The following is a 144,179-nucleotide window of genomic DNA, read 5'->3' on the forward strand; positions in this document are numbered from 1 at the left end:
CAAAGCACATCCACCACGTCCTACTGAGCCTGCCAACCATCCCATGAGAAGAGCAGGACAGGAATTATGGAGCTTCCTACTTTCAGGTGAATAAAATGAGCCTCAGAAAAGTTAAACAACTTTTCCAAAATTACAAGACTAATGAGCAGTGAGGCTAGGATCAGTCAGAACCAAGACCAGACATTTTTCCCAGGCTTTCTCTCTCATACCTTGGAAATCAGAATGGATCCTGCCTTAAGCTATTATTAGAAATGCTCTGATCATCTGTTGACACTTTAATGAGGAGGAGCTGGCTGAGAACAGAAATGACAACAGGTTCAGGTCAGGTCAGTCAGTCGTGTCCGACTCTTTGCGACCCCATGAATCACAGCACGCCAGGCCTCCCTGTCCATCACCAACTCCCAGAGTTCACTCAGACTCACATCCATCGAGTTAGTGATGCCATCCAGCCATCTCATCCTCTGTCATCCCCTTCTCCTCCTGCCCCCAATCCCTCCCAGCATCAAAGTCTTTTCCAATGAGTCAACTCTTCTCATGAGGTGGCCAAAGTACTGGAGTTTCAGCTTTAGCATCATTCCTTCCAATGAACACCCAGGGCTGATCTCCTTTAGAATGGACTGGTTGGATCTCCTTGCAGTCAAAAGGACTCTCAAGAGTCTTCTCCAACACAGTTCAAAAGCATCAATTCTTCAGCACTCAGTTTTCTTCACAGTCCAACTCTCACATCCATACATGACTACTGGAAAAACCATAGCCTTGACTAGACGGACCTTTGTTGGCTAAGTAATGTCTCTGCTTTTCAATATGCTGTCTAACTTTTCTGGTCATAACTTTTCTTCCAAGGAGTAAGCGTCTTTTAATTTCATGGCTGCAGTCACCATCTGCAGTGATTTTGGACCCCCCAAAAATAAAGTCAGCCACTGTTTCCACAGTTTCCCCATCTATTTCCCATGAAGTGATGGGACTGGATGCCATGATCTTCATTTTCTGAATGTTGAGCTTTAAGCCAACTTTTTCACTTTCCTCCTTCACTTTCATCAAGAGGCTTTTTAGTTCCTCTTCACTTTCTGCCATAAGGGTGGCGTCATCTGCATATCTGAGGTTATTGATATGTCTCCCGGCAATCTTCATTCCAGCTTGTGCTTCTTCCAGCCCAGTGTTTCTCAGGATGTACTCTGCATAGAAGTTAAATAAGCAGGGTGACAATATACAGCCTTGACGTACTCCTTTTCTTATTTGGAACCAGTCTGTTGTTCCACGTCTAGTTCTAACTGTTGCTTCCTGGCCTGCATATAGGTTTCTCAAGAGGCAGGTCAGGTGGTCTGGTATTCCCATCTCTTGAAGAATTTTCCACACAGTCAAAGACTGTGATCCACACAGTCAAAGACTTTGGCATAGTCAATAAAGCAGAAATAGATGTTTTTCTGGAACTCTCTTGCTTTTTTGATGATCCATCGGATGTTGGCAATTTGATCTCTGGTTCCTCTGCCTTTTCTAAAACCAGCCTGAACATCAGGAAGTTCACGGTTCACGTATTTCTAAAGCCTGGCTTGGAGAATTGTGAGCATTACTTTACTAGCATGTGAGATGAGTCCAACTGTGTGGTAGTCTGAGCATTCTTTGGCATTGCCTTTCTTTGGGATTGGAATGAAAACGGACCTTTTCCAGTCCTGTGGCCACTGCTGAGTTTTCCAAATTTGCTGGCATATTGAGTGCAGCACTTTCACAGCATCATCTTCCAGGATTTGAAATAGCTCCACTGGAATTCCATCACCTCCACTAGCTTTGTTCATAGTGATGCTTTCTAAGGCCCACTTGACTTCACATCCCAGGATGTCTGGCTCTAGGTGAATGATCACACCATCATGATTATCTGGGTCATGAAGATCTTTTTTGTACAGTTCTTCTGTGTATTCTTGCCACCTCTTCTCAGTATCTTCCGCTTCTGTTAGGTCCATACCATTTCTGTCCTTTATTGAGCCCATCTTTGCATGAAATGTTCCCTTGGTATCTCTAATTTTCTTGAAGAGATCTCTAGTCTTCCCCATTCTGTTGCTTGCCTCTATTTCTTTGCATTGATCACTGAGGAAGGCTTTCTTATCTCTTCTTGCTATTCTTTGGAACTCTGCATTCAGATGCTTATATCTTTCCTTTTGTCCTTTGCTTTTCACTTCTCTTCTTTTCACAGCTATTTATAAGCCCTCCCCAGACAGCCATTTTGCTTTTTGGCATTTCTTTTTCTTGGGGATGGTCCTGATCCCTGTCTCCTGTACAATGTCATGAACCTCATTACATAGTTCATCAGGCACTCTATCTATCAGATCTAAGCCCTTAAATCTATTTCTCACTTCCACTGTATAATCATAAGGGATTTGATTTAGGTCATACCTGAATGGTCTAGTGGTTTTCCCTACTTTCTTCAATTTAAGTCTGAATTTGGCAATAAGGAGTTCATGATCTGAACCACAGTCAGCTCCTGGTCTTGTTTTTCGCTGACTGTATAGAGCTTCTCCATCTTTTGCTACAGAGAATATAATCAATCTGATTTCGGTGTTGACCATCTGGTGATGTCCATGTGTAAAGTCTTCTCTTGTGTTATTGGAAGAGGGTGTTTGCTACAATCAGTGTGTTCTCTTGGCAAAACCCACTATTATGGAAACAATGACAGATTATACTTTCTTGGGCTCCAAAATCACTGCAGATGGTGACTGCAGTCATGAATTTAAAAGATGCTTGCTCCTTGGAAGAAAAACTATAACAGACCTAGACAGCATATTAAAAAGCAGAGACATCAATTTGCTGACAAAGTTGCATATAGTCAAAGCTATGGTTTTTCCCATAGTCATGTACACATGCGAGAGTTGGACCATGAAAAAGATTGAACACCAAAGAATTGATGCTTTTGAATTGTGGTGTTGGAGAAGACTCTTGAGAGTCCCTTGGACTGCAGGGAGATCAAACCAGTCCATCCTAAAGGAACTCAACCCTGAATATTCATTGGAAGGACTGATGCTGAAGCTGAAACTCCAGTACTTTGGCCACCTGATGCAAAGAACTGACTCATCAGAAAAGACCCTGATTCTGGGAAAGATTGAAGGCAGGAGCAGAAGAAGGGGCAGAAGATGAAGATGGTTGGATGGCATCACTGACTCAATGGACATGAGTTTGAGCAAACTTTGGGAAATAGCGAAGGACAGGGAACCCTAGTGTGCTGCAGTCCATGGGGTCCCAAAGAGTTGGACATGACTTACCCACTGAACTACAACACTGTCAATGGGGAAGCCTGAGGTGGGGTAGGATGAAGAAAAGGATAAAAGAGAAGGGTTCCCAGAACAAACATCTTGAGCTCCATTGTTTTATTGGAGATGAGATCTGACCAGGCCAAATAAACCCATCCATAAGCTTTATGGCTTTGGTCCTAGACCAGGTCCCTGGGGGACAGACACTTTGTGTCTCTAATGGCCCACAATCTGCTGGGCACAGAGTAAATTCTCACACAGCTTCAGTGAGTGAATGAATGACAGTAACTCCTGGCTTCGTCTTGCACAAGGTTATTGCCCTCCCCTTTAATTTTCTTTCCCTGCAACCTCTCTAGTCTCTCTAGCCCAGGTCAGGGTCAGACCTGCTAATCAAGACAGGAATTATAGCCCAATAAAGGCCTCACCTTGGCCCATTACAGAGTGCAAGCTGCTCTGAGCCTGAGACAGCAGTTTTCAGGTAAACCAAGCTAGCAGTTTTATTGCTCATTCCACTTGGACACATCAGATTTGACATTGTTCCCAGCAGAGGGATTGCTTGTTGCAAAACAAAATGAAATCAATATCGTTTTATTAGCCATCCAGTGTAATAAATTTGCCCCAGATGACAGCCTCTACACCTAATTCTTACCAAGCCAGGCTGCGTCTGAGATCTCAGAGCAACGTGTGCAAATGTTCTCGGTTCCTCCTGCTCTCTCCTCTCTGTCCTGAGCACAGCCACCCTGACCCCATCCTTAATCACTCTCAGTCTCTTAATCACGCTTCCTGAATCCAGGCTCTCGCCCTCTGGCTGTTCTCCACCTGATCAGGACACCCTCTCCTTCCTGGGGCCTTCAGAGTCCTTTACAGCTTATCTCTCTCAATTGACTTCTTCTCCCCACTGCCCCTGGTCACCCCACGGGCCGTGGAACCATCCCGCAGTCCGGACGTGAGCACCTGCAGCTTTGTACATGCTAGTCCCTCTGCCTAGAGTGCCCTTCCCCACTTCTTTACCAGAACTCCTACTCACATGTCAAGAACCACTTCCTCTGAGACACCTTCCCCAAAGGCCCCAGACAGAGGCGTTTGCTCACTTCTCCATGCCCTCTCAGTATTTACTCACATCCTGACACCTGGGCCGTTATCTTTTAATTTTCATTTACTTGTCTCTTCTCCTATTTTTAAATTCCTCTGAATATGAAGTATTAGTCAATCGCCCATCCTTGCATCCATAGCAGGAACACACACAAAAAAGCGTGTTGATGTGCAGGGAAAGAGTTACTGAAAATTGTCCAAATCTCTGGAGAACCCAGGAGCTATTGCTTGAGGCAATTCACAGGTTGCCTGATGATAAGAGGGTTTCCCTGGTGGCTCAGTGGTAAAGAATCCGCCTGCCAATGCAGGAGATACAGGTTTGATCCTTGCATCAGAAAGATCCCCTGGAGAAGGAAACGACAACCCACTCCAGTATTCTTGCCTGGGAAATACCATGGACAGAGAAGCCTGGCAGATTACAGTCTGTGGGGTCTCAAAAGAGCTGGACATGACTTCGTGACATAACAACAACAATGCTAGGAAGAGGTATTGAACATTAACCCTCTCCTGAAAGTATTGAAATTTCTGAAACTAATCACAGAGTGATCAGTGAAGAGCTGACTCATTGGAAAAGACCCTGATGCTGAAAAAGATAGAAGGCAGGAGGAGAACGCAGCAACAGAAGACAAGAAGGTTGCATGGTGTCAGCAACGCAATGGACATGAGTTTGAACAAGCTCCGGGAATTGGTGATGGACAGGGAAGCCTGGCGTGCTGCAGTGCATGGGGTCACAAAGAGTCAGACACGACTGAGCGACTGAACAACAAATAGCCAATTTATTTCAACATTTTAAATGTGTAAACTCTTTGGAACAGCCATTACACCTCTAGGAGTTTCCTATGAACATTCTCACATATGCACCAGGATATATCTACAGGAATCTTTGGTGCAGCTTTGTTTAAAATAGAAAAAAAAAAAAAGAATACAACTTAAGTGTCCATTAAAGGAACACCAGTTACAAGGAGACTGTTTGGGGACTTCCCTGGCAGTCCAGTGGTCAAGTCTCTGAGCTTCCTCTTCACAGGACACAGGTTCGATCCCTGGTCAGGGAACTAAGATCCTGAATAGCAAGTAGTTTGGCCAAAAGAAAAAATAAATAAGATAAATAAAAGGAGAATGTCTTACTTAAGTCATTAATATTACTTAGTTAGTAAGAAGAATGAAAAGAGCTATATGTACTGATTTGGAAAGATGTCTCGAGTATAACCGAAAAGTATTGCAGCACAATAGAAAAGAAATACACTAAATGGTTAACAGTGGTTATCTTTAGGACATGGTATTAGAGAATAATTTCATTCTGAACTCTATAGATTTCCCTACTTTTTTATTTCCAAACAAACATTTATAATAAAATGAATACATTTTTTAAAAAATTAAAAAGCAGAAGTCTCCCCTCACCTTCTCTCTAGAGTCCCAACTGAATGCTCTAGAGAATTATCCCAGGACTATTCACAGGCTAGAAAAGCTAGAACCTTCTTCCCCGTGGGTGCTCCACGAGGGAGACACAGCTCCCAGCCCTGCTTTCTCCCAGCTGTCAATCACAGTCCCTCTTCTTCTGCTTCTCTGGGGACGTGGGGAGGGCTGAGCAGACTAGGTGCAGGTAAGTGGGAGAACTCTGACACCAAAAGCTGCCCCTGCCTCTCTCTCATCCCTCCAAGCTGCCTTGTTGAGACCAAGAGAACAGAAATAGACTGCAGCTACACCATTTAGCAGCAGAAAGAGCCCTCTACCTTGACTTCCAGTGGCATCCTAGGCCCTGGGCAGGGTCTCCCACGGCAGGAATTCTGCAGACAGGCAGGCTGGCCTGCCCAGGGCATGGCCTGCAGAAGGTAGGTGGGGACATAGCTCTTCAGAAAGGGAAAGGACAGGATAGTTGATGAATTCCGTGAATCGGTAAATTGCCTAATCTTTCTCTTCGGGTGAGTGTCCTTTGTCTCTGTTTTAAATGATGGAAAAGGTCACGGGGTGAGACTGCTATCAGCTTTGTTTCTACTAAATGACAGGATCCGGGTCTGGCATCACCAATATTCCAGAAGCCTAGGAAAGGACATTAAGCCAAGCAGCCCCTCCTACTCTCCTGCTGTGTAAGCTCTAGAATCTGACCTGAGCTGAGAGGACCCGAAAGATGCATATGTAGGAAATAAAAATAATTCTGATTATGCTATATTATTAGTTCTAGTAATGCTATTACATAATAGCTCGATAAATATTACTTTTTTACATTGTGTCAAGCACTGTGCAAATGCTTTAAATGCATTTATCCCTCTTTAGACTTCCCTGGTGGCTCAGATGGTGAAGTGTCTGTCTACAATGAGGGAGACCTAGGTTCCGTCCCTGGGTCGGGAAGTTCCCTGGAGATGGAAAAGGCAACCCACCCCAGTACTCTTGCCTAGAAAATTCCATGGATGGAGGAGCCTGGTGTCCATGGGGTTGCAATATTAATATGCCAATTACATAAATAAGAACACTGATACTATATTAAATAACCTTCACAGCCTGTGATACTAGGACTGGTTTAGCCCCATTCTCAACCACTATACCACAGTGGTTTATACAGAAGAATCTGAGCTTCCATGAGAGATACACAAAGATAAGCCCAAAATTTAAGAATAAGCACATGTATTTACCTCCCCCTTAAAATTCTATAAAACTGCAGGTGGTAGGGGGAAAGTGAAGTAGCTCAGTCGTGTCCGACTCTTTGCAACCCATGGACTGTAGCCCACCAAGCTCCTCCGTCCATGGGATTCTCCAGGCAAGAATACTGAAGTGGGCTGCCATTTCCTTCTCCAGGGGATCTTCCCGACCCAGGGATGGGACCAAGGTCTCCCACATTGCAGGCAGATGCTTTAACCTCTGCACCACCAGGGAAGCCCTTAAATACAAGAATCCAAGTATTAACATCAAAGATTTCAAGGGAGGAAAGGAAACCAGGTTGAAAGAAGAAGGGGGAGGAGGTGGAAGCGGGGGGCAAAAGGGGTGGCCTTACAGACGTCTCCTGCCACCTACAGATGCCCAGGCTTTATGGGACTTTTCCCTGGGCCTCCAGAGAAGGGAGAACTGGAACTCGGCCCTACCAGAAATCAGACCAGACCAGAACCAGAATTCGAGTTCTCTGCCAAGAGGAGGTGATCAGTCTCCAATCCTCAGTTCAGGCTGAGGGCCCTTCAAACAGATTCCTGCATCCAGGACCAGGGGACTGGTAAAACAAGGAAGGATAGGAAGGGTTAAGGAGAGGAAAGAGAGAAGGAAGGGGTGGGGGTAGTGAATAATAAATCAATTAACATGAGAAGCAGTATAGTATATTGGTTAGGCACACAAGCACTGGAGTTAGACTATCTAGGCTCATATCTCAGCTCTACCATCTATCAGCTGTGTGGCCTTGGGCAAATCACTTAACCTCTCTGATCCTACTTAGTATAAACCTTACCCTCTCTGTGAATGTGCAAAGTATATATTATCTCATGTAATTCACAAAATCCTGTATGAGACATCTTCCATTATACAAAGTTCCATTTCAATTCCACATCCAAGGACCAGTGGCTGCCTGGGTGCCGGAGGGCCTAGAGGAGCCATCCCACGTTGAAGGTCAGGAAGGGCAGCAGTGAGGAGACACCCCTCATCCAAGGTAAGGAGCAGAGGCTGCACTTTGCTGGAGCAGCCGTGAAGAGATACCCCACGCCCAAGGTAAGAGAGACCCAAGTAAGATGGTAGGTGTTGCAAGAGGGCATCAGAGGGCAGACACACTGAAACCATACTCACAGAAAACTAGTCAATCTAATCACACTAGGACCACAGCCTTGTCTAACTCAATGAAACTAAACCATGCCCGTGGGGTAACCCAAGACAGGCGGGTCATGGTGGAGAGGTCTGACAGAATGTGGTCCACTGGAGAAGGGAATGGCAAACCACTTCAATATTCTTGCCTTGAGAACCCCATGAACAGTATGAAAAGGCAAAATGATAGGATACTGAAAGAGGAACTCCCCAGCTCAGTAGGTGCCCAATATGCTACTGGCCATCAGTGGAGAAATAACTCTAGAAAGAATGAAGGGATGGAGCCAAAGCAAAAACAATACCCAGTTGTGGATGTGACTGGTGATGGAAGCAAGATCCGATGCTGTAAAGAGCAATATTGCATAGGAACCTGGAATGTCAGGTCCATGAATCAAGGCAAATTGGAAGTGGTCAAACAAGAGATGGCAAGGGTGAACGTTGACATTCTAGGAATCAGCAAACTAAAATGGACTGGAATGGGTGAATTTAACTCAGATGACCATTATATCTAGTACTGCAGGCAGGAATCCCTCAGAAGAAATGGAGTAGCCATCATGCTCAACAAAAGAGTCCAAAATGCAGTACTTGGATGCAATCTCAAAAATGACACAATGATCTCTGTTCGTCTCCAAGGCAAACCATTCAATATCACAGTAATCCAAGTCTATGCCCCAACCAGTAACGCTCAAGAAGATGAAGTTGAATGGTTCTGTGAAGACCTACAAGACTTTTTAGAACCAACACCTAAAAAAGATGTTCTTTTCATTATAGGGGACTGGAATGCAAAAGTAGGAAGTCAAGAAACACCTGGAGTAACAGGCAAATTTGGCCTTGGAATGCAGAATGAAGCAGGGCAAAGACTAATAGAGTTTTGCCAAGAAAATGCACTGGTCATAGCAAACACCCTCTTCCAACAACACAAGAGAAGACTCTACACATGGACATCACCAGATGGTCAACTGAAATCAGATTGATTATATTCTTTGCAGCCAAAGATGGAGAAGCTCTATACAGTCAGCAAAAAACAAGACCAGGAGCTGACTGTGGCTCAGATCATGAACTCCTTATTACCAAATTCAGACTCAAATTGAAGAAAGTAGGGAAAACCGCTAGACCATTCAGGTATGACCTAAATCAAATCCCTTATGATTATACAGTGGAAGTGAGAAATAGATTTAAGGGCCTAGATCTGATAGATAGAGTCCCTGATGAACTATGGAATGAGGTTCATGACATTGTACAGGAGACAGGGATCAAGACCATCCCCATGGAAAAGAAATGCAAAAAAGCAAAATGGCTGTCTGGGGAGGCCTTACAAATAGCTGTGAAAAGAAGAGAAGTGAAAAGCAAAGGAGAAAAGGAAAGATATAAGCATCTGAATGCAGAGTTCCAAAGAATAGCAAGAAGAGATAAGAAAGCCTTCCTCAGTGATCAATGCAAAGAAATAGAGGCAAGCAACAGAATGGGGAAGACTAGAGATCTCTTCAAGAAAATTAGAGATACCAAGGGAACATTTCATGCAAAGATGGGCTCAATAAAGGACAGAAATGGTATGGACCTAACAGAGCAGAAGATATTAAGAAGAGGTGGCAAGAATACACAGAAGAACTGTACAAAAAAGATCTTCACGACCCAGATAATCATGATGGTGTGATCACTCATCTAGAGCCAGACATTCTGGAATGTGAAGTCAAGTGGGCCTTAGAAAGCATCACTATGAACAAAGCTAGTGGAGGTGATGGAATTCCAGTTGAGCTATTTCAAATCCTGGAAGATGATGCTGTGAAAGTGCTGCACTCAATATGCCAGCAAATTTGGAAAACTCAGCAGTGGCCACAGGACTGGAAAAGGTCAGCTTTCATTCCAATCCCAAAGAAAGGCAATGCCAAAGAATGCTCAAACTACCGCACAATTGTACTCATCTCACATGCTAGTGAAGTAATGCTCAAAATTCTCCAAGCCAGGCTTCAGCAATACGAGACCCGTGAACTTCCTGATGTTCAAGCTGGTTTTAGAAAAAGCAAAGGAACCAGAGATCAAATTGCCAACATCCACTGGATCATGGAAAAAGCAAGAGAATTCCAGAAAAACATCTATTTCTGCTTTATTGACTATGCCAAAGCCTTTGACTGTGTGGATCACAATAAACTGTGGAAAATTCTTCAAGAGATGGGAATACCAGACCACCTGACCTGCCTCTTGAGAAATCTGTATGCAGGCCAGGAAGCAACAGTTAGAACTGGACATGGAACAACAGACTGGTTCCAAATAGGAAAAGGAGTGCGTCAAGGCTGTATATTGTCACCCTGCTTATTTAACTTCTATGCAGAGTACACCATCAGAAACGCTGGACTGGAAGAAACACAAGCTGGAATCAAGATTGCTGGGAGAGATATCAATCACCTCAGATATGCAGATGACACCACCCTTATGGCAGAAAGTGAAGAGGAACTCAAAAGCCTCTTGATGAAAGTGAAAGAGGAAAGTGAAAAAGTTGGCTTAAACCTCAACATTCAGAAAACGAAGATCATGCCATCTGGTCCCAATCACTTCATGGGAAATAGATGGAGAAACAGTGGAAACAGTGTCAGACTTTATTTTTGGGGGCTCCAAAATCACTGCAGATGGTGACTGTAGCCATGAAATTAAAAGACACTTACTCCTTGGAAGAAAAGTTATGACCAACCTAGGTAACGTATTCAAAAGCAGAGACATTACTTTGCCGACTAAGGTCCATCTAGTCAAGGCTATGGTTTTTATGTATGGATGTGAGAGTTGGACTGTGAAGAAGGCTGAGCACTGAAGAATTGATGCTTTTGAACTGTGGTGTTGGAGAAGACTCTTGAGAGTCCCTTGGACTGCAAGGGGATCCAACCAGTCCATTCGGAAGGAGATCAGCCCTGGGATTTCTTTGGAAGGAATGATGCTGAAGCTGAAGCTCCAATACTTTGGCCACCTCACGTGAAGAGTTGACTCATTGGAAAAGACTCTGATGCTGGGAGGGATTGAGGGCAGGAGGAGAAGGGGACGACAGAGGATGAGATGGCTGGATGGCATCACGGACTCAAATGATGCGAGTCTGAGTGAACTCCGGGAGTTGGTGATGGACAGGGAGGCGTGGGTGCTGCGATTCATGGGGTTGCAAAGAGTCGGACACGACTGAGCAACTGAACTGAACTGAACTGAAGAAAGAAAAGTTCCCACCATTCTAATCCATGCATCCCAGTTTCACAGCCAATAAAATTAAAAAGAAAATGTGTCTTAGAATCTATGAATAATGGTATTATTTTCATGGTAGAGATAAGAAAACAGAACCTCACTCAGATGTTAACAACTTCTCAATTTCTTCTGCACGCTGTGTGGGTGGTGTTTCTCCTCTCATCTCCATCCCACGCCTAGAGCTGGTTTTGTTAGTTCATTTGCTTTTAATTAAGTTTGGGCATTAAAAAGAAAACCACACCACACTTTTCCTACTAGAAGCATCCAGTCTACTCGAACAGCTCCAGAAAGGCCATGACTGTTTGGAAGATTAAGTTCTTTGTGTTTAAAGGCAAATCTAATGTTTCACATGACCTTAAGACAGGACCCCTCATGCAGACTATTTTGTGTGCACAGTAGGGCTTTCCCTTGTTCCCTTTCACGGCAAAAGTCTCAGGGTCTGGAGGAAGCTGAAGGGGCACACTTGAAAAGCGAAGCAGCATGTTTTGGTAGGAAGCGTGTTTAATAGAAAGCCGCATTCCTTGTTTTCTTAGGAGAGAGATCTGGAGGCCTCTTTGCAGCTCTGACCTCCTCTTTGATCCACCAGGACTGGGGGAGTCCGTGGGGAGCAGCTACAACCCCCCAGCACCCTCCTTCCCCTCTCAAGTTAGAACAAGTCCTAGAGGACATCTGGTCTACCTCTCAAGAGCTAATGAGGAAACTGAGGCCCTGCTGGCGGAAGGGACCCGCCGCCATCTCACAGTCCGTGGGATGATCCCAGACCTGGGCTGGAGCCTGCCTCTGCCACTGATGTCCACATGACCTAGGGCAGGTCCCCTAAGCTCCCTGGAAAAGAGCTGTAATAGTTTCTCCTTTAAAGCAGTGAGGATTAATGGATACCTGACACAGTCTGGCGTGCAGAACACAATCAGTATCACGTTTTATTTGCTACCTACAACTTCCTGTCATTTACTGAAGGAAATGGCAACCCACTCCAGTGTTCTTGCCTGAAGAATCCCAGGGACAGGGGAGCCTGGTGGGCTGCCGTCTATGGGGTTGCACAGAGCTGGACATGACTGAAGCGACTTAGCAGCAGCAGCATGCCTCTTCACTTGTGCAAGTGAAGAGGTTATGCCTCTTTAACACCGCAGCTCTTCACATAAATGAAGAATGCAGTCCTGTTCCCTGGGTCTTTTTCAAGTTATGCTACACAGTCTCTTCAATCCTGTTTTCTATGACATGATTTTTTGCTATCTCATGGACCCAGCAATCCTCATTGAAAAATTCCATTTGAAGTTTAAAAAACAATAATAATAATACATACTACTAAAGAGTCATGGGACTTCCTTGATGGTCCAGTGATGAAGACTCCACCTTCCAGCGCAGGGGTCAAGGGTGCAATCCCTGGGATCTCAGACCCCATATGCTTTGGGGCAACTAAATCCGCATGCCACAACTACTGAGCCCACACACCGCAAGTAGGGAAAGCTCGCACGCTGCAACAAAGACCCATCACAGCCAAAATTAGTTTCAACCATTAACATAGAAAGAAAAAATGACAGGTCATGAAAATATATTCACAGCATGTATTAGAGGAAGGATTACTATCTCTCTAGTAATTGGCATCGGCACCCCACTCCAATACTCTTGCCTGGAAACTCTCATGGACGGAGGAGCCTGGTGGGCTGCAGTCCACGATGGGGTCGCTAAGAGTCAGACGTGACTGAGCGACTTCACTCTCACTTTTCACTTTCATGCATTAGAGAAGGAAATGGCAACCCACTCCAAAGTTCTTGCCTGGAGAATCCCAGGGACAGTGGAGCCTGATGGGCTGCCGTCTATGGGGTCGCACAGAGTCGGACAGGACTGAAGCGACTTAGCAGCAACAGCAGCAGTAGATTAGTGAAAAATCCTATACCATATACTACATACAGAATCTTTTTTTTAATTTGAGCCCAATTAATAACTGGATAAACAGTATGAACATGAAGTTCATACAAAAGGACTAACAACTAGTAAAAATGTATCTAGAAAAATAACCAACCTCATTAATAATCAAAGAAATAAAGACTAAAATGATTGTGAGGTGCTATTTTATATGTAAAATTAGAAAAGAAAAAAAATGGGCTTTGTCATAAGATCTAGTGCTTACTAGGCTACAGGGAAACTGGTACTTTCCATACTGCAACTGCCAGAATAAATTTATACAACTTATTTATAAAACAATTTGGCAATATATCTAAGGAGCAATAATAAATGCATACACTCTGATCCAAAAACGTCAGTTCTGGTAATCTATCTTAAAAAATGTAAACATTTTATATTGTTTATAAAAGAAGGCTCAAAGTTTCTGTACCCACATGAGAAATGGTGACCATGAAGAATTTATATTAAGCAGTTAATAAACAGATAATATTACATTTTTTAAAAGTAGGCTATAATTGTATATACACTGTTGTTAATGGCAATTATGCTTTACAGAAAAGAATTCATAGGAAAAAAATATTGCAAATAAATAAACCAAAATGTAGATAATTGTTTTCTTGAGATAGTGGAATTCTTTTGACTCCTTTTTTTTTTCACCTCAGCTGGGAGAACATGGTGTCTATACTCTGACAGGCTGCAACTGCCGTAATATCTAACATCTCTGCAGGAAAATTCAGTTAAGTAAATCTCTGCTTTGACTAAAGAGCTTTATCAAAAGGATTTTAAAAATAACAATAATGCATTTATTTCAAAAGCAAGTGCTGCCAAAAACAATTTTCCTAAAACCACTTCACTCCAGTATCTGGAGGCTGGTAAAAACATATCAGTTCAGGAAGGATGTATATATATTTGTATAAAAAGATGTCATGGCTATTTTCATTTGGGAACAGATCTTGCAGCAGTTGAAATCATAAATCTGTGCTGTTTTTACCCAAAGAAGATAAAAATATTAAAAGGACAGCCAGGGTAAGATCCTGTTAGGAATAACTTCCCAACCAGCTCCTTGAAAACATTTTGCTTTACTTATTTCATTTGCTGACTGTGGTGGAGAGGGTCTGAAAAACCAGTGGGAACTCTCTTTCCAATTATGACCATAGTTAGTTATAAAACTATGAGCAAGCTACTTAACTTCACTAAATCTCAATTCTCTCATCTGTAAAATGGGGATGAGAATACTTAGTTATAGAAGTATCACAAGAAATAAATGAAAAAGGGTATGTATTTTCTTTTTTTATTCTTATTTTTTATTTATTTTTGAGTCTTTGGTAAATCTTGTTACCATACTGCTTCTGTTTTTATGTTTTTGGGGGGTGGGGGGTTGGCCAAGAGGCATGAAAGATCCTAGCTTCCCTACCAGGGACTGAACCCACACCCTCTGCACTGGAAGGCAAATTCTTAACCATTGGACTGCCAGGGAATCCCAAAGGGTGTGTATTTTGAACAACGTATCAAAGCATGTGGTTGGACATAGTATTCCATCTTCCTACCAACACACAAGACTCCTGAGGGAAATAAGTGTGCGGCGAAGTCTAGATGAAGAACATGCTTTACTGCTATGAGACCACAAACGAATGCAGACTGGGCCACGCAGAACACCCCTTTGTCCACACAGCCTGGATCAGGGGTTCAAAGTGAAAACAAGCAGGACGTTATGGAGGTTTCCCAGGGACCAACCTTTGTAGAAAAGTTTGTTTATAGAAAAGCTTTAGCCTCCTAAGCCTTCCCCAGTTTCCAAAGAGCAAATTTAATCAGAGAAGTGAGAAAAAGGCAGAAAGGAGGGAAAATAGTCAAGCAAGAGAAAATAGTAAGAGTTTTAGCTATAAAGCAAAGTCAAGGACCTTCAGTCCCTCCTCAAGTGCTAAAGATAATATCCTAAGCCATGTCCTTGAGTTGTTTTGCAGATACTCAAATGCCCACCAGGAGGAGGAAGTGAACCACATGCTGGGACTTCCCAGGTGGCACAGTAGTAAAGAATCCGCCTGCCAATGCAGGAGACACGGGTTCAATGCTTGGTTCAGGAAAGTTCCTCCTGGAGAGGAAATGGCAACTCACTCCAGTATTCCTCCCTGGAAAATCCCATGGACAGAGGAGTCTGGTGGGCTACTAGTCCATGCGGTCACAAAGAGTTGGACATGACTGAGTACACACACACACACAAACACACACACACATACACAACCACCAGCACATAGACCCCAGACCCATTGGAACCAGAAGGTAGATGATATTGACATCAGAAATACTACCTAGTTACCTCACCACCAACCAATCAGAAGAATGTCCACCAGCTGATCAGGTACCCTGAAACTCTCTCCCTCAACTTTCTTTTAAAATCCTTCCCTGAAAACCATTGGGAAGTTGGGGTCTTCTGAGCCTGAGCTGCCTGTTCTCTTTGCTTGGACCCTTGTTGAGTCAAAGTCTTAGCTGCTTAGACAAGTGACAAGTTAGCCCAGTTATGCTCTGCTACTCACCAGCTCTGAGACCTTCATGGAATTCATTAACGATTCTGTTTTTGCTTCCTCTTTGTAAAATTAAAAGAACGGAATCCCTGTCTCACTGGGATTTTGTAAGGAGTAAATGGCCTAATGCATGCACAGCTCTTAGAACAAAGCCTGGTTTGTGGGCCACGCTCAAGGCGCTGAGCTGCTGTTACTATCATCACCATCACTGTCTCTCATTTGTATCCCTGTTCATGTTTTCCTCCTGCCGAGAATACCCTGCCTGACCTTTTACACCTGCCGGCTCCCACATATCCCTCAAGATTCAGCACCTCGTTGCCTTCCCTGGCGAGTCTTCTCTCATCCCAGGCTTTTCTGTGAGGTCGAGGTCCCCATGCGTAGCTCTGTCTCAGCCCTCAGCTTGTCTGTGCCCTGACCCTCTTGGACTGGGAACTCCTCAAGCACAGGGACCAGGTGAAGAGATTCTGTTGTTTCTAACTCTGAACCCTGCCTGAGCCCTGCACATCCTCTCAGACCGCCCCTGGACTTTCACTTTCCAAACTTACTCCCCAAATTCAAGCTCCCACACGTATCATCACAGCTCCCGCCAGAGACAGGGAATCCAAGAAGGCCTGCGAAGGGAGGTCCTTCTGGCTGGGAAGCTCCCTTGCAGGGAGCTTATCTTCCTCCCGCAAGTGTTCCCCGAGCACCACTCGGAGCATCTTCTGGAGAGTGAAATGAGAACAAGGAAACGTTTCGTGAGGTGAGGGATTTTTCAGGCTACTGTAACCCACCATACTGCACACCACGATCAGCTTGACTTCCACAAGGACAGCGCATACACTTCCCGCCAACTCAACCCTATTTCTTCATAACAAAGACTCTTACTCATTGCTGACCGCCATTCAAGGGATACCTGGAATCTTAACCCTATGCAGCTGTTGGGGAAGAGAACACTACTTGTTTTAAAGATTCTGAGGACTCGCAGCCATTCCAACTTTGTCTCCTACTAATCTCTCCATTTACCCTGAGGCTCAGACACATCTAACCCTTACTAGCTCCAAAACATGGCCTGCCTTCTCCCGCTGCACCCTCCCCACTCTGACCACCCACACTGCTTTCCGGCCATGTTAAAATCAACCGAATGCAGCAGCAACAACAACAACAACAAATTCAATCGATGCGTAGAGATGGGATGGACTTCTCCACATCCGTATTATGGACACTTTTGTCATTGACAGATTTTAATGCCCTCCATTTCAAACAGTTTCAAACTACCCTGAGGTCCAAGACAGGGTTAACTTGGAGTTTTGTTGAGGACAGAATTTGAATCACAGTTGCTGTCAGTCTGGAGTACAGGAACGGATCATGGAATCAAGAGGCTGGTGAGAGGGTTTAGTGTAAACAAGATCCCGGATGAGGAAGGGGACAGACTGTGGTGGTGACTCCTGTCCACTCTCGCCTTTATCCCACTCTCTTAGAGAAGGGGTGGGCAAAGGATTAAAGTCTAGTCCCTGAACCCCAGCAAAGGAGTCTGGAGGCGTCAGGAGAGGTAGGCGAGGTCCTCTAAAATGGGAAAGAGGAAGGCCGAGTAGGGAGGATGGCCAAAGGCCCAGGGGCAGGGCTGATCACGGATGACTGGAGCCCAGGGCTCAATCACCAGCTGTCAAGTGGGAGCTCGAGACCTCAGGAGCCAAGCACACTCTTTGCCACATCTACCAATTCAGCCTGATGTATTAATATTTTTTCTGAATTCTGTGAGGGAGTATGAAGCTATAGAGTTCTCAAGTTCAAAGGTCCCAAAGGCCTTGGCAGGTTTCCTCTGAAATGAGAGAATCTAGTGGATTCAGTGAGTGCCTCCATCACACTACCCATCACGTGGGGGAGTTGGGGATTCTGCTTTTTCCTCTACAAGAGGGGCCAGGGGCTTGGTCCTGGTGGTCCTTGTACCTATCTTTGGAACCGCAGGTCAAAGTGGAGCGATGATGGCTTTTGACTTTTGGGGCAGGCTGATTTGCTTATGAGTAAAATCAAATTAAAAGATGTGTGCTCCTTGGAAGGAAAGCTATGACAAACCTAGATAGCATATTAAAAAGCAGGGATGTCATTTTGCTGACAAAGGTGCGTATAGTCAAAGCTATGATTTTTCCAATAGTCATGTATGAATGTGAGAGCTGGACCATAAGGATGGCTGAGCACTGAAGAACTGATGCTTTTGAACTGTGGTGCTGGAGAAGACTCTTGAGGATCCCTTGGACTGCAAGGAGATCCAACCAGTCAATCTTAAAGGAAATTAACCCTGAATATTCATTGTGAGCAACTTCACTTTCACTTTTCACTTTCATGCATTGGAGAAGGAAATGGCAACCAATTCCAGTATTCTTGCCTGGAGGATCCCAGGGACGGGGGAGCCTGGTGGGCTGCCATCCATGGGGTCTCACAGAGTCAGACACGACTGAAGCGACTTAGCAGCAGCAGCAGCAGCAGCATTCATTGGAAGGACTGAAGCTGAAGCTCCAATACTCTGTCCACCTCATGTGCAGAGCTGACTCATTGGAAAAGACTGTGATGCTGGCAAAGATTGAGGGCAGGAGGAGAAGGAGGTGACAGGGGATGAGATGGTTGGATGGCATCACTGACTCGATGGACATGAGCTTGAGCAAACTCTGGGAGATGGTGAAGGACAAGGAAACCTGGTCTGCTGCTGTCCCTGGGGTTGCAAAGAATCGGCTATGACTTAGTGACCCGAACAGCAACAACAGAAAACAAATTCAAGCTGGCTTGTGGATCTTTTCCCATCAGTGTCTGGACTTGCAGAGAAAGTCCAGAAAAAATTCAATCCGTCTCTGGTAGCCAAAGCCAGATGCAAAACTTCAGAGATGTCAGAGGCTGTTTTCCTCTCATTAAAAAAAAAAAAAAAAAAAAAAAAAGCCAGATTGCTACTAAATAATCATAATAACAGCTAATACTTTTTAAGTACCTTCTATGTACCAGGCACTATGCCAAGTCCTTTATGCACATGTAGTCCATTTAGTCCATAATCTATTTAGCCCTTACAACAACCCCAGAAGGAAACAACATGATTATCTTTGTTTACAAAGAAGGAAACTGAGACAAAGCAGGGTTAAGTAACTTGCTGGCTCTCACATAGCTATTAAGGAACAAAGCCTAAGGTCATTTGGCTCCAGAATCCATTATCATAGCCTCTATTCCATGGGTCCCCGCCTCCAGGCCACAAACCTGTACTGGCTCCTTAGGAACTGGGCGGCACAGCAAGAGGTGAGTGGTGGGTGAGGGAGAGAAGCTTCATCTATATTTACAGCTGCCCTCCAATCACCCACATCACCGCCTGAACCCCGCCTCCTGTCATATTGGCAGCAGTGTAATAAATGTAATGTGCTTGAACCATCCTGAAACCATTCCCGCCCCCAACCATGGAGAAATTGTCTTCCACAAAATTTTGTCCCAGGTGCCAAGAAGGTTGGGGACTACTGCTCTGCTCTACCTTGGAGAGCTGGCAGGCAGAAGTGAGAAAAAAATGAGACGGCCAGAGCCCTGGTTCTATTCAAGCCCCCATTTCAGCCGTTCCAGTCGGCATCTGGAACTATCTGCCCCGAGACTATTAGAGAAGGATGCATGACACGGTTGGTACTCAAGGGGAATTTCTACCACTAGCAACCAAAAAATTTCTAGCAAAGATAGTATAAGTCCAGCATGGAGTCTGGTGTCCACCGGCAACCTTTGTACTCTGCCTCTTCCTCTTCCTATCTCAAGAGGGCAGCCAACATGAGATCCTGCTTCCAAATGAAATCACACTCTTTGCAACCCCATGAACTGTACCCTCCAGGCTCCTCTGTCCATGAGATTCTCCAGGCAAGAAGACTGGAGTGGGTTGCCATGCCCTACTCCAGGGGATTTTCCTGACCCAGGGATCAAACCCGAGTCTCTTGAGTCTCCTGAATTGGCAGGCACATTCTTTCCTACTAGCTTTAATACCCTCCAGTCTCCTCCTGGAGCCCTAGGAGAAAGTCGAGACCTCTCTGTGCAAAACACAGGATCCTTCCGGGCCTTGCTCCTGCCTCATTTCTCACCATTCCCCTGCCTGCTTCCCATGACAATCTACAACTAGGGGGAGAAAAATTCCTGGGCTCCCACACAGTGTCTCAATCCCACAACCATTTAAATTTATTTTTTATTGAAGGATAATTGCTTTACAGAATTGTGCTGTTTTCTGTCAGACTTCATCGTGAATCAGCCACAGGTATACATACATCCCCTCCCTTTTGAACCTCCCTCCCATCTCCCTCCCCATCCCTCCCCTCCAGGTTGATATAGAGCCCCTGTTTGAGTTTCCTGAGCCACACGGCAAATTCCCGTTGGCTGTCTATTTTGCATACGGTAATGTAAGTTTCCATGTTACTCTTTCCACACATCTCACCCTCTCCTCCCCTCTCCCCAGCTCCATAAGTCTACCCTCTATGTCTGTTTCTCCACTGCTGCCCTGTACATAAATTCTTCAGTACCATTTTTCTAGATTCCGTGTATATGTGTTAGAATGCTCAGTCCCACAACCGTTTTATCTAAGTTCACCCAAACTGCTTGGGGCTTCCCCAGTGGCATTAATGGTAAAGAACTTGTCTGCCAATCCAGGAGACGTAAAAGATGCAGGTCCAGTCCCTAGGTCGGGAAGCTCCCCTGGAGGAGGGCATGGGAACCCACTCCAGTATTCTTGCCTGGAGAATCTCATGGACAGAGGAGCCCGGTGGCTGCAGTCCATGGGATCCCAAAGAGTTGGACATGACTGAAGTGACTTAACAAGCACACGCCCTGACTGCTCACGAGTTGTTCTCAGGATTGGTGTCTACTTTGGGTCCTGCTCTCTTGGCTGGTTTTTGCTAGTCACTTCTCCAGACAGTGAGCCCGACAACAGAGCTCACAACCTTAGCACTGCCAGATGAGGACTGCTCACCTGGAAGACTCCGGACACTGTATCCACATCATTTCTGCCCACTGTACCTCCCCTACCTGGGATTCCGCTGCCTAACCGAGGCGACTAAGAGCCAGGGCTCTGCACAGCGCCTGGAGCACAGCAGTTGCTCAGCGTGTGATATCTTCCTTCCTTCCCCTCTTCACCAAGGGGGAACTCTATAACTGCAGTGCTAGCGGCCTCATCCTGCCCTCATGAAAGCATCTCAGGACAGATTGCCCACTTCATCTGCCTTGCAGCTTATCTGAGAACCATCAGGCTTCCTGTCCAGGTCCTAGGATCAGACAAGAAAGGTCCAAGTCCTCATGCCTTAGGTCAAGGTGGGAGCTCCTTTGGGGGCTGGGTCTGTGGCTGCAGGGGCCTATCAAAGGGCTCAGCCATGAGGAGGAAAGAGCTTCAGAAGCTGACACCCCAGCAGGCCCGAGGGGGCCAACCCACACAGCACCTTTCCCTCACCCGAGTTTCACTATTAAAAGAACCAGCTCAAAGCAAGCTGTGCTGGGAGCACCATTCCATCCTCAGAGCAATTCTATTTGCGTCAGCAGAAGAGGGCTGGAGCATCCCACTCTGGTACAATTGAACAATTACCCCTTAAAGGTGATAATTACTGTTTGATCATTTGTAAGCAAAGGCAAGATGGGTTTCAGGCTTTTCTCCTCCTTGTTGGAACTTTCTGTGAAGAAACTACTTATTTTCCAAAGACACAGACTTTGTGCTTCAGACCCAGATGTGAATGCCTTCAGTGCCTACCCTTCCAAGAGGATATAAATTTCCAAGAGGACATGTTTCTCTTCTGTGCTGTGCTGCTAAATTTAGGGGTGACCATGACAACTATCTGGACAACTATCTTAAACTGGAAGAGGGCTAGACAGAGGATGAGATGGTTGGATGGCTTCACCAACTCAATGGACATGGATCTGAGCAAACTGCTGAAGGCAGTGAAGGACAGGGAGGCCTGGCTTGCTGCAGTCCGTGGGGTCGCAGAGAGTCGGACACGACTGAGCAACTGGACAACAGCAACAAGGACTAGACCTTTAGCATGTACCCACGTACTTAAGAGGGCTTCCTGTATGGCTCAAGGGGTAAAGAATTCACATGCGATGCAGGAGCCCAGGAGATGTGTGTTTGATCCCCAGGTGGGGAAGATCCCCGTGGAGGCGGAAATGGCAACCCACTCCATTATTCTTGCCTGGAAAATCCCATGGGCAGAGGAGCCTGGCGGGCTACAGTCCAAAGGGTGACAAAGAGTGGGACATGACTGAGCCACTAACACACACACACACACACACACACACACACACACACTTGTACTTAAGAGGCAGCTGTCTTGTCAAATGCCATACTGACATCTCAGCAACCATTTGACCAAGATGACAACATAAATAGTGTTTCTTTCAAGGCCTATATAGAAAAAAACCTATATTCAGATTGCATTTTTGTATCTGTAAGCTGCATAATTCATCTGCCCATTCTGGACATCAGAATCTTATCTGCATGATTCAAAGTTTGGAATCTTATCATGGCTGGAAAAAAGTTGAGAATAAACAAGACTAACCTATGAAATAAACTACATACAAATTATTATGCAAATTAAGCATAAACGTACAACACTGTGGGATGGGACGGTAACTTCAGGAATGGTGGAACCCTTTGACGCTTAGCCAGGTATGTCCAAAGAACACTTCTGCCCTCTTTCTACCTGGAAGGTCTTCATTTGTCATCCTGATTCTTCATTATAATCCTTTTCTGAGTCCACAGGACGCATGTCCCACACATATCTCTAATGGCCACCTGCTAGTCTTGAAATTTTGAGAATTCTCAGCCTCTCTGTTTCTCTTTTTAAAGATGTTTTAAATTGTTTTAATTGAAGTATAGTTGACGTATAATATTACATAAGTTACAGGTATACAATATAGTGATTCACAATTTTTAAAGGTCATACTCCATTTATATTTGTTATAAAGTATTGACTATTATCCTTGTGTTGTACAATATATCCTGGTAAGTTTTTTTTTTTTAAGAATTTCTGATGTGGACCATTTTTAAAGTCTACTGAATTTGTTACAATACTGTTTCTCTTTTATGCTTTTGTTTTTTGGCTGCAAGGCCTGTGGGATGCTAGCTCCCTGACCAGCGACTGAACCTGCTCCCCCTTCCTGGGGAGGTAAAGTCTTAACCCCCAGACAGCCAGGAAAGCCCCCCTTGTGGCTTACTTTATAGATGCCTCCCTTTCGGTCCTAGATCCAAGTTCAGGCCATAAGTGCTGACAGAATCACAAAGTCACTATTGTTATGGTTCTAGAGGCCATGATTCCTAACACATCAATGCAAATATCTGCAAACTGCTCCACCTTACAGAGGTTCACAGTTCTGCTTGCCTTTCTACAGCTCCTGAGAGCTGAGCAGTATGACACGTGTCGCTCGGCCTTTCAAGGGAAGAGCTCCACCTCCAGATGCAGTGCCGTCTTCAGAGTCTCGGGCCATGCAGAGGTCCTGTACCCCAGGCTGCCTCCCGTGTCTCCTGCCCACAGCCCTCTGGAGAGGTGCCAGTTCTCCATTCCACATTCTCCCATACCCAACCTGTACATATTCTGTAACTCTGTAGAGGATGCCTTTATCCTCAGGAAAACATCCACCCTTTTCATGTATATATGCACCATCCATCCCTTTCGTTCATATATGCGTGCTGTGTGTGCTACGCTCAGTCACTTCAGCTGTGTCTGACTCTTTGGGATCTAAGGACTGTAGCCCGCCAGGCTCCTCTGTCCATGGGATTCTCCAGGCTGGAATACTAGAGAGGGTTACCATGCCCTCCTCTATGGGATCTTCCTGACGCAGGGATCGAACCCAGGTCTCCTGCGTCTCCTGCATTGCAGGCGAATTCTTTACCACTGCGCTACTAGGGAAGCCCAAATATATATATATATATATATATATATATATATATATATCTAACCCAGGGATCGACCCAGGTCTCCCGCATTGCAGGCAGATGCTTTAACCTCTAAGCCACCAGGGAAGCCCATATTTATACACACACACACACACACACATATATACACATACATATATACCACAATTTATTTATCCATTCATTCATTGTCAAATGTGTCATCCAGACACATTTGGACTGTTCTTTTGGCTAATATGACTAGTAGTGCTATGAATATGTGTATACATGTATTTGTTTGAGTATCTGCTTTAATTCTTTGAATAGACATCTAGGAATGGGATTGCAGGGTCATACAGTAATTCTGTGTTTAACCTTTTGAGGGAAGAGCCACTTCTTTTTGAAGTGGATGGGGAATTCTTTGTGAAAGGGGGTGGACATTTTCCCATAGAAGACCCAGAGGTGATTGGATATCCTCTACAGAGTGCAGGACTGTGTCTTATTTCTGCATTCTCATGGCTTAGCACAGTGCCTAGCACCATAAACACGGCTTAATAAGGATTAGTTGAAGGAATCAATGAAAAATCAATGAGAGACACTATCAAATATGATGTAACATAGCAAGGGAAATAACGTTTTAGCAGTTCTTTTTTTCTTTTCTTTCCATTATTCTTTCTATAATTCATTGTAATCAGCAAACTTGTAATGGGGTGACATTGCCAGGCCCCTAGTACAATCAGGAAAAAATTTCTCCCCAGATGTGTGGGGGACAAGGATTGGTGGTCACTTTCAAGCCATGAAAAAATGTGATATTAACATAACACAAAGCTTTTGTGACAATGGGCTCCTCTGACTCAAGGATTACACAAAAACTGTAAAATGCGTTGCAGAAATAGGACAGAGGATTGTCTTCTGCTCAGTCCAAATCCGCCCTCTAGTGTCAAGAGCTCCAAGTAAGCTAAGCTAAGGAAGGAAATAGAGTCCACTGGGGCTCACCAGTCTCTCAGCACCTCATCCCCCTGCCTTAAAAATAACACTGGGGTTCCTTTACAACATCTATTCAAAGAGAGAAGCACTGACCGATGTCAGTGGCCCAGGCTGTATCCACTCTTCTTAAATTCACAAGCGCTGCATTCATAGAGCTGGAGGACCTCTGGCCATCTCATGCACTTAACGTTCTGGGTCCCCAGACTTCTAGGCATCAGAGGAGAGGGTACTGGAGTCAAGTGTCCAGGGAGTTCAGAATGCCTAAAGAAATTGTGCTGTCGCTGGAGATGAAACGGGAACCCGCCAAAGAAATTAGCATATACTTTTTACCTTCAGCTGGAATTTATCGACTCGGGTTTAGATTGTCACTGCTTATCTCCCATTTGCCAAACGGTAGCTACCTATATCTGGAATTAATTGAAAATAGGAAAATAAGTAATGATTTTGTACATGTGGTGGGTAAAGAGTGCAAGGTATGTTTTAAAGTGTTTAACATAATAAATGTGGCCCTTCACAGTGAAAAAATCAGGACCCTCTTCCTTGATACCCTATTGGCCTCCTAGGTACGGATTAACTAGGTTGCTTTCAAGATGGAGCATTTTCATGGCCAGACACTCTCATCAGACATTGGGAGCAGCAGTGATTCTTTAGCCTACACTAGTGAATGGCTCATGGTGCTTTCTAGAAAGTGCTCAAACTTTTATCCCTTTGGGCTCAGAAGCTTTTGAAATCTCCTGACAGTCTACTGTGTAAAATCCAAATTCCTTGGTCCTTTTTTCTTTTTTTTTCTCAGTTTTATCTGCCCCAGTTCCTCTCAGTCTTCCAAATGACTCCAGTGTCCTGATCTATCAAGTCTTCTCACCAAACTATGACTATATTTTGAAGGTTTATTCATTCATTAAACACTTACTTATCAAAGGCTCGTTATGGGCCAGGCATTATGGTAGGTGTTGGTGAAAATGATGACAGATGTGTCTCTGCTATCACAGAGGCTACGTAGAAGAAGTGCCGTGACGTGGGAAGGTTGGAAAGTCGGTCAGTTGTGTCCAACTCTTTCGACCCCATGGACTATACAGTCCATGGAATTCTCCAGGCCAGAATACTGGAGTGGGTAGCCTTTCCCTTCTCCAGGGGATCTTTCCAACCCAGGGATCGAACCCAGATCTCCCGCATTGCAGGCGGATTCTTTACCAGCTGAGCCACAAGGGAAGCCCAAGAATACTGGAGTGGGTAGCCTATCCCTTCTCCAGTGGATCTTCCTGATCCAGGAATCAAACTGGGGTCTCCTGCATTGCAGGCAGATTCTTTACCAACTGAGCTATCAAGGAAGCCCAGCAAGGGGTGGGGGGTGGTATTATAGGAGTCCATAACGAATACACGAGGTCTGCGTGTAGAGAGCAGGGAGCCCCCCTCCCCAAATAGGTGGGATTTAAACTAAGATCTGAAGGACAGGAAGGAATGAACCAGGTAAAGAGGAGGAGAAAGGGGTCCAACTTGAGAGAACACCACGGACAGATGCTCCAAAGTGGGAAGAAGCGCAGAGGTGAATTAAATGTCCTTGCTTATTCCCGCACTGTCTCCCAGACCTCCTCCCGACGATCTCCACCTACTAATACCTTTAAAGTGAGTGAGTGAAGTCGCTCAGTCGTGTCTGACTCTTTGTGACCCCATGGACTGTGGCCTACCAGGCTCCTCCATGGGATTTTCCAGGCAAGAATACTGGAGTGGGTTGCCATTTCCTTCTCCAGGGGATCTTCCTACCCAGGCACTGAACCTGGGTCTCCCGCATTGTAGGCAGACACTTTACCGTCTGAGCCACCAGGGAAGTCCAATACCTTTAAAAGCAGGGCTCAAATCTTATCTCCTCTTGCTAACCATGACCAAAAAGTATCATCCTCAACTGAACTAAAGTATTCTTTTTTCTGTACCGTTTAAATGGCTCTACTTCCCTTAGTGGTTCAGGCGGTAAAGAATCTGCTGCAATGCAGGAGACAGATGTGGGTTCGATCCCTGGGTCGGGAAGATCCCCTGGAGAAGAGTATGGCAACCCACTCCAATATTCTTGCCTGGAGAATTCCATGGACAGAGGAGCCTGTTGGGTTACATACAGTCCTTGGGGTTGCAAAGAGTGGGACATGACTGAGGAACTAACACTTTCACTTTTTCACAGCCCATGACTGCCTTGTGTGCAAGGGATTAGCATGCTTGTTCTGCTCTCCTGGTTATTTATAAATTCTGGAAGAGCAGAAATCTTTGCATATAGTAGGAACTCAAATAGTTGTTGAACTGAGTTATGTTTCTTTACATTCCTCACAACAGCTAGACTTAAACTAAGGTGGGCAGATATCTTTGTGAGCAAATTTAAAAGAATGAAAAATGTTTTATTGTTCAGTGAAGGGCAGTGATCATCAGGAACTATGAAGAGTCTGGGATCTTACCTATCTGCAAGATAATAAGGTAGCCTGCCACAGTTGCCCGGATGCTGGCAGAAGACCTGAGGCTAAAAAACCACTTGAGCACCTGCATATTTGCCTCAGTTCCCCTTCCCCTGAGTCTCACGGCGTGATGCAGATGGGCCCCGGTGTGTGCCTGCGCGTGCAGTGGATTGCATTACAGAGATGAACCTTGAGCTAGAAAAACCCAAATCTTTTATAATAGGCAGTAAACTTGAAGCCTTTCACTCCAGAGGGAGACACTGTACTTCCCAAGACTGTTCATTATACCGTCTTGCAAAGTTCTCTCGTCCTTAAAAAGAGACCCCATAACAAGAGGCAGCCAGGCCTCTGTGGGTGAGCCATGCAGAGTCTTGACAAACCCGTGGAGAGTGGCCTCCCAACATTGAGCAAAGTCAACAGGCATTAGTACTAAAAATAGCTGCAACTCGGTGAGTATTTATTTGTACCATATACTGTGCTAAGTATTTTATCTGCATTATCTCCTTTATTCCTCTTAACACACACAAAAAATATTAACATGTTTATGGAAAAATATTTTTTATCAAATAAGACTTTCAGCAGACAAATAATAGGAGCAGTGGAGAGTCTGGGAACACAGAGTGTTAGGCAGGTCTCACATGCATATGCAGTCACTCAGTCGTGTCCAGCTCTTTGCGACCCCATGGACGGCAGCCCACCAGGCTCCTCTGTCCATGGGAATCTCCAGGCAAGAACAGAGGAGTGAGTTGCCATGCCCTCCTCCAGGGGATCTTCCCAACCCAGAGATCAAACCACAGCTCTTACATCTCCTGCGTTGGCAGGTGAGTTCTTTACCATTAGCGCCACCTGGGCTGCCCAGGTCTCAGATCAGGTCAGTTGCTCAGTTGTATCCGACTCTTTGAGACCCCATGGACTGCAGCACGCCAGGCCTCCCTGTCCATCACCAACTCCCGGAGTTCACGCAAACTCACATCCATCGAGTCAGTGATGCCATCCAACCATCTCATCCTCTGTCATCCCCTTCTCCTTCTGCCTTCAATCTTTCCCAGCATCAGGTTCTTTTCAAATGAGTCAGTTCTTCGCATCAGGTGGTCAAAGTATTGGAGTTTCAGCTTCAGCATCAGTCCTTTCACTGAATATTCAGGACTGATTTCCTTTAAGGTAGACTGGTTGGATCTCCTTGCTGTCCAAGGGACTCAGGAAGTGGCTAAATCTATTAGCTGAATACCACCTGGACTCATTCCATCTGCTATCCCTGATCCTGCCTCTGTACTTCTTTGGCAAAATGAGGCTGTGTGGGCTCCCAAATTCACTTGCTGTAGTTCCAGCAAACTTCAGAAGATGATTAAGAATCCCTGAATTCAATCGCTAATTACACAAAAAGGAATATTATTGGCCCAACATCAACACTGTGTATGTACGTTGGGGAGAGAATTTTATAGTAATACAAATAATAATATGTATTAAGATTAAAGAGGTACACTTTTTCATAACCATTATTGAATTTAAGGTAAATAAAAATTTTGTGTTCTCACTTACTGGTCTGTATCTTCCAGTATACTGAGAGCTCCTAAAGAGCAGCTGGAGTTATTTTTATTAATAATACCTGTTGACTTTACTTATATCATTTAACAGACTTAAAATCATATTGGGACTATATTTATATATGTACATAAATTAAACATTTTCTTGTCACTAAGTTTTTTTAATACTTAATGATTGCATAATATTCCAATTAGGAATATTTCTGCAGGTTACTGAATCATTTTTAATATTTCCATTATTTCTGTGCTATGCTTAGTCGCTCAGTCGTGTCCAACTCTTTGCCACCCCATGGACTGTACCCACCAAGCTCCTCTGTCCATGGGATTCTCCAGGCAAGAATACTGGACTGGATCGCCATGCCCTCCTCCAGGGGATCTTCCCAACCCAGGGATCGAACCCAGGTCTCCAGCATTGCAGGCAGATTCTTTACCATCTGAGCCACCAGATTATTTCTAATTTGTCATTATTATATATAACACTGCAAGAGCTAAATTTTTAAAAAAAAATCTTAGCCTCAAGGACTTCCCTGGTGGCCCAGTGGCTAAGATGCTGTGCTCCCAATGGAGGGGCCCCAAGTTCAATCCCTGGTCTGGGAACTAGATTGCACATGCCACAATTAAAATATCCCTTGTGCAGCCAAATAAATAAATAATAATAAAAACTTAAAAAAAATCTTAGCTACAAGGTAATTTTTTTTAGAGTAAATTCTTAGAAGTGAAACTAGCTATTCAATTTTTAGTTTTATATATATTATTACTGCTAAGTCACTTCAGTCGTGTCTGATTCTGTGCGACCCCATAGACGGCAGCCCACCAGGCTCCTCCATCCCTGGGATTCTCCAGGCAAGAACACCGGAATGGGTTGCCATTTCCTTCTCCAATGCATGAAAGTGAAAAGTGAAAGTGAAGTCACTCAGTCGTGTCCGACTCTTGGAGACCCCATGGACTGCAGCCTACCAGGCTCCTCCATCCATGGGATTTTCCAGGCAAGAGTACTGGAGTGGGGTGCCATTACATTGTTTTCCAAATACCTTGTACTAACATAAACTCCTGCCAGTAGCTTGAGCGACCGTATCTGATGGTTTATTTGGTAGAATTGATCATTATTTTTTAGAAAATCTTTAACAGGTAATAATGGTATGTCCTTCTGTTTTATTTTATTATATTTTTTAAACTGTGAGATTAAACTCTATTTGAGGAGGTGTTGTTCTTTGTTTTTCAGTTTTTAAATAATCACTTATATTTCCTCTCCATACACTGTTAAAGCCCTGTCAGAAATTGTGTTATTTTCTTTTTGCCCGCCTACTTTAAACTTTTTATTTTGCACTGGGGTATAGCCGGTTAACAATGTTGTCGTAGTTTCAGTTGTACAACGAAGGGACTCCTGTTCTTTTAATGTATCTCAGTGCTTAGAACAGTGCTTGTCATGCGGCTGACACAAAGCTCTGAAAACAAATCTGATGATTGAGTGGTAACTTTACATTCTTGTAAGAATACTTAAGCCACTAACACCTGACGATTGTTTACCACCAATGTTGTTGTGTTAGTCGCTCAGTGTGTCCAACTCTTCGCGACCCCATGGGCTGTAGCCCACCAGGCTCCTCTGTCCGTGGGATTCTCCAGGCAAGAGTACTGGAGTGGGTTGCCATGCCCTCCTCCAGGGGATCTTCCCCACCCAGGGATTGAACCCAGGTCTCCCTCATTGCGGGCAGATTCTTTACCGTTTAAGCTAACAGAGAAGAATTTACAAAGAATACATCCCCGCATCTGAACCCCACAACTACTGTGTGCTGCTGTTTTCAATATTTTACCGTGTGGGGAAAACTCTGGAGTAACTGAGGTCTGAGCGAGATAAAATGGTGATATATAAATCAGGTCGTCCCAAGAAACGAGAGAATTCAATTTCCCCCAAGACAGCAACTAAACCAAATATGGTCTTCCCGTACACTAGAGGGCGAAGAGGCAAGCTTTGCAGCAAGAAATTAGAAACGAGAGCCTCGGGGGGACTACACTTCCCAGAAGCGCTCTGCGCAACTCCCGGCATGCTCAGCGGCCAAGACACGCACATCCCAGGTTGCCGTGGGGTTGGACGTTACTCTGTCGTTCCCTAACCCAAAGTGGTGATGGCCGGTGGCTCTCTGGCGGGAGTCGGCCGTTTAGCTGTACACTTCATTGCCAGGGAACGGGCTTCGGAAGGTTCTCAAACAAGATTCCACTTCTTAGGGCGGTAACGGCGTGCACGGGTTGGGGTGGGGCGGTGAGAGAAGCGGAGCCGCTGTAAACCATGCTGGTGAGCTACGGGTCCGTCTGTGGAGAGGCCCAACTTCGCGAGACTGCGCGCGGTGCGAGCCTGCGCTGGGAAGCACTTTGGAGATGCTACGGACCGAAAACTACATTTCCCGGCATCCTCTTGGCGCCAGAACTACGTTGCCCGAAAGGCTGAGCGCGATTCGCCCCGTCTTCTCACCCGGCTGCCTCTGGCTGGAAAACCCGTGAAATGTGGGCTCCCTGGGTTCGGCCGCTCTTGCGTTCTGAGGTTTTCAGCCCCTGTGGGCGTTTTTCGCCGGCCCTGCGGAGAGGTGAGGAAAGGCACCGTGTCGCCCGGTGCCTGTGTTCGCTGTGGGGAGGTGGTGCGGGCTTGGGCGAGAGAAAGGCGAGGGTGCCGCCGCCTCCCTCCAGCCCGCTCCGGGGCCTGGCAACCCTGCTGCCGAGCCTCGCCCCGAGGGGTTGAGGCGGGAGGCGCGAGGGCCGAGAACGGGAGCGCGAGCCTCCAAAGGCCCGACTTCCCGCCTGGCTCTTTCGCTCGAGCCCCGCCAGGTGTCTCTCCGAACCCTTCTCTGTCAAGGGAGGCTGGTCGTCCCCGCCCCCTCGCAGGCGTGTAGTTTGTGCCCGGAGAGGGCCGTCACCTTTCGCGGTTTGTTCAAACTTAGACTGTGTTAATCGGGTGCCTTCCTCGAGCCCAGGTCATTTGGTAATCTACAGCGCCCGTTTCACTTCAGGTCCTCCTTATTTTCGCTGTAGTTTTCCGTTCGGTTCGTTTCAGTCGCTCAGTCGTGTCCGACTCTGCGACCCCATGAATCGCAATACGCCAGGCCTCCCTGTCCATCACCAACTCCCGGAGTTCACTCAGACTCACATCCATCGAGTCGGTGATGCCATCCAGCCATCTCATCCTCTGTCGTCCCCTTCTCCTCCTGCCCCCACTCCCTCCCAGCATCAGAGTCTTTTCCAATGAGTCAGCTCTTCGCATGAGGTGGCCGAAGTACTGGAGTTTCAGCTTTAGCATCATTCCTTCCAAAGAACTCCCAGGGCTGATGATCTCTAGAATGGACTGGTTGGATCTCCTTGCAGTCCAAGGGACTCTCAGGAGTCTTCTCCAACACCACAGTTCAAAAGCATCAATTCTTCGGCGCTCAGCCTTCTTCACAGTCCAACTCTCACATCCATACATGACCACTGGAAAAACCATATTTTTCAGTACTCGGAAGCATGAAGAGACGATGTAGGACAGGGAAGCCTGGCATGCTGCAGCCCGTGGGGTCGCAACGAGTCTGACTCGACTGAGCGACTGAATAGCAAACGCTTTATTTACGCTGTGGTTTCCAGTACTTGGCAATCGCCTTTCAAGAAAAAGGAACGTGATCACGGGAAGCTACAGTGGTTGACGGGCAGGTGCGCCTGTCACCAGTGTGTGCTGGACAACTGAATTTATTGAGAGTCGTTTCCAGAATCTTTTCCCCACAATTTTTAAACCCTTTGGGGTTGTCTGCAGAGTAGTTACGTCGTACTAACCTCAGCGTTCTCTATTCACCTTAAATCTTAAGTGCCGGGGGAACTGAGATGTCCAGCACCACAACTTTGAGCTGTTTTGCTCGTTTCATTTTAGTCACACAGCAAGACTGCAGTTATTGACCGCCCCGCCCCCCCCATCTCTAAGACTGCTGTTTAGTGCCCAGGGTCCTTGGCACGGTATTTGTACTTACTTAGGACGAGCTGGTTGGATGGCATCACTGACACAATGGACATGAGTTTGAGCAAGCTGCAGAGATGGTGAAGGACAGGGAAATCTGGCATGCTGCAGTCCATTGGGTTGCAAAAAGTCGGACATAACTGAGCGACTGAACAAAGGTATTTAGTTTGTGTGTGTATTTAGTCACTCAGTCGTGTCCAACTCTTTTGAGACTCCGTGGAGTTTAGCACACATACACATTATGATGTACAAAACGGACGTTTTTTGAACCCTGGGAAATCGCCCCAGTCTCAATTTTTTGTAAACTTTCAGAGCTAATATAATTTGGGTCCCTCATTACTAAACAAATATTTATTGAATGTTTACTGTGTTCAAGTAGTTTAAGCTTGCCTCAAGTCAGTATTCAAGGAATTTGAAAACCTTGACGTCTGACTCAGGGAAGGATCTTAGTTTTCATCTAGTTGAATTACCGTTTTAAAGATAAAATAAGGCACAGGAAGATGTTGTGGAAGTTTTGTGACCACTGGTGCTGGTTTCCTAGTTCATTACTATTTCTCTTACTTAGCAGAACATCAAAAACACTGAGCTTCTAAAAACAGATTTTTTGGCTGTCCCTGAGAAGTCAGTCGCATAGATCTTGTGTTTATTATTTAATATATTAATCCTGATCATCTTGATGGAACTAGAAAAGCATATGTCAACAGACCAGCATGTAAAAATATATATTAATAATCAGCTATGTCACTGAAGTGTTGCAACTCTGAAGTTAGTAATATTTTTTAATTTTTAAATTTAATTCAAGTATAGTTGATTTCAGGGTTGTGTTAGTTTCCGCAATGGTGTTATATATATACACATCTATACTATATGTTCTTTTTCAGATTCTTTACCATTATACTTTATTTCTGTTTTGAAAATTTTTATTGAAACCTAGTTGATTTGATTTTATACATAGCAATTTGTATCTGCTGATGCCAAACCCTTAATTTATCCCTTCTCACACTCATTCCCCTTAAGTTTCTTTTCATGTCTGTGAGCCTGTTTCTATTTTGTAAGTAAGTTTGTATCATTTATTAGATGCTACATGTGGGTGATAGCATCTGATAGTTGTCTTTCTCTGGCTTACTTCATTTAGTATGATAGTGTCTAGGTCCACCCACGTATCTGCAGATGCCATTATTTCATACTTTTTATGGCTGAGTAGTATTCCATTTTGTATATAATCTTTTTGTAAAAATTCTTTTTACATTTTTATTAGAATATAGTTGATTTACAGTGCTGTGTCAGTTTCTGGTGTACAGCATAGTGAATTAGTTACACATGTGTGTGTGTGCTGTCTCTTCAGTTGTGTCTGACTCTTGGTGATCCTGTGAACTGTAGCCCCACCAGGCTCCTGCGTCCATTGGATTCTCTAGGCAAGAATACTGGAGTGAGCTGCCATGCACTCTTCCAGGGGATCTTCCTAAGCCAGGGGTCAAACCTGAGTCTCTCAAGTTTCCTGCATTGGCAGGTGGGTTCTTTACCATTAGCACCACCTGGGAAGCCCCTATAGCTATACATATATCCAATCTTTCTTAGATTCTATAGGTCATTATGGAGTATTGAGTTCCCTGTGCTATACAGTAGGTTCTTATTAGTATCTGTTTTATATATAGTAGTATGTATATGTCAATCCCAATCTCCTGATTTATCCTTCCCCTCTCCCCCCTGGTAACCACAAGTTTGTTTTCTACACCTATTTCTGTTTTATAAATAAGTTCATTTGCTCCATTTTCTTAAATTCCACATATAAGCGATATCATACAGTATTTGTGTGTGTCTTCACTTGGTATGACATTGCAAGTGGCATTATGTCCCTTTTTTCTCACTGAGTAGTATTCTGTGTGTGTGTGTGTCTGTGCCTCATCTTGTTTATCCACTCCTCTGCTGATGGACGTTTAGGTTGCTTCCACATCCTGGCTATTGTAAACGGTGCTGCAGAGAATACTGGGGTGCGGGTATCTTTTCGAATTCTGATTTTCTCTGGGTATATGCCCAGGAGTGGGATTGCTGGGTCATATAGTAACTCTATTTTTAGCTTTTTAAGGAACCTGCATACTGTTCTCCATAGTGGCTGTACCAGTTTACACTTCTACCAACTTACAGGAGGGTCCCCTCTTCTCCACACTCTCTCCTCTCCCTTTATTGTTGTAGCCTTTTGATGATGGCCATCCTGGCTGGTGTGAGCTGATACATTGTAGTTTCTGTCTGAACTTCTCTAACAATTAGCAGTGTTGAATGTCCTTTCCTGTGCCTTTTGGTCATCTGTATGTCTTTGGGAAAATGTCTTTATGTTGTCCACACATTTATTTATTTATTTATTTATTTATTTTTTGCCATCGAGTTTTTTGAGATGTTTGTATTTTGGAAATTAATCCCTTGTTGGTTGCATCATTTGCAAATTTTTTCTTCCAGTCCATAGGTTGTCTTTTCAGTTTGTTTATGGTTTGTTTATGGTTTCCTATGGTTTCCTTTTCCAAAAGGTTATAATTTTGATTAGGTTCCACTTGTTTATTTTTGCTTTTATTTCTATTGCCTTGGAAGACTGACCTAAGAAAACATTGATGAAATTTATGTCAGAGAATGTTTTGTCTGTGTTCTTTTCCGGGAGTTTAATGGTATCGTGTGTTACATTTAAGTCTTTAAGCCATTTTGGATATTTTCTTGTGTAGGGAGTGTTCTAATTTCATTGATTTACCAGGTTTCCCAACACCACTTGCTGAAGAGACTCTCTTTCCCGTTGTGTATTCTTGCATCAGTTGTCAAAGACAATTCATCACAGGGCTGTGGGTTTATTTCTGGGCTCTGTGTCCTGCTCCATTGATCCATATGTCTGTTTCCGTGCCAGTGCCGCACTGTTGGAATTTCTGTAGTTTTGACGTCTCAGAGGGTTATGCCTCCAGCTTTGTTTTCTTCAGGATTAATTTGGCAATTCTGAGGGGGGTGTGTGTGTGTGTGTGGTTCTATATAAATTTTAAAATTATTTGTTCTAGTTCTGTGAAAAATGTCATGGGTAATTTGGTAGGGATTGTATTAAATATGTATATTGCTTTGGATAGTATGGTCATTTTAACAATATTCTTTTAATCCAAGAGTATGGGGTTTCTTTCCATTTCTTTGAATCACCTTCAGTTTTATTAGTGTTTTATAATTCTCAGCATATAACTCTTTCACCTCCTTGGTCAAGTTTATTCCTAAGTTTTGTTTTGGTTTTGTTTTTTGGATGCGGCTTTTAAAAGGACTGTTTTCTGACTTTCCTTTTCTGATATTTCATTGTTAGTGTAAAGAAGTGCACATTGATTGGGGTGTGTTGGACCATTTTTGTGTTCCTGAGTGAAACCAATTTGATCATGATATATGATCCTCTTATGTGTTGTTGGATCCAGTTTGCTAATATTTTGTTGAGAATTTCTGCATCTATATTCATCAGGGATACTGGCCTGTAATTTTCTTTTTTGGTAATGTCTTTGTCTGGTTTTGGTATCAGGGTGATAGTGACTTCATAGGATGACCTTTGGAGTGTTCACTCTTCTTCAGTCTTTTGGAAGAGTTCGAGAAGGATCAGCATAAGTTCTTCTTTGTATGTTTGGTAGAATTCTCCAGTGTAACCATCCCATCCTGAACTTTTGTTTGCAGGGAGTGTTTTTAATTATACATTCTAATTCACATTCAAGCAGTTGTTTTGTTCATATTATCTCGATTCAGTTTTGAGGAGCTCCGTGTTTCTGGAAACTTGTTCACTTCTAGGTTGTCCAATTTATTGGCATATAATTATTCAAAGTATTCTCTTACAGTTTTTTGTATTTCTGCAGTTTCAGTTGTTATTTCTCCTCTTTCATTTCTTTTTCTGTTTATCTGGATCCTCTCCCTTTTCTTCTTGGTGAGTCTGGCCAGATATGCTGATATTGTTTATCCTTTCAAAAAACCAACTTTGGGGGGTTTTTGTTTGTTTTAGATTATTCTTATCTTGTTTTCACCACACCACATGACTTGTGAGAATTCTAACCAGTGGACCACCAGAGAATTCCTCATTTTCTTTGATCTTTATTATTTACTTCCTCCTACTGACTTTAGGTTTTGTTTGCTCTTCTTTTTCTAATTAGAAAGAAAAATTTCTCTTGTTTTCTTGTCTTTTTTTTTTTGAGGAAGGCCTGTTTTTCTGTGAACTTCTCTCTTAGAGCTGCTTTTGCTGTATCCATAGATTTTGCTTGGTTGTGTTTTCATTATCATTTGTCTCAAGGTACTTTTATATTTCCCTTTTGATTTCATTGTTGGCCTATTTTTTTAGTAGCATATTGTTTATTCTCCATGTAATCTTTTCCTTCTCCCCCCTCCCACCCTGCCCCGACCCTGGGGTTGATTGCTAATTTCTTACCATAATTGATCAAAAAAGATGCTTGAAATAATTTCTATCCTCTTACATTTATTGAGGCTTGTTTTGTATCCTAATATGTCCTAGAGAATATTCCATGTGCACTTGAAAATCATGTGTGTGGGGGGATGTAATATCCTAAAGATATCAATTGCTTCTAACCGTTGTGTTGTGTTCTTGAGGGTCTCTGTTGCCTTGCTGATTTTGTGTCTGGAAGGTCTGCCCACTGTCAGTGCAGTGTTAGAGTCTTGTATTACTATACTCCTGCCAGTTTCTCGACTGTGACAGTATTTGTTTGATGTATCAGGTGCTCCTATATTGGATGTGTATATGTTAGCTAGTGTAATATCCTTTTATTATATTGACCCTTTATCATCATATAGTGTCCTTTATCTTTCATTACAGCCTTTGTTTTAAAGTAATTTCTGTCTGATAGGAGTTCTGCTGCTCCTGCCTTCTTGTCATTTCCATTTGTGTGAAGTGTCTTTTTCCGTCCCCACCCTTTCAATCTGTGTGTGTCTTTGCCCTAAAGTGGGTTTCCTGTAGACAGCATAATGTTGGTTCTTGTTTTATTATCCAGTCTGCCACTCTTAAGTCTTTTGATTGGAGCATTTAGTCCATTGACATTTAAGGTAATTATTGATAGATATGTATTTATTGCCATTTTAAACCTTGTTTTCCAGTTGATTTTGTATTTGTTTCCTTCTTGCTTTTTGTGTTTCCTTTTGTGGCTTGACGGTTTTCTTTTGTGTTATGCTTGACTACCTTTCTTCTTGGTGTTTGTCTATCTATTGTATGTTTTTGATCTGTGGTTACCTGGTTTCCAAGTTTGTTAATCTACTGTATCTTCTTGCTTTAGATTGGTAGTCATATAAGCTCAAACACGGTCTAAAAGATCAACATTTTCATACTCCCTTTGCCCACATTTTGTGATTTTGATGTCCTATTTTTATGTCTTCATGTTTATCCTTTTCTGTTCATGGTAGTTATAGTTACTTTTGAAAGGTTGTTGCTGTGAAAGACTCCGGGATTCTTGGCCTATGGAGGAGAAGAATTAACCCTGGGGCCAGTGACGAGGCTTGATAGCTCAGAGCTTTTGTGTAATAAAGTTTTATTAAAGTATAAAAGAGATAGACAAAACTTCTGACACAGACATCAGAAGAGGGCAGAAAGAGTGCCCCCCTGCTAGTCTTTAGCTGGCTGTTCTAAGCTACCAGCAGACTGCTAATCAGAGAAAGGAAATGTCTCAAAACTCAGAGACTGGCCCCAGGCCCCTCACCCACAGCATGCATTCTGAGATAACGTTGGGACAAGGTGAGTTGTCCCAGGCCATCAAATGATTGGCATGAATCTTGAAGAAAGGCAGGTTTCCAAGCAAATACAGTCCCACTAACATAGCTTCAGAGAACACTTGCATGAATAAAACATACTGGTTTGTCAAGTCGGTTCTGAGTCTTAGTTGAATAGCTTAAGACAAACATTTTCGTAAGAAAAATGCATTGGTTAGCTCAAGGTTTGAGAAAAGTTAAGTTCAGGTGTAACTAAGTGTTGTTTTGGCAATACAGAATTTTAAAAGAAACCTTTTTAAATTTGTGTAAAGAAAGGGAAAAAATCTAACACGTGTTTGTTTCCTCCTGCCGCTTGAAAGAGAAAAAATGTCTGACACTTGCAGCCTATTTCCTCTGTTTGAACCCCTGGCCTTCCTGCCTGTTACCCTCTCACTTTCTTAAATTTTTTTTCTTAATCTGTGTACTGGTTTATTTAAGTGATTTACTTTCCTAGTGTTGAGCTTCTCTTTTCTCTAGATTCCTGCTTCTCTATTTAGTAACTTTTTTTTTTTTTTCTTTTTTTTAGGATAGGTCTAGTATTGCTATATTCCTTTGGTTTTTGCTTGTCTGAGGAATTCTTTCTCTCTCTTTCTATTCTAAATGGTAATATTGCTAGGTAGAGTATCCTAGGTTGCACGGTTTTCCCTTATTTTGAATATATCTTGCCACCAGAGAAATAAGCCAGTAGCCTTAAGGGGGTTCCCTTATACCTAATTCTTTTTCTTATGCTGCCCTTAAAATCCTCTTTTTAACTTCTGCCATTTTAATTATAAAGTATCTTGGTGTAGGTCTGTTTATCTTGGTTGGGATCCTCTGTGCTTCCTGTATTTGGATATCTGTTTTGTTCTTTAGGTTTGGGAGGTTTCTGGCCATAATTTTTTCAATTTTTCAAATACATTTTCAATCCCCTTTTCTCTTTCTTCTCCTTCTGGGATTTTAATGCATAGATTGGCATACTTTATATTATCCCTTAGGTCTTTAAGTTGCTTTCCTCTTTCTTCGTTTGACCTATTGTCTGCTGTTTTGATTGGGTGATTTCCAGTATTCCATCTTCCACATCACTTGTTTGTTCTTCTGCATTATTTAGTTTACTCCTTTAGTTTGGTTTTCATCTCAGCAAATGAGTTTTCTAGTGTAATTGGCTCCTGAGCTTACAAAGACACCAGCATCATCAATCTGCCAGTCACGCATCTGTGGGGACGTGCTCAGATTTCAGCCCTACCTCTGGGTGTGGGCAGCCTGCTGGCACTTGTGTGTTCCCCACGCTAGTTGAGTCAGAGCCACACCTGCTGTGGGCATGCCGAAACTGAGGCTGCTCCTCCCCTCATGCTTGGATTTACGGTGGGGCTTCTGGGGCAGAGCAGGCTCCATCCTGTGCACACTGGCAGTTGCGACCCAGACCACGCTGCAGCCCCACTGGGCTGCCAGGGCAGTCCTCTCTAGAACCTGTCCGCCCCCAGGCGCACTGGCAGACATGAGTCTCAGGCTGGGGGCGCAGTGAGGTGGCCGGGACCAGCTCTGTCTGCCTTCCGCAGGCCTCTGCTGCTTCTCCGAGCCTCCGCAGCACCCTCTCTGTCCCAGCTGACTGCCTAGCCGGTGATGGGGGTTCCCAGAGGGAGGGAACTTTTTTTCTTGCACCGGTTCCATCCCAATTCCGTTTTCTCTTTCTCTCTCTTCCCCTTTAATCCTACCACATTACATGATGATCTTTCTTGAAACTTTGAGCGTATGAGATGTGCTAGTGTTCAGTGGGTGTTTTGTGAGAATTGTATGTTCCGTGAGCTCTACCCTCTTCTATTTTGCCATCTTGATGTCTCCCCTAAGATAAATACTCTTCAGTTGGGCCATCTAAGAAATGATTCTGTTTCTTTGCATCTGATTTACACGTAACTCACATGTCCACACAAAATATTACAAGCCAGCTGCCTCTGCAGGTTTACTACTTAGGAAAGAAAGCAGACCAGTGTCAGAGTGAGGGGTGAAGAGCAGCAGCTATGTATGGACTCCACAGTTTGCTTCAGTTTTACGTTTTTTATTCCACTTTGATTCTTTGAAGAGCTAGAAAACACACGCAATACAAATGTTGAAGAGCATATTCATTTTGTTACTGTTTTCATAGAACTTTGACCAATAGTGGCTGCTTTGACTTAGAAATCTGACTGCATTAGTCCTGCCTGTTAAGATTTTAAAGCATTATAGGCTTGGACTATACCTCAAAACTACTACACAAGTAGCTCTAAAGCTTATATTTAGGTATATTTATTTTTCAAAATCTTCATGGCTGAATCTGATACACAAATAAGGTTGAGAACCACTGGCCTATAGGACAAACTTTAAATACCTTTGCACTGTAAGCCATGATCCTCACAGTCTGCGTCAGTCTAGTTTTCTTGTCCATTCGCCCTATTCCCTGTATCTACTCTCCTACCTTTGCAGCAGTATTATAGAACCTACCATTCTCCAGATTTTTTTTTTAAATCTTCCTGGATGTTTAATATATTTATATACACACACACACACATATATATACATACATTTATATGTATGTAAGGAGAAAAGTCAAACCAATTCTAAGTAATTTCAATGCATTCCTGAATGAAGTTCAAGAATATTTATAATACAGATATATCCACCACCAAACAAGGTGACAATCTTTTTAGCATTCAATCAGAAATCACCAAGCATGAAAAAATCATAATGAAGAGAAAACACCCCATAATGAAGACGAAAAATCAGCCATCTGAAACCAAGCTAGAAGTGACAGCTGCAAGAATTGGCAGATATGAACATGTTTTAAAATCTAGAAGACAAGGAAAAGGTAAGACGATCAGGTGCAGAAGTGGTGAATGATGGACAGGCCACGCATGGACTAGAATCCTGGATTCTGACTGAAAGCTTGCCACCTGATGCAGCTGAAGTGTCAGCTGCCATTCCTTGATACGGTGTTCATGAGTCTGCAGGCAGCTGACTTATGATGATCTCTGTGCACTCAAGCCGCTGCGAATGGTAACTGGTATTTGCAGCCGCTCCGCAGCACTGGCATCACTGCCTCACTTCTCCACCAGATCATCAGGTGTTAGTTTCTCACAGGGAACCTAGATCCCTCACGTGCACAGTTCACAGTAGGGTTTGCACTCCTATGAGGATGGAGTCTAACGCCACCCCGATATGAGAGCAGAGCTCAGGTGGTAAGGCGAGCAGGGGGAGAGGCTGTAAATACAGATGATGCTTCACTCGCTCACCTGCCTCTCCTCCTGCCGTGCGGCCTGGCACCCAGTCCGTGGCCTAGGGGTTGGGGGCCCCTGTTCCAGACGGCGCTCAAAGCCAGGAAGACTGCTGACCACTGTGCTAATGTGTGTCTCTGTGTGTGTGTGCACACGTGCAAATTGATCCACCTTTACATCTGCTTCCTTTTATATCTGGTTTCCAGAACTCATCTGAGTGCTTGAATGAATTAGTCTAAAGGACTGGACATTACTCTTTCATTATTTGAACTTAGAGTTTAGATTAAAAAAGAAAAAATCTGTTTCCTGCCTTCTGGTCTACAAAGTCAATGAAGACATCTGTTATGTCTGGTTTTGCTCATCATCCCCTGTCCCCAACACCTGCCTAGCACTCAGATATTTTTTGACTGGCAAGATACATGGGAAGGAATCACATTGCCACACACTATATTAGTAGAGTAAGTGATACTTGAGGTTGCAGCTTTGTCTTTTAAGTGCCTAGATGTCTTAAGTGACTTAGGATAAAAAGGACAGCATGAGGAAACGGGGCGTTTCCAGTCTGAACCCCAATTCTGCCAGAGACTCTGTGACCTTAGGCAAAACCTTAGGCTTTACTTTTCCTAGGCTTGATCTTCTTATCTAAAAAGAAGGATAATACCACCTTGCCTTGGTAGTATATAAAGTATCTAGCATAGCACCTTGTGTTTAACTGGTGTTTATGCTAATTAGCAGTTATTTTACTTAATACATAATAGCAATAAAGTTTTGTATGGTCAGAGTTCCCTTTTTAATAAAATCATCAGCAGTAGATAAAACAGGACCATTTTGTGTCTAGGTTAAAAATCGAGAGTTTATTGAAATAGGACATTTATTTCAAAACTAAGAAAAACTTAGGTCTTTTATGTTGATACCATTAAATACGCCAGGATTTTAAATCCAGTTCACTGATTGATTCAACAATAAAATATCATGACCCAACTATTTGCCAAGCACTGTTTTAGGTACTGTGTTCAGTTGCTAAGTCATGTCTGACTCTTTGCAACCCCATGGACTGTCGCCCAGCAGGCTCAGGCTTTGTGCATGGGATTTTCTAGGCAAGAATACTGGAGTGGGTTGCCATTTCCATCTCCAGTTTTAGGTACCAGAGATACAGTAATGAAAAACAGTCGAGGCCTCATGGAGCTGACATTCTGGATCAGAGAGACAAACGGTAAATAAGATAATTTCCAATTAGAACTAAGAACTGTGTAGGAAATAAAATGTGTATATTTAAGAGTGGGAGGATAGAAAACTAGTTTAGATGGGGACATATGTATAAACAATTATCATAGCTCTATGAAAGACTTATGCACTGAGGAGAGTTGGGCAGTTTTGTGGCAGTAATATCCAAATTCCTTGATGTATATTATGATGTTAAACTGACTCTTAAAATTTCAGAATACTAAAAACATTTATTGATTGTTTTCTAGGTACAGAATAATGTTGGAGACTTTTCAGATAAAAGAACAATGGACTCAGGAGTTATCTTGCTTTAAATTACAGAATTCCTGAGCAGAAGAGCTGGAACTATATTATAGGTTTATGGGGGGAAATGCTTTAGAAGCTAGAGTGTGATGCTTCTGTTACTACAGAAAAGTAATTCTCTTTTCAGACTTCTTCACCACCACAGCCAAGGAAGGATATGATATGAGGCGAGTGGACATAACTCCTTTAGAACAAAGGAAGTTAACTTTTGATACACATGCACTGGTTCTGGACTTGGAAGCTCATGGTGAGGAACGTGGATCCCTCTTGAAAGGAGAATGTTAACAACACTCATAATAGATTACCTAGTCAAGACAATATCACTGTTATCAACCATTACAAGTCATTATTTAAATATAAAACCTGTCCATAAGTATAGTAGTTTAGTCATGAAAATGGTATAACTTAAAGAATATTTACTGAAAAGAAAAATGCTCAAGATATGTTCAGATTAAACAGCATTATATAAGATTACGTGTACAGAATGATTCCAGTTATGTACAAAAAACAACCATTGTTTCTAGGCTGATATTAAGTTCATGTGGAAGTACAAGCACAACAGAAAAAAAGAAAAACAAATTTTTATTTTCTATTAAAAATTAAAAAAATAAAAAAACAGTCACAAAAAATTACCAGATATCAAAACAGTTACTTAAAGTATGTGATAATATAGGAATAGAAGAGTTGACTTAAAGGAATAAAGTGACATTCAGAAACCAGTGTGTAAGCATATATGAATATATATATCATTGTAAGGTGTATATATATATATATATACACATATATATATATATATAATCTTAGCAAAAAACGGCATTACAAATTAGGGAAAGGAAGGACTTTAATAAATGAGTTATGATAAATGACTGGCTATTGGAATAAATTTCTTTACTGAAAATAAATTCTAGATTGATTAAAAGCTAAATGTAAAAGAAAAAAACTAAAAAATATAGAAATATTTTTAGACTTTTACAGAGTAAGGAAGCAAGACATAAGACTGAAAGGCAATGAAAGACATGTGACCACAGAAATATTTAAATCTGTATCAAAGGATATCTATAAGGTTAAAAATGTTAGCAACACGTGACAGCCTACTGCTTTAATATACAAAGAATTCATATGAATCAATAAGTGAAGCAGTTTTATAGAAAAATGGACAGAGGCCATAAATAGCTCACAGAAAAATAAATACATGAAAAGATGTGCTGTGGTGCCTAGTCGCTCAGTCGTGTCTGACTCTGCAGCCTTGTGGACTGTAGCCCACCAGGCTCCTCTGTCCGTAGGATTCTCCAGGCAAGAATACTGGAGTGGGTTGCCATGCCTTCCTCCAGGGGATCTTCCCCACCTAGGGATCAAACCCAGGTCTCCTTCATTGCAGGCAAATTCTTTACTGTCTAAGCCTCCCAGGAAACCCAGAAGAATACTGGAGTATGCCTTCTCCAGGGATCTTCTCAACCCAGGGATCAGACCCAGGTCTCTTATATTACAGGTAGATTCTTTACCAGCTGAACTACCAGGGAAGCCCATGTGTAAAGATATTTAAATGCAATTTTTAAGTATAAAAATAACTGCAATATCATTTTTATACCAATTATATACTAAAAAAAGAAAAAAAGACCAGTAATACCAATATTGATGTAGGTATGGGGAAATGGATCAGTGGAATTAAAATTGGAGAGTGCTTTTAGACAGTAATTTGGTATAATCTGTTGGTTTTTAATTATAACCTTTTTGTCTTTTCAAAAGGCTTTAGTTGACCCTTGAACAACACAGAGGTTAGGGATGCCGACTGCCTGCGCAGTTGAAAATCTGCCTGTAACTTTATAGTGGCACAGTTCCTCATCCATGGGTTCAACCAACCACAGATTGTGTGGTATATTAGTATTTACTATTGAGAAAAATCTGCATCTAAGTGGACCTGAGTGAGTGAAGTCGCTCAGTCGTGTCCGACTCTTTGCGACCCGATGGACTGTAGCCCACCAGGCTCCTCCATCCATGGGATTCTCCAGGCAAGAATACTGGAGTGGGGTGCCATTTCCTTCTCTCGGGAATCTTCCCAGCCCAGAGATGGAACCCAGGTCTCCCGCATTGCAGGCAGACGCTTTAACTCTGAGCCACCAGGGAAGCCTTAAGTGGACCTAGTCAGTTCAAATCCATGTTGTTCAAGAGTCAACTTTATGAAAATTTAAATGATGGAAGTCTATTTTGAGATGGATGTGCACTTATTAAAAAAAAAAAATACCTATTTGCTGTTTATAGGATTTGACAAAGCACAAGCAGAAACCATTGTATCAGCATTAACCACTTTATCAAATGTCAGCCTCGATACTATCTATAAGGAGATGGTCACTCAAGCTCAGCAGGTAATATTTCCATTTTTATCACTTCTGATAGTCTCATTAAGATAATCTTTCATAACCCACCTTCCATACACACCTGCATCTTCCTTATTGTTCTCTCTAAAGGGACCAGAATCCTTTAGTAAAGTCAGTATCCAGAGAGACTGAGGAGTTAGAATGGTCATCACAAAATTATGGTAACACACAGAATGAAATTTGTCAGATCTTTCATTGTGTAGGTAATTATTTTATGAGTCATGAGATGGTGGTAGACGGTTAGTGAAACAAGTTTTTCCCCATAGAAGCCCACCACAGCAGAGGAGCTGACCACTTGACCGCAGTCGTGTGTGTGTTCTGGCTAATTTTCACAAACTTGGAGAGCTGGAAGGGACTTACATGACAGGGAAGTGTGAGTCACTCAGTTGTGTCCGACTCTTTGGGACCCCACGGACTGTACCATCCAGGCTCCTCTGTCCATGGAATTCTCCAGGCAAGAATACTGGAGTGGGTAGCCGTACCACTTCTCCAGGGGATCTTCCCGGCCCAAAGATCGGACCCAGGTCTCCTGCATTGCAGGAGAAGCCCTGCATGGCTGGGAAGGACTTCATATATCACCTAGCTAAGATGCCTTCCCACTCTTGTTTTCCTCTATTTCTTTGCATTGATCCCTTAGGAAGTGATCTTTTTTATCTCTCCTTACTATTCTTTATTAATACAGAATATTTATTCTGTAATAAAATATTTATTAAAGATTAAAACAAATATAATAATATAGTTAATGCCTTAGAAGTCCTTTATAATCATATTTTGGGGCAACAAGACTGACAGCCCCTTGAAGCCTCTTCTGTATGACTTCTGAGGTAATGCTCCTTAATATTTCTTTTTTTTTAAAGTATTTATTTATTTAGCTGTGTCCAGTCTTAGTTGCAGTGCACAGGCTCAGTAGTTGTGGCACACAGGCTTAGCTGCCCTAAGGCATGTGAGATCTTAGTTCCCTGACCAGGGACCGAACCCACGTCCCCCCACACTGCAGGGCAGATTCTCAACCACTGGGCCACCAGGGAAGTGTCCCTCATTCATATTTCAAGCAGAACTGCTTAAGAGATGATAGTTAAGGACGGTACTACAGTCAGGGATGCCAACTGTACATAAAAACAGTACTTCTATATAGGAATGACATTTAAAGCAAAACTTCCTGCACACCAGGACATTCACTGGAGCGACACTGTCCTGCTTCAGCCATTAGGTCCCTGTCTTATTACATTTACTGAGTGCTGCTGCTGCTAAGTCACTTCAGTCGTGTCCAACTCCTCGTGACCCCAGGGACTGCAGCCTACCAGGCTCCTCCGTCCTTGGGATTTTCCAGGCAAGAGTACTGGAGTGGGGTGCCACTGCCTTCTCCGTTATCAAGTCCTAGCTGTGCTCCAAATATTACTGTGAACGTTTTACATGCATTAGTGCTATAAGGTCTAGGTAGTTATTTCCATTACACCAAAGAGGAGTTCAAAGAAGTCATTAATAACTTGCCCAGAGTCTCAGAGTCAATGACAGTGTTTGGATTCAAACCCAGGCAGTCTGACTCCAGAACTCACATTTTTAACTTCCACTCTATGTGACTGTGCCATCTAAGGGTTGTTTCTGGAGATGTGTGCATTCCAGACCCTTGGAAGTCATTTCTTAGTTATGTATCTGGAACTGTTACAGCCCCTGTTTTCTAAAAGGCAAGTCAGTTTTGAAATAGCCTTGCTCCCTGAATTGGTCAGCAGAGGACTATAACCCCAACAGTGCACCCCGGCCACAGACTATGACAGAAATGGGAGTTCCATGAGTGATCTTGTTCTTGTTCGCGTTTTTTTGTTTATGAACTGTGTTATATTCTTCAAGGTTATACTCTTACCTGCTTTTTGATAAAGAGGGATAAAAGATGAATCAGCAAACTACATGATTTTGAGAAGTTTAGTGGTAAAAGTTATATTTTCTTTGTAAGCCTGCTTTAAATCATTTATACAGGGACTTCCCTGGTGGTTTAGTGGTTAGGACTCTCTGCTTCCACTGAAGGGGGCACAGGTTCGATCCCTGGTTGGGGAACTAAGATCTCACATGTTGCACAGCCAAAAAATAATCATTTCTACAAAAATATCCCTCGCTAGCAAAGCAAAAGTTTATAATCTATCAGATAGGGCCCACTTTTCCTTTCACAAATTCTTTGTATTGCCAAATACAGGAAAGATACTCAGGAATTTAAACAAAACTAATTATGTTATGCTGACAAGGGCTTATTATTTAAACCATACTTCTATTTTATTACCTGACTTCTAAGTCTTATCTAGTATCCTAGAAATTTCCAAGGGTAGAAAACCCTTCAGAGTTAAAGCAATGAAAGATAAAAACTTTCCCATGTAGATATTTTTTTAAATAAACAAGATTATTTATTGAAGAACTCTTAGAGGTTAAGTAAGCAATTAATTGGGATTCTTTCATTGAAAAGACCTAGACATTAGTTTCTCTTCACTGGGAAATCCTTCTCCTCCTTGAATCTCCTGCTTTTCATTTTGCTATCTCAGATATATAGGTTTCATATACTTAAATTTTTTTTTACTTAGCCAAGCAACATTATACCTTGTAGAAAGATAATTTTGTGTGTGTGTTTATGTGTGGTAGAGTTTTATTAAAGTATAAAAAGAGACAGAGAAAGCTTCTGGCACAGACATCAGAAAGGGAACAGAGAGCACCCCACTACAGTTTTTTAAGTTTCATGAAGTTCCATGTAAGGGGATGGTATTATACAGATCACCAGATGACTTTAATTTTGCATTTCAGGAAATAACAGTACAACAGCTCATGGCTCATTTGGACTCCATCAGGAAAGATATGGTCATCCTAGAGAAAAGTGAATTTGCAAATCTGCGAGCAGAGAACCAGGTGATCCAAGTCCCTATTTACTAATAAAATACTGATTTCACAAGTATTCTGCTTGGTGAATAGGACCCCAAAACAGTTTCATGTGGTTATTAAATAAGTTTCAGGTAAAAGTCTACTATGTGTTTAACCATACCTAATCTTCCTATGTACAGGTTAGTGTTTTGCATACTTAAAGAATTGTTTAAAAAAAAAAAAGAGTTGTATTTTATATGGGTCACATAAAGGAGGAAATCTTTGAGGTACATATTTTACAAAATTTCTGGTGTGGTTTAGAATTTCAGAGCTGAGAGTAATGTGGCTTGGGGTGGCGGAGGGTTCTGTAATTATTTTTGTCACTTAAAAGAAAAATGTTTCTGTAATTCAGTCAGAACTTTGTTACCCACTAGCCTAAAATATTAGAATATCAGCCTACTTTTTTTTAAAGCAGACTACAGTAGGTCCCTCTTTATCTGCATTTTTGCTTTCCACAGTTGTAGTTATGTGTAGTCAACACAATCTGAAAACATTAAGTAGAAAATTCCAGAAATAATTCATATGTTTTAAATTGTACACTCTTCCGAGTAGGAGAATCTTTCACCATCCTGCTCCATCTCCACAGGACATGAATCATCTCTTTGTCCAGAGTATTCACATTGTGTATGCTACCCACCAGTTAATATAAGAAAAAAACATAGTATGCACATAGCTTTCAGTACTAGTCAAGGTTTCAGGCTTCTACTGGGGGTCTTGGGACATATTCCCGCATGGATTGGTGGGACTTCTATATTCAAACATAAAAACATTTTCCAATGTCATGTTCATATTCTTTTCTAATAAGATGAACTATTAGTTTTTTTTATTTATTTATAATCAAATTTTATATTAGAAATCCATAGATTGGCCAATTTTTGCTTTTGCAGGGTTTCAGATTGTTTTTGATAAATGATATGGACTTTTGGTTTAACACCAATTGTGTGTGATCTTTCTTTATACCTAGAAAATGAAAATTGAGTTAGAACAAGTTAAACAACAACTGATAGTAAGTGAAACTTTTTTCCCCACTTCAGAATATGTAAATTTCAGATATTCATGACAAGATCACTTTTTAAATATTTTTATTTTCTTTTAAAGAATGAAACTAGTCGAATCAGAGCAGATAACAAACTGGATATCAACCTAGAAAGGAGCAGAGTAACAGATATGGTAATGTGCTTTTAAATGTACTTTTTTGGTCACTTATTCCTTTTAAATTCCTTTTAGTTTTTTTTTTTCTCTAATCTCCTGATAAGTCATATCCTTTAGTTTACAGATCAAGAAAAGAAACTTATGGAAGCAACCACAGAATTTACCAGAAATGTAAGCTACTTGGTAACAGTTCCTCTGTTTTCCTACAGCTGTCATGCTGCCCTCACGCGAGTCACTCTCACGCGTGTCACTCTGTAGCTACCCTCACATGTATCACTGTGTAGCTCCCATCACGTGTGTCACTCTGTAAGTCAGGACGTGAACAAGCTGGCCCTATACAGCCCATCATATCCTCATAGCTGCTACTAGAGGTAACCAGTACTTCGGGGGAAGTTGCCACTAGGTGGGTAGTAGTACTGGAGCTGTGACTTGTGACTTGGAATCAAGCTTTCCAGGGAGCACTTTTTTTCCAACTATTTTTATATGGAAGAGAACTCTCTTTCAAAAAGACAGGGAGTCATAGTATTTAAGTGCTAGATTCAAAGTAGTTCTCTTACATTATTTTTTAAATAAATATTTATTGAGTGCTTATTATTTGTTAGATCCTACTTTACTTACTTTCTATTTCCTTAGTTATTGTATCAGCCTCTGGGTGAGGCAGGCACTCTTACTCCCATTTTACCAGTTCGGAAAGTGAGGCCTTGAGAGGTAAAGGTCACAGAGCTAATAAGTGGTAGAGCCAGGACATGAACATAGATTCTAAACTCCATACTCATAAATACTGTTTATCTCTCAGTAATCCTAAACTGTAATACATTACTTAATTTCTATGGCTGAATAAAACCTAGCTTTCTGACTCAGCCTAGTCCTTTCCTTTTTTAAAAGTTATAAGCCACTTGATCTACATTCTAACATGAGAGACATCATTCTTGATTATAATTCAGTAGAAGTACAGGTACCGTTTGCCTTTCCAAGCAGCCTGTTCCCTTCTCTAACTTCTTGGCCAGGTAATGGAGATGAAATCAAATTCTCTCACAGCTAATTTCTGAGCTCTAAGTATCACCTTCTTTTCCTACCCTTTATTAGCCCCTGTGCACGAAACATTTAGTGTTAACAAGCGTATCTGCCATGGTCTTTAATATTGGTGTCAGTTTACCATAAATCTGGTTGGTTTTTTCCTTTTGTAAAAGATACTTAAAGTTTTAACTATGATATCTTAAGGACTTTATACCCATAAAGTGATAGTTCTGTGACTGACATTTTTGCTTCTTAGTTTATCCTTGTATATTTAGGTCTCAAATACAGCCATACCTTAGAGACACTCCAAGTCCAGTTCCAGACATAGCAATAAAGCAAATATTGTAATAAAGTGAGTCACAGCAATTTTTCAGTTTCCCAGATCTTATAAAATTTACATTTACACTATACTGTATTTATTAAGTATGCATTATCTCTCAATAAACAATATCCATACCTTAATTAAAAAATAAGAATCACTAAAAAGATGTTAACCGGTTATCTTCTGAGCCATTACCGAGTAGTAATCTTTTTGCAATAATAACATCAAACTCGCTGATCACAAATCACAATAAATATAGTAATAAGGAAAATGTTTGAAGTATTGTGAGGGCTACCATAATGTGACAGAGAGACATGAAGTGAGCAAATGCTTATGGAAAAATAAGCTGATAGTGCTGATAAACCTACCTGACTCAAAGTTGCCACAAACCTTCAATTTGTTTTTTTTAAATGCAGAATTTGCTAAATGCAGTAAAATGAGGTATGCCTGTAACTTCCTGTGAGGTTTTTAGTGGAATGTGCCCAGAATGTGATAATCCTAGTAGTCTCCAAATACCAAAGTAGAAGGAATAGTTTTTGTCAGTTTATAATGTTCATGTAGTTTTTATATCACTATGCTTTTTTTAAGCTATGTTTCCCCACTTAAAACTTTTGTTAACACAAAATTAGCCCCTAAATAAGGGTTTCTAAAGTCAACATTTCTGTCCATGATACACTGAGACAAAATCTAATTATCTTATTCTTAATTACTACAGGATACCAAAACCAGAGGTATTATTTCAGAGACTGGTAACAAAATTGACACTGAAATTGCTTCTTTAAAAACCCTGATGGAATCCAACAAGCTTGAGACAATTCGTTATCTTGCAGGTAAGACTGTGTTGTCAGAGAAAGGAATTACTGTCATTTGATTTTCAGACCTGTTAGCTCCTACCTCCCAAGGTAGCCCTGTGACACAAAAGGAGGAGCTGTAACAGATTTACTGTTGGTCCCCTGCAGTGCTTGGAAAATATAAGTTTAATAGGCAGCTCTGCATCCTCTGAGTAGGAAAAAGTGTACGAAAATCAAAGACACACATAAACACCCATACAAAATGATACAAAGATTAAACTAGGTATTCCACAATGAAAAAAAAAAGAATATTTTTTAGGTACAGATCACCAAAATAGATACAGGCTATTAAACACCACAGCAAACAAAGGGGTAGAAATTACCTCCATTCCTGAATCCAACTGAGGAAGCAGGGATACTGCCCAGAATTCATCTGTCACATACTGAGTTCCTCAAGAACCTTGTGACCTGACCAATTTATAGAGCCCCAAGGAGTTAGGAAGAATGCCTTCAAATAGTATTTTTCTTTTTTATAAAAAAGTAATATATTTTCATCCTAAATTGGTCATATAATTCAAAAGCAATATAGTAGAAATGAAAGCCTTCTCCTCCCCATATGTGTTTACTATTAGTAGTATATATCTTTCCTAAGCTTTTCCTTCTGTATGTGAACAGTATAGATTTTAAGAATAGTAATTAGATGATACTCTACAGGCTACAACTTTAAAAAATTTAACCAAATGTCTTGAACATGTTTCCATAGGAATACATAGATATCTTTTTACTAGAAATCATAGTATTGTATAATATGAAAATACCATAATTTACCTAAATAGCTATTTACAGACATTCTGCTCTGAAGTTTTCATTATTAAAAATAATAGTGCACCAAATAGCCATATACATGTGTGAATAAATACACATACACACATTACATCCTTGCGCCTTCATGCTAGAATTTCTGTATAATTAATTGCTTATGCACATGTAAAAACTGGGATCAAAAAATACACACTTTTAAGATTTTATGTTATTGTTGTCCAAAATAGCTGCTTTATAGCATCAGTGATTTTTCTGGGTAGGCACTCATTATATTGGAGTAAAGATGAAGCCCCCAGCCCCCTACTGATGATGCTCACCTCCACACCCCTTTCCTATCCTCAACTTGAATGACTTAGTTTCTGCCTTTTTCAAATATTGGGCTTCTGCTGAAGATCTATTTGAAGAAAAGGATTCTAAGGCTAAAATGAGTTTCAAAAACCATAGCAAAAGTCTCTGGAACCAGAGATCTGTTCAGTAGTAATGCTCGGGGGAAATTCCAGATCAGCCCGGTTTGGAATGATCATTCCCACTTTGAAAATAGATCTCAAAGCACCCCATTTGGAAGAGCTCCTCTTCCACTCAGCTTCTTCTAGTGTATTTACCTACAGATCAGTGTCGTAGTTAGTCTGAGCATGGTGATGGTTTCCAGAAAGCTTTTCATTCAGTAGTGGACATACACGAGGCAGACTAACAGACTTAGTGGCAGTGGGAAAAGAAATGAGCAAGTCTGTTTAGAAAGTTAGATTTCCTAAGTTATGTTCCTTTCCTTTTTTCACTGAGGATTTACAACTACTTGTTCTGAAGGCACTGCTCTTCTTTTTAAGCAACAGCAACTACTTTAGAGTCAGGGGCACACAGCCTTGAGTCCTGCTTCCACTGCTTGCTCACAGTACAGCTCTGAGCTTGTTGCCTCATCTGTGCGATGGGAATACTATCACCAACTTCATAGGGTTTTAATTATGGCTAAATACAGTAATATATGGAATTCTTCAGCACACTACCTGGAACATGGTAAATAGCAGCAGGATCAAATGAGAGAATGTGTAATTGACCAGTGACGACAAGGCAAGAAATTCTTTAAGTGTTACTCTTTCTCCTCAAATGTCCAGCTTCCCACTGTGACTTAGACCTAATCCCATTTCTTAAAATTAGGGAACTCTTGTCATTAACCAAGTTTCAGTAGTGTGATCAAATGGGATAATATATAATTAATTTACACACTAAAAATAGGATAGCTTTACTAAGAATGGCTGTTTCTTATGTCTTTAATATTGAAGTTTGCTTTTCATCTCACAGTCTCTAAAATCATGGCTGTTTAAACAAACTAAAAAACTAAGGAGTCCAAAAGCCTCACCCAGATTCACCACCTTGAGGAAAACAGAAAGGTTTTCTATTTAGTGATGTAACACAGACAACAGGTGGTATATGAACTATTTTAAAAGTCTGTTGCTTTTTCTGCCTTTTCTTCTACCTCACTGAGTTGTTTTTGAAGAGTTTTCATTAAAAATTCATTTTTTATTAATAAAGTTTTAATAATTATGAAATTACTTTTAATGTACTTTTTAAGACAATTAAATTTGCCTTATGGATATGTGGATGTCTGTTGCTCTAGCTTAATGACATAATTTTTTAATGTCAGCAAGAAAAGTTTTTCACTTAAAAATTATATCTAAAATTAATTTGTAATTATTTAAAGTAGTATTGTTAATAATGGTAATATTAATAATGACTTGAAACACTTTATAGATTCTAATGGACGTACCATCCATACTTTTAAATTACTGTCATCCTTATGTAAAATATAGGAAGCTTCTAAGAAGAATTGGTATTAATTGTGCCCTAATGGATATCCTTTATCGTTAGCTTAATTTTCTAGGGGATGAAAAACCTAAGGTAGAAAATTGGCTGGATTTCCTAATTTTTTTTTTTTGCTTTCAAATTAACTTGAAAATGACATTTTTCTGTTTGTCTCTGCAGGATAATCTCAAATGCATGACCTATAACACGGCTTCTTCTCTTCACAGCCTCAGTGTTTACTTGCCTGGCAATAGCCTTGGGATTCTATCGACTCTGGAAATAACAGTGGAGCTGCTGCAGCTATGCACGCTTCCTACTCCTGCTGCTTTGACTCTCGGAACACTGCCTGGATGGATTTACTCTGAACATTTAAAGTTACAGTAGGAACTGAATACACAGTTATTTAAAGTACATATGGACTAAAAGGAAATATTTTAGAATGGAAAGGTATATTTTGTCTTTGTTTTTCATGTATGTCTTTATTATGTTGAAAGAGGACATTCCAAACTTGATTGATTTGCGAGAGGGCTTTTGTCTTTATGCTTTTGATAGCGCATAGAAACTGAACTAGTTTTTTCGTATGTTTACTTGAACTGTACATCATACAGGATTTCTTTCATATCTGTTGCAAATCTGAAAACTATTCCCAAGCCCACATGCTTGATACTGTATTCATATAAAATATATACAATAACAAAGTTGTTTGGATTTTAAAAGCACCTTATCATATAGCTAGAGTTACGTTTTTTTGGTAATGAACTGAAACAATAAATTTTAAAACAATATAGTTGTTAATTCTAATTCACAAAAACCGGTTTATCCCTGCTTCTTGGGAACCCATCTTAAATTTACTACATAAACAAAGCTTTTTAAAATCCAGCACATGTGGCTTAGACGGTAAAGCGTCTGCCTACAATGCGGGAGACCCGGGTTCAATCCCTGGAGAAGAAAATGGCAACCCACTCCAGTAGTACTCTTGCCTGGAAAATCCCATGGATGGAGGAGCCCGGTAGGCTACAGTCCATGGGGTCGCAAAGAGTCGGACACGACTGAGCGACTTCACTTCACTTCTTCACATGTCTACTGGCATGTAATCCCTACTCTCAAGAAAATCATGGGGAATTTTATATTTTTGTTTTGCCGTTACTGGGTCTATTTTCTTTGCTGATGTTGTCTATTAATAGGATATGTATTTCAAGGAAAGTACAAAATACCATTTCATCTCAGACCTTCAGTTTTAGCCAGATCAAGAAGCCACACATGTGCTAAATATTTCAAGGTTTCATAATGCCTTGGCAAAACTTTAAAGTTTGATGATCCATTAGTTACTCAAAATGACCTCCATCATTTGTTTAGTTATAAATAGGGAATCTAAATTATAGAGCAGTCAAAAGACCAGTCCATATATATATATGGTCTAGTGAGTGAGAATCACTTTCCAACTAAATTTGTTTCAAAGATCTAACAGCTGACTTGTTTGCAAAACAAAACTTTCTGTACACATCATCTTGTATTCTGATGTAAAAATCTCAGAATTCACTTGACTAAGAAAATTCTTAGCACATTATAAATAAATTTGTATATAAACAAGTAAAGATCATATTGTAATAAATTCTACAGTACATTTACTCACTCAAATAAGAATGCCTGCTATGGGCATGCTGGTCCCCACATGCAGAGCTTCCCATGGAACTGAGAATCTCAGTTGAAGATAGACAGTAAACAGGTATTCATTTGCATAATTTAAAATACACTAAAAATTTAAGGGGGACTATGTCTTCCCTCCATGTGAAGGAAGCTCCAATAGCACAACACTGGAATCCCTCAGCTGCCCTGCCACAGGTGGTTCAGTGAGATTAAAGGAGAAGCAGGCCCCAGTAGCCCAGCCACTTCTCCCCGCTCCTGTCTGGGACCAGCCTTTCTACACACAGTGCTCATTCGTTTCTGCTCCTGTGGGATCAAGCCCTGGTGATTAGTTCAGAGCACAGGTACTCAGCAAGCCACCAGCGTGCAAGCCACTGGAGCTGCAGCCCTGGCGCCCACGAGTGGCCCAGAGGTCCTCAGGTGCACGCAGGCATGCGGTTCTAGTCGAAAAGTCCACCAGAGCAGGGGCCTGCTGGAGTGCATCCCAGCACCACAGCAGGACAGCCAGCCGTCAGCGCGGCCTGCAGCCCCACCTGCACGTGTGCACAGGCAGTCGTGGCCTGGACCCTGCTCCAGACCCACTGGGCTCTCCCTGCGCGGCCAGACTGAGTCCTCTCCTCAGGACTCGGCTGAAGCCCAGGTTTCCGCACCCAGATGCCACACATGCCAGCAGGTATGCATCTTGGGCTGGAAGTGTGGGGACGTGGCCAGGACCTTCCATGTTGGTCCCTCTGTACCCTTCAGCGCCGTGGGCCAACTCCACCCCGCCCTCCAGCCCGAGGTCCCCTACCTGTCCCGGCCAGCCTGCCGGCCCCGCAGGAGGCTCCTGCCTAGGGAGGGCTCTTCCACAGCGCGGTCCCGTCCCAATTCTTCTTCTCCCTTTCCCTTCATCCTCCCAGTTACGTGGGGATTGGAGCTTTGGTTATGTGAGATCTGCAAGCATTTGTAGGTATTCTGTGAGAATTGTTCCACGTGTTGATGCATTTTTTGATGTATTTGTAGGAGGAAGTGAGCTCCATGATCCTGTCCTTCAAGCCATTCTGAACTGGAGTCCCAATATTTTCTCAATATACAGGAAAAAATGAGGCAGTGGAAACGGCTAGGCACAAACACTGAGATTAGTGACTGTCATTCTGTAAAACAGCCACACTGACTATACAACATGAATATGCTAAATAATATATACCAACTCACCTGTTTGTCACAGCAGTCCTCTTAGGCAGGTGGTTATCCTCATTTTACAGCTAAAGAAACAAGCTAAGTGAAATTAAGGTCACACCAGTGAAGCTGCCAAGGTCACACAGTGGGTAAGTCACACAGACTTTAACTCCAGATTTTATACCCTTAATCAGAAGAAGAATCTCCAAGTTGAGTTCTTTGATAACTCACTCTAGTTTTGATTTGCATTTCTCTAGTACTTAGCAGCTCTATCCAGGCTCTTCTTTTCATGCGTCCAGGTTCATTCCTGGCGGTGTCCAGTGACTCAGTGCTATACCGCATTGCAGAAGAAGAAAGGGGCAAGATGTGGGCAAACCCTTTCCCTTCAGGGACATGACCACAAGGTTATACATGGCATTTCTGCTCACAGTCTTATCGGCCACAACTTGGCATCTGCTGCAAAGGAAACTGAGAAGTCACCCTGAGGAGCCACAAGTCCGGGTAAATCCTAATACTTTGGAAAAAGAAGAGAAATTGGGAGACAACCAGGGAACCTCTGCCACAAGGGTGCGTGCTTCTGTTAAAACGCTCTCCGGTATTTCCTGTCTCACTGGTACGGATGGAGATATGGCCCTGAGAAAACTGGAACAAGTAATACAACAAAGTGTGAGAAAATTGAGCGAACAGAAGAAGCTGTTCCAGGGCAGGATTACCTTACAGTTACAGGCTTGAAGGAAAAAGTAAGGCTGTGTGAAGTCCCCGAAGGGGAGGGAAATGCTGGATTTGGGAATTCCGGTTGTGGTAAAGAAGAATGAAGATGCTGAAATTTCCCTCCTAAGGTTAGAATCCTAGCTCCATGTTGCTGTGTGACTCTGGGCGAATTCCTTAACCTCCATGTATCAAATACTACACCTCCGTCATATAAGCTGTGGTGGGAATTAAGCAGTAATACATGTGAAGAACTTACACAGATCACACACAAAGTGCCCAATACATGCTGACAACCATTTTTACTACAGATTGAAAGCCTATTGCACAATAATGACTATAAGGGTTATAGAAAGGATAGGTAAGCCATTTTTTAACACTTGCTTATAGCCCTTGACAAGCCTAAACAAGTCTTAGCAACCAAACGCACTCACGTCAGGGCATTCAAGTCCTGGTGATACTTGGCCAAAATGGCCTTCAGCACCATGTAAAGTATCTGCCAGGGCCTAGAGGCTGGACAGTCTGGTGTGGTAAGAAAGCTGCTGCCAGTGAAGCAAGGGCTTTGGGCTTGATTATCATTGGATATGATTATCATTCTGTCCAATCAACCTTGTCTATTATTCCTTATAAAGCTTGCAAGACAAGAACAACGGCTGAATTCTAAAGCTGATTATTTAGATGTGTACTTTTAGCAAACACATATTACCTATTTTTTCTTTTTACAAGAGCTGGTTTTCATTTTATGTAAATTTCCCTGGAGATATTTGGTTGTTATTATAAAGTTATCCTTTTCTAAAACTTACTAGTCTTGTAACTTCCCTGGTGGTCCAGTGGCTAGGACTCTGAGCTCCCAATGCAGGAGGCCCAGGTTCAACCCCTGGTCAGGGAACTAGATACCACATGCTGCAACTAAGACCCGGCACAGTCCAATAAGCAAACATTTAGAAAACAAATAACACTTACTAGTCTTTTTCTCCCAAGTTCAGATGTTCTTTAACAGTCAAGTCATTTGACATACATATGACTAAAGCACATGAAAGATGCTCAACGTCACTAATTATTAGAGAAATTACAGCTACTGTGAAGTACCAGCACTCACTGGTCAAAATGACAATCATTAAGAAAATCTACAGGACTTCCCTGGTGGTCCAGTGATTAAGAATCTGCCTGTCAATGCAGGAGACATGGGTTCAATCCCGGGCCTGGGAAGATCCTGCAAGTCACAGGGCAGCCCCTGCTCACTGCAACTAGACAAGCCCACACACATCGAAGAAGGCCCAGAGCAGCCAAAAATAAATACATGTGTTTAAAATTTACAAATAAATGCTGGAGAAAAAGGGAACTGTCCTACACTCTTGGTGGGAATGTAAATTGGTGCAGCCACTATGAAAAACAGTATGGAGGGTCCTCAAAAAACTAGAGTTGCCATATGATCCAGCAACCCCACTCCTGGGCATACAGGCAGACAGAACTATAATTCAGAAAGGTGCATACACCTCTCTGTTCACAGCAATACTATTCACAATCACCAAGATGTGGAAACAAGTGTCTATCAGCAAATGAATGGCTTCACTACTCAGCTATAAGAAAGAATGGAATAGTGCCATTTGCAGCAACATGGATGAACCTAGAAGTTATCATACTAAATGAAGCATGTTAGAGACATATCACTTATATGTGGAATCTACATATATGACACAAATGAACTTAACTATGACACAGATACAGACTCACCAACATAGAATAAACCTGTGTTGCCAAGAGGAGGATGGGTGGGAGAGGGATGGATTGGGAGTTTGGGACTGGCAGATGCAAACTATTATATACATAGACAGAAGGGGTAGACAATAATGTATTACTGTGTACCACAGGAAACTATTCAATATCCTGTAATAAACCACAATGGGAAAGAATATGAAAAAGAATGTGTATATATTTATGTAACTGGACCACTTTGTTGTACAGAAGAAATTAACATTGTGTATCAACTATACCTCAATAAAATAAATTAATTTTAAAAAGTCATTTGAAAAGTTGGGGGGAAAAAAGCTATGCCTACACTGGTAAAATAGTACTCTCTAGAAAGCAAAAGAAATGTAGTTTATTATGAAGCCATAACAGAACTTTTAATAATCTTTAATATCTATAACTAAACCTTTTTATTACTAACTGCATTATATTTTAAAGTTTATGTAAATAATTGAAAAATTAATAATTCACAAAGTTTTGAGTTGCCTACATAAATATATAACAAGTATATTGGGAGGGGAAATACAACTGAGTCCATGTAATTTTAATCCCTTTGACACTATATAACATATTTCTGCCTTCAGAATTGGAATAACTGCACATCAGAGTAATTCTGAGATGAATTTATATAGATTTACATTTATATCTATTTAAAAATAGAAAAAAATCAAGCAAGTTTATTTAAAGCTATCTCACTGATTAGTACCTTTTCACAAAAACTCCCCCAGAAGACACCTTCTTCTTCACTCGCCTCTTCTCTTTGCTTAACTCACAGGAAATGTCATCTTCCTACAAAGGAAAAGATGGCCAAATTAGATGTCTTAGGATTTCTATGCTAGACACATTTTCATCTTTCTACATTATCTGTTTCAAAAAAAAAAAAAAATTAACCATGCTAATAATTTTCAACTCCAGTTTACATCTCTCTTAGAATTTTGTGTAAATAAGTTCTTACATCTGAAGCATCAGAGCATCATAATGTGCTGACTTATCAACCTGGGAGGCACCTTGAGAAATCAGCCAGCCCTGCCTTCCCCTCACACACCCTGAGTACAGGACACCTTGTCATTCCTGCTTCTCTCTTAGACCAACATTTCACAGCATGTTACTAAAGGAAATAACACAAAGTTAATATGCCACCCTTTGGATTCTTAGCAAGCCCCATTCTGCTAGGAGTCACATTCCAGGGTCCCGCACGTCCTTCTCTGTTCACACATCCCCTAACTGCTCTTGTCTCGTGTCCTGCTTTGCCCTGTCACGTACTACTTCTGAATATTTCTCATCCATCATGGTATTGTCAGTATCTAGCACTGAAGACTCACTTAATAAAGGCTCTGGGCAGGAGGAAGAGAAGACTAGAAACACTGGATACTCATATATGTTGGTCATCTTCGAATAATTCTTCTAGTCAAAAATGCTCTGTTCAGTTGAGCAGGACAGATCTGAACGCAGCAGGAGTTTCAAGAACATCACAAGGCGCATGTCTTATCAGGAAAGCCCACGACTAGAGGCGGCAGTCCCCAAGGTGTTCCCACCTATACCTTTGCTAATGAGGTCAGTCAGCTTAACTCATACGAGCATGTGAACACAGAAGCAAACTGCTGTTATTGCAACACTACCCAGGAAAACAAAAATCACACATCTGTTCCTTCTCCTCAGCTGCAAACTTGAGCGAGGAATAGATGGAGAATCTGCTAGCTGTCCCTTATAGTGGCCACGCACTGGTGTGCATAGAGTAATACGACCCTTTCTCTTGAAAAAGCTTGCCAACCAACCAGTCTGAAGACCAAGAACAACAAACCTTTCAGTGGGGTTTAGCAGATGGTGCCACTGTACTTCATACTTTACACATACAACAAGGTGAAGCAGGTTGTATTTCCAACATTTTAGAAATACAGAGACAGAAGTCCGAGACATTAGACAACTTTCCCCAAGGTTACAACACTAAGTCAATGGCAGGATTTTAACCCAAATTTTGTCTGACACCTAAGATCATGTTACAACCATTCTTCAATTCTGTCTTCCAGCAAAAAATTTGCTCATTGAGTTCCCACAACTATACTGTATATACTGTGCTGTAGGTATACAAATAGGCATGAGAGCTGGTTCCCACTCCGGAGTCTGGTGGAGTAGCAGATGGAGAATAGATGCTCAATTGACCCCCAGGTTTCAGGAGGACCTCAAGATCATCACGGGATGAATGCAAAGATGTACATCAAAGAAAAACACTGAGGTAGGGCAGGAGTTTAACCTCACCCAACTAAGAATCAGAGAAAGAAAACAAAAAATGTAGGGAAAGACAGGAAGCTACTTGTCAGAGAGAGCCAATTTTCTAGTGCTTAATAGCATTACCAGACTTTTGCTAACAGTAACATTTATTTTCCTTCCTTTTTCATATATGCTAACTTCCTAAAGGAGGTTTTTAACAATCCCAAATACTCTAGAAAGTGATTAAATACCAAAGCCTCAACTAACATCAAGTAAGTAACTTCTATCAAACCAAGCCTTACCATAAACTAGTTCAAAAGAAAATAGGTGCTTGGCACCCAAGAGGCCTCCAGTAAGTGTTCACTGAAAGTTCCAGATTCCAAATGTTTTTGCATTTGGGGAACATTCTTCACCAAGATTACTCATTTCCTCACCATAAATTTTAGCCAGAAACATTTTTCTCCCTAATATGTTTTCTCCCAAACTTGGGAGAAAAGAACTGCGATACTGAGAGATTAAACACATAAATCTTGATACTTAGGCACCAAAAGCAATTCTAAGTGTACATTAGCCAACAACCCCTCTATGAAAATGTATGTATTCTAAATATTAACCAATTTCCATCTGAAAGAATATACAGGTTTGTTGAAGAGCCCAACACCACTGCACATGAAACTGGTGACACAAGCATATGGGATTCTTGTTTTTACAAAGCTCCATGCAACCTAAGAAGTTCTGGGAAGCACACACAACTAAAACGAAGTAAATCCCACCTTCTTGATTGTGAGTAAAATCTTAACAGAGTGTCGAAACAGTATAACCAATACAAAGACAAATCACAAACTTCTAGAACTTCCTTACAGTAGTAGCTCAGCATGGATAAACTCACTTAAGCTCTCAGATTGTTCCAAGGACCATTAATGGGCTCACAGGCTAGGATGTCAGGACAGAGAAAAGCCCAGCAGAGAACATATCAAAAGTCCAATCACATTCCACAGCCTTGTAGGTAGAAAGCAAGAGAAAGTTAAACCCGGAAGTAATCATGGAACGTTACCAGTTCCACATTGGCCATTCTAGATTATCAAGCATGGCCCAAAGCTTTACACCAATGACCTCCCAAATGACACCGGTTATAGACGGAAGCATGAGGAGTTCAGTGCTGCCTCGATCTGTGGACAGACATCTCTACCGAAGCTATTAGAGTTCCCATCTAGTTTAGGTTTTTTAAGTAAACATTTTAAGTATAATACACATATTAAAAGTGTTAGTTGCTCAGTCATGTCCAACCATTTGCAACCCCATGGCCTGCCAGGTTCCTTTGTCCATGCCCTTCTCCAGGGGATCTTCCCGACCCAGGGATCGAATCCAGGTCTCCTGCATTGCAGGCAGATTCTTTACCATCTGAGCCACCAGGGAAGCCACATATCAAAGAGCACCCCAAAGAGTGTGCAGTGTGATGAACTTTACAAACGAAAACAAAACGAACAAAGGCTTGGGGGTGGGAAAGTGTTGGGCAAGTTCAGGAAAAGGTAGGCTACATGTAAGAGAATAGAAAACAATAAGCTTGTGAGGTGGGTTAATATAAGCTGACATAGTATATGAGAAAGCACTACAGAAAGTTATTATCAAAACCAGTTATAAAGAAATGATTTCAGTGCATTACATCAAACTAGCCTAAGAAATTTTTTTCTGGCTAAAAGTTATACTATTGCAGATTCTTTTATAGATTATTTTACAAAATCTTAAGATGGAGACCCAATCACAGGTCTCTTTATCAGCAGGTGGCAGGAGATTTAGTGAGAGCTTCTTAAAGCCTCTATAAAAGTAAGTACAGAATCCAAAGTTCATTTTATTTATATTTTATGTGTTTAGACTCCAAAATAAACTAATTCCTTCTACTCTCAGATGCATAGGGCTCTATACATTTATCCACTATGTTTACACAACTCATATGTAGAAAATGGAAAGAAAGAAAGGATAAAAATAGGAAAGGATATGAGGAAGGGAGAATGTAATACTATGAACACTGGAGACAGAAGAGACCAGGATTTTCACACAGTATTTCACCTAACATCAATACCCCATGGGGTAGGTGTTATCTCCATTTTACAGATGAGGAAATTGAAACCCAGAAACTTTTGCAGAACAGAAAATAAGCAGTTTCCATGAGAGGTCAGTGACATTTGCTCATTTACAAAAACTGGTGGAACCTACAGGACCACAGAACCCAATGGGCCCAGAGCACAGGACCACAAGTCAGCACTCCTGAGAGCTACACGTTGCTGGTAGAGAGCAAGGTCTTAGGGAGGAGGTGCTCTAGAGCGTGTTGTCAAACTTACCCTGGGAACACATGTTTCTGGGCAAGAAAAGAGTAATCATAAACAGCTAAAGCCCCAAAAACGTCCTATGCAGACCATCAATTTGGATTGACTCAAAAGGTGTGCAGCCAAAGATACAGGCAGCTAGTAAAGAACAGTGTACGTCCCTGCTCTGAGGAGACCGGAGCTGGTAATTTCCCACCACAAGGTGGACAGGTGGCGGATCTGGAGTATGGTAGTTTATAAAAGGTGTGTGTCCAGAAGACAACACCTCAGGACTGCTCCAGCCAGCCTCTCCATACTAAAGTGACCCCAGGGGCTAAACATGAGATCAGATGATCACGGCAAAAAAAGAGAATGGGTTGATTATGACAATTAATTATATCCCCTGGAAAATTAAGCACAGATGAGATACCAAAACCCAGAGAAAATGTTTGTATTTGCATATAGAAATAAACACACGTGCTTGCAGGTGAACAGAATGTTGTCTAATACAAGACCAAACCACAGCAGCTTCTTCTGGAGAATGCAACTCAGAATGCGAAGGAGCATCTGCCCTGCTTTTAACATTTAACAACAAGGACATATATTATTTTAGTATTTTTAAAGTGGTTATTAAAGTCCTCATGGGTGAGTTAATTTTGTTCCAGAGCTATACCACCTCAAATATGATTATAATAAAAACTTCCTAGCTTTTTATTTTGTACAAATTAATAATCTCTTAATTAATCTCTTGTATATGTATACACACACACATATATATTCCTTTCATTCTTAGAACACTCTAGAAATTATAAATTATCTCCAATTTATACCTAAGGCACAGAAAGGTTAAATGACTTGTCCAAACCAAAAAATGGTTGTAGCTGGAATTCAAACCCAAATAGCACCATCCAAAGCTTGTACTCTTAGCTACTCTTATATACTGTCTCTTGAGAAACATAAATGTGTTGAGAAGGATACAAACCACAGCCACAAAGTTGGGGACCTGAGTTTTTTCCAGCATCTCCTTGAGTTGATCCACCTCCACTCGATACTCATCCAGCTGACATTCTAACTTCTCTCTGCGTAATCGTTCATACTCGAGCTGGCCCTGCAGCTCTTTGATAGTCCTGTCAAAAAATTTTGTTCTCAATCAATAACCAATATCAACTAGCAATTATTTCTGGTAATAGTGAAAAGTATCCATACATTACATTTAAGGCAAATAAATCATGTATTCAACAAATATGTATTAAAAGTCTACTGTGATCTCACACTGATCTAGATCCTGGGAATAAAGTAGTGAACAAAGTAGGCTGTTTCTGCCCTCATGGGGCTTTCTTAGGCAGGGGAGAAAGACAGTAAAGAAAATAAATAAGAAGATATATGTACTTAAATATAAGTATGTTGGAAGGTAATAAATGCTAGGGAGGGAGAAAACAGAACAAGACAGTCATAGACGATGTTGTAGAGGAAGGGGTTAATATTTCATACACAGTGACCAGGGAATGCCTTACTGAGAAGGGAGCTTGTGAGCAAAATTCCAAAGGAAGTAAGAGATAATTAAGTGGATATCCAGGGAAAGAGCATCCCAGACAGAACAGCAAGTGCAAAGGTCCTCAGGCAGAGAAATGCCTGGGGAACTAGAAGAAAACTGGAAAGCCAGTGGGACTGGAGTAGAGTCCGAGAGGTAAAAGAAGCCAGAACAAGCAGGGTCGTACAGGTCACAGCGAGGACCAGGCTTCACTCAGTGAAACGGGAAGCCATTGGAGGGTCTCAACAGAGAGAGAGCAGGACTATAACAACTTAGATTTCTTTTGCTTTGTTCAGCTTTCTTTCTAATGATGTAAAATTCACTTTGTGTGATTACACAAATATCAAGTAAACAATTCAACGAGTTTCTTTTCTTTTCTTGTTTCGTGGCCAGGCCATGCAGCATGTGCCCCCTGCAGTGGAAGCACAGACTCTTTAAGCACTGGACCACCAGTGAATTCCCTTCAATGAGTTTCCACTAATGTGTACACCTTTGCATCCACCATGACTACCAAGATACAAAACACTTGTTATCTCAGAAAGTTCCTCACATTCTCCCCAGGCAATCTTCGCTTTGAACAAGCACCCAAACTTCTGAACACCTATCATGTTAGATTAGTTTTGTCTCTGCTCGTAAATGAAGTTGTACATTATATACGTTTGTGGGCCTGGCTTCTTTCAGTGAACAATAGGTGAGATTTATCTGCTTAGGTTTTAACATGATTAACAGACCACAGGGTATGAGGGTGGGAGAGGAAGGAACAGGGACAAGGAGTTGGGAGATGTATCAGGACGATGTGAAAATAAACAAAAATAAACCCAGACAAGTGATGCTAGGATTTGAACCAGAGTTATTTTCTGCCTTATTGGGATGATGAGGGGACCAGAACTCCCAAGGCAGGCTGAGTTGGATGTCAGGTCTCAAAGAGGGCAATCTAAGAATAAGCAATAGTAGCTCTAGTATGGAAGTGAGTGGAGTTGAGGCTGGGGATAGGAAAGAACAACTTAACTATGAAAATCTAGAATTCAGAAAAAAGGAAAAGAAAATCAGCTCCATGACTGATTCTAAGTTTCATCGAACTAATTAAAAAATCAAAAGGACATCCCTTGACCAATTCTTAGCCAGGTTTTCTTTATATTTACATCTAGTATCAGGAGCTTGTATCCAAAGAATAAATGTCTTAGGATGTACTAGTGGGAAACTAACAAGTGGATGGATCATGGAAAAAGCAAGGGAATTCCAGGAAAACATCTACTTCTGCTTCATTGACTACACTAATACCTTTGACTGTGTGCATCACAACAAGCTGTGGAAAATTCTTAAAGGGATGGGAGTGTCAGACCATCTTATCTGTCTCCTGAGAAACCTGTATGTGGGTCAAGAAGCAACAGTTGGAATCAGACATGGAACAACGGACTGGTTCAAAACTGGGAAAGGAGGACATCAAAGCTGTATATTGTCACCCTATTCCCTGGTGGCTCAGATGGTAAAGCATCTGCCCGCAATGCAGGAGACCTGGGTTCAATCCCTGGGTTGGGAAGATCCCCTGGAGAAGGAAATGGCAACCCACTCCAGTATCCTTGCCTAGACAATTCCATGGATGGAGGAGCCTGGTGGGCCACAGTCCATGGGGTCACAAAGAGTCAGACACAACTGAGCGACTTCACTTCACTTCACTTATTTAATTTATATGCAGAATACATCATCTGGGCTGGATGAAGCACAAGCTGGAATCAAGATCACTAGGAGAAATATCAACAACCTCAGATATGCAGATAATACCACTCTAATGGCAGAAAGTGAAGAGGAACTAAAGAGTCTCTTGATGAGGGTGAAAGGGAAGTGTGAAAAAGCTGGTTTAAAACTTAACATTATGGAAGAAATAGAAAATCTGAACAGATCAATCGCAAGCACAGAAATCGAAACTGTAATCAAAAATCTTCCAACAAACAAACCCCAGGACCAGATGGCTTCACAAATGAATTCTACCAAAAATTTAAAGAGCTAACACCTATCCCACTCAAACTCTTCCAGGAAATTGCAGAGGAAAGCAACCCCCAAACTCGTTCTATGAGGCCACCATCACCCTAATACCAAGACCAGACAAAGATGCCACAAAAAAAGAAAATTACCACCCAGTATCACTGATGAACATAGATGCAAAAATCCTCAACAAAATTCTAGCAAACAGAAACCAAAAACATATTAAAAAGATCATACATCATGATCAAGTGGGCTTTATCCCAAGGATGCACAGATTCTTCAATATTCGCAAGTCAATCAATGTGATACACCATATTAACAAATTGAAAGATAAAAACCATATGATTATCTCAATAGATGCAGAGAAAGCCTTTGACAAAACTCAACACCCATTTATGATAAAAACTCTCCAGAAAGCAGACACAGAGAGAATACACCTCAACATAAAAAAAGTCATATATGACAAACCCCAACAAACATTAATTCTCAATGGTGAAAAACTGAAAACATTTCCTCTAAAATCAGGAGCAAGACATGGTTGCCCACTCTCACCACTACTATTCAACATAGTTTTGGAAGTCCTAGCTGCAGCAATCAGAGAAGAAAAAGAAATAAAAGGAATCCAGACTGGAAAAGAAGAAGTAAAACTTGCATTGTAGAGGATGACATGATCCTCTACAAAGAAAACCCTAAATAAAGATGTCACCAGAAAATTACTAGAGCTAATCAATGAATACAGTAAAGTTGCAGGATATAAAATTAATACACAGAAATCCCTTGCAATCCTATACACTAACAATGAAAAAATAGAGAAATTAAGGAAACAATCCCATTCACCACTGCAACAAAAAGAATAAAATACTAGGAATAAATTTTCCTAAAGAAAAAAAAGACCAATACATAGAAAACTATAAAACATTGATGAAAGAAATCAAAGATGACACAAATAGATGGAGAAATATACCATGTTTGTGGATTGGAAGAATCAATATAGTGAAAATAAGCAGACTACCCAAAACAATCTACAGATTCAATGTAATCCCTATCAAGCTACCAACAGTATTTTTCACAGAACTAGAACATATAATTTCACAGTTTGTATGGAAACACAAAAAACCTCGAATAACCAAAGCAATCTTGAGAAAGAAGAATGGAACTAGAGGAATCAACAACCTTCCTGACTTCAGACGACACTACAAAGCTACAGTCAGCAAGACAGTATGGTACTGGCACAAGACAGAAACAGAGATCAATGGAACAAAATAGAAAGCCCAGAGGTAAACCCAAGCACCTGTGGACACCTTATCTTTGACAAAAGAGGCAAAAATATACAATGGAGAAAAGACAATCTCTTTTAACAAACAGGGCTGGGAAAACTGGTCAACCACATATAAAAGAATGAAATTAGAAAACTTTCTATCACCGTACACAAAATAAACTCAAAATGAATTAAAGATCCAAATGTAAGACCCAAAACTATAAAACTCTTAGAGGAAAACACAGGCAGAACACTCAATGACATAAATCACAGCAAAATCCTCTATGACCCACCTTCCAGAGTAATGGAGATAAAAACAAAAATAAACAAGTGAGACCTAATTAAACTTAAAAGCTTATGAGCAATGAAGGAAACTATAAGCAAGGTGAAGACACAGCCCTCAGAATGGAAGAAAATAATAGCAAATGAAGCAACTGACAAAGAATTAATCTCCAAAATATACAAGCAGCTCATGTAGCTCAATACCAGAAAAACAAACAACCCAATCAAAAAGTGGCAAAAAAGACCTAAACAAACATTTCTCCAAAGACATATAGATGGCTAACAAACACATGAAAAGATGGTCAACATCACTCATTACTAGAGAAATGCAAATCAAAACTACAATGAGATATCATCTCAAGCCAGTCAGAATGGCTGTTATCAAAAAGTCTACAAACAATAAATGCTGGAGATGGTGTGGAGAAAAGGGAACTCTCTTATACTATTGGTGGGAATGCAAACTAGAACAGCCACTATGGAGAACAATGTGGAGATTCCTTAAAAAACTGGGAACAGAAGTGCTATACAACCCAGCAATCCCACTGCTGAGCGTTCACACTGGGGAAACCAGAACTGAAAGAGACACATGTACCCCAATGTTCATTGCAGCACTGTTTACAATAGCTAGGACATGTATGTCCGTCGGCAGATGAACGGATAAGGAAGTTGTGGTACATATACACAATGGAATATTACTCCGCTATAAAAAAGAACACATTTAAGTCAGTTCCAGTGAGGTGGATAAAACTGGAACCTATTATACAGAGTGAAGTCAGAAAGAGAAACACCAATACTGTATATTAACACATATGTGGAATTTAGAAAGATGGTAACAACAATCCTTTTTGCAAGGCAGCAAAAGAGACACTGATGCAAAGAACAGACTTTTGGACTCTGTCGGAGAAGGCAAGGGTGTGGTGATTGGAGAGAAGAGCCCTGAAACATGTATACTACCATTTGTGAAATTGATGACCACTGCAAGTTCGATGCACGAAGCAGGGCACTCAAAGGTGGTGCTCTGGGACAAACCATAGGGATGGGGTGGGGAGGAAGGTGGGAGGGGGGTTCAGGATGGGGGGACCCATGGCTGATTCATGTCAATGTATGGGAAAAACCATCACAATGTTGTAAAGTAATTATTCTCCAATTATTCTCATAGTCATCTCCAACTCTGTGCAACCCTATGGACTGTAGCCTCCCAGACTCCTCTGTCCATGGGATTCTTCAGGGAAGAACACTGGAATGGGTTGCCATGCCCTCCCCCAGGGGATCTTCCTGACCCAGGGATCGAACCTGTGTCTTTTACATCTCGTGCATTGACAGGCAGGTTCTTTACCCTAGTGCCACATGGAAAGTCCCAATGTATGGGGAAAACCATCACGATATTGTAATTATTCTCCAATTAAACTAATTTTAAAAATCAACTTTAAAAAAAAGGAAGATCATGGTGTCTGGTCCCATCACTCCATGGCAAATAGAAGGGGAGAAAAGTAGAAGCAGTGACAGATTTTATTTTGGGGGGGGCTTGAAAATCACTGTGGACGGTGACTGCAGCCATGAAATTAAAAGGCACTTGCTCCTTAGAAGGAAAGTTATGACAAACCTAGACAGTGTATTAAAAAGCAGAGATCACTTTGCCAACAAAGGTCCATATAATCAAAGCTATGGTTTCTCCAGTTGTCATGTACAGATGTGAGAGTTGGACCATAAAGAAAACTGAGCACCAAAGAACTGATGCTTTCAAATTGTGGTGCTGGAGAAGACTCTCAAGAGTCCCCTGGACTGCAAGAAGATCAAACTAGTCAATCCTAAAGGAAACCAACCCTGAATATTCATTGGTAGGACTGATGCTGAAGCTTCAATACTTTGGCCACCTGATGCAAAGAGCCAACTCATTGAGAAAGACCCTGAAGCTGGGAAAGGTTGAAGGCAAAAGGATAAGGAGGCAACAGAGGATGAGATGGTTAGATAGTATCACCAACTCAATGGACATGAATCTGAGCAAACTCTTGGAGTTAATGGAGGACAGAGGAGCCTGGCGTGCTACAGTCCATGGGGTCACAAAGAGTCAGACACGACTTAGTGACTGAACAACATAACAAGAAGACTATTAAAATTGTAATGACCTTGGCTAATAGATTTGGAGTCAATAGATTCAGGCCAAATCTTGGCTCCACCCCTCACCCTTAGTCCTCTCTTTGTGACTTCATGCAAGTCTCTTCACCTGTAAGTTACATCTTGGTTTCCTAATCCACATAGTGAGAGAACAGCTCATGTAAGTATGAAGGTTGCATGAAACAATATATATGAGAGGCTTACCTAGTGTCTAGCATACAGCAGAGTTCAGCAGTATCAACAGTACAAGTAGTATAGTAATCTGTCTCAGAAGTAAAGGGAACAAAATTTAAATCTCATTATCTAGGAAATAATTGCTCCACTGTGAAGTACTTTTCTAGACTACAAGGGATCTAAGAAATTTTAGCTAGGCTCTTAGGCAGAGGCCAATATTAAAAACATTCCACATCTCAAAGACTTTACAGAGGCAGTGGATAGCTACTTGTATGATGTGATTTATGAAATACAAAGACACTCTGATTAAAATAAAAATTTTTTTTGGTCTACCACAACTTTCAGATATCCATGGAAAGATAGCTTATCAAAAACTTAGATGTTACTTTGAATAAATTACCAGATCTCTTACTGAGACTAGATGCAGAAGAGGATGAATGAAAGGGAAACAGGAGGTTCTAACGAGGAGGGAGAGAATCCAATGAAAGGAAAGGGCAGGGAAAGCAAAGAATCCATGTGCTCTGCTCTTTAAAGACCCACGTTTGCTAAAAGCAGAAGTCTCCCTCCTGCCTGCCTGCGTTCTCTGTGCACTGTGGAAAGGAGACAGACTAGCAGAGCAGAGTGGGAGGAATAAGCACTTGACACCCTCGGTCTCAGCAGCTGTTCATCAACTAGAGAGGGGCCAGATGTGCCGGAGGGGCCAGATGTGCCGAGAGCCGACCTTGGGTGCAGGAAGTGAAAGGCGAGGGGGCCCTTACTGCCTCCAGGCTCGCAAGCATTCCGGGGGGCACCACCATCCATGAACACAGGACTGGGTCACACACTTTGAGCAGAAGTCCAATATGACAGGGATGGCTAGAGACTGTGTTGGCTGAAAATCTCGAAGTAGCTGTCTCAAAAACAACAACTCCTCCTTATAATGTTTTAGTTTTGCAAGATAGAAAGTTCTGGAGAATGGTTGTGTGAAAATGTCAATGTACATAACACGACTGAATTCTACCTTAAAAACGGTTAAGGTGACACATTTTATGTTACACATATTTTACCACAATTTAAAAAAAAATCTTAACACCTTCTCCACCTGAGAGTTTAAGAGGAAAACAAGTTAGAAACTCAAACCCTTTGGTGGCATGAAAAAACAAGTTTTTCAGCAACAAACCCTCACATGGCATTTAGAAAGGTAAGTAAAAACAAATCACTAGAGTTTTGAGGACATTACCTTGCAGACTCGAGCTGTTCTTTCTTCTGCTTTATATCTTCTTCTGTTATTCCTCCCAAGTGTTTATAGTTGCTCTCAGCAATTTCAAGGAGGTGTCTCAATTCTACGATTTTCTTATAAGCTCTCACTGCAAGACAGAGTTGAATAGCAACCTAGTTTAGACAGGTAACAGCCCATGTGCTCACAGGAGGCTGGCCCTGAAGCATATTCTTCCTCTAGAGCCATGTCTGCAAGGTCAGGGGAAGGGGAGGGAGGGAGGATGATGTCTACATAGAAAGATAAACACCAGTAGCAGAGTATTAGGGTGAACAAACAGTGAAATACCTAACTGGCTGATACTGATGCTGGAGGATGTATCATTGTTACTGCTATTATTAATACCACGAACAGGGAGGGAGGGAGGCTGGCCAGCAGTGTTTTAGGAGTGTCAATCACACATAATCTGATTATGTCAGACAATTAGAAAAACTGAAATATGCTTGATTTCTTTAAGATAAAGCAGAACTAATACAATCCCCAAATTTTGTCATTAGTCACTTGTAGTACCTTCAAAAGATGATACTGAGAAGGAAGTTTGCTGATAGCTGCTTTGAGCTATTCTCCACCTATTAAAAGTAAGATTTTTCTATCCTTTGTGGTACTAGTTCTCAACCTGGGTTGATTTTCTCCTCCAAGGAGTATGCGACAATATCTGGAGACCTTTTAACTTGCTGGAGGATGAAGGGAAACAGGCTATTGGCATGTAGAGGCTCAGGATGCTACTAAAGATCTTAAAATATACACAAGAACCCCCTCAACAAATAACGATCTGGCCCAAAATGTCAATAGTACAGAAGCTGAGAAACTCTGCCATACAACTAGGTTAAAAACCACTTCCTCTGATTTATCTCTCAGTTGGTTAGAGCTGCAGGTTCCAAACTGCACACATCAGAATCAACTTGGGCACTTTTTAAAATGCATATGTTTGAGCTCCATATCAGTCCTACAAATTCAGGTCTTCATATCCCATAGGAGCTCCTCTGACAATGCAGATGTGCAGACAGGTTTGGGATCCACCATAACCACCAGCAAGCAAATAAGGGTTTTTTTTTTTTTATGTTACATAAGGTTGAAAGAATTGTGACTATTTATCTAATCTTTAATATTTGAAGGCTGTTTTGAAAAAGCTGTTCTATGGGATTGTAAGAGCTACGACTAATCAGGATTAGCTCCAGGAAGAGAGATCTTAACAAAGGTGAAACTTGAAATAAAAGTGGTAAGAGTTATCGTGCATTTGTGGAGTGCCTAGGATCGGCAGGACACTACACTAAACGCCTTGTACATTTTAATCCTCACAAGAACCCTGTCAGAAGGTAGAAATGGGCCACCTGGGCAGCAGTGAGTGTCTTCACTGAAAGTAACTGGATGCTGGATGACTGGATGACGTGACAGGAGTGTTGAGCCAGGAGCTAAACCTCAAATGGTTCCAGGGTTCTATGCCATGACCCTAAACCTGACTCACTAAAGAATGCTCTGAACTGAAACTCAGTTCCAAGAATTCTGAAATGACAAGAAATCCAACCAGTCCCCTGCAGGTGGTCTTGCAAAACCTAGTGTTCCAAGAAGAGGCTGGCTAGCCCTTTGGCCTTTGTTCTGGCATAAAATTAAATAAGGATAAGAAAATAGCACATACAAAACCCTCACTAGCTGCAAACACCACAGCCAGGAGCCAGCAGAGTCTCACTGTATGACAAGGGTGCAAGAGGACGTTTACATCAAACACACCACAGTAGGAAATTGTTCTAGTTTCATTCATGGTTTTTCCCAAAGCATCTTTTAAAAACTTTGTGATTCACTGATATCTTCAATGATACTTCACAAATATCTCCTGCTCAAATCATTTCAGAAGACACTGAAATTCTACAAATCACCAGTTCATTTTTGGAAATTCTAGTAAGTCCTTGCTAATTTTCAGTACAATCAACAAAAAGAAATCTAAGCACAAACAAAAAATAGATAAACTGGATTTCATCAAAATGAAAAGCATGTGCACTGCAAAGGACATCATCAAGAAAAAAGACAACCCACGGAACAGGAGATAATATCTGCAAGTCACGTGTGTGACACGGGACTTAAATCTGGAAATTCTCTTCAGTTCAGTTCAGTCGCTCAGTCGTGTCCGACTCTTTGCAACTCCATGAACTGCAGCACGCCAGGCCTCCCTGTCCATCACCAACTCCCGGAGTTCACTCAAACTCATGTCCATCGAGTCCGTGATGCCATCCAGCCATCTCATCCTCTGTCATCCCCTTCTCCTCCTGCCCCCAATCCCTCCCAACATCAGAGTCTTTTCCAGTGAGTCAACTCTTCGCATGAGGTGGCCAAAGTACTGGAGTTTCAGCTTTAGCATCATTCCTTCCAAAGAAATCCCAGGGCTGATCTCCTTCAGAATGGACTGGTTGCATCTCCTTGCAGTCCAAGGGACTCTCAAGAGTCTTCTCCAACACCACAGTTCAAAAGCATCAATTCTTTGGTGCTCAGCCTTCTTCACAGTCCAACTCTCACATCCATACATGATCACTGGAAAAACCATAGCCTTGACTAGATGGACCTTTGTTGGCAAAGTAATGTCTCTGCTTTTCAATATGCTATCTAGATTGGTCATAACTTTCCTTCCAAGGAGTAAGCATCTTTTAATTTCATGGCTGCAATCACCATCTGCAGTGATTTTGAAGCCCAGAAAAATAAAATCTGACACTGTTTCCACCGTTTCCCCATCTATTTCCCATGAAGTGATGGGACCAGATGCCATGATCTTAGTTTTCTGAATGATGAGCTTTAAGCCAACTTTTTCACTCTCCTCTTTCACTTTCATCAAGAGGCTTTTGAGTTCCTCTTCACCTTCTGCCATAAGGGTGGTGTCATCTGCATATCTGAGGTTACTGATATTTCTCCTGGCAATCTTGATTCCAGCTTGTGTTTCTTCCAGTCCAGCGTTTCTCATGATGTATTCTGCATATAAGTTAAATAAGCAGGGTAACAATATACAACCTTGACGTACTCCTTTTCCTATCTGGAACCAGTCTGTTGTTCCATGTCCAGTTCTAACTGTTGCTTCCTGACCTGCATACAGGTTTCTCAAGAGGCAGGTCAGGTGGTCTGGTATTCCCATCTCTTGAAGAATTTTCCACAGTTTATTGGGATCCACACAGTCAAAAGCTTTGGCATAGTCAATAAAGCAGAAATAGATGTTTTTTCTGGAACTCTCTTGCTTTTTCCATGATCCAGTGGATGTTGGCAATTTGATCTCTGGTTCCTCTTGCCTTTTCTAAAACCAGCTTGAACATCAGGAAGTTCATAGTACACGTATTGCTAAAGCCTGGCTTGGAGAATTTTGAGCATTACTTTACTAGCATGTGAGATGAGTGCAATTGTGCGGTAGTTTGAGCATTCTTTGGCATTGCCTTTCTTTGGGATTGGAATGAAAACGGACCTTTTCCAGTCCTGTGGCCACTGCTGAGTTTTCCAAATTTGCTGGCATATTGAGTGCAGCACTTTCACAGCATCATCTTTCAGGATCTGAAATAGCTCAACTGGAATGCCATCACCTCCACTAGCTTTGTTCATAGTGATGCTTTCTAAGGCCCACTTGACTTCACATTCCAGAATGTCTGGCTCTAGGTTAGTGATCACACCATTACTCTAATCAACTATTAATATAATCAGTCAGACAGACAACAAGGACTGGTAAGATGTGGAGAAACTAGAACCCTCACATATGGTTGGTGGGAATGTAAAATGGTGTGGCCACTTTGGAAAACATTTTGAAATTCTTCAAAATGCCAGACATACTTTTACCAGATGATGCAGCAATTCCAACTCCTAGGTATATCCAAGGAAATGAAAATACACTCCACACAAAAACATTTATACGAATGTTCACAGCAGCATTATTCTTAATAACCAAAATATGGAAACAACTCAAATGACCAACAACTGATAAATGGATATATAAAGTGTATTTAGCAGTAAAAAAAAAAATAAATGTGAAGTAATGATCCACGTTACAAAGTACAGGAAGCTTGAAAGCGTGCTAAGTGACAGAAAAGTCACTAGTCAGAAAAGACCACAGATGGTATCATCCCACTCATATGAAATGCCCAGAATAGACAAACCTACACAGACAGAGAGTAGGTTAGCAGATGCCTAATTTGAGGGATGGTCTGGAGGTAAGGAAAAGAAGGTAGGGGGAATGGGTGTCAGGTTTCTTTTGAGGGTGATAGAAATACTACAAATTTTATTGTAATAATGGCTGCACAAATCTGAATACACTAAAATCTTAATTGTATACTTTAAATAGGTAGATTAAATGGTATGTGAATTACATCTCAATAAAGCTATTTAAAATAAAGCTGTCAGGAAATTCTGAAGAGATCATTGACTCTGAGCCTCGCTGCGAGGTGGTGATCCAGGTGGGCTGCTTCTTGGGAGCCCCTGGCATCAGCATCTTCACGCTGCATTCACCAGGAAAGAGGTTTCTACCATCCCCTGGAGAAGGAGGTTCTATCTAACAGTGTTCTGGGAGTTCTTTAAAAAAATTTTTTTATTTAGACATGAATTAGAAACTTTTCTCAGAGAATACAGGTTTGGTACAACTAGCTCTTCCTGTCAGAATAACTGAAAATACTTCCCAGAGATCAGGAAGAAGGGAGCTGGGCTTCCCTGGTGGCTCAGTGGTGAAGAAGCAGCCTATCAATGCAGGAGACACAGGTTCAATCCCTGGTCCAGGAGGATCCCGCATGTTGAGGGACAACTAAGCCCATGCAGCACAACTACTGAGCCTGGGCTCTAGAGCCTGGGAGACACAATTACTGAACCCACTGCTGCTACTACTGAAGCCCAGACGCTCTAGAGCCTGTGCTCCACAAGAGAAGCCACCGCAATGAGAAGCCCCTGCACTGCAACTAGACAAAAGCCCAAACAGCAACAAAGACTCGGCACAGCCAAATGAACTTCTTTTTTCTTTTAAAAAAAAGAAAAGGGAGGGAACTGACATTTACTAAGCTTCTGCCATGAGCTAGGCACATCCCATTCGTTAGTGCACTCTGTGAGGGTGACGTTATGTTAATACTCTTATTTTTACAGATGAGGAAACCAAGGTTCAGAGTAACACAGCTAGAAAGAGGTGAAGCCCTGCTGTCTGAATCCACTGCCCAAGCACTGCTCACTTTACTACACCTGCCTCTGCTTTGGTTAGCCTCCATTCAAGCAGATCTTCCTTATCTTTCTCCTCATTATGAAAGAGTGCCAATGAAACAGTTCTTCTCATCCACTCATATGAGCCATGGTCCTCTGACAGACACCATGAGAAGTAAAATTAGGGTTATGTGGCATGAAAGTATCACTTTCCTCATGGAGGGACTGAGATCACATTCAACAACCCCTAGTACAAAAATCTGTACTACTTCTCCCCAAAATACCAAAGTATTTTACTTTGTAGATGGTAATTATCTTTAGAATAATTTCACAAATTTGTGGTAAAAACTGGCTACAGTATTTTTTTATAAAGGGAAAATCATGAAAGAGTTGGCACACTTACCTCTGGCATCTGTTTTATCCGACTCACTGAGACCTAAATCATCTTTGGCATCAGTGCTTCCCTCAACACCATGTCTTATAAAAAACCTAATATTATTTTCATTAATTTCATTCTCATCATCTATATCATATTTCTGTAGTCCTTCTAATAGCTTTACTGCTGCTAAATGGGCAAACCTGTAGAAAAGAATTAGTAATTAACAGGATCCATAATCTTTTTCAAATTTAATCACAGTTTGTACTTAATTTAGGGAATTACACTCTACATCATCTCACCAGCTCAACTCACCACTAAAGAAGCAAAACTATATCTGAAGGTCGGTGGCAATGTGACACATATCCAGCTATGCAGGAAACTCAAATAGTTAGTGGAAACGAAGGATAAGCAGTCATATTAAAGGCTGATTCCATAATTTGGGGAGAGGCCAATTTACATGGCATGTGGAATCTTAGTTCCCCAACCAGGGATTGAACCCAGGCCCTCAGCAGTGAGAGTGCAGAGTCCTAACCACTGGGCTGCTAGGGAATTCCCAGATTCCGTAATTTTTAGTGGCAAAAATTCAACTGAAAGAGGTGATCTACTATCAAAAGAACATTTGGTGTGGGCCCAGACAGAGCTGCCCAACTGAGCAGAAAGCCCAGAACCACCCTACTTGATCTACCTGTGTTCACTACCTTTTCTTGATGGCCTAATTTAGACTGTAGAGTTAGTTCTGGTTCCAGTTTTAGGGAAAACTACAGCTCTAGCCCCCTTAATCTTCATCCTTCCTCAACCCTCAAACACTCAGCATGGCTTTGAAATTTAATGGAAAAATAATGACTTTTCTGTCCACATTTCCTATTTTCTTTGATCTTCTCTACACCTCTATGAAGCTAGTAATATACTCTTGGTTTTCAAGTTGTTGCTGTGACTGTATGTAATCTGCATATTTTTCCCAAGGTTTTGCTAATTAAAATGTTTAACTGCTTTCTCTTAGGAGATGAAGAATTACTCACTAAACACAAAAACCTAAAATCCCTATTTTTTTCCCCACACACATAACCACATGCATACATATATCCTCACCTTTCACCAGGTATTGCAAATCATTAATGATATAGTAATAAACACAGGAACAGCTAGCACTTACTGAGTACTTGCTTTACAACACATTCAAGGGTACTTCTATAACACCACACTCACACTTAGCATTTTAGTAGATGAATGACAAAAAAATGTGGGCCAGACATTATAATCACTCGTGATACTGATATAGACAAACAGATCCGTGGATAAAATATAGGGTACAGAAATAAGCCCATGTATACATGGACACCTAACTTGGACAAAGACACAAAGGCAATTCAGGAAAAAAAGACAGCTTTTTCAACAAATGGTACTAGAACAAATAGATACCCATATGCAAAAAAAAAAACCAAAAACTTAGATGCATACCTCATACCATATACAAAAATTAACGTGGATCACAGACATCAGTGTAAAACCTAAAATTGCACAATGTCTAAAAGAAAACAAAAGAAGAAATTTCTGTGACTTGGAAGATTTCTTGGATATGATACCAAAAGCGTAACCCAAAAAAGAGCAAATTGATAAAAAAAAAATTTTTATTCTTGGGACTTCCCTGGTGCTAAGTGGCTAAGACTCCACACCCCCAGTGCAGGGGCCCAGGTTCCATCCCTGGTCACAGAACTAGATCCCACATGTTGCAACCAAGAGTCTACATGCCATAACTAAAGATTCTGCATGCCTGTAACTAAAAGATCGCATATGCTGCAACTATTTTTTTTAAAGAATCCTACATGCTACAACAAAGGCTGAAGATCCTGCAAGCCACAACTAAGACCCAGCACAGTCAAATAAATTAGTAAATATTTTTTAAATTATTTTTACTTTTCATTATTAAGAGGATGATAAAACAAACCACAACTGAGAGAAAATCTTCACAAAACAAAAATGTGAGAAAGAATTAGTATCCAGAATATAGAAAGAGCTCTTAAAACTCAACAATTAAAAAAAAAACACTACCCAAGTTTTAATACTGGACAAAAGATATGAACAGTAACTTTTCCAAAGGAAAACAAACAAATGTCAAATATGAATATGCAAAGATGCATCAAATCATTTTTCATTAGGAAAAAACAAAAGCCACAATAAGATACTACACACCTACTGTAATTACAAAAATCAAAACATCTGGCAATATTAAATGCTGGCAAGACAAGGGGTAACAGAAACTCTCATGCATTCCTTGTGAAATGCAAATTGGTGTGGTCACTTTGGAAGGCACTGTGACAGTTCCTTAAAAAGATAAACACTCCCTTAGCATCTGACTTCCCTGGTGGCTCAGACGGTAAAGCATCTTGCTGACAATGAGGGAGACCTGGGTTCAATCCCTGGGTCAGGAAGATACTCTGGAGAAGGCAACGGCACCCCACTCCAGTACTCTTGCCTGGAAAATCCCATGGACGGAGGAGCCTGGTAGGCTGCAGTCCATGGGGTTGCAAAGAGTCGGACACGACTGAGCAACTTCACTTTCACTTTAGCCTCTGACTCAGCCGTCCTACTCCTAAGTATTACCCAAGTGAATACTTGCGTTCACACAGAAAATCTGTATGTAAATATATATAGCAGCTGTATTCACTATCACAAAAAGTAGATACAAATAAGACGTCCTTCAACAGGTCAGGGGATAATCAAACTCTGGAACACTGTGGAATTCCACAGCCAGTGGAATACTACACTGCAACAAGAAAGAGATGAACCACTACACATGAACGAACTTCAAAATAATTATGCTCAGTGAAAAAAGCCACATACATAAGAGTATGAGTATATACTGTATGTTTCCATTTATATAAAATTCTAGCAAATGCAAACTAATCACTAGTGAAAGAAAGCAAATTCACATTTGCTTGGGGAAGCAGTAGTGGAAAGCAGTGGGAGAGAGAGAGATTACAAAGGTGTACAAGATTTTGTGGGGGGTGAAGGATAAGTTCACTATCTTGATTGTGATTATGACTTCACAGGTATATACATGTATCAGAATTCATCAGTTTGTGCTGTACAAATATGTGTGCTTTACTGATAAATCTATTTTTAAAAATAAAGACAAAAGTTAGCCTGAGTTGATAATGCTGCTGCTGCTGCTAAATTGCTTTAGTCATGTCAGACCCTGTGCGACCCCATAGATGGCAGCCCACCAGGCTCCCCCGTCCCTGGGATTCTCCAGGCAAGAACACTGGAGTGGGTTGCCATTTCCTTCTCCAATGCATGAAAGTGAAAAGTCAAAGTGAAGTTGCTCAGTCGTGTCTGACTCTTAGCGACCCCATGGATTGCAGCCTAGCAGGCTCCTCCGTCCATGGGATTTTCCAGGCAACAGTACTGGAGTGGGGTGCCATTGCTGTCTCCAGATAATGATGCTGCTGCTGCTACTGCTGCTGCTAAGTCGCTTCAGTCGTGTCTGACTCTGTGCGACCCCATGGACGGCAGCCCACCAGGCTCCCCCGTCCCTGGGATTCTCCTGGCAAGAACACTGGAGTGGGTTGCCATTTCCTTCTCCAATGCATGAAAGTGAAAAGTGAAAGGGAAGTCGTTCAGTCGTGTCCGACTCTTCACGACCCCATGGACTGCCGCCCACCAGGCTCCTCCATCCATGGGACTTTCCAGGCAAGAGTACTTGAGTGGGGTGCCATAGTATGCAGTAAAACAAAACCACATTCCAAGGCTTCAGAAAGATCCTACAGTGACAAAAATTTTATGGAACACGGCCTCACAAACAAAAACTGCATGGCAACTTAATGAATAATTAGGCCCCTGCATCCTGTCAAGCCTCATGTGCAGCTTTAGCCCACACTCCTGTTTTAGACTCAAGTTGTTCTGAGCCACATGCGTTCGTCAAACACACAAGGCGTTATCTTTCAACTCTTTCTCCTTCAAGTGTCAGCATAAATATTGCTTTCACCAAGAAAAAAATTTTCCCAGACTTCTATATAAATTCTGACACCCTGCAGTTCCCTTCGTAACTCTTACCACCATCTGTATTAACATTCTTCCCCCACAACTTTCAAACAGAACTACTAGGGCACTCTTTCTTCTATGTCTTTCACTGCACTTTATATAGGACTCCTCTGGTGGCTCAGAAGAATCTGCCTACAATGCAGGAGACCCAGGTTCAATCCCTGGAAGATCCTACATATAACATGTGCTGATAATGTAACTATAATCAATAAAAGTCACATTTGCACATTCATCTCTCCACAAGACCATAAGGTTGTTGAGAGCAAGGCCTAAGTTTTTTCATCTTAGTAATTCTAATGCTAACCACAGCACTTGGAATATGGGTAAGCTGAATGAAAAACAATCAAATGAACAAATGGATGAACTAAGTGTTCCTTGAGGACCTGATCTGAAATGAGCTCGAAGCGAGCAATAATGGGTGTTACATTTAATTCAAATACAAATATTAAACTGTTTCAAAATCCATGCAACTCCTTTTGATTATTCCTTTCCATCACACAGCATTTCTCAACAGGTATCAGCATTTGGGTGGGACAATTCTTCATTGTATACCACTGTTCTGAGCACTGGAAAATGTCTGGCATTCTTGGACTGACCTCATGAAACATCAGTGATGGTCTCCATCATTGTGACAACACCCCTCCACACACATTTCCAAATTCACCACCCCACAAAGAAAGGGGACGATACTATCTCCCAACTGAAAATTACTGCTTTAGAGAGAAGAGCTGATACGTTGTCAAACATCAGTTTAGTTTGAAAATTATCATGCCATCAGCATTTGACTAAGTCCTATAATTTCAGAAATCTTCAGAAATAGAATTCCGAGTATAGGAGAATAAATGCAAAATTTTAAAAACAAAGACAGAAGCAAAACAGATAGAGATACCTCTTAGCCACGTCACTGGGTTTCTCCCTTGCTTTGTTGGTAATGTTATTGTCTGCTCCCATTTTAATCAGCCATTGCAAACACTCTATATGGCCTTGCCCAGCAGCTGTAAAAAACAAACAAAACGCACACACACACAGAAAAGTTATTGTTATCAGTAAACAATTTTCTAAAATTTTGGACAGTACCACTAGAGAATACTTTTGTAAATACTAATCCTTAGAGTATCAACAAAAGTAGGTTGGCCAGATGTTATCTTCTCTATTTCACTTATTCATTCATCAGACACATATTTAATCAAATGTTTGCTATGCTCAGCCCTTATGTAGGAACTTTACATACAGATACAAAAAAGCTGAAGCTCACAGATGGTATTTATTTAACATCACACAGCCAGTAAGTAATGGATTTGAAACTATAATCTATGTTTTGTGCTAACCTTTATCCAGTGCTCATCGACTGTACTCACAGCTCCTGACCAATCCTGTATCAGGCCAAATGTGAGTATTATCTGTGTGAATGTGAAAGACTGAAAAATCTTTTGTCATCTTGTATAGTTTATGCCTCTGACCCTCACAACTCAGAATTTATAGGCTCCTCGATGATTACCTAAACTGTTTGTTAGCTTTCCTTAAAACACATGCACTCAATATTAATCTTCACCTCCACAACTCAGCTTCTATGTTTTAGCACCTGGTGCCCATCACCCAATTATCTGCTCATCTAACTTCTCCGCTCCTCCCCAGTCCATCTCAAGAGTCAGGGAAACTGGGGCGGGGAGGGGCAGGGAGTTCAATAATCTAAAACGACTTGAGTTTAAATTCACTAAACAACAGACTGGAGGACAGGACAGAACTCAGAAAGTGGCTGGCATACAGAAATAATAAACGTCTACAGAGCTGATGAATAAATGATGAAGAAATGAATGGAATCTCAGCTCTACTCTTACTAGTTGTGCAACCTCAGTCAAGAAACCTGAGGGGAGTGGTATAAACTGGAAATTTGGAATTAACAGATAGACTACTATACATAAAACAAATAAATAACAAGGACCTACTGTATGGCATATCTTGTAATAATCTACAAAGGAAAAGAATCTGAAAAAGAATATATACATATATGTAAATATAACTTAATCACTTTGTTATATATCTGAAACATTGTAAATCAACTAAACTTCAATTTTTTTAATGAACATTAAAAAAAAAATCTGATCCCTCTGGACCTCAATTTCCTTGATGTCATATTTATAATAATAATACACTACTTCATAAAACTACAATAAGGATTAAATATGACAGTTTTACACCTTGTTTAGTGTTTACTAACATATTATATCTATATTCCCATGACACTTCTGTAATTTAACCCGAAGAAACTTCTGTTCCTTAACATCTACTCCTAAATTCCTATTGAATGTATTTTAACAGCCAAATACTTTTTGCCACTGATTACATCCTGACTTATACAAATCTCTAGGTGGTCACTGTATAAGCATGTAGCTCCTTAGCAATAAGGTCTAAATCTCATACTATCTTCACGGTGTAGGCATGTGGTTGGTGCTGAATACATACGTGTGTGCTCAGTTGCTCAGCTGTGTCTGACTCTTTGTGACCCTATATGGGACTCCATAAATGTTTCTCTTTTAAGTGAATGAGTGGATGAAGATGACCACTTTGGAGAACTGTTCCTTGTTGTCTTAACTTTCCAAGTGTTTTAACCCTTTAGGTCAATGATGTGTAATTCTGCATATATTTTTGAATAATGTGCTGTGTGTGTGTTCATTCACTTAGTCATGTCTGACCCTTTGTGATCCCATAGACTATAGTCCACCAGGCTCCTCTGTCCATGGGATTCTCCAGGTAAGAATACTGGAGTGGGCTGCCATTTCCTTCTGCAGGGGATCTTCCCGACCCAGGGATCGAACTAGCGTCTCCAGCATCTCCTGGACTGGCAGGTGGATTCTTTTACCACTGAGGCACGCGGGAAGCCCTGCTGAATATATACATGCCTCTGTAAAATGAGTCAAAGAAGAGGAACTTCTGGTATGACTCTGATGCTTTAAAAGTCAGTCTACCTCCAATATTGTCAACAGTGAGCAAAGGACACAAAGCCAGACCCAGTGACATGGCAATGCCCTCACTATAACACTGCAGCCAGCTTACAGAGGCCTGCAAGGCTCTCATCCTCCCCGTCTCTGCTTGACTCATCCCCAAAACTCAGTGCTGGCTCTTCAAGAGACTGGGATTTCTCTCAGCAACTCTAAAACCAGCTAACACAGAATACTGCAGGGGACTTCCCTGATCGTTCAATAGCTAAGGCTCCACACTCCCAACTCAGAGGGCCTAGGGTTCAATCCCTGGTGAGGGAACCAAGTCCCACATGTATAAGGATTTCTCATGCTATAACTAAAGATCCCATGCGTGGCAACTAAGACCTGGCACAGCCAAAAAAAAAAATGAAATATATATTTAAAAAAAGAGAACACTATGGGATTTCCCAGACCTCAAGATGCCCATCTTTGCTACAATGCTACAACGATGACACTCCACCTAAACATCAGCAATACAAACCAGTTTTATATATATAGGATATGATATGGAACTTTGCTCCAGGGTACCACATTTAAAAAAATACTCTATGAACATTTTGAATCTCCTCCTCATTCACAAAAGTCATGGTAAAGTGTTTTACACCTAAACATTCAGCGGAGATAGGTGGAATGAAATTCTCCAAGTCTAGGGTAGAACATTTACCAAAGTGAGGACCTTTCTATGTGAGGAGAAACCCCTTTTCATGTTCCTCTTCCTCCTGCTCCACTGACCCTCTCTCTCTGATAAAACATGGTGTTTAAATTCTATACTTGAGACACAATATGACTTACATAAACTGTAATGATTAAGCTAACAACAGAGCCAAGAGAAACACAATCTGCAACTGGGACTCCCAGAAGTAATGTATGAAATAAAGTCCAATTTAAACACAAGACTGTATTAATAAGCCTACTTTTTACACTAAGATTTTTAAAAGAATTATATGCCATTGATGAAGAAACTTATGACATATCTCAAATGAAACAGAATGGAAATTCACATGCAGCAGGTTAAACATTTGGTTTTTTACTTTATAAATAAAAGTAAGATTGTCAAGAATAAATCCTACAGTATATATTCCCACCACTGAGCTAACAATTCTGTCAAGAATACACAGAAGAACTGTGCAAAAAAGATCATCACCACCCAGATAATCACGATGGTATGATCACTCTCCTAGAGCCAGACATCCTGGAATGTGAAGTCAAGTGGGTCTTAGAAAGCATCACTACAAACAAAGCTAGTGGAGGTGATGGCATTCCAGTTGAGCTATTTCAAATCCTGAAAGATGGTGCTGTGAAAGTCCTGCACTCAATATGCCAGCAAATTTGGAAAACTCAGCAGTGGCCACAGGACTGGAAAAGGTCCGTTTTCATTCCAATCCCAAAGAAAGGCAATGCCAAAGAATACTCAAACTACCACATAATTGCACTCATCTCACACGCTAGTAAAGTAATGCTCAAAATTCTCCAAGCCAGGCTTTAGCAATACGTGTACCGTGAACTTCCTGATATTCAAGCTGGTTTTAGAAAAGGCAGAGCAACCAGAGATCAAATTGCCAACATCTGCTGGATCATCAAAAAAGCAAGAGAGTTCCGAAAAAAAACATCTATTTCTGCTTTATTGACTATGCCAAAGCTTTTGACTGTGTGGATCCCAATAAACTGTGGAAAATTCTTCAAGAGATGGGAATACCAGACCACCTGACCTGCCTCTTGAGAAACCTGTATGCAGGTCAGGAAGCAACAGTTAGAACTGGACATGGAACAACAGATTAGTCCCAAATAGGAAAAGGAGTACGTCAAGGTTGTATATTGTCACCCAGCTTATTTAACTTCTATGGAGAGTACACCATGAGAAACACTGGGCTGGAAGAAGCACAAGCTGAAATCAAGATTGCCGGGAGAAATATCAATAACCTCAGATATGCAGATGACACCACCCTTATGGCAGAAAGTGAAGAACTCAAAAGCCTCTTGATGAAAGTGAAAGAGGAGAGTGAAGAATTTGGCTTAAAGCTCAACATTCAGAAAACGAAGATCATGGCATCTGGTCCCATCACTTCATGGAAAATAGATGGGAAACAGTGGAAACAGTGTCAGACTTTATTTTGGGGGGCTCCAAAATCACTGCAGATGGTGACTGCAGCCATGAAATTAAAAGACGCTTGCTCCTTGGAAGAAAAGTTATGACCAACCTAGACAGCATATTGAAAAGCAGAGACAGTACTTTGCCAACAAAGGTCCGTCTAGTCAAGGCTATGGTTTTTCCAGTGGTCATGTACAGGTGCAAGAGTCGGACTGTGAAGAAAGCTGAGCACCAAAGAATTGATGCTTTTGAACTGTGGTGTTGGAGAAGACTCTTGAGAGTCCCTTGGACTGCAAGGAGATGCAACCAGTCCATTCTAAAGGAGATCAGCCCTGGGTGTTCTTTGGAAGGAATGATGCAGAAGCTGAAACTCCAGTACTTTGGCCACCTCATGCAAAGAGTTGACTCACTGGAAAAGACTCTGATGTTGGGAGGGATTGGGGGCAGGAGGAGAAGGGGATGACAGAGGATGAGACGGCTGGATGGCATCACCAACTCAATGGACATGAGTTTGAGTGAACTCCGGGAAATGGTAATGGACAGGGAGGCCTGGTGTGCTGCAATTCACGGGGTCGCAAAGAGTCGGACACAACTGAGCGACTGAACTGAACTGAGCTGACAATTTAACAGTCTGATTAAAAAACAAACACAAAAAGATTAAGATTCTAGAATTTCACACAGAGGTAAGGAGAACACAAAGAAAGGTGGCAGATATTTTGAAAATGTGTTCAAATCTAATGTTCATTGATACTTCTATGGCAGTAAAAACATTTTTGCAGGGTACAAGAAAGAGGAAAATTCTACTCAACCTTTTTTAAAATATATTTGTTTGTTTATTTATTTGGCTGCATCAAGTCCTAATTGCCACACATGGGATCTTAAATTGTGTCATGTAGGATCCTTTGTTGTGGGGCGTGGGCTCAGTGCACTGAGGCATGTGGGATCTTAGTTCCCTAAACAGAGAGTGAGGCCACATCCCCTGAACTGCAAAGGTGGATTTTTTAACAAATGGACCACCAGAGAAGTCCCCTGCTCAATCCTTTTTTCTAGAGAGATAGTTTCCGTTTCAATAAATTAATCAGTCATTTTTAGTCCAAAGAAAATGACAGTCCTCAGAAACTTCTCTGGTAGTGAATTTCACTTAACTAACATGACAGCGTCACAGAGAATTTCTTGTGAATTACCCTCAAATGTAATGGTGTGTGAATGTCTGACATAAAAGGAATTTTCACACTAATAAGCACCCAGACTCTTGAGAGTCCCTTGGACTGGAAGGGGATCCAACCAGTCCATTCTGAAGGAGATCAGCCCTGGGATTTCTTTGGAGGGAATGATGCTAAAGCTGAAACTCCAGTACTTTGGCCACCTCATGTGAAGAGTCGACTCACTGGAAGACTCTGATGCTGGGAGGGATTGCAGGCAGGAGGAGAAGGGGACGACAGAGGATGAGATGGCTGCATGGCATCACCGACTCAATGGACGTGAGTCTGAGTGAACTCTGGGAGTTGGTGATGGACAGGGAGACCTGGCGTGCTGCGATTCATGGGGTCACAAAGAGTCGGACACGACTGAGCTGAACTGAACTGATACCGTATAAGGTAGACTGATACCTCTTAGCATATCAGGAAAAATTTTACATTTTCATGTGCTTCTAATGAATAATTATTTTAACAGGTAAGTAACTCAACAGAAATTGTGTCAAAACTGAAGCAGGAATCATAACTTACCTTTATGCATAAGAGTTGATCCATTATTATCACGTTCATTAATATTAATTACTCCATCTTCTATTAATTTCTTAAGCATTTCCAAATCACCCTTAAAGGCAGCCATATGACCTGGAAATGCTAAAGCTATAAGTAAAAAATTTAGTATTTCAGTAAACACAGGAATTCATTCTTTTTCCCTGCCTTAATCAGTCACACATTTCAGGTTTCAATATTATGAGAATGTTATATTAGAATTAGTCCAGTTGATACAATGAAAAGTAATAAGATTATTATTAATTATGTGCCTTTCCATGCCTTGGGATATCAAAAGGACTATACTGTACCAGAACTATTCCTGTCATCTTCCCTGTTTTTCTCAGGCCACCAAATATACCAAAAATAGAAAGAGATGGTCATTTTCAACCCTTTGCATAAAGATATACTTGGTCTCAAGTTCTACATTTGCACAGACCACTCCCTTTGTTTACAAGGAAGTGATGAAAACAAAAGAAACTAGAAGCAGATAAAGTATACATGTGTGTGTATACATCTATAGGTGTGAATGCACCTGCCCTGGTGCCTAGCACATAGCAAATAGTTAATAAAATGTTTTTAATGATAACCATTACACACACTGGACCCTTACTGAATGTTAAGCTTGGTAGTAAGCACTTATAAGGACTGCCTCATTTTGCCCTCTTAACAACCCTGCAATAGTTATTCTCAATTTTATATATGGGAAGAAAACAACCTAGAATACTCAAAGAGTATTTTTAAAAGTACAAAGTTGAAAATATAGTAGCTGATTACCAGTCTTACTATAAAGCTATAGTAATCAAAACTTTGTAGTATTGGCAAATAAACAGAATATCAATAAGACAGAATGCACAAACAAAATATGGGCCATCCATACAATGGAATACTACTAAACAATAAAAAGTAATGAACAGGGGAGGGGGGTGGGAGGGGGGTTCATGTTTGGGAACGCATGTACACCCGTGGTGGATTCATGTCAATGTATGGCAAAACCAATACAGAATTGTAAAGTAAAATAAAAAAAAAAAAATCTCCAAAGAGTTCCATTAGAAAACCCAAACTAATCTATAGCGACAGAAAACAAATCAGTGGTTGTGTAGGCCAGGGTGAAAGAAGGGATGAGAGGGTATGAAAAAGTATTTGAAGTAATGAAAGTGCTTTGCATCTTGATTGTGATGGTGGTTTCATGATATATAGTAAAACTCAAACTGCATACTTTAAATATAGTTTATTGTACACAAATCATATTTTAATAAAGTTGCTTTTTTTAAAAAAAGGACATCATTTGTGAAAAAACAAGTCATACTGTGAGAGAAAATATATCAGATAAAATTAATAAAAGATAGGTATCAGAACTATATAAAAGAACTCAAGTAATTTAGAAAAGGACAAATAACAATTCTACAGGCATTCATAGAAAAGTAAACTAGAACAGCCAGTAACTTTATGAAACAATGTTCAAGCTTATTAGTAATCAAAAAATGCAAATTAAAACACAAGTTAAACCTCTTCATACCCAACTAAGTGGCAAAATTTTTAAGTCTGACAATACTGAATATTGTTTGCCTAAATTCTCACCAAACATTGCTGATCAGAGTGTAAATTACTACAACCACTTTGATGAAGAATGCAGCATTTATACCTTTTTATACTGAAGATGGGCATATCCCACCAAACAAAACCTAAAGTAGAATTTCCCAAGTGTTTACCAAGGCAGAGCTCTCAACTCTCAGTCTTCAGAGTAGACAGGCAGTACACCTCAAGAAGTTTCATCCACTGGTACCAGTGTGCCACACAAGTATCATTTTCAGTATAGGCTATGTGTGAAAAAGGTAGTGAGGCACTTCTCTAAAGAATATCTTGTACATGCACACAAGGACACTTTTAAGAATATTTATCACCACATGGATTGTAACACTGAAAACTGTAAATAGTCTAAATATCAAACTGGAGAATGGAATAATAATGTTTTTATTAAATGCCATACTACACAAAAGCTTAAAAGAATAAACTTGAATACATCTGTCTAATAAGCCTCAAAAAATCATAACATTTGGCAAAAAAAGTCAGAGAATACATACTGTTTTATGCCATTTTTATAAAGTTTTAAAAGAAGTTTCAGGGACTTCCCTGGTGGTGGTTAAGAATCCACCTGCCAATTCCGGGGGCATGGGTTCATCCCTGGTCCAGGAAGATCTCACATGCTGTGGAGCAAGCCCGTGCATCCCAACTACTGAGGCTGTGTTCTAGAGCCTTTGAACCACAACTACTGAGCCTGCGTGCTGCAACTACGCAAGCCCGTGCACCTAGAGCCCACGCCCTGTGACAAAAGAAGCCCTTGCACTGCAGTGAAGAGTGGCCCCAGCTCGCCACAGTTAGAAAAAGCCTGCGCATGGCAACAAAGACCCAGAGCAGCCAAAAATAGATCAATCTTAACAAGAAAAGTTTCAAAGACTACAATTTGTCCACTAAAACCTCCTTCCTTTCATAGCAACAAGGGCTGTAGCAGAGCTGAGGGTTCTCAGCTGGTTACTGAATTCTCCAGGCTTCCCCACAGCTGAGTGAGGCCATGTGACTGACTAACCTCTTGCCAACAGGATGTTAAAAACAGTGATGACTGCAAATTAGACTTTGAAAATCCTAGCTTATACTTTGTTCTCTCCCCACCTCCTGCTGGATTAGCAACACCTAGAGAGCGAGCTGGTTAGGATGACAACAGGTCTCTGATTGACTACACAGAACAAGATTCACTCTCCAACTGAAGCTATCCCATAAAAGAAATAAACTTCTATATCATGTAAGCTGTTGAATTTTAGGATTTCTCATTAGTCACAACAGTTTAGTTCCCTACTCTAAAAATTCACAAAATGATACTGCATATTTTTGTGAGTACATATATACTAAATGTGAAACCACAGAATGGAATTATAAATCTAAAATAGTAGTTACCTCTGAGGATGGAGAAAAGGGAATGAATGGTATTGAGAAAAACAGGAAATTTCAAGTATATCTAACCTAATATTTTATTCTTAAATCTAGTGGTACAAAGGATGTTCATTATGTTACATTAATCTCTATATGTATCTGCTTAAAATATTTCATACAAAGAAGAGAATCTGGATGAACTGTGTGAACAATGATATGCAACATATTTTAATATAACATTTGCCTTATAACTCCTTTCCTTTTCTTATCCATCCTGCTTTTTAAATGCTAAAACACTTCAGATTTATTACTTACTTTCTTGATCTGTTGGATCATTTCCTTCATACTCAGCCCCCCGGATAAACTGTAAAATGTTCTGCTTGAAGAACCTCTGGGCCAGGTCCAATACATTTTCTCCATTATCATTGAAGGCTTTCAAACCTTGGGAGGCACTGCTCATTCTACTGAGTAGAAATTTAAAACAGTGAAGGTGGCCTTCCATAGCTGCTAAGTGAACTAGAGGTGAGAGGAAAAGTAACAATTTAATTTTAGATTGACAATAAAATAACTTGAAAAAAGAAATAACAGATTAATTCTAGTTCTCCTAGGGAAATGACTATCTTTACCCTAAATAACGAGGCTTCCTAGGTGGCGCGGTGATAAAGAATCCACCTACCACCTTCCCTGAGTTGGGAAGATCCCCCAAAGAAGGGCATGGCAACCTGCCGGGAGCCCAGTGTGAGAAACTCCGCCCATGGCAAAGGTCATGAGGAAGGAGGCTTGGCATACGCAAAGGCGTGATCAAGCCTCAGGAAACCCCCTGTTCCGGAGCATCTACCCCAAAACCAGAGTCTGTTTTATGCTCTCACCTACACCTCTGACTTTACGGGGGGCTCTCCCCCATAACCGTTTCTCTCGGAGAAGGAGTAAACGTGCAGCTCCAAGGCAATAAAAATTCTTGGGCGTGACAAGAGTGTTTCAGCTTATGGACTCCTCTGAAGGTTATCTAGCCCGCCTGTATAGGTTCGTCAGGCCACAAGTGATTGTTTACAGCCTCCCAATCTGAGAGGCGTGAGATGTTTTAGACTTACTAAAGGCAAATTCTTTTGGGGAGTTGGAAATTATTAGTATAGTGGGTTGGTTAGGAATTATATTGGTGAAGGGTTTTTCATTTGTTGTGTCAATAATTGCTGCTAATTCTCTCCCCTGGGCAGGACAAGGATGTCTCAGGTCAAACCTCTCTGCTGACAGACTAGCTTGTGTGACAGGATTATCCATACTCCTGCCACATGATTGTTTACTACCTCTTAACCATAAACAGCACAGAGTTCTGGAGTATTTTGAGAGTCTTAATTAGCATAGGGCTTTTTCTTCTTGTTGAGTCAATGATTGCTGCCAGGCCTCCATATCCTTAGGCACCTGGGAATATATTAATCAATGTATTTGGAATATAGAAAAGGAAATATAGTAGTTTTTAAGGTTAGCAATACTAGACTTTTTGAGTTAATGAATTTTCTTTTATAATAGATCACTGTACTTTGTTGTAAATCACTGTGTCCTTGCTATGTAAAAATGTAACTTTATCACTATCTTAAGACTAGATAGATCTTAAGGGGAACATTGGTGAAAGGATTTTCATTTGTTGGGCTGATGTTTGCTGCTAAATCTCCATATTCCCTGCCCTTATAATGAATATAACTAGCATATAGGAGAAATAAGCATTAACCTTTAAGCATATAGGAGAAATAAGTATTAACCTTTAAGATTAACCATGTTAACCTTGGGTTAAATAAATTCCTTTCTTGATTGTAACTCACTACCCTCACCCTATAGGAATGTAGCTTTATTTGGAGGGTGGTGCCTGGTTTAAGAAAAAACACCCTTGGAAGAAATAAGTTTTTTGGTTATAAGAAAGAAAGGATCATAAAATGTCAGCAGGTCTCATTCATGGCCAGAAGATGATGTAATATCCCTAAGACCTTTTTTTTATACATTTATGTGAAGCACCTGATTTTGATAAAGGTCAGGACTGCTGACCCCCACGTGACTCTGTATTCATCCCTATGTGTAGCAAAAGGTGTATAAGCAAACCCCAAAATAAAGAAATCGGATCAGTTTCCGGAAAGACTGATTCCCCCATGTCACTTCTTTCTTGCTCCCGTTTCTCTGGCTGAATTCCCATCTGGATTCAGCCTCCTTTTCTCCACTACACTATATCCTACTACACTATCCGTTTCTAATCTCTCTATATATCTGTAATTAAATATGTATTTTTCCAAAGATGCCGACACCGTCCCCCCACCTTCAAATCACCCTGGATCCACCGAGGCTGGACCCCGGCAGCAACCCACTCCAGTATTCTTGCCTCAAAAATTTCATAGACAGAGGAGCCTGGTGGGCTACAGTCCATGGGGCTGCAAAGAGTCAGACACCTGAGCATGCACACACACACACTCTTATATAACAGAGATGTACTCCGGATGCAAGGATAACAGACTGTTTTCTCAGCATACATATCCTTAGCTAGCCTCCAAGTCAGGCCACAGCAGTAGGCTAAATGGTTGAATAGTTACACTAGTTACACTAGAAAAGCTAAATGAGGGTCACCAAAGCGCAGATCTCAAAAATTTTTCATGGAAAGTGAAATCCAAATTGTGCAGCTTATATGAAAAAAAAAAAGTCCAACTCTGCGACCCCATGGACTGCAGCACACCAGGCCTCCCGGTCCATCACCAGCTCCCGTAGTTTACTCAAACTCATGTCCATTTGAGTCTGTGATGCCATCCAACCATCTCATCCTCTGTCATCCCCTTCTCCCACCACCAGGGAAGCCCTCTATGTAATATAGGTGATGGGTGAGTTATCTCAATATTTTGGGAAAAAGTGGAAGAAATAAACTAAAATAGTCATTATGCAAACAGGGGTGATGTTATTTTTATCACTATGCATTTTGTCACTTTTCTATAAACATTATTTTTATTATAAACAAGAAAACTGGATGAAAACTGCAGTCTATTTACACAAACTATCTCACCCATTCCTTCTCTTAAATTCTTGAAAATAATAGGAAAGATATTTCTTAAAGCCATAATGACAAGAAAAACAGACAAGAATACCATGAACAGACAAGAAATGTTAAGGGGGCAAGGGGTGCTTCCCTGGTGGCCCAGTGGTTAAGAACCTGCCTTGCAATGCAGGGGACACCAGTTTTGATCCCTGGTCTAGAAAGATCCCACATGCCTCCAGGCAACTAAGCGCACCCACCCTACAGCCCCTGCTCTACAACAGTAAGAAGCCCACGCACTGCAATGAAAACTCAGCACCACGAAAATAAACTAAAACTAAATAAATTTTTTAAATGAAAATATAATGAATTAGACTGGAGAGCCATACCCCAAAATCTGCAAAAAATAAGGAGTGGTTCTGGAGTACTACAAGCTTAGAGGCAATAATTACAAAGAATAGGAGAGGCTTTATACCTCTTGAAAAGTGGGAAACAGTCCAATTCATGTATAAATCTTGGCTCTGGACAAACAGGGCAATGCCCAAGTGACCAGCAAAACTCAGGAGAATCCATTAAGTAACAATATCCGAAAGACACTTCGTTGGCATGTGCCACTAACACTTTCTCAGCTGAACCTCCTGTTAGAAAACTCCCCCTGCAAGTTCAGATTCCTCTAACTACTTACTCATTATATACACTGAAATGTACTATGGGAATTTCTAACTTTACAGGTCAAAAACTGAACTCCTTACCCTTTTTTACATACATACACAACTCTCCCCATCTCAGTTACTAGAAATGCTCTCCTTTCTGTGAAGGTCAGGCCAAAACCCTGAGTACTCTTTCTGTCACTCCCTACATCTAATCAATCAGCAAATGTTATTGGCTCTATCTTTAAAAGATACACAAACCCCAATCACTTCTCATGATCTTTGCTGCCCCCACTATCTTTGCTGCCTCTACTATCTTTGCTGCCTCTCCTCTGGCTAAGAAATTGTAGCCTAAATTATAGCATCAAGCTCCTAAATGCTCATGCCAATGAGCATCCTCATTACAATCTAGTATTATGAACATAATAGCCAAAAATGATGTTCTTAAACAGATCACCTTTATGTAAAAATCCTTCAATGGCTCCTGTTACCTCTCGACCTCATCATCTATTACTAACCTCCTCACTTCTGTTTGAACTACACTGACTTGGTGTTACTACTTACTGTTATACAAATACACCCAGGTATGACGCTGCCTCAAGAGCTTTACACTTGCTGAAGTTCTTCCTAAAATGTTTCTCCTCTAGGACATCAAGACCTGTTCTCTCAACTCCAAGTCTTCACTCAACTGTCAACTCTTCATGAAGGCTTCTCTCACCACCCTATTTTAACTTCATCTCCTGTAACACTCTATTTCCCTTTGCAATTTAACCTAAACATATATCATATATGTTTTGTTCATTCAGTTCAGTTCAGTCACTCAGTCGTGTCCGACTCTTTGGGACCCCATGAACCGCAGCATGCCAGGCCTCCCTGTCCATCACCAACTCCCGGAGTCCACCCAAACCCATGTCCATTGAATCGGTGATGCCATCCAACCATCTTATCCTCTGTCGTCCCCTTCTTCTCCTGCCCTCAATCTTTCCCAGCATCAGGGTCTTTTCAAATGAGTCAGCTCTTTGCATTAGGTGGCCAAAGTACTGGAGTTTCAGCTTTAGCATCAGTCCTTCCAATGAATACCCAGGGCTGATCTCCTTTAGAATGGACTGGTTGCATCTCCTTGCAGTCCAAGGGACTCTCAAGAGTCTTCTCCAACACCACAGTTCAAAAGCATCAGTTCTTTGGTACTCAGCCTTCCTCACAGTCCAACTCTCACATCCATACATGACCACTGGAAAAACCATAGCCTTGACTAGATGGACCTTTGTTGGCAAAGTAATGTCTCTGCTTTTCAATATGCTATCTAGATTGGTCATAACTTTTCTTCCAAGGAGTAAGCATCTTTTAATTTCATGGCTGCAATCACCATCTGCAGTGATTTTGGAGCCCAAAAAAATAAAGTCTGACACTGTTTCCACTGTTTCCCCATCTATTTTCCATGAAGTGATGGGACCAGATGCCATGATCTTTGTTTTCTGAATGTTGAGCTTTAAGCCAACTCTTTCACTCTCCTCTTTCACTTTCATCAAGAGGCTTTTTAGTTCTTCTTCACTTTCTGCCATGAGGGTGGTGTCATCTGCATATCTGAGGTTATTGATATTTCTCCTGGCAATCTTGATTCCAGCTTGTGCTTCCTCCAGCCCAGCATTTCTCATGATGTACTCTGCATATAAGTTAAATAAGCAGGGTGACAATATACAACCTTGACATACTTCTTTTCCTATTTGGAACCAGTCTGTTGTTCCATGTCCAGTTCTGACTGTTGCTTCCTGACCTGCATACAGGTTTCTCAAGAGGCAGGTCAGGTGGTCTGGTATTCCCATCTCTTGAAAAAATTTCCACAGTTTATTGTAATCCACACAGTCAAAGGCTTTGGCATAGTCAATAAAGCAGAAATAGATGTTTTTCTGGAACTCTCTTGCTTTTTCCATGATCCAGCAGATGTTGGCAATTTGATCTCTGGTTCCTCTGCCGTTTCTAAAACCAGCTTGAACATCTGGAATTTCACAGTTCATATACTGCTGAAGCCTGGCTTGGAGAATTTTAAGCATCACTTTACTAGCGTTTGAGATGAGTGCAATTGTGCAGTAGTTTGAGCATTCTTCAGAGAAGGTAATGGCAACCCACTCTGGTACTCTTGCCTGGAAAATCCCATGGACAGAGGAGCCTGGTAGGCTGCAGCCCATGGGGTTGCTAAGAGTCGGACACAACTGAGTGACTTCACTTTCACTTTTCACTTTCATGCACTGGAGAAGGCAATGGCAACCCACTCCAGCGCTCTTGCCTGGAGAATCCTAGGGATGGCAGAGCCTGGTGGGCTGCCGTCTATGGCTCGCACAGAGTCGGACACGACTGAAGAGACTTAGCAGTTTAGCAGTTGAGCATTCTTTCACATTGCCTTTCTTTATTCATTTTTATTATTATTATTATGGTCTGTCTCCCCCTTACCACAACACAAAGGCAGAGACTTTTGTCTGTTTCATTTGCAGTGATATCAAAAATAAAATTTGAATTAATAATTTTTAAGAGAGAGATCTGAATATAAGCAGTATAGTCCTGAGGCCACATTCTTAACCTCTACATTATACTATTAAAAATATACTATAAATGGTTATAAAATAACTAGATTTTTTAGAATGTACAGTTTTAAAGAAATAAAAGTTGAATGTTTTTTCAATGAGCAGACAACAATAGACTAACGAAGTGATCAGGCAAATTCAATAAAGTACTAAATAAAAATGAAACTGCCCCTTACCTTGCATTACAGAAAGGTCGGTGATAGGTGGGCTGGAGATTTAAATGTAAAATGAAATAATAAAATTCCTAGAAGATAATATAAAAGTGCCCTTGGGAATTCCCTGATGATCCAGTGGTTAGGACTCCACGTTTTCACTGCAGAGTCCAGATTTAATCCCTGGTCAGGGAACTAAGATACCTCAAGCCACACGGTGTGGCCAAGGGAGGAAAATTTATACACACACACACATAAAAGAGTGTCTTCAAGACCACATAGTTGGAAAAGACTTTTTAATAAGATTCAGAAAACACTAACCATAAAGGAAGAGCTTATTAAGCATTAAAATTAAAACTTCTATTCATCAAAAGATATCTTAAAAGAATGAAAAGGCAAGATAGAAAAGATAGTTAAATGGGAAAGATAGTTGCAACACCTCTGACAAAGAGCTTGTATCTAGCATATATAAAGACCCCTACAATTCAATTAGAAAAAGGACGGACAGTTTAATAAAATTTTAAAAAAATGCAGAAGTTTCACACTGGTATTTCACATAGAAAATAACTAAATAGCCATTAAACAAATGAAAAGATGTTCTACATCCCTAGTCATCAGGGAAAATACAAATTAAAAGCACAAAGAGATATTACTATATACACAAAAGAATGATTAAAACCAAATAAATACTTTTTTTTTTACATGTTTATGTCAAATATATTTTACTACTTCAGTTTTGTTAGGAACTATTAGAATGATGACAGTTTAAACTTCTTAAACATGATTCAAACATTTGACAAGTTTATATTAATGAAAAGTCACAATGTCTGCTTTTGCACATACCTGGAAGGTTTCCATTGTAGTCCACGTCTTCTACACTACATCCCCATTTCACGAGAAGCTGCAAGCAGCCAAGCCGCCCATGAAAAGCTGCATAATGCACAGGTTTCCACTCTCTCTTATCAGTCACGCTGGGATCCTACAGATAACATTCACAAGGACTCAGTTTCTTTCCATTTTGCAGCAGAAACACTAAGTCTAGCAGCTTAATTCTACAAATGAGAACCAGAAGCTATTATTAAAACTATAAGGCAAACACTAAATATAACAGAAATATTGACTGCAACCACTGATTTGAACATAAGAGCTAAAATAAAATACTAATGATATTTTTAAAAAGATTATAAAAGATTTTTTAAAAAGATTATAACTTGCCACATAGAAACTGTTTCTAAAAAGGTACTTAACTAGTCATTTTATAGGTCACAAGTTCCTGACTAACAAAATGAAAGATGGATTCAAATGATCAAATCATATCTTGGGAACATAATCCAAGAGTTAATGAAAAATATTTAATTCTTACAAGAAGTTATTTTTTATAACCACTGGGTAATTTTTAAAATAAATATTACAATAAATGAAATTTTTGGAGATATAAATCACTTTGTAAATTAGTTCATGAACTAAGAGTTACAAAAGAAACGGGTAAACACATACCAATTCACAAAGGTTACAATTGCTGGTTAAGATGTGTTTGGCAGCCTTAGAATCTTCCCTGGTAAACTTTGAACTCATATGAAGGACCTATGGCCTCTGAAATACTTTGTACCACTAAGCTGTTTTTTTTGTTGCTGAAGATTTAGTTAAATTATTTCTCCCATGTTTAAAGATGGGAAAGTTAAAGAGAGAGATCAAATTATGTCCAGAGTCTTATGAAGGATATAAAAAGTCAGGAAGAGATAACCAGACTACCAAATGTTAGTCCATCTATATGATTATACATTCTCACATATTAACAGGAACACCTCACCACACCACTTCGGAGCATTATTTGTAAAGTGAAAGAATGTCCATGTGTTGCAGCAAGGTGTAAAGGAGTGCATCCACGATCATCTTGAGCTGCCAGGTTGGCTCCATTGATTATAAGAGCCTGAAGGCAGAGAAATAAGAAGGAATGTATGTGAACACAGATGCTAAGTCATGCAGATGCAGATTTAAAGGCAAGCAATTTATTAATCTACAGCTAAGCTATTATGTAACTTTTTTTCATGTGTGCTACACGCAAAGTCTAAGGAATTTTTAGCCAGTCCTAAGAAAAAGCTTGAAATCCTTTTTAACATTACCTAGGAGACAGTGTTCTTGCCTGGAGAATCCCAGGGACGGCGGAGCCTGGTGGGCTGCCATGTATGGGGTCGCACAGAGTCGGACACAACTGAAGCGACTTAGTAGCAGCAGCAGCAGCAGGATACACTCATAACCGATTTCACATTTTGATTTGAGTATGTATATATAATTCATAAAACAAACTTTTCATGAGCACAGATTAAAAACCACTAACTTAAATAATTTAATGCTAAGCTAATAAAACTGAAATTTAAACTTCCTCTATTCCAAAAGCAGAATCTTTTATTAACTGGGTTTTAATATAATAAAAGGACTTCACTATTAAAGTGACCAGTTCTAAGCTCCAAATCAAACTTCTAACTGCATCTGAGGAGATTCCATATGAATTTACACTTAGCCCAGCTTCTATATATGAGTTATAGAATATATACAACATGTCCCTCTATATAATATACAGAGTAATTAGTTTAAAACATTATTAGCTAATATTTTTCAATTTTATCTCCCTCAGAACTTTTTCTTTTCTATCCAGCCTATATTTACCAGTATCTCAGCTAAAGTTTACTTAGTCATAATTCCTACCAAGAGTTTTAGGAAGAATAGTTTCCATGCTGATTCTCATTAACAAACCAGTCAATAATCATCACAAAACACATACCGAGGGCTGACTACAACACTACAAAGAATATGAAGATGTACTAACTCAGGGAATTAGGATATATGTAGAGACAAAGATAATCAACTATAAAAGCAGTCCTTGGTAAGTAATAAATGCACAGTACAGTACCCAAAAGCATCACAAAACTTCTAAGAATGAACAGATCACTTTGAGGAAGAAAAGGACAAACAAGGCAGAGAGAATGGCTTAAACTAGTGCCTAAAGGAAGGCAAGCATCAGCAAACCTGATACCCCCTTAAGTTACTACTGCATTCGTACCTTCCTTTCATTGCCTACTTTTCAAATTAAATACCTCAATGCCTGAATGTAAAGTCCACCTACAAACTGCATGCTATCTCTATCATTCTAGAAATATAGCCAACCTCCCACTACAGGGTTCTCAAATTCAACGGCACTTCCTTAAGTGTTGTTCCTCTTAGTTTTATTCTGTAACTGATACACTACCTGACTTCTTCAGCTTCTTCCTTCATTTGCAGTCAATGCATCCTGGCTCTCTCTCTCTCTTTCTCCTCTGAATTCTTTACTCATTTCACTACTTGCTTCCAGCCCTACTAGTAACATGCTTCAAAACTCAATTCTCAATTCTCCAGACACTCTTCTCTAAGCTTTATTTCTCCTGAAATCTTGCTCTCCAGTGCCCTTTTCAACTGCCTGGACCATCTGTACCTGAACGACCGACAGGCACCTTAAACTCAACATGGGCCAAATTGAACTCAACATCCTTCCTCCCAAATCTCCCCTGCCTTTCAGATAGTGCCATATCTATAGTGCCATAATTATCCGTCATTCTGACTCAAAACCTTACAGTCTCACTATACTTTGTCAGTGCTTGCTTTGTAAGATGTTTTAAATAATTTTATTTGTTTCTCATTGCAACCAACTAATCTTATTCTCTATGGTTAGTGATTATACCAAAAGTCTCTGATTTTCTTGCTTCCAAACTCTATTCATTCTAGATAATCCTGGATGCATCTTGCTAAAATAACTTCCTAAAATACTGTTTTCATTACCACATTTCCCTGTTAATACCCATGTGCATGTGTGTATATGTGCATATATATATATATATATGCACACACATATACAAGTCTCTTTCCTATACAAATGAATCTTTATTCTATTACTAAGACATTTTCCAAATCTGGCTTATCTAAACTTATTTCACAACAGTTCACATCACAAACCATCTACACTCACTCAAACTCATACAACAGTATATTCCTTGAACACACCACACTTTTCCAACTCAAAGATTTCCCACAGAATTATAGCATAGATGTTAACAGGACAAATTCTGAATTCAAACTTTGGCTTTTTCACTAACATAGGCAACATACTTACCTCTGAATCTGTTTCCTAATCTACAGGAAAGGAAACTCAAAACACCACTGTATTAAATTAAGTGATGCGTGGGAGACTGTGACTGACAAGCAGTGTTCGATACATTTAATCACTATTTTTCTTTCACATTCCCTACCTGTAATGCTTCTTCACAACTTATCTTCTTAAAATCAACCCAATCTTTTAGGATTAGCTGAAGTTTCATTTGAAGTTTCATTCCCTCCATTTATGATTCCTCTATCTCAAGTTCTACAGTTCTTCTCATCTATACTTTCATGAGAATCTTACTCAAAGACTATGATGTGTACTGTTTTGTAACTCACTGAGTAAAGGTCCTGTCATTGCAAACAGAATCTCAGGCTTCTTACAGTTAGGGACTATTTGCTTATAAGATTTTGTATTCCCCCAAATTTCAATCCATTTCACTACATTTATTCAATCTACTTACTCCAATAAACTAGATCCTGACACATATTAATGTGTAACTCTAGCTGAGGAAATACATTAAATGAGGAATTTTAGGCATGATAATCTGGACATGACTGTAACAGCCCTTAAACAACCCAAACAGATAGCCAACTACTTTAGAGATAAAATAATTTCGGATCTTACACAATCTGTTTGAGTGATTTGTTTTGTTGTTGTTTAATTGCTCAGTCCTGTCAGGCTCTTTGAGACCCCATGAACTATAGTCTGCCAGGCTCCTCTGTCCATGGAATTTCCCAGGTAAGAACACTGGAGTGGGCTGCTATTTCCTTCTCCAGAGGATTGTCTTAACCCAGGGATTGAACCTGCATATCCTGCATTAGCCGGTGGATTCTTTACCACTGAGCCACCAGGGAAGTAATTGCTAAAGCAATTAAATGTATTGACTTTTTAAAAAAGTAACCAAGGGTTTCCCTGGTGGCTCAGTGGTAAAGAATCTGCCTGCCAATGCAGGAGACATGGGTTCGATCCCTGATCCAGGAAGAGTCCCTGTGTCGTGGAGCAACTAAGCCCATGAGCCACAACTACTAAGCCTGTGCTCTAGAGCCTGGGAGCCCCAACTGCCAAAGCCTGGGCACGCTAGAGCCTGTGCTCCCCAACAAGAGAGGCCACATCAATGAGAAGTCTGCACGCCACAACCAGAGAGTAGCCCCCACTCGCCACGAAAGAAAAGCACATAGAGCAATGAAGACCCACAACAGCCATAAATAAATAAACAAAATTATAAGAAAAACAGAAAAAGTAACCAAGTTATTATTACCTGCATGCAAGCATCCTGTCCCCTGATAGCAGATATGTGAGCTGCTGTCCAGCCTCTCGTGGTTACTTGGGAGACATCAGCTCCATGCCAGAGGAGCCAATGAAGACACTACATTAAGAAAACAACCATGTTAACCATGTTAGCAGGCTTAACATTTTTATATCTTTCAAGTTAGTCTACCATCATAAAACACTACAGCCTGAGAAGCATCACAAGTGAATGAGGGCGCAGGTATAAGAAAAACAAAAGCACAATCACAGTGATATGGTAGCCCACATTTGGCCTTATGGTGGGGTAAACAATACGGAGTGGTAGGAGATGAGGAAAACTGGAGACCACCTTCCTTGTCCATAAGGTGAAATGCTACTCTATCCCAGTCAGTTTTTGCACTGAATGAAACGCTGGTCCAAATCTTATGTTTGACCAATACTTTACAAGCCAAACAAAACATATCTGGTTAAATTCATTCAATAGCTGCCAATTTACAACCTCTGCCATAGGTTTCGAAATGGGTCCAGAAAATTCTGTATCAGAGCAAACACTGTTATTCTGAGAAGGCAGTGACAAAAAACCATCCAAAAGAAATAGAAATGCAAGAAGGTAAAGTGATTGTCTACGAAGGATTTACAATCAGCTGACAAAAGAAGAGAAAGTGACAGGCAAGGGAGAAAGGGAAAGATATACCCAACTGAATGCAGAGTTGCAGAGAATAGTAGAGATAAGAAGGCCTTCTTAAATGAACAATGCAAAGAAATAGAGGAAAACAATAGAATGGAGAAGATTAGAGATCTCTTAAGAAAACTGGAGCTATCAAGGAAGCATTTCATGCAAACATAGGCACAATAAAGGACAGAAATGATAGGGACCTAACAGAAGTAGAAGATATGAAGAAGAGGTGGCAAGAATACACAGAACTACAAAACAGGCCTTAAACCCAGAAAACCACAGTAGCATAGTCACTCACTTAGACCCAGATATCCTGGAGTGCAAAGTCAAGTGGGTCTTAGGAAGCAACATTACAAACACAGCTAGTGGAGGTGATGGAATTTCAGCTGAGCTACTTCAAATTCTAAAAGATGATGCTGTTGAAGTGCTGCACTCAATATATCAGCACATTTGGAAAACTCAGCAGTGGCCATAGGACTGGAGAAGGTTAGCTGTCATTCCAATCCCAAAGAAGGGCAATGCCAAAGAATGTTCAAACTACTGTACAAAAATTGAGCTCCTTTCATGTGCTGCTGCTACTGCTAAGTCACTTCAGTTGTTCCGACTCTGTGCGACCCCACAGACAGCAGCCCACCAGGCTCCCCCGTCCCTGGGATTCTCCAGGCAAGAACATTGGAGTGGATTGCCATTTCCTTCTCCAATGCGTGAAAGTGAAAAGTGACAGGGAAGCCGCTCAGTTGTATCCGACTCTTAGCGACCCCATGGTCTGCAGCTTACCAGGCTCCTCTGTCCATAGGCTTTTCCAGGCAAGAGTACTGGAGTGGGCTGCCATTGCCTTCTCCATTTCATGTGCTAGTAGCTTAAAATCCTTCACAATAGGCTTCAGCAGTAGGGAACCGAAAACTCCAGATGTACAAGCTGCATTTAGAAAAGGCAGAGGGACCAGAGATCAAATTGCCAACATCCGCTGGATCATCAAAAAAGCAAGAAAGTTCCAGAAAAACATCTACTTCTACTTTATTAACTATGCCAAAGCCTTTGACTGTGTGGATCACAACAAACTGGAAAATTCTTCAAGAGATGGGAATACCAGACCACCTGACCTGCCTCTTGAGAAATGTGTAAGCAGGTCAGGAAGCAACAGTTAGAAATGGACATGGAACAACAGACTGGTTCCAAATCAGGAAAGGAGTACGTCAACGCCGTATATTGTCACCCTGCTTATTTAACTTATAGGCAGAGTACATCTTGAGAAATGCTGGGCTGGAGGAAGCACAAGCTGGAATCAAGATTGCTGGGAGAAATATCAATAACCTCAGATATGCAGATGACACCTATGGCAGAAGAAGAACTAAAGAGCCTCTTGATGAAAGTGAAAGAGGAGAGTGAAAAGAGTTGGCTTAAAACTCAACATTCAGAAAACAAAGATTATGGCATCTGGTCCCATCACTTCATGGCAAATAGATGGGGAAATGGTGGCTGACTTTATTTTCTTGGGCTCCAGAATCACTGTGGACGAGGACTGCAGCCACGAAATTAAAAGACACTTGCTCCTTGGAAGAAAAGTTATGACCAACCTAGACAGCTTATTAAAAAGCAGAGACATTACTTTGCCAACAAAGGGCCGTCTAGTCAAAGCTATGGTTTTTCCAGTAGTCATGTATGGATGTGAGAGTTGGACTATAAAGCTGAGTGCCAAAGAACTGATGCTTTCAAACTGTGGTGTTGGAGAAGACTCCTCAGAGTCCCTTGGACTGCAAGGAGATCTAACCAGTCCATCCTAAAGGAAATCAGTCTTGAATATTCATTGGAAGGACTGATGCTGAAGCTGAAACTCCAATACTTTGGCCACCTGATGTCAAGAGCTGACTCATTTGATAAGACCCTGATGCTGGGAAAGATTGAAGGCAGGAAAAGGGGACAACAAAGGATGAGATGGTTAGACAGCATCACCAATTCAATGGACATGAATGTGACCAAACTCTAGGAGATAATGAAGGACAGGGAAGCCTGGCTTGCTGCAGACGATGAGATCACAAAGAGTCAGACATGAGTTAGTGACTGAATAACAAAAGAAAATAAATAACATATTAAACAAAGGGAGGGAGCCAAATAAGTCTTAAGATCTTTTAAAGTTAAGTCTCAACAAATACAGTACTAGAGGTCTGTGCCACATATGGTGTCACTGTCTTTATATTTTCAACTTTGTCATTTACCTTCAAGAAGTTTCATTCTTGTGTCATTCAGATACACTGTCACATCAGTCATTATGATATATCATTTTTTGAAAAGGGTAGTAACTTAGGTATCATCTGTCTATCTTGGAGATTAATGGCTGATAAAATATGAGGGGGGTGCTCAACCTCACTAATAATCACAGTAAGTCATCCGTTTTTACTCAACAAATATTTATGGAGTGTATGCTAACACTGCATAGGTAGTGCAGAGTAAAACCACTGTAAACATTCATGTACGAGGTCTCTATCCTGGGTAAATATGTACAAGTGAGATTTCTAGGACACAGATAAGTATATGTTTCACTTTACAAGAAACTGCCAAACTGTTCTCCAAAGTGGCTGTATCAGTTTACACTTCTACCAGTAGTGTATGAGACTTCTCATTGCTCCATATCCTTGTCCATATTTGGTATTATCATTTTTCTGGTTATGTTTTTCTTTTTGTTTTGCCATTCTAATAGGTGTGCTGCTGCTGCTGCTAAGTCGCTTCAGTCATGTCCGACTCTGTGCAACCCCACAGACAGCAGTGGCATCTAACTGTGGTTTTAATTAGCATTTTTCTACTGGCTAATGATGTTGAACACTTTTTTCATGTGCTCATTACCACTCTTTGAGAAAGTGTCTACTGAAACCATTTGCCCATTTTTAATTGGGTTTTTTATTTTACTACTGAATTGTGAGAATCATACATTTGGATACAAGTTCTTAGTCATATTTATGATTTGCAAAAATTTCCTGTTTTCATCCAGAAGTTTTATTAAGGTTAAGTTTCACATTTGTTTATGATCTGTTTTCAGTACATTTTATATTAGTACCAAGTATGAATTAAGGTTCACTTTCTTATATATGACTGTCCAGTTGTGCCAACACCATTTAATAAAAATACTGTTTTCCACTGGGCTATATTTGCATCTCTGTCAATAATCAACTGACCAATCAGCAGGACTTCAGAAATGACTAAGGAAAGAGCTTAGTAAATCCTCCCCAAGAAGCAAATGACAAAGCTCGACAAAACTGTCAAAAACAGCCATTTGGCAGCCGAGTGGTTAGGACTCTGCACTTCCACTGCAGTGGACATGAGTTGGATCCCTGGTTGGGGAACTAAGATTCTGCATGCCAAGCAGCCATGGCCAAAAAAAAAAAAAAATTTAAAGACTCTGCAAGGCATATAACAAAATGAGAAGCATGTATCAAGAAATATCTGCTGATTCCAGAAGCAGGAGGAGCCTGTGGCATATTAGCCTGGGACTACAAGCATCCTTAGCCCCAGCTCCACTGCCCTGCTGAAGAGACTGAGAGGCCCCTGCCCAGGCACATTTTAAAAACAAATCTACCCCTCAGTGGCAACAATCTAGGAAAGCCAACATCAGAACCAGTCATGACACTGGTTGGGGCAAACACAAAACTAAAATCCTCCTAGAAAATTAACAGAAAATTTCAAGAAATGAGACAACCTAAGTTGCTAAGATTTTGAATGTTGATGAAAGTAAAAGAGGAGAGTGAAAAAGCTGGCTTAAAACTCAACATTCAAAGGCCTTGCTAAGATTCCACTTATCCTTTCTGGCCTAAAAAGTTGGGTATATGTACAACATTGTTCATAGCCAGAAAAGAATGAAGAAGTCCCAAGCTGGCTGGACATTCCTGGCTAAGGCCTGAAAACACATGGGGAAAAAAAAAGGCAAGCTGACTTGTAAACTGCTTGGACTTTGAAGACACTCCCCAAGCCATACACAGAATCATTAGCAAGGTGGTCGCCTTAGTGGCTCAAGGTATTTAAGCGCAGCCTCTGATTAATCACTGGCTGATCACTAAGCTACACTGTCCCAGGGGTGACCTCTATGAAGCCAGACTTAAAAATAAAAATAAGAGGGAAATTCCTGGTGATCCACTGGTTAGGACTCAGCTCTTTCACTGTAGGGAGCACAAATTCAATCTCCAGCTGGAAAACTACTTATTAAGATCTCTCAAGCCACACATCCAAACTAAATAAATAAATATTTAAAAATAAAAGAATTAAAAAAAAAAAAAAGAACAGTGGACACACACTGTGAGGGAAACAGATTCCACAAAATTAGTCCAAGCAAACCAACATACAAACACAGAACAAGCACCCCAGGGAAGAGGGATACAAGAAGTAGAATCTGAACCCAGAGGTGTTGCGATATACAACCTTAAAAATCCACCAGAACGTGCAATGAGGAAAAGGCAATCTCTTCAACAAGTGATGTTGAAAGTTTGACAGCCTCATTAAATCAATTAAGTTAGAACATGCTCTCACACCATATACAAAAAAACTCAAAATGGCTTAATGACTTAAAAAAATAAGATATGACACCATAAAACTGCCACAAGAGAACACAGGCAAAACATTCTATGACATCAATGGTACCAATGTTTTATCTTAGGTCAGTCTCCCAAGGGAATAGAAATAATAGCAAAACAAACAAATGGGATCTAATTAAAAAACAAGAATGTGTAATATATACACAGGAAAATGAAGTAAATAGAAACTTTCTCTGAGAGGATACAGATGCTCAACTTAGTCTTCAAAGCTGTAATAAATAGTTTCAGAGAATGAAAAGAAATTTTTTAAAGAATTTATGTTTAATAAATTAAAGTATGATGACAACAATGATTCATCAAATAGAAAAAAAAAAGAGAACTTTTTAAAAAAAAGAAAATTCTGAAGGGGCAAAATATATCTGAACTAAAAGTTTACTTTATGGCAGAAAGTGAAAAGGAAGTAAAGAGCCTCTTGATGAAAGTGAAAGAGGAGAGTGAAAAAGTTAGCTTAAAACTCAACATTCAAAAAACTTAAGATCATGGCATCCAGTCCCATCACTTCATGGCAAATAGATGGGGAAACAGTGGAAACAGTGATAGGCTTTATTTTCTTGGGATCCAAAATCACTGCAGATGGTGACTGCAGCCATGAAATTAAAAGATGCCTGCTCTTTGGAAGAAAAGCTATGACCAACCTAGGCAGCACATCAAAAAGCAAAGACATTACTTTACCTACAAAGGTCCATCTAGTCAAGGCCATGGTTTTCCAGTAGTCATGTATGGAAGTGAAAGTTGGACCTTTTAAAGAAAGGTGAGTGCTGAAGAATTGGTGCTTTTTAAGTGTGGTATTGGAGAAGACTCTTGAGACTCCCCTGGACTGCAAGGAGATCCAACCAGTCCATCCTAAAGGAAATCAGTCCTGAATACTCATTGGAAGGACTGATGCTGAAGCTGAAACTCCAATACTTTGGCCACCTGATGTCAAGAGCTGACTCATTTGAAAAGACCCAGATGTTGGGAAAGACTGAAGGCAGGAGGAGAAGGGGATGACAGAGGATGAGATGGTTGGATGGCAACTTGATGGACATGAGTTTGAGCAAGCTCCGAGAGTTGGTGATGGACAGGGAAGCCTGGTGGGCTACAGTACATGGGGTCACAAAGAGTCGGACACAACTGAGCGGCTGAACTAAACTACAGGGGCTCAAGAGCTGATTTCATCTGATAGAAGAAAAAAAATGAAGTCTAATAAAGCACAGTTTTCACCAGTTATTAATTTAGTTGTCATTTTATACTACCAACATAAGTCCCACAAGTCTTAAGAAATCTCAAAAAGGATAACAGAATGTAAAGGTATTAGTGCAACACTGAAGTAGAGAAGGAGAAGATGATCCTTAAATGGCAACAAAGAAACGCACTGAAACTTTTTTATTTAATTTTGTTAAAATGCAACAAACATTTCTTTAACAGTTGCTATACACTGTGCTAGATGCTAAAAATATAAATTTAATTCAACAAACTCAGCAATACAACAAACATTTATTGGGAATCCACAATGTGATTCCAATATGCCAGACACTATACTAGATACTGAGGAAAAAAAGATAAATAAAACTCAAATGAAAAAATGGTACCTTCAAAGAGTTCAAAATCTAACAGAGAATACAATTCCATGTGATAAATAGAATTTTTCAAATGTGTATAAAATTGAGGGAAAAGTTGCTAGTTGGATGATACTGAGGGGGAAAACACAGAAGGCTCTGCCAAGTAGGTGCTACTTGAGCTGGATTTCAACTGGGAAGAGGTGAGACCAGGCAAATGAAATGGCTCATACACAGTCTACAATAATATGAAACAGTAGACTAGTTTAGGAAATGACAGTCACCTGCACTGGAGCATAAAACAAGTCTGACAGGTGTAGAGGTTGAAAAGGTAGTCTACTATATTAAACAGCTCAAACTTTATACTACAGAGTAGAGAGTCACTACAGGGACTTAAGGAAGGTTTTGTGGAGAAGGAAATGGCAACTCACTTCAGTATTCTCGCCTGGAGAATTCCATGGACAGAAGAGCCTGGTGGGCTACAGTCCACGGAGTCACAAAGAGTCGGACACGACTGAGTAACTAACATTTTCACACTTCCACTTTAAGAAAGGTTTACTGCTTCTGTTTTAGAGCAGTAATCTTGTGTGTCAGTTATAGCTAGAGGTAGATGACCCAAGAAAGAAGGAAATCAAGTAGCTCTAAAGCAGTGGCTATGAAGGTGGAGAGGACAATTCTGAGAGTCAAAGATGGAAGAGAATCAACAAATCTTGTGATCAGTTCTCACTACACCAATATGCACCATGACGCACTTCATCTAGACAAATACTTATACTGAGTTTTGCTTCTGTAAAACCCTGAGACAACTCAATAATGATTCAAAGAACATTAGCCTGGAAAGCTAAGAAAAGAAGTGAAAAGAATAATGGTTTAGTTTTAGACCAACTGAATTTGAGATGCCAATCAGGTATGCATGAGCTGTTGATAAGCACTGTATGCAGAAACCAGAATTCAAATTCTGGAGAGAAAACATTTCTGTGAATTATTATACAGAAGAGATCAAGGCAAGGAAGTCTAAAAATGGCCTGGGGAGAAAGTGTAACATAGAAGAGAGAAGTCCATTGGCAGGGCATAAAGAAAACCACTAATTTGGCAGACTAAAGTCAGTATTTCCTCTTCTCTTCAAAATCATTTTTAACAAAAAGGCAAGAAAATCCCATCGTTGATGAAGCTAAGAGACATCTGAAACCACAAAATAGATGGGAATGCTGCCAAAGTGTAGATCAATCAGGGATGTGGGAGGAAACAGCAGAGAAAATCCCCACTCAGGGCTGCAGGCACAGACAGACCCATCAGGCACATTCTTCCCAAGTGAGAAGGAGCCACTAAAAGGCAAAGGAGAAATCTCCACAATTCAACTAGGGCACACAAACTGGTGGAGAGAGATTCTTTGGACCAGATTTGGTTCCAAGAAACAGAAAAGCCCAAACAAACAGGAAATCACACAGAGACTTCATCTTCATAGAAAGCAGACTGTGTGGCAGGAGATGCATAGGAAACAGGGAAATGTAATAGCTAAAATAAGCTCCCCACACATAATAGTGAGAATCATGAGAAAAATTCCAGCTGGCTTTGTACACAGCCCAAGAATAAAAAGTTGTGCATACAAATAAACTTATCTACGAAATAGAATTTGCCTGCAATGCGGGAGACCTGGGTTCCATCCCTGGGCTGGGGAGATTCCCTGGAGGAGGGCATGGCAACCCACTCCAGTATTCTTGCCTACAAAATCCCATGGACAGAGGAGCCTGGCAGGCTACAGTCCGTGGGGTTGCAAAGAGTTGAACACGACTGAGCGACTAAGCACACAGCACATGAAACAGAAATAGACTCACAGACACAGAGAACAGACTTACCATTGCCAAGAGGGGGTGGGGCGGAGGGAAGGATTGGGAGTTAGGGACTCACAGATGCAAACTATCACATTTAGAATGGATAAACAAGGTCCTACTGTGTAGCACAGGGAACTATATTCAATATCCTGTGATAAACCATAATGGAAAAGAAATGAAAAAGAATGTATATATACAAGCATAACTGAATCACTGCTGCACAGCAGAAATGAATACATTGCAAATCACCTATACTTTGATAAGATATATCAATAAAGAAAGGAATTTATGCATTAAAATATTCACTAAGCACTGCTTGTACTGTTGAAAAACTAAAGCCAATGAAATATCCATCAATCAAAAAATGAATACATTCTGATATTTACCTAAGAATAGACTACTACAACATGGCTGAAAGAAATTAACTAGAGTACATATAGAGAGAAGGACATGGCAACCCACTCCAGTATTCTTGCCTGGAGAATCCCAGGGACGGGGGAGCCTGGTGGGCTGCCGTCTATGGGGTTGCACAAAGTCGGACACGACCGAAGCGTCTCAGCAGCAGCAGCAGAGTACATATATGTAACCACCTCGCTAAGTCAAAAATACGTTGTTGAGCAAAAAAAAGCAAGCTGCAGAATGATCCAAATAATATGACATTCATATAAAACTTGTCATTTAAAACCATAATCTAATCGTATGTAATAACAGCGTAAAATATAGATGGTAATAATAAACACCAACTTCAGAGCAACAGTTACCTCTGGAGTTGGAAGAAGAGGAATGACACCTGGGAGGGGCACTCAGGGGCTTAAAATGCGTCTATGAGATTCCATCTCTGTCCAAAATCTGAAGCAACTACAGCAACAATATCAGGATCTGATAGAGCTATGCATGCACTGTTACCTCTGCAAGCCACCTTCTATGCTGCTTTTGGAATCCAGCCACCACACTGAGAGGAATCACAAACTAGTCCACATGTGGCGACCTCACAGAGAGGCCTGTGTGGAGAGGAATCAAGATGGCCAGGGCCCACAGCCAGCCTCTACTACCAGATGTCTGTGTGATCAAGCCTTTGGAAGATTCCAGCCCTAGCTTTTAAATCCTCTCGCTAGAGCCCCCAACATCATAGGACAGAGAAAAGGTGTCCCTGACATCCAAATTCCTGCTTCACTCCTAAGAATAAATAGTTATTTTATGCCACTAAGTTTTAGGATACAATTTATTACAAAGCTAACCAGAACACCCAAATGTTACAGTGAATTGAAAAGAAAAATATTTCTGTATATATGTATAACTGAATCACTCTGCTAAGCAGCAGAAATTAACACTGTAAATCAACTATGCTTCAATAAAATTTAAAAAAAGAAAAACATTTGCAGTGCCCAGCATAAGGCCTCAGTCCTGTTTGCTGAATTTACAAAGCTGCCAACAGCTCCAAACTTACACAGTTTAATAATTTATAGTTTCTTACCTCCAAACTGCCAGAATGTGCTGCCCAATGTAAAGGGGTAAATTTATGGAGAGTATCAACTTCGTTAATGCTGGTGCCACGGCGTACGATTTCTGAAAGCTGCGTTACATCTCCAGCACGCACTGCATCGTGTATGCTGCCAAAATGCACTTTCTTCCTGGCACCTACTGAAAAATCAAATTGCTTAAAATATACTGCAAAACTAAAAAAAGCCTAGGCATTGACATATATAATCTATCATGTGTAAAGCAGGTAACTAGTGGAAAACTGCTCTATAACACAGGGAACCCAGCTCGGCGTTTTGTGCCAACCTGGAGCTGGGAGGGAGGTTTAAGAGGTAGTGGTATATACATAAATAGAAGTATGACTCATTCCCATTGTTGTACAGCAGAAACCAGCACAACATTGTAAAGCAATTATCCTCCAATTAAAAAATAAATTTAAGATAAAAAAAAGACTAAAGCAACAACTGAACCAAAAGTACAAAGTCACTTTGGCTTTCCAAATAATTTACTACAAAGATACTCATGAATAACATCTTAATCAGACTTCATTTTCAGCTCTAATATATAAAGAGCACAGAAGTCATCACCTACACTCATACAGGAAAAAAGCTGAACAAACTGAAAATCAACTTTTCTTAGACTCATCAGAATTCCGGTCTCAGGGCAAATAGCCACCCTGAATTTGGAGACAGGTCAAGAGAAATGTGGTCAAGTTCAGCTCACCTGGAGCAGAAGCCACTGGAACCACAAACTTCCAGAAGCACTCAAGTGGTAATTTTGACAAACTGTTGGGGGCCAGGTATGTACTAGCCTAAGAGTGAGAAACTCCTCAGGGCCACAGTCTTACGAGGCCTCCTCATTTTCATACATTTTACCTTCAAAACTCCACCAGGCTATCACCATGAAAAACCAAAAAAAAAAAAATCGCTTCATGTCTTTGGTAGAGGGAGGAGAGAGGTGACCATTTGGAAACCTGCCCAACTATTCTCTATAACAAAGGCCTACTCTCCAGTGGAAAAGACTTAACCAGAACCTTAGCTCACATGGGCAGATACATCTTATCAATGTTTTTCATATTTCTCATATATCCTACACTAAGAAAGGGATGGTAAGTCACAACTTTTACTTCATACATGAAGTGTCATATTTTATACTTTCCTGTTCCAAACATCAAGACTGCATTGTCAGCCTTACTGTCCCGTGAAATACCTTAACGTCCATTGTGAACCAGAAGCACCAAAAGTATCTAAGCATGAACAGACAGTAGTTGGAGAAGGAAGTAATAGTTCAAGTCAGTTGACAGCTGAAATCATTTCTTACACCAACTGTTAGCAAAATGCTATGCATTTTACTCAAAAATCCTTTCAGAGCCTCTTACCATATGCCAGGCACTATGATAATACAATGAACAGACATGGATTTTAGACATTTTTTTTCCACAGATGCTTTTAAAACTATTGGGATAAATTCGACACAACAAAAAACCTGACAGTAACATTGTAAGAGTACAAGTAAAATAAAGGAGGAAGAGGAGGAAACAGTGGAGCAAGTCTCTGAAGAACAATTGAGATATATGTATCCGGGCAAGGGAATAAGGAAGCACCCTGCAAAAAACCAAACTACTTGATGTTTAATGATGTTAATCCCCCTAGGTCAGACCTTCATTATTCTCCTTCATTTCTTTCTTTTAAACTTTGGCATAAAGGTTTGTATTTGGTTCTCCAGATGAGCATTGGGGCCTTAGTTCCCTGCTGCTGCTGCCAAGTTGCTTCAGTTGTGTCCGACCCTGTGCGACCCCATAGACGGCAGCCCACCAGGCTCCCCGTCCCTGGGATTCTCCAGGCAAGAACACTGGAGTGGGTTGCCATGTCCTTCTCCAATGCATGAAAGTGAAAAGTGAAAGGAAAGTCGCTCAGTCGTGTCCAACTCTCAGCGACCCCGTGGACTGCAGCCCACCAGCCTGACCGGGGCCTAAATTCATGCCCCCTGCAGTCCAAGTGCAGCGCCGTAACCACTGGATCACCAGCAAAATCTCCATTATTCTCCTTTCAACAAGTTCTGCAAGATCTACAAATGACATTCTACCCATTTTAATCCATTTCATACAGGAACACTCTAACCCATCGTATGCAAGGACACTATCCTGATCACTTCATGCCTCCACACTCCAACCTGCTTCTGGTTATCCAGTGCTCATCTAGAGGCTCTCAGTATGACGGTCTATGCCCTCCCATAACTTGCTGCGTGCTAAGTCGCTTCAGTTGTGTCTGACTTTGTGGCTCTACGGTTGTAGCCCTCCAGGCTCCTCTGTCCATGGGATTATCCAGGCAAGAATACTGGAGCAGGTTTTCATGCCCTCCTGCAGGGGATCTTCCTGCGTCTCAGGGATCCATCCCGCATCTCATTATGTCTCCTGCACTGGCAGGTAGGTTCTTTACCACTAGCACTACCTGGGAAGCCCTCCCATAACTTGCCTCCATCTAATTTCACAACCTTTTTTCTCACCACATGCCATTCCAGTTTATTCATTCACCCACTCATCCACCCACTCAACATTAACCTGGCATCTATCATAAGTATAAAAAGATTAAAAAGACATGGTCTCTATCCTCAAGGAACTCACAGAGATATACAAATACAAATTACAAAACAATGTAGTAAGAGCAACGACCGAAATATTCCTAAGAACTTATGGAAGCAGAAGACCTCTAACTCAGCTAGGATAGGAGGGAAGGAGAGCAGAAAAGGGTTCCTAGAAAAGGTAACACCTGCGATGAATCTTCAAGGGTTAGCAGGACTTTGCCAGGTGAAATGCATGCAGGGAAAGGCATCCTGGACAGTTCAAGAAACTATAAAAATACCCACCCTACTGTGGAAGCATAAGGTTGAAAGGAAAAGAGGCTAGAATTAGACAAGAGGCAGGCTGTGCTGGAACTCGTTACAGCTGAACAGACAGCAGGGAGTCATTAAAGGATTTTAAGTAGAGGACTAAGAATGATCAGATGTGTAAGGCTGGCTGCAGTGAGGGGAATTAATGGACTGGGGAGCAAAAGGGCAAGAGAAGAGACTCAAGGAGACCATATAGGAAGATATTTACAGGAGTCTCCACCAGAGAGGTTGAGACCCTCAACTAAGAGAACGGCAGGCAGTAGGAACAGAAAAGGAAACAGATTCAACATATATTATGCAAACAGGATGAAATGAACTTGGAGGGATTTGGTGTGTGAAATAAGGGAAGAATAACAGGACAACTCCAAGGTGTATGACCAAGTTACACAAGTGGTACAGTGCCACTGAAACAACCAACGCTAAAGGACAGACAGGACATAATGATACAAAATCATATTTTGAATGTGTCAATCTTGAGAAGCCCAAGGAAGAGTTCCACAGGGGAGCTGCACATGTAAGTCTGCAGCTCCAAGAGGTCTGGAGCTGAGCGCTCACAGTTAACTGTGTCTCAGTAGTAGGCAGCTTTCTCTGATCCCCAACCTTACCCCACACTGAAGGCAGGGGCCCTCTACTATTCCTTCTAACTCATCACGCTAGTAATTACTTGCGCAGTATGTATCTTCCCCACTAGGAGGAAGGAATGTGTTTGTCTGCTTTGCTCACATATCCTTAAGAAAAAGCACACAGTAGACAATAAATATTTACTGGATGGCTGAATAACAGATTCGGAGGTCCTCAGTAGGGTTGAAGTCATAGTACATAACAAGGAAAAAAGCATCAGTGAAGGCACTATCCGAGAGGAAAAACAAAAAAAAAGCAACATTTATGGAGAGGATAGAAGAAAAGTCAGGATGGATGGGTGGATGGGTGGAGAGCTAGCTAGCTAGACAGACAGGGAGAGTCGGGAAAGTGGAAGGAAGAAAATTAGGTGAGTCTAATAGCTCCAGGGCTTCTATGGGGGCTCAGAGACAAAGAACCCGCCTGGCCAATGCAGGAGAGTTCAATAATCTGCTTGGGGAAGATCCCCTGGAGAGGGAAATGACTACCAACTCCAGAGTTCTTACCTGGGAAATCCCATGGGCAGAGGAGCCTGGCAGGCTACAGTCCATGGGGTCGCAAAGAGTCGGACACGACTTAGCGACTAAACAACAACAAACAAATACTATTTACACAGAGTCAAATGCCGCAGAGACGCCAAGAACTTAAAAGGGTCCATAAATGTTAACAAGAGTTGCTATCACCTAGGAAAGGCAATGGCACCCCACTCCAGTACTCTTGCCTGGAAAATCCCATGGACGGAGGAGTCTGGTGGGCTGCAGTCCATGGGGTAGCGAAGAGTCGGACACAACTGAGCGACTTCACTTTCACTTTTCACTTTCATGCATTGGAGAAGGAAACGGCAACCCACTCCAGTGTTCTTGCCCGGAGAATCCCAGGGACAGGGGAGCCGGGCTGCCGTCTATGGGGTCGCACAGAGTCGGACACGACTGAAGCGACTTAGCAGCAGCAGGAACGAAGTCTCAGAAATGGGCGCAGATGGGCGCCAAAAAAAAAAAGGAAAGGAAAGCTGAAACGAGGATGGATGGGGGCCAGATGACCAGATGAGCTTTGGGACCCATTGTAAATAGGTCAATTAAGGGGAAAGAGATGAGTGACAGGTGAGAAAGGGAAATACCAAGAAGGGGCTGGAGTGAGAAAAGTGGAGTGTGGCAGAGGACAAGAGCCAGCGAAGCGGTCCGACTCACACGGGGTCGCAGTCTCCGTGGAGGAGGTGGACGGGCCCGAATCGGACACCCCGGGCATGGTGCGGCGACTCGGACTCCGGGGGGGGGTCGAGTCCAGGCCCCCGCTGCTGCGGCGGTCTTCGCTCGCTGTCACCCACGAGCCACTGCAGCAGCGGCTGTCTCCCTCGTCGTCGCTAGGCCCGGGGCCGCCGTCCTCCGTCGTCCGCCCCCAGGAGGCCCGGCAGCGGGAACCTTCGTCCTCACTTTCCCTCTCCCAGAAGCGGCGGCGGCTGGCGTCTTCGCTGACGCTCACCGTGGAGGAGTCGCTGGCCAAGTAGCCGCGGTCTTCACTCACCGCCTCCCAGGAACTGCTGAGGCTGCGGCCGCCATCCACACTCGCGCCCTCCCAGGAGCCACTGAGGCGGCGGCGGCGGCCGTCACTGCCCCTCTCGCCCGAGTCGCTGGCTCGGGGGCCCCGAACCTCCCGGACTTCCTCCCAAGTCCCGCCGAGGCGGAGGCCACGGTCGTCTCTGACGGATACCGAGTCACTAGTCGGGTGGCTTCCGACTTCACTGAAGCTCGCGTCGCTGCTGAGGCCTCCCCTCAGTCTCTCCCAAGAGTTGCCGGGACGGTGGCCGCCGTCTCCCCTGACTCTCTCCTCAGAGACGCTGCGGCCGTGGTCCAGGTCTTCGCTGACCCTTCTCGAGTCATCGCGGGAGAAGCCGACGTCTTCACTTCCTCTTCCCGTCGGTACCCGGCAGCGGCGGTCGCTCTCCTCGCGGATTCTTTGTCTGTCTCCGCCAAGACGAGAGCCTTGGCCCTCGCTCACTCTTTCCCTGGACGGATCACCGCGACGACCGTGCCGGCCATTTATCCTCCACACGCGCTGGCTGGTGCGGCGGCCGCCGTCTTCGGTTGCTACTCCGCGCGACTCGCTGTGGCGGCGGCCGCCGTCGGCGAGCACCCGCTCCACCGAGTCGCTTTCCAGCGTCCCGACACAGGCTACCTGGTTGGAGCTGGGGGCGGGGGGAGTCGGCGCCCTGGAAACGGGTAAACTTCCGGCGTGGTGCGGTCATTTCCGGTTCCTCGCTGCTGTGCGTCACTTCCGGCTTCCTTGCCCTTTTTTTCTTTTTCTTTTTTTTTTTTTTTTAAGTACTCTTTATTTTTTTCGAGGTGTCCCCTCTAGACATGGTGGTGTGGAACGGGTTTCGGTGAAATGGCGCTCGGCCTCACGTCCAGCCTGTCTCGGCCCCGTCTCTATAACGGCCTGGCATCGGTTGCCCCGCCAGGGCTCGGCGACGCAGGTGGAGAGGCTCCGGGACTGCAGTCGGCGTCCGTGACCCGAGTATGTGCCGCGAACCGGGCGGGGCCTTGCATCCTCTGGAAACCTAGTGTCCTTTTTTGGTGCCGGTTGGAGCGTTGGAGAAAATATATTCTTACCCTGTCATAAGTACGGACAAAAGACCTAATGGCGAAGATAAACGGCTTCAGCGCTGTCCCATTATTGAATGTGCCCACCGCCAGCCTCATTGATAATCGCTTGGTACTATTTCTCACACTAATTTTGTAAGGTAGGTGTTATCCACGTTTTACAGATGAGGAGATTCGAGGTATAAGTAATTTGTTAAGGCCATACAGCAGGTAAGTTGCAAAGCCAGTGTGAAAAGAGAGGTCGTTAGTCAAAAGACTGCACCAGATCTCCTGACTCCCAAGATTTCGTTTCACGGTAAAATGGTTTCTTTGAACATTTTGGCCCAGATCTTTCTCTGCAGTCCAGTTGCTTGACGTGTGTTCTTCCATTCGTGTTTATAGCAAACACAGGTCAGGTGTTGTGCTAGCATCTGAAAATACAGAAATTAGAATTCTCTGCCGTCCAAGGGCAAGGGCATCACACACTTTGATTCTCCTCTTACCCTGTTTTTTTTTTTTTAGCCCCCCTCCCCCCTGCCGCCCCATCCTTAGCTGCCTTGCCACAGGTTTTGTTTTGTTAACAAAATTGGGAAATTGCCCTGACCCTGCCTTTCCTTTCTTGAAATAGAGTAAATGCCTTTCTTTACCTTTCATCGACTCTTGTAATAATAATAACCTCCATTCGTTGAGTTCGTATGATACCAGGTTGGTATTACTGTTCCTTTCTACAGAGAAGTTTAATGCTAAAGTTAATTTTTGAGGATACACAGGCTCCGACAGTAAAGAATCCACCTGCAGTGCGGGAGACCTGGGTTTGATCCCTTGGTTGGGAAGATCCCCTGGAGGAGGGCATGGCAACCCACTCCAATATGCTTGCCTGGAGAATACCATGCACAGAGGAGCCTGGTGGGCTACAGTCCATGGGGTCGCAAAGAGTCGGACCCAACTGAGAGACTAAGCACAGCACAGCACACACAGCTAGTAAGTAGTGAGTCCCCACATGAGGTATCCAACCTGTCTTGATTTTGCTGTGCATACTCCTCAAAGTCTCTGAATTCCCACAGTCTTTATTAGACCAAGTATCACCTTATATTAGTTACCTTTTAACAGTTGGTGCTCACTCCTACCTGCAAGGGACTCTGACCTGGAAGGTAGGAACTATATGGTTAGTTCATCATGGCATTCCTAACATCTAGAATACCTAGTTCAAGGGAGGTGCTTTCTAACTGTTGTTTGGGTGAATGAGTGAGTTGATGTTCGGTTGATTGTCCGGTAAATGAACTAGCAGATTGAAAATAAAATTTTTCAGGGACTTCCCTAACAGTCCAGTGGTTAAGATTCTGTGCTTCCCCTGCAGAGGGTACCGGTTTGAACCCTGGTTGGGGGACTAAGATCCTACTTGCTCAGTGAAGCCAAAAAGAAAGAAAAAAATTTTTTTAGTTGCTAGGGAATTTGAGATTAGTCAGCCTAGTCCTCTCATTTTTGTAAATGGAGTAACTGAGGCCTTTTGTCTTATCAGACGTCTATTGAGTTATTAATATGGGCCAGTTCTTATGCTAAATGATTTGTAAATAGTCTTAAACTTAATCTGTATTATTATTTCTATTTTTACAGGTGAAGAAACCAAGATTTGGCCAAGATCACATAGCTAGGTGATAGGGAGTTAGAACCCACTATGACTGACTCCAAATTAATACAATGTTTGTAGCCACATATGGATAAACACACTGAGGGAATAAGGCAGCACACTCTTAAAGGATATACATTTGATGGAAAGAATCAGGAAAGAAAAACAAACAGAGAAGCAGAAAAAAGTAAAATCTCCCCAAATAAAAGGAATTAAAGATAAAAGCAGAAATTAATGAAATAAAATTGATCATAATAGTAGCTGGTGTTTGAAAAGAACAAATAGCAAATCTGAGGAAGAAAAGGAAAGAAAACGGGAACAAGGAGAACATATTACACATATGAGGGACTTTGAAAACAGAAGTGAATTATTTGTGTGTGTGCTCAGTCACTCAGTGTTGTCTAACTCTTTAGGACCCAGTGGACTATAGCCTGCCAGGCCCCTCTGCCCATGGAATTTTCCAGACAAGAATACTAGAGTAGGGAGCCATTCCTTTCTCGAAGGGATCTTCCTGACCCAGATATTGAGTAGTCATTGCAGTCCTTTGTAAATTAGAAACTTGAATATACATCAGGGAAAGAATGGCTGGATAGATGATGTTATATTCATATAATGAAGTATTACATGAGGAGAAATGCAGCTCTCCATGCATTAATCAAAATGAAAATAGTTGTAAGACAGTAAATGAAAAAGGCGGCAAAACAATGTATATGTGATCTCATCTAATTTCTAAAAATTACTTTGTAGAATTTTCCAAAGTTTGGTAAAGATCTAAATTGTTAACTCAGTGGCTACTTTATAGAATAAGATATGAAAAGAAACTATTTTTGTCTGGTATCAATTTTTTATTTTTTAGATATTCCTAAGTAAAATTAGGAAGCACAGGAAAACATGCAGTCTTACATAAAGCAAACTTAAGAAGTATATGAGCCAAGAATGATTACGATCCTGTTTTTAGCAAGGAGTCATTGATAATATTCAGGAGAGCAATTTTAATGAAATAGGCGAGCTGTATAAAACTACAGGATTTCAAGGTAAGTGAGGGACTAACTGAAGGAAGTTTCTCAAGTGAAACACATTTCAGAACACTGAAGTGGGTATCTGCATTCCAGAGAATCAGAACCCTTTGTAAGTAGGAAATTTGTGGTTACAAGTAAAATTGGCTATCTCATTTTTTGCAAAGTGGGGTGATAAAGCAGGTTGTTCTCTAATCCTCTGTAAACTAACTCCTTCTATACCGATCTACAGGAGGGAGTAGGGCCAACCCCAGGACAAGAATTAAGTGGGTTTTGGAAACCATCTCTGCTTTCTGCCTTTACACCCTCTAGGCTTCCCTTTGGTGCTCCCCTCTAAACCTTCACTGGGCTGCCCCATGGGTGCTTTTTTGCTCTTATTCTGTAACTTTTCTTCCCCACCTGCCCAGCAGTGCCCATTATTTCAGAGAGCTGACCCCATATAGGAGTGAGGAAAATTCCTACTCCTACAATAGAAGGTCAGGCTGTTCTTGACAGTAACCTGATTTTCCATCTCCACCTCCAGACTGCCTCCTCTTTTGTCAGCTAGATCTTTCCATCTGCAGACAATGCCTAGATGCCTTATTCTATCTTTCTGAATATTCTGAATAAACCCATCAAAGCATTCAATGAGTGCTAACTAGGCGTAAAGAAAGCCATCCAGGAAAATATAATGAAAATCTAAAATTGTCTATTTTAGGTTGAACTTTTCTATGAGAACCTTTTTTTTTAATTAAGGTATATTCGACATTCAGTGTTAGATGTACAACAGTGATGTACAGTTTTTGTGGTAAGGGTTATATTTCATTTATAGTTCTCAGCAATGTTGGTTGGCCATATTCCTTGTGCTGTATGTACACTATTTGCTTGCAGTTTACTGTATACATAGGTGGTGTACCTCTGAATCCCTTACTCTTAACCTTGCTTCTCCTTCCCACTTCCCCACTGGTAACTACTAGTTCTATATTTGTAAATCGTTTTTGTTGTTTACTAGTTTTATCTTTTAGATTTGACACACTTGATATCATTCAGTATTTTGTTACATTTTTAATATATAATGGGGTCCTTATTTTTCTCCCCAAAGCTTAGTTAGCTGAATAACAAATTACTTTGTAGTATTTTACAGAAAATGAAAGTTGGAAGTTAAAAGTAAGTAAATTATGTTAAAATCAGAGGATATTGTAAAGAGGGTATAAACAGTGAAATATTCCTTTTATTTATTCTCACAAACTTCCAACTTTTATTTCAAAAGACAGTACTCCAGGAACTTCCCTGGCAGTCCAGTGGTTAAGACTCCGTATTTCCATTGCAGGGGCACAAGTTCGATCCCTGATCAGGAAACTAACGTCCTGCATGCTGTGAGGCAGGCCAAAAAAAAAAAAGACAGTATTCCATCTTCCCTGGGGCCTCCTTTAGCTTTCCTTGCTATACTCTTGTGTAGAGTAATGGTTCTAGTTCCTAATGGTATGTGTAACTCTTTTCCATTTTCTTAACAGGCAAAAAAGTAGGTGCTGCTGATTTCTGGCTGTTTACTAGAATTAACTATAGAGCTTTTTAATGGGGATGTAACTGACATAGAACATTGGTTTTGGTGTAACTGGAGCTTTTTACGAGAGAGGTGTCTCTGAGAATCTACTAAATAAGACTGGAGGTAAGCAGTCTCTTCTTAGCCTTCACCATGATTCTAATGCACAGCCAAGTTGAAGGGTCATCCTTCTAAGTCCCTACCTGACATCTACATCAAAAACTAGGAACTGAATTTTCAACTTCACCTGCAGATACCTGTGAATATCTAAGAGAAATACTGTCCCTCCTCCATTCTAAGTCTTCTTGTGCTATTCTGCCACATCTCTTTCCAGCTGAGTCTGTTCTCCATCATTTCTGTCTTCAGTCTGTCTCTCCAGTGAGTTCCATTAGTAAACTAAGTGCTAACATCTGTTTATATAACTACAATTAAATCTCTCCAGTTAAATTTCACAGAATAGCAACTCTTTTTGTTGTCACTTTTCACCCATACTCAACTGTTGTTCAGTTTTCTGTATTTGACCTCTTTGACTACCTATCTGAAAAAAAAATTTCCCAGTTGCTTGTTTTTACTTATTCAGTTGTTATTTCTCACCTTCCCACCCATGAGTCTCTAAATGTTTGTTCCCTGAATATTCTTGGTAGATATGTAGGTTTAAATGTCCCCTTCCTTGATTGTGACATACTTAAGACAAGCATTTGATAAAAGCTATGGATGGTCTTCCCCAAAAAAGGCACATGAAGTCTTGGCCTACATTTTTAGATTCAGACTTCAGCATTTCTTCCATGACATTGTTCATACAACATATGAATGTGTTTTCTCTCTCACAAATCATAAATGTTTGTCTCAAATCTAGTGGACACCAGTTTTCTCACTGGACCTCCTCACTGCATTTACTACAAATCTCTTTCAATTTTTATTCACTTTATTCTTTAAAAACGAAGACCAGCCTTGGATGCAGATGGGATATCGCCTCTGTTTAAAATTTCTAGTGGCTCCTGTGGTCATCAGTGTAATACAAACATATGAAGTGTTTTCAAGCCTTCACATTTGCTGCTCATTCTTCACAGATACCCTTGCCTTTTACCAATGTGGACTCAAGTTTGCCCTCAGATTCTACCACCTCAACATACAGTCTTCCTTAACCAACCTTCAGATAGTTTGGTGTGCCTGTTATCTTAGGGTATTTTTGTAAATTGCAGAAATAGTATGAAATAAAGTGAAACAAAGCTAGGTTCACATTTTTGTTCTACAACTTCATAAATGGAGGATTTAATTTCATCTGTAAAGTGAGAATACCATCTACCATTTAGAATTATTTATAAGCATCAGAGTATATATAATATGCCTACCATATAATAAGTGCTAAACACTGACTTTTGTTGTTTTCTAATAGCCTGTCTCCTCCAGTAGATGGCAGAAAAGATTAATCTTGCATCTCAGAGTGCCCAACTCATAGCAAGTGCCTTCTTCATGTTTTAAAGAACAGAGATGAAAGACAAAGGAAAAGGAAATCACTTTCTGAAGGCACTCAAGAAATAAAGAAATACAAACTGGAGTTTCTTCATCATTCTATTTATTACATGTATGAATATTAACATCTCATGGCATCCATCTAATTCAGTCAAAACCAACAAAGGAAAAAAGGTTAACCATGTTTCAAATTAACATTCTTACAGATTCCCCTGTAACTTAAAATAGAAATATGTTCATCTGCATTAAATTGACAAATCTGAAAAATGTCATTAAAAAAAAATCACCTTTAGTATTTAAATATATTTGTTAATCTTTTGATGGCATCACTGTCCAAGAATAAAAGTTGCTCCGTTAGGTACTTTTCAAAAATGGACATCTGGATGGTTCTCTCTAGCTGGAGATACATAGATAGATATGCAAATATGTCCTATTTCGTTTAAAATTTTTTTTTTCAAATCTGCCTTTTCAATTTGAGAAAAGTCCTGCAGTGCTCTTGCCACAACCCCCTTTTGAAGGATAAAAGTAATTCAGACTTTGCTTTAATCATGGGAAGCTGCTGGAAAAAACTCTTATGTTGAGGTTGCTGTTTAATTCCATTTTCACCCAATAAAAAGTACAGAAACACTGTCTTTATTTGATGGTGTGCATAAATATTACACTCCATTGATAGCAAAAATATTTTTTATTTATAATTTACAGTTTCACAAGTGAAAATCGTACATTTTTACACATACAATTTCATTTTGTTAAATTTGCACACATCTACAGAACTTTCACACGACAAGCACCTGAAACTGTGCAGGCAGTAGGAAATGCAAATACTAAAATGTATTTATTAACCAAATGATAGCTGAAGGCCCTGCCTCAGCTAGACAATTTATATAGATATGTCTATATATACATAAAAATTTCTTCACCTTCTAGATTTCAACAGCAGCTTTTTTTTAAAAAAGAAAAACATACCTTTCTCATTTTATTCAAACTGACTCGACTGTATCATTTTCTGTTTTAATTTCAGTGGCTGTTGCTATGCTTTCCTCTGTGCAAGCTGGTGGAGTATCAATTTGTTCTTCCTTAACTTTGGGACTTTCAGAGGGTTCCTGCAATTCGTTTTTGACAATGTTCAACATAATGTTCAAGGGATTTTCAACTGGTGTCTTGCTGGGAGATGGTGTACAATCAAATGAAGATGTCTACAAAATGAAAAACCCTTTAAGTACTGACAAATAATACATTAAATGACATTTAGTTTTATAAGACCCTTTTATGGGCAAAGAAACACGCATATACCAAATGCAATTTGAAAACCCTGCTGTCCTGCAAAACATGCCATAAAGGCAGCCAATTACTGAGCACTTGATTTGTATCTACTCAAGTAATGAGATAAGGTAAGAAAAGCAGTCATAAGGCCAAAAGAAGTTGATTAAATGACTAGACATGTTTCTGTATTTTAACCCCACTATAACCCCCTACATATATCCTGCGACTTGTGTGTGACTCCTAGTTTCAAATACTCTGAGGATTTTTTTAAAATCCTCCCAAACCATCAAAACATCCTGTAAAGTCTAATCTTGTGATGACCTAAGTGTATCTTCCAAACTGCCCCTTGAACCTGTGAAACAAATATTCATTGAGAGTTAATATGTTTCACTATTTAGTTTAAAAAAAAAAAAAAAAGGTCACTCTACAAATAGGAAAATTTGAACTTCTATGGTTAATACACTATGTCTTTTCATAATTCATATATGATAATTTAAAAATTATTCCTATATTACATGGCTGAGTAGGGTATGTAAAAGAAGTATATGTGACCCATAACTTGTACAGTATTATTAACCATCATGAACCTTCTCACTTTTAGTCTTCCTCACATTTCTCTAAGCCTAATGCTGCAGTAAGATCAAGATTCAAATGAAAAGAATGCAAGGAAAATGACACAAAATCTCAACAGACCGTATCAATCTATCACCAATATTTAGTGAACAACCTAAATGCTCCATCATATTAAGATTAAACATATTAAGATTAAAATAACAATGTTGAGATACAAAAAATAAAATTTACAGTGTAAATGAGAACAAAGAGTAACCAAAAAGAACTTACATTTTGATAATCTTCATAACATGATGGATGATAAATCTGAAGCAAAAAACAAAAAAGTTTAAATATTCACATGCATGCATACTCATTTCTAATGGACTATTCTGACAAAATTTTCTTTTTAAATTTAAACCAGAAGGTAAACTATCTTTGGAAAGGCGAAGAAAATCATTTGGTCAGAAAAACAGATAAAAACAAAATTTTCATTCTGATTTTTCTTAAAGCTTCCTTTGTATATTTAGTTAACATGATATAGTAAACTAGTTAATATATGAGTTTTGATGATGAAATATAAATTCAGATCAAAATAGTGTGATTAAGCAGAAGACTAGCTAGACTCAGAAGACCTAGTGCTGGATTTATCATTAACTAGTTAGGCAACCTCTTTTATAAAATGAGTACAAGACCAGATGATTGGTAAAATGCCTTCCATCTCAAATGCTGTGACTCCCTAAAGTCAAATACTTAAGAAATACTGCTTTTATTAAAAACCATAAAATAATAATTTTCTGAGAAATATCCCTACAAAATTAAAAATTTTTAAATCTTAACACTTCCTTATAAAGTACATCATAAAGAGCTGAAAATTACCTTTCCATCTACTCTAATAGCATTTTTTAAATGCCATTCCTCCTCCTCTTCATCCCAGTACTGTTCAAATTGCTCTTGACAGATTTCACAACTCTAAAAATAGAATCATAAAAATGAAGTTTATGTAACACATTTAATCCCATTAAGTAAAAATAAGCAAACATTTTGTTACATGGAGAAAACGAGTTTTCTGAAAATTTAAACAACGTTCAAATATATAATACAAAATAAGACCTAAGAATTTTGCATTCTTCCATGCAAAATTAGTTAACATTTCACTGCTCTCATTTTTGTATAAAATGCAAAACCAAACTCAAAAACACTGAAGAGTAAAGCTTATAAGAAATCTTAAAATCATTAAAGAGGGATGTAAATAAAGTTATATGTTCATGGTTATTTACTTAAAGGAAGTGAAAGGCATGACCAGAGATAGAAAATTTAATGTTTCCCTTTTACCTCGACTGCTCCTGCTGGGCCAGCTGGTACACTCTGGAACTCCTTTTCTTTAGCAGCCTCCTGAGTTTTGAGTACAACTTCTTCATGTACCTTTTCAAAAAACTGGCTCTTTGCACGTTCTTCCAGATCAGCTATTTCCTCAAATTCTATCCAGTCCTTAAAAAGAGTTAATTTAAAAAGAGTATATTCATTTGTTTCTAAATTCTTACTGAACACCTTCAATATAATGCCATTTCAATATAAAAAGTTCATTCTTCTACAATATACTTTAATATCGATTATTTAAATTTTGTCATCTCTATGAGCCCCATAACTAATAGACAACATAAAGCAACTAATGAACAATTAAGATCTTAGTATCAACATTCCACTACCTCTACAGTTACAACTACTTACGCAAGTAAGAAATTTCATTTACAATTTACCAAAAAAAAAAAAAGAATCAGTCATGGAACCTTGGAATTTTAGAGCTGGAACAAACCTGTGTTCTACTCTAATACAAGCAAATACATACTCTTCAAAAAAATTTTTTTTAATTAAAAAGGCATTTTATATTCTAGGGGTCAAGTTTTATTCAAAAAATTCACTAGTACTCATCAATTACTTAATTTACTTTTAGAAATATAATTTAAAGGTTAAAAGTTCAGAGGCACATGAATTACTTACTGTTAAACTGTAGTACCAACGCCTATGAGTGACTTTTCTGCTTACATCTTTTTCAGTTCTATTTTGTCGATAATGCCAGTCCAAGTGATCTGCGTATACATCTGTCTGTGATGTTGTAAACCTCATTCCACAGGAATAACACTGAATACCAGTGTACAGTCGATTTATAACACTATCATAGCGTCTATTTTGAAAAATACAGAAATAATTTTTAGTTTTGATAACATGGCTTAATGGCCTTTAAAAAAAAAGGCAGTTATAAATACTTCAATTTTCCACATTTTAATAATGGTGAAGCCATTATTATGTGACAAAATAATGTTTCAGCCAAGAGCTGGTTGAGACGTACTATCTAAAAGATCAATAAGATTCTCTAGCATTGTATCACTGACTGTCTTTACCTTACCTTTGTTTAAATTTTGGAACATGGAGTCTACCCTCTTATCAACAGACCTGGCTCAGTTACTTATTTCCCTCTAGCAAATAATGGAATGATCACTGGCCCACTAATAAGGTAATACTTGGCCTATTCTTCGATTAATGTCAGTATCATGGTGGATATGGCAGAACAATTCAGGTTCACCTTTCCAGAACTTCACAGTTTTGAATAACTGTCCCACCCAGGTCTAAAGAATAGGGAAAGAGAAACTGAGGTCAGCAATAATCAGTTTTTTTTTAAATTCTGGGCTCCCTATTTGGAAAGAAATAGGAATGCAGAACAAGTAAGTGAACGAACAAGACATTAACAACCTACTACTCAATCTCCTTATACTTGCTATAAAACAGAGGGGTAAGATGAATGGTACTAATGATAATAACCACTGTTACAAAGTCACCGTCCCTTTTACCTTAGAAAATCAGAAAACTAGATTACATACTGTTTTAATTCTTCAATTGTAAAATTGGTAAGATCTGGAACATCTTGATCTTCATTTTGATCTTCCTCCTCCTCAGCAGGGGGCTGAGCAGCAACTTCATTTACTTCTTCAATTGAAAAGAAACAAACTTCTAAATACCAGTTTCCATGTATTCTTTATAGGGGAACACTAGAGTGTTAAAAGCATATGGAGAACCCCATCCTGTCTACTCAGGGCTTCTGATCTTAGGTTTACTGGCCAAGGAACCTAATACAATTATTTATTTTGATAAGTGATATTATGTTTGATCTGTTAAAAGTCAATCTTTATGAAACTCATTAATAGTCTAATTATTTTTATAGCCTAAAATAATATCGAGCAACTAGAAAAAGTCTGCACGTGGTATTTGCAGGAATATTTGTTAACTGATACAATGTCCACTATAAAGGTAACAGTTCCATGTTAAAAAATTTTAAGTTTCATTATAAACCAGTTATATTTAATTTTCAAAAAACAAAGTATACCTAAGAATTCAATTATTGTAAGAACTCTTCATCATAGAACATATCATTTTATATTATGTCTTTATAACTTAAGCTTTGTGTAGATGAATTACAGATCCATACTTACGTGTTGTAGCTGAATCAGGCTGGGACAATTTGAGAATTCCTGTTTTTAGCAGTTTTGAAAATAATTCATTTACATCCACCTGACTGAGATGATTATCAGGATAAGCCTTAGGCAGGGCTCCTTTAAAAAAAATAACACTCTTAAAAGTAGAACAGAGACAAACTGTACTAAACATTTTAAAAGTTTTTTTAAAATATCCTATCAATATTAACTTTGAAAAAATCTTAAGGTCAGTGTAATTACCAAAACTCCTAAAAATGTACTTTGCAATTTACGTCAGCAAATCATCACCTCTCAAAAATCTATTTAGGACAACTACTGAAACCACAACTATTTAAAAGGACATCCCCTGGTGGCTCAGACAGAACCTGCCTACAGTGCAGGAGACCAGGTTCAATTCCTAAGTCAGGAAGATCCCCTGGAGGAGGGCATGGCAACCCCACTCCAGTATTCTTGCCTGGAGCATCCCATGGACAGAGGAGCCTGGCAGACTACAGTCCATGGGGCTGCAAAGAGTCAGGCCCAAATGACCGACTAACACTTTCACTTTCGTGTATTACCTTAAAAAAAAACAGTATTACCTACTGTTGCCCAAAGAAAGGCAGAGGACAGAAAGCTTAATGCTTCCTTCTATGCAATGTAGCACCACACCTCTAGATCCAACTTTTCACCCTTTCAATTCTCTATTCTTCACCTAACTATATTGGGAAAGGTAGTCTTATATAGATGAAGTAGGCTACCATCTCTTAGCACAGATTTCCAAGAGAAAAAAAAAATAACCAGAGCCTAAACAGAAGTACTCCTGCCCAGCTCCCCAACTCCCCCGCCTCCCCATAACTACCCAGGGGAACTAATGCAGGGAGATGAGCCGTAAGCTCAGAATATACCTACCTCTGTGACCTGTACTTAATCACTGCCCTGGGAAAGCAGCTCAAACTACTGAACAGGCAAATTACTGAAGCCCCAATAATTTGAATAAATGAAACAAGACTAACAATATTCTCCTTAAGCTCACTGGCAAGGAATCAATCCAATTCCATATTTGGCTAAGCACTAATTTAAAAATTATAATTCTTTAACTCAATTATAAAAGACAAGTATTTTAATATGTTTGTATACCATTACTATCCATCTTATTTACCACACCTTTACACAACAGTTCTGAACCACTAAAAAGTCCTCTTAATGGGAGAAATTCAATTTGCATCCACAATACAGTAAATGTGAGCAAACTCAGGGAGACAGTGAAGGACGAAGCCTGGCACGTTGCAGTCCACTGGTCACACAGAGTCGGACACGACTTAGCAACTGAACAACCACCACCACAATACAATACATAATCTCTGCCCTTAACCACTGCATACTCTTTAGCAGGTGGTGCTAGTGGTAAAGAGCCTGACTGCCAGTGCAGGAGATCTAAGAGATGCGGGTTCGATCCCTGGATCAGGAAGATCCCCTGGAGAAGGAAATGGCAACCCACTCCAGTATTCTTGCCTGGGAAATCCCATGGACAGAGGAGCTTGGCAGGCTATAATCCATAGGGTCGCACAGAATTGGACACAACTGAAGCAACTTACCATGCACACACTCTTTACATGTAGCACAGTGCCTTGTGTACAGTAGGCTAATTAATGTCTGTTGAAATGTCTGACTACATGAATAAGTTAATTACAACAGTCATTTCACACACTAGTTTAATGTTTACATTTCATTAGAATTAGTTATTTATATATCTAGGAATCCTAACTAGCTGATCACATGTCTGCCAGCAGCCAAGTCTAGTGATCAAGAAATGAACTGTAGGAAAAAGAGCCAGGAATCAGACTCCTGGGATTCTAACTAGATTCCACTTTCTGGTTGTGTTACATGCTAAGTTACTTATCTGTGCCTCAGTTTACTTTCCCAGGGATGGCGGAGCCTGGTGGGCTGCTGTCTATGGGGTCGCACAGAGTCGGACACAACTGAAGCGACTTAGCAGCGGCAGCAGCAGCAGCAGCAGTTTACTTTACTTATAAAAGGGTAATGATAATTGTTCCTACCTGAGGTTGTTATAAGGATTAAATGAATTAATATTTATAAAGGCACTGAGGTATTTGGCAGTATATATAGTATTTGTTTAAAGAAAAACAGTCCAAGTGAAATAAGTCAGTGAAAAACAAATACCGTAAGGTATCACTTACATGGGGAATCTAAAAAATACAACAAACTAGCGAATATAACAAAAAAAGAAGAGAACACAAGAGAACAAATTAGTGGTGACCAGTTGGGAGAGGGAAGAAGGAAAGGGCAATATAAATATAGAGGGTAAGTGGTTAGGAAGTACAAACTATCAGGTATAAAATAAACTCAACAATATATTGTACAATGCAGGGAATATAGTAAATATTTTACAATAACTATAAATGGAGCAAAATTTTTTAAAATTATGAATCACTACACTGTACACCTATAACATATAATTTTTAAAAAAAAACACAGAAAACAAAAAGAAGCTTTGACAGTCTCAGATTTACTTTTCTGTTCATTTAGAAACAGGAATAAGAGGTAATTCTCAGGACAGACCTGGAATTTCAAACTTGGGTACCCAATGATGATGTTTATCAACCAACAGATGTAACTGAACAACTATTTAAATAAAAAAACAGTCTACAGATCCTGCTACACTATAAAGCTCTTAGAAGGATAAACCTTATTAAAGTTATCCTAGCACAATGCCTAGCATACAGCAAATGATCAGTATTTGTTTGAATGACTAAATGAACAATAGTATGTTTACTACAAGGAAAAAAAGGTTTTAAATCTTGAGAAAAAGACCTTGAGAGAAGCCAAACACTGAATACTTTTCATATCTCTTTAAGTAAAATGAAGAAGGAAGGTATATCTAACATATTCAATAACCTCCAACCCAGGATATAAGATGTGATTTCCTCTGTGACATTGCTATGCCCTGTATACATAAGCACCCTAAGGTTGTTAAAGCAAAAGAACACTGACAGGTTTTGAATATTATCTCATACAAAAAAGAGCAAAACTTAACAGCTGTTGCACAGTATCTCATGCTACCAACTCCAATACCACAAACCCTCCACTCAACAAGGAAAACAGTTCTCAAGGAAAATACACTAATACAGCACTGTACAAGTCACAGAGTACTTCTGCATATGCTATCTCATTTAATTCTCTGAAAAAAAATAAGAGTCCCGGGCAAATCCTGATGTTTATCATATCCTATCTACAGAGGAAAAATCTGAATGAAGCCCAGAGAGGCTATTTGCTTATATACACTCTGCCTACATGTACAGCAGCAGAGTAGAGGTTCTATCCCTGCTCTTTTGACTTTGGAATCCTAATACTTTCCTTCCCTTTTCATTATGTGAAAATATGAAAATACTAATCCTGTCAGTCTAGCAATTAAAAGCAAAATGTTTTCAAATTAATTTAGTTTCTTATGATACAGCTGAATAATTAATCCATAAACTAGAGTTTGGCTAGGACTTGACTTGTTACTTTGGAACCTTTCGAAAACTCTAAATTTGTACCCTTAATAGAAGCACACTAGACCATGTTTCTGAAAATGGCTGTTTTAATGATTCAGAAATAAAGCGAGTACCACTACAATTTGGTTAAGTTAGCTCTCAGTATATTGACTTCACAGCAATTCTTATTTTACATAATTCCATTTTTCACCTATTAAAACTAGAACTTTTCCTTTTTTTTTTTTTGCCTGCATCATGTGGCTTGTAGGATCTTAGTTCCCTTACGAGGAATTGAACCCAAGGCTTTCAGCAGTGCAAGTGCACAGTCCTAACCACCGGACCACCAGGGAATTCCCTAAAACTTATTTTTAAAGCCTCAGTATCTACTATTGTTATTGTATTCAGAACACTGTTATGCTTCACCCCACAGATACTTATCATGGACATCGGCTAGGAAAGCACAGAAGTGATTTTCTACTTCTCTTTCGGCATGTCGTGTACAATTACTTGAGCATCCATAAAGACATATAAATGAATCAACTTGTAACAGGATGTCCCCAGTATTCACTTAATGTTTACTGGATCATCACATACACACAAAACAAAAATTCAAAGTATCAAATAACTAAGGCTTCTGCAATTTGTCACTGATTTCATTTTATCTCAACACAAATGTCACATTCCTATCCCAACCTCTAGCTGCCACCTAACAAAACTCCTTCCCTCTTTTTTGTGGTCTATCAATCCTGGCTAACCATCTATAGTTGTAAAGGGGATTAATGTGAAAACACATCAACAATGCAAACAAGCAAAGAAAGGAACCAAAACATTCCAGTCAGATTAAACTTCTCTAAACTGCATATGCCCTCTCAAAATTGTCATCTTCTAAAACTGACAAGGTAGCTATTCAATCCAACAATAATTATTTGTCTTTTGAGAAACACAAAGCTCAGAAAGTTAACATACCTGAAGGATTCTGAACAAATGCTCCAGGATTTTGTGGATGAACTGGCAAAAATTGCTGTCCTTGGCCAAATGCTACTGGCTGAGAAACACCAGTCAGAACCTTTAAGAAAAATCTTTGTTTTAAGATTGTTTTTTCTCTATTTTAGCTAAAATCTTAACATTCAAATTACCAATACGTTAAAACAGTCACAGATATCATAAGGCCAGGTTTTTATGATAATGAAGATATAAAAGTATGACCTGACTAGTTCATTCACTTCTAAGGGTTTCTATAGAAAATAATAATACCTTCCCTTTAGATTTTTCATAGAATTATAAGAAACTGAGAATGGATGTGAAAGTTCTTTGAAGTTTAAGATACCCTGCAAACTTAAGGTAGCCAACAACTAGCGAACTGTGTGACCTTACACAAATCACTTCACCTTGCCAGCGCATTCTCTTATTTTACAAACAGAAAAGCTGACATGCAGATATGTGACCTATACAGAATCATAATGGCCAGTAAACATCAGAGCTGAGGCCAGAACTCCTCACCTGACTTCTTTACAGATTTCAGGAGCCTGCTTTAATGAGCAACCTGAACTGCTTTATGATCATTTTGTTAGTCATCAAACTCTGAGTTCCAAAGTAGTCTGTAAAAACTTTAGGGGACTGTTAAAAAATAAAACAGCCATGAAACAAGTACTGTATATGCATACAAATATTGTACTCAAGAGTGAGGTAGGACATCTGCATACTGCTACTATATAAACAAATGTTCATTTATAAGCCTTGTTCAGGATTCCTCTGAACCTTTAGTGGTATGTATTTTTTCTTATGTATGAAACCCCCATCAATTCTGTATAATGTAGAAGCAAGACTAAGTCAAGTCCCATTCTAGAGTGTCTTACTGATTACAGTATCATTTAAGAACATGTAATAAAGTAAATCTAAGGAGGCCAATTGTTTTCTCAAGCCACTGGATATGGACAGAAGGCCGCTTTCTTAACAATGATGCTTACAACATGCTTTAAAAGCTTTCTTGTTTTAGACTTTCTTCCATGCAATGTTACTAGAATAAATAAATTCATCCTAGTAAGAAAATGTCAGTACCTGGAAAAAAGTAAATCTAGCCCTGGAGAATTTGAACAGGCAAACAATAATAGTCATTAACATCAACTGAATTAATCACAAATTGTAAGCATACTGCTTTAACATTATTTCAATATGCATTTTAAAATATATGCAGAAGTTAACATCAAACAACTCTATTTGACTGGAATGACAGAAAGGTAGTGAAAACTAAAAAGACAGGAAGAAAACTACAGACTGTAAAAACATGGACAATTTGATTTTCTTGTTTATTTAACTCAGGCTAAGGAAGTTCTCAAAGAACAGTCTATAAAATCAGCTTTATGGTTACTTAAAAGCTTATCAAGGCTTAACAGTTGTATAACGTAGCACAGGTCTATGAAACACAACTGTATCATACTTTAATAACCTTTGAAGCCAAAAAAATAAAAACCCATAAAAAGAAAAGCCATAGCAGGGAGGCTATGCATATGCAAGGGCAAGGGGTATATGGGAAATTCCTATACTCCATACCTCAATTTTGCTGTGAGCATTAAATGACTCTTTAAAAAACAAGTCTATTTAAAAAAAAAAACAAGATTTTGTGGGGGTAAGGGGAGGGAGATTTGGAGGGTTCTCTAGATCCTGAAAGAATTAAGATCAATTTTGGATTTAAATCACAAATTTCAGTTCCTAAAGATTGTCATCCCATTTTCCTAGCAGTGGGGGTTTTAAAGTACACTAAAAACTTCCTCCAAAAACAAAAATTTACTAAAAAAATTAAATCTTTAAAAGCCCTTTCCAACCCATAAACTATATCCTAAAAACCTTTCTCAAACACTAGACACATTAAAAATGGTTCACGTAACTTTAGAATAAGACTTACCTGTTGAGATGCCTGAATATTTCCTACTGTTATTGGAGCAGGTAAATTGCCAAAGTTTCCAAATTGAGAACTCTGAAGATTCTTCTCATCAAAATAGTGTCCAGAAGCTCTGTTAAGGGGATTGGAAAAACTCTGGTTTCCAGGGCCATGTGGTCCATTGAAATTTGGTCCTTGAGGTGAGTCAAACATTTGTTCGTGTCTTTGGAACTGTAGTCCTTGGGATGGGGCATTAAAAGCATTGCCAGGTGGATCATTATATGGGCCAGTCTGATTGAAAGATACTGACTCAAGCCTCTGTGAAGGATGATTGTCAAATCGTGTGCCTTGAAGACCAAGAGGAATATCAAACCTTGATGCTTGCTGGTGTTGTGGGCCTTCAAATCTCTGAGGCACACCATCAAATCTTGGTTGAACCTGCTGTCCAGGAGGTCCATCAAACCTCTGCGGGCCTGGCTGACCAGTTCTTTCAAATCTAGGACCTGGCTGACCGTGCAATCCATCAAATCTTGGCAGGAGTGATGACTGACCTGGCTGCCCTTCAAACCTTAAAGCATGACAACCTTCAAACCTCGGACCACCTTGACCCAGAGGTCCTTCGATTCTCAGGCCACCTCCTGGGACCGAAGGACCCTCAAACCTCATTCCACCTCCTTGTTGGACTAAAGGTCCTTCAAACCTGATCCCAACCCCTGGTTGACCATGTGGACCCTCAAACCTAAGGTTCCCACCAAGTTGATTATGTTGTCCTTCAAACCTCATACCACCTACTGACTGACCATGGGGGCCCTCAAACCTCATTCCAACTCCCTGCTGTAACAATGGGCCCTCAAATCTGATCCCACCTGATGGCTGACCATGAGGTCCATCAAATCTCATTGCAGCTCCTGATGGACCATGACCTCCCTCAAATCTAAGTCCACCTACTGGCTGACCTCGAGGATTCTCAAATCGAAGTCCACCCACAGGCTGACCATGAGGTCCCTCAAACCTCAGACCACCCACAGGTTGACCCCGATGTCCTTCAAATCTGAGACCACCCACAGGCTGGCCCCCTGGTCCTTCAAATCGCAAACCACCTGCAGATCCCTCAAACCTCAGACCAGGGGAACCTTCAAATCGGAAGCCACCACCTCCTGCTTGACCAATCGGCCCCTCAAATCGCAGCGGTGTCCCAACTGGTCCTGGAGGACCTTCAAATCTCAAAGGACACCCACCTCCTAACTGGCCTTGTGGTCCTTCAAATCTCAAAGGGCCACCTCCCCCCATCTGTCCTGGTGACCCATCAAACCGAAGAGAACCCGGTGTAGGAGGTCCATCAATTCTAGGGCTTAATTTATTAGGTCCTTCAAAAATCATCTTGGCTGGGCCATCTCTCGCTACTGATGGCCTGCTAGGTCCATCGTATAACGGTCTATCTTCAGCTAAAGCCGTAAGTCGCTGATTTGTATCAAGGCCGGCGAATCTTGACGCAGGGCTATCTACAAATGGTTTATCTGAATCTTCATATCTAGGTCGTTTAAGTGGAAAACGATCATTGAATGGTGATCTCTGCTCTTCTCGTACACCTTTTAAAAGGAAAAAATAATTATTTCCCTGAATCTGATAATTTATATCAAATTATCTTAAAATATTCTTCCTATATTCTTGTAAATATTTATTCAAAAACACCCATAACTATCTCACTATCAGAGGGGAGGGAAAAGACAGCAACAAGCAGCAGGTAAGAGAATGCCCTCTAGAACCAAAAACACCGGGGTAAAAAAAATCCCCACTCAGACAATTTACTAATTATTTGACTTTGAGAGCAAGTTATTTAACCTCTCTGGTCTTGTTTCCTATCTGTAAAATGGGGATAATATATACTTCATTGGGTCACTGTGAGGAATGCATCAGATTACTAATTAAGTACCTAACACACAGTCGACCCTTTTAGTATTAGCTCCCTCCCCTTTGAGGGACAAAACTGAAACAAAACAAACAACAAAGCAGTAGTCTGAACAGTCACAAAAAATCCATCCCCACTTAGCTTGTTCATTTTCCCTTCACTGCTGTGTGATTCAATAGGTATAATCTGATTTAACTTTTTCTACCTTTAGAAGAGACTTGCTCGTCATGTCTTCTCCGGCCCTCATGGGGTGAAAGATTCTCAGCATAAGTACGACTCCCAGATATAGGAGAAAGACGTCTTGCTCTTTCACTAAATTGTTCTTTTCTGTCAAACTGTGCTCCACTATTCCTACTTGCATGTTTACTTTTGGATGGCTCACATTCTATTCCAGACAACAAGGCATCAGTCAAAGGGTAGTCAAAAATATCAGGATCTAAGAGATCAAGTCTTGGAAATGAATGCTGAACCTGTGTCCTTTTCAGTTTTGCTTTATGTTCATAGTAGGTTAATTCAGCATCAGATAAGAGAGGTTTCTTTTTTAATCCACCTTTATTTTCTTCTGTAGGACTATCCCGTACACTGCATCTATGTTTACCTTCTTGATACTGAAATAGCTGTCGTATTTGATGCACAACAACAAGGAACTCATCCTGTGTAATTTCACCAGATGCTAAACGTTCACTCGTCTGCATAGGGATGATAAAAGGAAATCAAATATTTTAAATATAAAAAGTACTTACAAAAGTTACAGACAAAAGGAGAATCATGACTACATGGGAGCGTGGTAGCTACCTTTTGAAGTAATTCTCTTTTGCTTGCCACAGTTAACTCTTTAGGAATCTGAAGATTGGCATCTACACTTAATCGATGCTGCGGCTTTGGGGCTCGAGGTGACAAAATTCCTTTAGTGCTTGACCAGCTCTCCCTATGCCTTAGATGAGGAGCTTTACTATGTTCATCACCCTGTTGTAAACTGAAACCATAAAAGGAATATGTTACTTTATAAAAAAATACTTAAATACTCAGGACCATATTCAAAGATCCTTAATAGGATCTGGTTAAAATGAACACACATCATAAAAGTTAATTAAATGATTAAGAGCACAAGATCTAAAGCCAGGAAAATCAGATATAAATTCTGATTCTTGTGTATCCTGGCTGTGCCACCTTAGGTAGATTAGTTAACCTTCCTAAACTTCAGTTTCCTTTATCTGTAAGGTAGCAATAATTTGACAAAGTTTTAAGAATTAACGGGGGGGGGGGTACTAATTATACCAGTAAACATTATCAGTATACCCAGTAAACATTATCCAGTTTTTAAAGTAACATTATGTTTTTAAAGGTACACATTATTCTACTTGATTAAAAATGTTAACATCCTACCTTTTATTTTCTTCCCAACCGGATTTCCATCTTTTGGTAGACTTGGAACTTGGCCAATTTTCTACATTCTCCTTTGGTTCAGTGCCTGACTTGGTAGAATGTTGACCTGCAGTCTCTTGTGGTCGTTCCTCTTCAGTCTTTTTTATCCGCCTTGGATCTCGAACATCCTGTTTAGTACTTCTCTTTGCACTTCTTTCTTCCCTGGAAGGTGTAAACTCTTCCATGTGTGACTGTTTAACTCCTGACTGGCGAATCTTCCCAGCTTTGGGGGTTGACGTTGGAGACATACTCCTTTGCCTTCGTTTGGGTGACCGCCTGTCCCTTCTCTTGGGAGAATGTATAATTGGTGACCGAGACTTGGGTGATCGTGATCTTGATCGCTTTCTAGTACTCGATCTCCCTGGTTTTGTCCCCTGCTTTTCCGATTCTTCCGTTATTGTATCCTGTTTTTGTACAATGCCATTTATGATTTTATTTCTACTTCCCACCAGTCTGTGTTCAGATGATTTCATGTGCTCATCTTTCTCCTTTTTTTCTGCAGTTTTTCTCTTGTCCTTTATATCATCATCTTTGCTATCAGTCTTATCCTGAAGATGTTTTTTTAATCTTGGATCTCTCTTGCTCATATCAGACACCCTTGTACTTTCAGATTCTTGATTTTTCAAGTCTTTTGTGTGGGATAATTTATTTTTCAAAGGTGACGGTGATTTAGATTTAGATTTGGATTTAGAATCCAATTGGTCAAGTTCTTTCTTGGTTATTTTTTCACTTGATTTACTTTTTTCTTGCTTGGATGAATTTAGTTTTTCAGAGGGTACAGTTTTACTTGTCTTAATATCAGATTGGGTCAGTGTGTTCATTAGGAATTCTTTCCTGTGACTTTGATCTTTTCCATGAGAAGAATGTTGACTCATCCTATTAAGACGGGGATCCCGGTTAGTTCCTTTTGTATCTGGAATTTGTAAGGATGGACCTGGACGACTTTTCTCAGGCTGCACAGGAACCTGATGAGGAGCTTTAACTGCCATAGGGGGAATCTGTGAAACATGTAATTTGGATGGTGCAGATCCAGGACCTAAGCTGGATGTCTCCTGCTGAACACTAAGAGAAACTGCCTGAAATACAAAATAAATGTTCATGTTACAGCTGTGAAAACATTCCAACATTATTTTCAGTGCATCCTTTTGGTATTTGAAGTGGAGATAAAAATAAAAGGAGAAAGATCATATTTATTTATGTGGCCTGTTATTTCTTCCTGGTTCTCTGCTTTGGGGTTTTATAACTTTTAGGTAGAATGGGGAAAAAAAATCTTCTAATAGCTTTTTTTTTTGGTAGCCTTCTAAGGAACCTGCTAAAGATTTCTGCTCATGAAACCTTAAGTTCACAAGAAAGACTAGGCAAAAACATTTGCCACAACATACCATCTGGGGACTGATATTAAGAAGTTAACAAAACTAAGACGCTATCTCATAAGACAGCAATCTAATAAAAAAGTTTTTGAAAGAGAATAGTGCAGTGTATATTCAAGTGAGTTCTATAATAAAGTGAAAGTCACTCAGTCATGTCCAACTCTTTGCAGCCCCATGGATTGTAGCCTGGCAGGCTCCTCTATTCATGGAATTCTCCAGGCCAGAATACTGGAGTAGGTCGCCATTCCCTTCTCCAGGGGATCTTCCCCACCCAGGGATGGAACCCAGGTCTCCTGCATTGCAGGCAGATTCTTTATCAGGTGAGCTAACAGAGATTCCCGAGTTTTACAATAAGGATACAAAAATTTGGCCTAATAAATATACCTTAATTTGCAAAATAAAGGCAAAATACACTGTTAACAAACATGTTAATACAAATACTAAATAATTCCACCTCCATCAGAAGGCAAATTTAAAAATACTCAAAATACCAAATCTCCTTTACTTACCAGTTGTGCCTTAGCTTGCTCAAGTTCAAGCTCCAGCTTTTTCTGCTGAAGTTCTAACAGCTGCTTTTGTTTTGCCAGTAACTGCTGCCTTATTAGTTGCTCTTGAGTAAGATTCTTTTGTATATCCGGAATAGGAGGAGTGGAGATGCTAGGGGAACTGACCACTGTGCCAGGTGTTGAAGATTCTTCAGGCTACAAGAAAAAATAATTCATTAAAAAAAAAAAAAAATCACAGCTAAAAAGGAAGTAGCTAAGGGGGAACTAAAAGTTATCAGTTTCTCTTTTAATAAACACTATCCATAATTTTAAATGGCTAATCATGTTTAAAAGCACAGAAAATTTTCAGGAATTTAAAAACCAAAATAAATATATTATGGACTAAACAAGGACAATACTTATCTTAAAGGTACTGTGAACCTGAGGAGGGGGGCACTTTCTAATTAAACTGATTCAGCACTGCATATTCTTGATACTTTTTTCTGGCAAAAAATTTTAGAGAAGTCAAAACTTGACAGTTGAAAATATTAGTTATATATCATTTATGTTAAAACTTACCGATTTATTTAAAAACTTAGGATTCACATGGATGCTAGATGTATTCACATTGGGGGGCAGAGGTTTAATAGGCCAAGCAGGATCTAACGAATTGACTCTGACATCCAGGGCATAAAGTTTCTTCAAAGGAAATATTTCATCCCATGTGGAACGTAATTTAAATAAACTTTTTCTAGTATTTTCATCCACCTAGAACAACAGAACAATTCTATGGCTTGTTAAGTTACTATAGGATATTTTATATATCAAGTATAATGCTACATCAATCTCAGTTCTACTTCACATATAGCACACATACTTCTCATTCATAATTATATATATATAAAGCAGTAATAATTTAATAAAATTGTATTTGCACATATAGTTAAAAAAAATTTTTTTGTCAAAAAAAAAAACACTTGACATAGTATTTCTAATGTAACTTTTACTCCAGACAAAAATATAAAACAACTAGAAAGTAGTTTATCTGATGACTTAAATTTTAAGTTATTTACATTTAGTACAAACTTAAAAGTAAAACAAAACTAACTGATTTCATGCAATACAATACAATATGGTTAGTACCTATGAACAAGCTATTTGTAGTGTGGTAGACACCTGAATAATTTAAATTCACAAAATTTTTCTGGTAAGCGTTAGTTTTATATAACATATCTGCTCATGCTTTAGTTTCATATAACTTAACTGCTTATGCTTGTGATGAGCACAATAATACTTTTTAAATTACCACCTAGAGAAATCTAGCACTTGGGAAAACTGAATTAGATTTTTAACTACATTTGAATCTTCAGATATTTACTACAAAGTCATTTTCATCATCTTTACTGTTAAGGTCTAGTTAAGAGTCAGTGAAAGTATTCTACCAAATACCCAAATGAATTTGAACATCCTGAAACTGAAACCAAGAAACTGGTTTAGCATCCCTATTTCTATAATGCAAAGTTGGTTTCTCCTTAAAGTCCCAGGCAAGAAGGATTTAGTAAAGGTCTACAGTACTATTAACAAGTTCTATTAATACAATTTGAAATATGGCTTTCCAAATTTCTTCTGTATATACTTACTTAGCATTTATTTTCTCTAGGAACTTAAAGGGAAAAGAGTTACTCAAGTAGCAACTACACATTTTCTAACAAACAAGTAAAATCTGATAACCAGTAGTTCCTTCTAAATAATCCCAATTCTCCAAGCCTGACAACTGTAAGATTTCTCAAGATACCTACTAAAATTTAAGAACCACCCATTTTTTGGTTAGAAACAGTATTTAAACCCAAGTATCTTATAAGTGTCCTTTTGCTC

General features: G+C 40.6%; 3 protein-coding genes across 17 annotated transcripts in view; 1 reads left to right on the plus strand and 2 right to left on the minus strand.

Annotated features, from left to right (window-relative positions):
• Positions 1-30,608: 30,608 nt before the first annotated feature.
• On the plus strand, positions 30,609-54,983 carry CCDC90B (coiled-coil domain containing 90B). 5 transcript variants are annotated; one of them, XR_005723618.1, is made up of 9 exons: positions 30,609-31,148; positions 43,154-43,273; positions 45,286-45,389; positions 48,186-48,287; positions 49,264-49,305; positions 49,398-49,469; positions 49,569-49,822; positions 51,506-51,620; positions 54,428-54,983. XR_005723618.1 is itself a non-coding variant. In XM_040255597.1 (9 exons), exons 1-9 carry the CDS (start codon positions 31,067-31,069, stop codon positions 54,481-54,483), a joined length of 747 nt encoding a protein of 248 aa, XP_040111531.1. In that variant the 5' UTR covers positions 30,609-31,066; the 3' UTR covers positions 54,484-54,983. The 5 variants fall into 5 exon arrangements, 2 of the variants coding, with proteins under 2 accessions (XP_040111531.1, XP_040111532.1); XM_040255597.1 differs by having other exon boundaries at positions 49,569-49,622; XR_005723619.1 differs by having other exon boundaries at positions 30,637-31,148; positions 48,186-48,391; positions 49,187-49,305; positions 49,569-49,622.
• ANKRD42 (ankyrin repeat domain 42) lies at positions 54,280-119,434 on the minus strand. 8 transcript variants are annotated; one of them, XM_040255591.1, is made up of 12 exons: positions 118,432-119,434; positions 113,733-113,896; positions 103,643-103,750; positions 100,063-100,182; positions 99,096-99,231; positions 92,183-92,383; positions 88,925-89,050; positions 83,017-83,122; positions 78,111-78,286; positions 72,533-72,659; positions 64,953-65,097; positions 54,322-60,248 (listed from the first exon to the last, which is right to left on the minus strand). In XM_040255591.1, exons 1-12 carry the CDS (start codon positions 118,487-118,489, stop codon positions 60,159-60,161), a joined length of 1,557 nt encoding a protein of 518 aa, XP_040111525.1. In that variant the 5' UTR covers positions 118,490-119,434; the 3' UTR covers positions 54,322-60,158. The 8 variants fall into 8 exon arrangements, 7 of the variants coding, with proteins under 7 accessions (XP_040111527.1, XP_040111525.1, XP_040111524.1 ...); XM_040255590.1 differs by having other exon boundaries at positions 113,733-113,899; XM_040255593.1 differs by lacking the exon at positions 64,953-65,097 and having other exon boundaries at positions 54,280-60,248; positions 113,733-113,899.
• Positions 119,435-125,539: 6,105 nt separating this feature from the next.
• The window catches only part of PCF11 (PCF11 cleavage and polyadenylation factor subunit), a 23,656-nt gene continuing 5,016 nt past the window's right edge, over positions 125,540-144,179 (minus strand). The window contains exons 3-16 of one of the 4 annotated variants that reach the window (XM_040255589.1): positions 142,884-143,072; positions 142,329-142,520; positions 140,411-141,525; positions 139,820-140,000; positions 139,623-139,713; positions 137,140-138,704; positions 135,204-135,303; positions 130,762-130,881; positions 130,153-130,255; positions 129,275-129,458; positions 128,609-128,764; positions 128,153-128,245; positions 127,565-127,600; positions 125,540-126,654 (exon numbers count right to left, since the gene is read on the minus strand). In XM_040255589.1, the coding sequence (XP_040111523.1) occupies positions 126,439-126,654; positions 127,565-127,600; positions 128,153-128,245; positions 128,609-128,764; positions 129,275-129,458; positions 130,153-130,255; positions 130,762-130,881; positions 135,204-135,303; positions 137,140-138,704; positions 139,623-139,713; positions 139,820-140,000; positions 140,411-141,525; positions 142,329-142,520; positions 142,884-143,072 (4,341 nt within the window). In that variant the 3' untranslated portion in view covers positions 125,540-126,438. Of the gene's footprint in view, positions 126,655-127,564; positions 127,601-128,152; positions 128,246-128,608; positions 128,765-129,274; positions 129,459-130,152; positions 130,259-130,761; positions 130,882-135,203; positions 135,304-137,139; positions 138,705-139,229; positions 139,714-139,819; positions 140,001-140,410; positions 141,526-142,328; positions 142,521-142,883; positions 143,073-144,179 lie in introns of all 4 variants that reach the window. The other 3 variants (XM_040255586.1, XM_040255585.1, XM_040255588.1) reach the window with 3 other exon arrangements.

This window comes from Oryx dammah, unplaced genomic scaffold, assembly GCF_014754425.2.
Source record: "Oryx dammah isolate SB20612 unplaced genomic scaffold, SCBI_Odam_1.1 HiC_scaffold_15, whole genome shotgun sequence".
NCBI classification, from domain to species: domain Eukaryota; kingdom Metazoa; phylum Chordata; class Mammalia; order Artiodactyla; family Bovidae; genus Oryx; species Oryx dammah.

Excerpts from the sequence above, each read along its gene's own strand:
- ANKRD42 (XM_040255590.1), bottom strand. The coding sequence starts at position 118,489 with ATGCCCGGGGTGTCCGATTCGGGCCCGTCCACCTCCTCCACGGAGACT. Across the intron at positions 72,660-78,110 it reads GGATAAAACAGATGCCAGAG|TGAGAGCTTATAAGAAAATC; the intron begins GTAAGTGTGCCA and ends TCTGTCTTGCAG. Across the intron at positions 65,098-72,532 it reads GAACAGCTCGAGTCTGCAAG|GACTATCAAAGAGCTGCAGG; the intron begins GTAATGTCCTCA and ends ATTTTTTGACAG.
- CCDC90B (XM_040255597.1), top strand. The coding sequence starts at position 31,067 with ATGTGGGCTCCCTGGGTTCGGCCGCTCTTGCGTTCTGAGGTTTTCAGC. Across the intron at positions 49,470-49,568 it reads GGAGCAGAGTAACAGATATG|TTTACAGATCAAGAAAAGAA; the intron begins GTAATGTGCTTT and ends CATATCCTTTAG. Across the intron at positions 51,621-54,427 it reads GACAATTCGTTATCTTGCAG|CCTCAGTGTTTACTTGCCTG; the intron begins GTAAGACTGTGT and ends TTCTCTTCACAG.